The 128,814-nt window shown below is 38.7% G+C and overlaps 1 protein-coding gene across 6 annotated transcripts; it reads right to left on the reverse strand.

Annotated features, from left to right (window-relative positions):
* Window positions 1-12,830: 12,830 nt before the first annotated feature.
* On the reverse strand, window positions 12,831-113,144 carry LOC106094615 (trichohyalin). 6 transcript variants are annotated; one of them, XM_059364863.1, is made up of 18 exons: window positions 112,015-113,144; window positions 69,190-69,405; window positions 69,062-69,129; window positions 58,547-58,743; window positions 58,092-58,279; window positions 56,838-57,891; window positions 56,574-56,786; window positions 39,131-39,671; window positions 37,507-38,355; window positions 37,030-37,166; window positions 15,100-15,866; window positions 14,932-15,034; window positions 14,704-14,874; window positions 13,698-14,651; window positions 13,403-13,630; window positions 13,101-13,340; window positions 12,972-13,037; window positions 12,831-12,886 (listed from the first exon to the last, which is right to left on the reverse strand). In XM_059364863.1, the coding sequence occupies exons 2-17, from the start codon at window positions 69,369-69,371 to the stop codon at window positions 12,981-12,983; spliced, it is 5,949 nt and encodes a 1,982-aa protein (XP_059220846.1). In that variant the 5' UTR covers window positions 69,372-69,405; window positions 112,015-113,144; the 3' UTR covers window positions 12,831-12,886; window positions 12,972-12,980. The 6 variants fall into 6 exon arrangements, with proteins under 6 accessions (XP_059220846.1, XP_059220847.1, XP_059220848.1 ...); XM_059364864.1 differs by having other exon boundaries at window positions 12,831-13,037; window positions 58,547-58,725; XM_059364865.1 differs by having other exon boundaries at window positions 12,831-13,037; window positions 58,116-58,279.
* Window positions 113,145-128,814: the final 15,670 nt, after the last annotated feature.

The raw sequence follows: 128,814 nt of genomic DNA on the forward strand, positions 1-128,814 counted from the left end.
AATAAACTATTAAAAGAATATAATATTAATAATATTTGTATGTTATATATACCACGTTTGCATTCTACAAATTCCTCCAATACGATTCGTTAAGAATTTGTCCATTCTGATTGATCACATCCCAATTTCACTGTTTATGCGTAACATTTTGCACAATAAATTTTTATTTTTACTTTGAAATTTTAATTCAATGAATTATATTTTATGTAGAGATATAAAAGCCAAACTTTTTTGCCTTTTATATCTCTTTTCTTGATTTTTGTATCTATCCACGCCACTTTGTGTCTGTATATGACAAAGCGAGGCATATGTTTGCCTCATTCTCTTCTTTTCGCAAAGGGTATGAGTGAAAGGGAATTCAATATATCAAGATGACCAATTCACAATATGTGCTTTTAAATAAAAAATTAATTCGTAAAATTAAAAATGTGTTCAACGTGTGCCTTGTTTAAAAATCTAATTTCTATGTCAAAAATTATTAAAGCAATTAACACCTTGTTTAAAAAGTTTTTACATAGGTTAGGTTAGGTTGAATAGAGGGTGCGGATATTAATCCGCCCCATGCCACTATGGACATACACTCGTAACCTCGGAAAAGAAAATTTTAAGTTAAGAATTCCGTGCATCTTACAAAAACCTTAATTGTTTTGCATACCACTCTCCTTAGTTGGTTCAATTCTGGTATTGTGTCCCCATCTAAGTGCCGGCGTCTTTTAGCCACGAAAGCAGGGCAATGGCATAGAAAATACTCCAACGTTTCATCATCTTCCCCACATGCCCTACATATGCTATCACTTGCCGCCCCGATTTTACATAAGTAAGTTCGGAGTCCTATGAGTCCCGTTATGATACCGAGAGCTATACTGACCTCCTTCTTACTTCCTTTCAATAATAGCCTCGTCTTCTCACGTCCCAGATCACCCCATATAATTTTAGCAGTCCTACCGACTGTTTCGTTGTTCCACAGTGTTACATGCGCATTCGTCGCCCACGCCCTTAATTCGGACTGCGTCGACCCGAAAGGCTTCGGATTAACCAAGTTTATTGACGAGAGTCCACACACTCGACGTCCTCGCGTTAGCAACACCCCTCCTCACTCATTCCCCGAGCGCTTGGATCTCCGCCTGCAGGACCGTTTTATGTCAAGCAGTCTAAAACAGATCTCAGTCCTTGGGTTCTCAATGTAGACCCACAGGCCCACTCTGACCTCAGATGCCGCTGGCAGCAGTGTCTCGCACTCGACCTCAAGTGTCGTCTCAGGTATCCGATCGGAAACCTCTTCGATTCCTTCCAGATTTCTTATCGCCACGTCGATTATTCCGCGATTATATGAGCTGTTCCCATCGCCTTAAGTCTCAGAGCCGCAGTGGCTCCCCCTCACTTATAGCATGTTTGTCTATCTCGAAACGAATTTTCCGCATCACTCAAAAGTTTGTTTAAACTGGAATTCGAGCAAAAAGGAAAGAATTTCGATATATAAACTGATTCATCAAAGTCAAAAGAGCTAAAAACTCATAAAAAATACTAAAAACCGTCTATATAGACGAATATAGATAGGAAGAAGATCAGACGAACGAAAAGCAATCGTTCGACATCGACAAACAGACTATTAATCTGTATGTCAATGGGTCGGATATCTAGAAGAGTGTCCAGTGCCCTACTGGGCTTGCTTCTCATCGCTCCACATATGCCGTGACAACATGTTCTCTAACTTGTTGTATGGTCCTAACGTTGCAATTTTTCATCATAGCAGTCCACCAAACTATTGAGGCGCAAGTAAGTACTGGTCTAATCACGCTTCTGTAGAGCCATTGGACTATCCTCGGATGCAGGCCCCATTTCAAGCCTACGGCCGGTCTACATTGTGCCCAAAATCTGTGATCCTTCTCAGTACGCTGCTGAATGTGACACTTCCATAAAGTTTCCTTTCCAAGATCACTCCTAAGTATTTGACTTTGTCAGATATCGAAATTGTCTTATTGAGGAAACGCAGTGCGTCAAATTGGCCCACCTTCGTCTTCCTCGTGCAGACATATTTCTGTCTTCTCTTGGTTAACATTGAGAGCCCTGGGTCAGTGCACAACACACTGCTACAACAACGCCTGGGTCTAGCTCAATCATATACCATATGCAAGACCCTTTCGGCCCTTTTGCATAGCTGGTTCGGATCCTTACCCCTTAGAATACTTATAACATAGCAGACGGATTCAAATCCCATCTCAGTCAGCATCCGTAATAGGTTATTTATGGTGGTCAAAAGAAGTGGCTATAAAATGCCCCCTGTTGTGTGCCCTGTTCCATTTTCTCCCTTATATTTATGTCATTGGACCCGCAATTTATCAACCTGTTCCTAAGCATATGATTTTTCCAGTCTCTAAGGACCCGGTCCACCCAGTACTGTTAAACGCACCCCCGATGTCAATGAAAACCGCCAGTGTGTACGTCTTGTCATCGAAGGATTCTTCTATTTCATGCCCAACTGCGTGCAGGGCAGTCTCCGACCTTCTCTTGACATAGGCATGCTGTTTGTATATCGTATCCACAATAGAAAGGACGTAAGGCTTGTAGGTCAGTAGGCCTTTAGTGTCGCATAACTTGATTATTAATACCACCATTGCCTCCTGCCAGGCTTTCGGAGTATATGCAAGTCCTAGGCACGCTGTGAAAATATTGGCCAGATGAGGCGCCAGATAGTCGGTCTCCTTTTGTAGTAACGCCGGAAATATTCCATCAGGTTCGGGTGGCTTAAATGGTTTGAAGCTCCTCAAGGTTGCTTGAACATAAATTCCGTTATGATAAACCTTCGATTAACCTCATTATTCCAAGGTTCCGGTGTCTCCGTGAATCCTGTCGTATCCTGTGGAAAATGCCTTTTCAACACTGCTGACGCCTTTTGGACATGGGTTTTTAAGAGAGACTGTTTTCATCTTGGTCAATGACGCTATCGACTCTTCGCAGAAAAGCTTCCAGGGGGCACTTTTGCCGCTCTGGTAATCTTATTGTATTCCTTTATCCGTGTGTAGTACACACCCCAGTAAACATCCGCCTTTTTACGACGAGCTCTGTTTTAAAGTCTGCGAACCTCTTTCCCAATGTTGTGAATCTCCCCGCTCATTCAGGGTTTTTTCTCGGGCTGATTTCCTTTCTCGAACAGGACAACTATCTTCGAAAGACTCCACCAGTGCAGTCGTAATCCTGTTGACATTGTCGTCAATGGCTTCTATGCTAACACAATCTAAATTATCTTGCCCAAGTCTTTTTCTGAGTAGTCTTCCGAATTTTGGCTAGTTATTTTTCAACTTATTCCCGAAGCTTATCGGATTCGGAACTGGTCGTGCCATTCTAAACCTAATTTAGCGATGGTCTGAGATGTTCCATGAAGACCTTCCAATCCTGAACCTCATCGATTAGATTTTTTAAACATATTGTCACATGTAAATCCACCTCCTTAATCCTATTAACAAAGGTAGCGGTGCTACCAATATTATGTGTTATTAAGCCGTTAGTATTCAAGAACTATGCGAGGGCTTCGCATCACAATCTATTAATGCTTCATTTCCTGTCAGTTTTGCTTTCCTCACCAACCGTTGCAGCTCCGACGTAGGTGGCGGTGTGGTAGACTCGATAGGCAGATAAAGTGATGCCAAGTATGCTCCACCGTCTCCCTATCCCATCTCTATTGCATCCGACGTTGACAACTCTGGGGAAAATACGTAATTACAATTTTTATGACAATTAAGGCAGGGCCTCCGCCGAGTGGCAGTGTTAGCATAGAATAATTGGTAGTTGATATGGTTCAATCCAGAAACTTTATTCCTGGACGTTCATGGCTCCTAAATTAAGGAAATATTTATCTTGCCCTTGCTGATTTACTACATCAAAACGTGAGTAGCTGTCTCTCTCCGGTAGAGGGTTATGTGGATGACCTTAATCTTTGGTCCCTCATTAGATGGGCTTCTTGGGAATGGGTGATGGTCTCATCGTCTGGTCCCTTTGAGTTTTCCGTCACTACACTGCCCGATGTTTAAATATTACGATCTTTGCTTATCCTAGTCTTCCGAATCTTGAAACAGTCGGTAATGGTTCGATCATCGATATCCAGTTCGTTAAGCTGTATTGAGTCTACTGTCCCTATACTGCCTGATGTTCCAATATTAGGATCTTTGCCTGTACTTTACTTTTCTTTAACTGGCTATGACAGAATATGTGTTCCACTAGCCGAACGTAGAAAAGCATTCCGAGGGCCTCGATCTTCTGCGCTCATTCTAAAATCTCTGACACCAAGTTTCGAGGTGTCTCCCACTACTTAATCTTTCTATCGTGCTTTTGGTCTTCCCAGTTTGCGTGTACCACCGTGTTTCCCTTCAAAAGACCTCTTTTCTGGAGCTTCTTCATCATTCCTCTGACAACATGACCTAACCAACGCAGCCGTTGTATCTTGATGCGTGTAACTATGCTATCGTAGTCATACAGCTCGTGGTCTATACGACGCCTATATTCTCCATTAACGCAAACTAATCCATATATTTTACGAAGAATCTTTCTCTCAAATACTCCAAGCACTGCCTCATCTGCTTTCACAACTACCCATGCTTCAGAACCATATAACAGCACGGGTAGTATCAGTGTCTTGTATAGTGTAATCTTCGTCTGTCGAGAGGTGGCCTTGTTTCTAAACTGCTTACTTAGTCCAAAGTAGCATCTGTTTGCCAGTATTATTCTTCGCTTAATCTCAAAACTGGTGTCATTCGTTTCGATTACGGCGGTGCCGAGGTAGATAAAGTTACTTCAAAGTTGTGGTTCCCAACTTTCGCCATTTTCTTTATCTGCTCGGTTGTGCAAGGCTTTTTGGGAGTAGAAACCATCCATTTCGTCTTATCTCCATTTACTGCCAGACCCATTTTCACTGACCCATCGATGCCAGACCCATCGATGTCGTCGGCATAGGCGAGTAGCATGTGTTCTCTAGTGATTAGTGTGCCATATCTATTCACATCTGCATCTCGTATAATCTTCTCCAGCAGAATGTGAAAGAGATCACACGATAGGGTGTCTCCTTGTCTGAAACCTCGTTTGGTATTAAATGGTTTGAAGAGATTCTTTCCTATTCTTACTGAGGAACGCGTATAAGCAACTGTCCAGATATCAGTTACCAGATTTCTTTGTCCCTGCAGGAGGATGTGCCTGCACAAAAGCCATCAGTTTCATGTTTAATTCTTTGGTAGAATTTCCAGACTTCATTCTGACTCCTGTACATCTCAATTCGCTCACACTCACGTCTCTCTCCTTTTCTCCCGATACCTCTCCTTCATCTGATTGCAGGGTTGCTCTATATGCCGCATTCTTGGCTTCAGTAGCGTCTCGTCACAGTTGGTCGTACCATGGGTTTCTTGGAGGAGGCTTCCGGTACCCAAGTACGGATTTCGCGGCATTTTCCATGGATTGGGCAATAATTTGCCACTGCGCCATTATATCATCGGAACAAGGAGTGCTTTCATCAAGCAGTTGGTTCAGTCGAGTGGAGTATGCCGCTGCCATTTGTTGTGTTTGCAGCTTTTCAATGTCCTGCTTCCGTGCAGTGTCAGATCGTACTTTCCTCGCCATGTTCAAACGGGTGCGAGCCTTTGCTGCAACAAGGTAATGTTCCGAATCTATATTCGCTCCACGGATTGATCGTACATCTAACACGCTGGATGAATGTGATCAATTTGGTTTCTCGTGTTTTGATCGGGTGACAGCCATGTGGCATTGTGAATATTTTTATATTGAAATCTGGTGCTACTAACTACCATGTTTTTTGCCGCGGCGAAATCAATCAGCCTCAACCCATTACTAAACGTTATCTCGTGGAGGTTAAACTTTCCGACCGTTGGACCAAAGATGTCTTCCTTCCCTATTTTCGCATTAAAATCTCCCAGAACGATTTTAATATCATGGGCGGGACAGCGGTCATATTCTCTCTCTTGGCGCTCGTAGAAAATATCCTTGGTCTGCTCGTCTTTGTCTTCCGTCGAGGCATGGACACAAATAAGGCAAGGTGTTTCAGTCTCCGACTAACCACAAATCCACAACCAAATTCATGCCTCGTGTTATGGCAGCTATAGTATAGTTCGTCACCGTTTGGTGTTGTAGTGACGCCATTCCCAGTCCATCGCACTTCCGTTAAGGCGGTAATATCTGCCTTGTACTTCTCTAATACATCCGCCAGCGCGTATACTACACCTTCTCTATAAAGAGTGCGGACATTCCAAGTGCAGATCCACAAATCATGATCCTTTTTTCGTTTGCGTGGGTCGTCAACGTTGGGGGGGGCCCGTTTTTACTATTCTTTTGTTTCTCATAGTTTTCCAGGCGCGGGTTACTGGCCCAGAGCCCCAACCGAGGGATTGCACATGTATCCCTCGTTGTGGCAAGCCGCTTGCTCCATGATCCGACGCTCGCCTCCAACCGCCCTAACCTGAGAGCAGACGCTGATGTTGGCCATTGGTTGTTTGAAGGCGCCAATAACTCGCCTTGTCATCTCGAGTATCATTACTACTTAGTATTTAATTAAGAGCCGCGAAAACGAGTTAGGTATGTAGGGCTGAATCTTATGTACCATCCACCATTTATCGCATTTGTCAAGATCTTTTACAGGCAAAACTAAAAAGGATCAAGTAAGAAACTCCATGAATTTTTATATCCTCCACCATAGGATAGGAGGCATATTCATTTAGTCATTCTGTTTGCAACACATCAAAATACCCATTTCTGATCATACAAAGTATACATATTCTGGATCGTCGACAAATTCTAAGATGATTTAACTATGTCTGAGAACGACACCATCTGATAAACTGATTTAATGCTACATCTAATGCCTCTGGATATTGTGACTAGACAAATTGCTACGGCCGCTGCCGTGAGGCTAAGGGAGCTTTCTCTTTGCTCATGTGGCGGCAACCGACATTGTGCTATCCTTGATACAATGTCCGATGTTCCAGGCAGTGTGGATTACACCCTACCTGTGCACTACTATACCTGATAGAAACGATTGGAACTATTGGGTTGCCTAAAAAGTAATTGCGGATTTTTTTAAAAGAAAGTAAATGCATTTTTAATAAAACTTAGAATGAACTTTAATCAAATATATAATTGTTCGATAACCTTTTGCCAAATTTAGTATTTCACGCTCATAGAACTTCTGGCCTTTATCTGCAAAAAACTAAACCAAGTGCTGAACTGAACTGAACTGAACCAACCTCATCATTGCCGAAAGTTTTACCATTTAAGAAGTTCTGCAATGATCGAAATAAATGGTAGTCTGATGGTGCAAGGTCAGGGCTATATGGTGGATGCATCAAAAGTTCCCAGCCAAGCTCACTCAGTTTTTGGCGAGTGACCAAAGATGTGTGCGGTCTAGCGTTGTCCTGGTGGAATATGACACCTTTACGATTGACCAATTCTGGTCGCTTCTCCTTGATGGGCGCATTCAATTTGTCCAATTGTTGACAGTAAACATCCGAATTAATCGTTTGGTTCCTTGGAAGCAGCTTTAAATATACCACATCCTTCCAATCCCACCAAACAGACAGCATAACCTTCTTTTGGTGGAAATCAGCCTTTGAAGTGGTTTGAGCTGGTTCACCATGCTTGGATCTCCAGTTATGATTCGTTTTAAAAACGGATCGAATTCATTGCGTTTAAGGTGCATATCACAAGCGTTGATTCGGTTTGTTAAATGAATTTCTCTCAATACATGTGGTACCCAAATATCAAGCTTTTTCACCAGTCCAAGACTTTTTATGTGATAATGAACGGTTGATTTTGGTATATTTAACTTCTCTCCTATCTCACGCTCAGTTACATGACGATCCAATTCGATTAATGCTTTGATTTGGTCATCATCAACTTCATTTGGCCGACCTGAACGTGGCTCATCTTTAATTGAAAAATCTCCAGAATGGAATTTGCGAAACCAATTTTGACACTGTCTTCCTTTTAAGGCTTTATCACCATACACATCTCGTAACTTTTTAGCAACCTGCTCCGCGTTTTTTCCTTTACGGAAATAATAAAGTAAAATATGACGAAAATGCCACTTTGTGGCCTCCATATTAAAATTTACGCCAAACAAACAAATGTAAACAAAATTTCGCGCACCTTTTTTCTAAAGCAAGCTAAAAGTAACAGCTGATAACTGACAGAAGAAAGAATGCAATTACAGAGTCACAAGCCGTTGAAAAAATTTGTCAACGCCGACTATATGAAAAATCCGCAATTAATTTTTAGGCAACCCAATACGATATTCCTGATAACAGAAGTTACATAGACATCTATACGGATGGTTCAAAACTAGACAACCAAGTGAGCTTTAGAAATTATTAGCTTTAGCAGAAGCTGTGAGGACTTCGAAGAAGAAACGACGATAGAACACCTTTTGTGTGTGGATCCTGCACTAGCAGTAAGAAGGAGTCCCACTTTAGGTTCTCATTTCTTTGAGAATCTGTCAATAACTTGCGGATGTGAACATTCGCAAGTTATTGGGCTTTTTAAAGCGATCTGGATGGTTCAACCGTAGGAATTAAAAGGCATCTTCCTTCTTCAGTTCTTGTGATATCACAATGGCCGAAAACGTCTAAGTGAGTCTGATGGCAGACTGCCACTTTAACCTGTCCCGCGGCAACTGCGGTTAGGGGAAAGCGCTCTTAGAGATAATTTCCTAAAGCTCTACGTACGACGTTGAAGTGGCCTACTGAAAGTGGCCTTGGCGTAAATCCATCTAAGACAAAAGGGGTCTTTTCAACAGAAGATACAAGCTACTCACAGTGGCACCTGTCTACTGGGATTGAGAGAATGTTCCATTTACTGAAAGCGCAAAATACCTGGGGGTTAAGCTGGAGAGGAAATTTAAATTTAAAAATTCACATTTTGGAAAGGGCAAAAGAGACAGCCATTGCCCGATGCAGCTGCAAGAGAGCAATTGGCGAAAGTTGGTGATTTAAACCGCGTGTCATGCACTGGGTACATACTGCAATTGTCAGATCTATAATACTATATGGTGTTGTGGTCTGGTGGACGGCACTTCAAAAGTCCACCCACTGTTCAATACTCAATCGGATCCAAAGGATGGCTATTTTTTGCATCACAGCCGCACAAAGCATGACACCATCTGAAACACTGAATTTGGTGCTACACCTACTGCCTCTGGACATTGTGGCTTCACAAACTGCTGCGACCACTGCTGTGAGGCTAAGGGAGCTTCCTCTCTTTTCATGCGGCGGCTACTGAGCCGCTTTTTGATAAAAAGTATTGTACCACTATTCCTGATTAAACCCATTGGAACTACAATATATCTCATAATAGAAGATACGTAGACTTCTATATAGGTAGTTCCATATCAACTCAGTTCAAAAAGGAGCTAATGGTTTAAGTATCTAACTTGAAATATATTGTTTTTGTTTCTAAGTTGTAGAGCATAAGTCTTAATATCATTGATAAGGAACCTCGAAATTAACTTTGATAATTAGCAAACTTCTTTATAAGAATTTAAATTTCTAATAGTGCTAATTTATATCTTTTTTAAATAAAAATCATAAATCTTATCTAAACTAGACGATCAGGTGGGCTTTCGGGTGTACTCTAAAGAACCAGAAGAAGGTTATCCGACCAAAGTAGTGTGTATCAAGCGGAGATCCTTGCGAATGGCGAGGGAATGGCTTAGATATAATGCCAAAGCGACAACTGGCATAAATACCTTATCAGACCACCAGGCAGCCATTAGATGCCTGGATGATGCAGTTCTGAATTCAAATTCAAGAAGAGACTATAGAGCATCTGCTGTATATGTGTCCCGCACTGGCATTCAGAAGGAATTCCACTTTAGGTTCTCATTTCTTTGAGAAATTGTCTGATTTAGCGGATGCAAACATTCGCAAGTTGTTGGGCTTTTTTAAGCAATCTGGATGGTTCAACGGTAGAAAGGCATCTTCCTTCTCCTATTCCTGGGGTATCATAATGGACGATAACGTCTAAGTGAGTCCGATGACAGACTGCCACTTAAATCTAACTAAACCTATCAATCTATGTTCTTATTTGGTTTTGGAATCGTATGATGATAAAATGCAAATCGAAAACCAAATTTTGCCACAACATCATTTTTTATTCTGACCTACACAACTTTTATTACACAGCCACAGAACAAAATTTTGTATATATTTATAGAAAATGTCTTGTAAAGGCAAAAAAGCATTTGTATGAATTGAAAAAAAAAAACAAAAATAAATTCTTAACAAAGGTTGGTTTTTTTAAGAGCTACACGAAATTTTTAAGTAAATAAAACGGATAAAATTCAGAAAAATTCATGAAATAGTTATTTGAATCGATAGTAAGGTCCATATAATTTAATGTTTGAAGATTATTTCATGCAAATGTTGCCCGTCACTGCGCCTCAAATGGTGCATCCCCTTAGTCCAATTTTGCCATACTCTTTCCAACATTTCTCGAATAAATGCTTCAATGTTGTGTTCCAATGAGTCAATTGAATCGGGCTTGGCTGTATAGACATGAGCTTTAACATAGCACCACAAAAAGTACCCTAAAAACGTTAAATCGCACGATCTATACGGCCAATTGGCCGGTTCCGAACGTGAAATAAAATGTTCACCGGATTCGTCTCTCAAAAAGTCCATTGGTACGAGTGCTGTGTGTCATGTGGCACCGTCTTGTTGAAACCACATGTCATGCAAATCAAGCTCTTGCATTTTGGAAAAAAAAAGTTGGATATCATTTCACAGTAGCGCTTGCCATTCACAGTTACGTTACGATTCTCATCATCTTTGAAGAAGTACGGTCCAATGATGCCACCAGTCCATAAACCGCACCAAACTGTGACTTTTTCTGGACGCATTGGTAGCTCCAATGCTTCTGGCTGATCTTCAATCCAAAATCTGCAATTCTACTTATTTACGTAGCCATTGAGCCAAAAATGAGCTTCGTCCATAAAATGGAAGAAGCGCGCGATGAGCTTTCTCAAAAGAGTACGCATTTTGATAATAAAATTCAATAATTTGCAAGAATTGTTCGTTGATAAGACGATTCATGGTCAAATTATAGGTATTTAATAGTGAATGTAAAAAATCGTGTATATTTATACCCTACACCACCACTGTGGTACAGGGTATTATAGATTTGTGCATTTGTTTGCAACGCTAAGAAGGAGAAGAGCTAGACCCATTGATAAGTATACCGATCGACTCAGAATCCCTTTCTGATTTGATTTAGCCATGTCCGTCTGTGAGTGCATGTATTCTTGTAAGGTCTTATTTGTTGTCCAATCATCACGAAATTTTGCACATATCACATTTTTGGCCCAATGACGAACGCTATTGATTTTGATAAAAATCGGTTCAGATTTAGATATAGCTCCTATATATATGCATCGCCCGATTTGCACTTCACTGGCCGAAGTAGTTAAAATTTCAACCGATCTGCACAAATTTTGGCATGGATTGTTTAGCAACTAATTTTAACATATCTGCTAAATTTCATCAAAATCGCTTTAGATTTGGATATAGCTCCAATATATATGTATGGCCCGATTTACAATTTGTAACTGATCTGCACAAAATTTGGCACGGATTGTTTTGTTACTGATCTTAACATATGTGCGAGATTTCATTAAAATCGGTTCAGATTTGGATGTAGCTCCCATACAAATTTTTACATTTTATTTGACTGTGTTTTGCATTGAATTCGCAAAATACACCAACAGCAACAGCGCTGAATTTGGAATGTTGTTCTCTATGAATCAAATCAAAATTCTTTTTAAAAAAGTGGTTTGGGGCGGATTAATGTTCGCACCCTCTTTTCAGCCTAACCTAACCAATGTTAAAAATTCTAAAAATGGATATGTTGATTTAGTTGTATAGGTATGCAGCAATACATTGTGAGGAACAATTTTGAAAAATATTTCCAGATTATAATGAAATCAGGAGTTATTTCGGAATTCGCAGAGACAAGTCTGACGATTTGAAAGCGGAAAATTTTTGTGATTTCTGATTTCCGGAATATAAATAGAAGTTGAATTCGAAAAGTTTTTGCGATTCCAGCTATGCGAACAGGCCTAATAGAATAGCATTTTTGAGGTTTACTATGCAAAATCGCTAGCAATGATCAAAATATACACTAAAGCCTAGTGACTGGCTTCGACTTTTACCCCGAACAACTTCCAAAACGCATTATAAAAAAATGCGAACACAGAAGTGGTACTGAGTTCTTTGAGCATAATACCAGCGACATGGCGCTTCGCCAATACAATTTCGCTTCAATTAATTGCAAATGCAATTAAATACTCACGAGCTTGGTCCAAGCAACTCTGTTTCATAGTTGTTGCTTTTGATGTATGGCTTAGTTTGTGTAATGTCGTCAAATAGAATGCGACATATTTCGCCACCAACTTATAGACAATTTTCGTGTGAATGAAGTTAGTACTAGGCTTAACCTTGAAAGGCATTTCCATCTTTTGTAGTGTGCGTCACACAACTTTATGACAATTTTTTTAACAATATATGGGAGAAACAATTTTTTTCATTCGAAAATATTTTCAAACCCCTTAATTCACCATAGGTATATTAAACACATTTTTTTCATACAAAAATATATCATATACTTCAGTCGAAAATTTGCGTTAAATTAGCATTCGTCACGCAGTATTCACACATATATCAATTTTCATATATAAGTTGAAGAAATGCCTCCAAAAGGAGCTACAGAGCACAGCACAGACAGTTTTTATTTAAAACTTAGACTGAACCTATATGGTATTATGCGGAGAAAAAACACAGACGATCTTCGTAACCCTTCAACAGAATTTGTATATGTATAGTTTTTTATTCATAAAAAGATGCTATGGTATGTGAAAAATCAGAATAAGAAAAAAAAATAATAATATTAAAAAATAACAATACAAATTACAAAAATATTGTAATTACAATTAATTATCATTTGGCCATTTTCCGTTTTGTTATCGGAGTGGTGGGAGTCGGTGGCTTCGCAATCTGAAAATAAAAACAGATATCAGACAAAAGCCATGATGGCATGAGGTGTTATACAAAGCATACTGATCGAATTGGTTTTGGGTTGACAGAATTGGCAGGCGGCGGATCTCTGGGCTGTGGTCCATTTTCGTCACCGACTACTGTAACGGCCACTGGCCTGTGTTCGCTTGACATTCGTTCCGTACTGCCACTGCGTGATGTAGAACCAGATCGTTTAAACATGCCTGATAAACGACCTCGTAAGTCCTTTTTACTCGCTCTCATGTCACTTGCTACACTGATATCAGAGTCTGATCCTTGAATCTGTGAAAGGAAAAGGCAAAACATTTTCATTTTCGCCAGCGCAACGGCCTATTCATACCCACAGATATTTCACTCTCGGAGTTGCGACCACTTTTGGCAAAACTTCTAAGTTTACCCATAAGACCCTTCTTCTTCTTACGTGGCCCTCTTGGTATATCGCTCTGTGTGGATCCTCCAGATAGGCGAGAATCTAACCGGGAATCGAAGCTGGAGTCGCGCACCATACCTCCTAACTCGGAATCAATGGACTGCATTGAAGATACACTGCCATCATCTTGACGCCATATATTCTAAGAAATCCATAGCAACTATAAAATTCACAAAAAACAACCGTCTGATTGCGGAAAAATATTTTACCTGATCTTTTTGAATTGAATGATCCAAAGATAAACTTTTTCGTATCAGACTTCCATTGTGACCAGAACGAGATATTTTTGTGCTGATTCTCTGGGTGCTAGCCGAACTGGCTACAGAACTTTGACTGCCATGGGGGTCGTTCTCTTGAGACGCTGCTCGCCTTAGGTTGCTTCGCCTCATGCGATAGCGTTCATGTTCCTCTTCGTTGACCCGTTGGAACTTACGCATATCCTCGGAAGCTTCAGCCAGCCTAGCCAAGACACTGGAAACGTGTGAGGTATTCATTGAGGGAGATGGACTCCGATTTCTTCTGGCCGCTGAGGGCTCCGGCCGTAGATCATTTGCTGTTGTTGCACCTATTCTGCTGGCGGTTAAGTCGGGCGCTATTTTCACTAATTCGTCTACTGTGTGGAGTAGAGCCCCAAGTTTGCGTTCGCCGCCTTCTTGTTCCATTCGCCGCTTAATAAGCTCCTTTTCGTAACGCTCTCGCTCTCTCCGAAGTTTCTCATTGGAGGTTCTTAACTTAGCATGCACATCACGCAATTCCAGAAGATCACATTGCAGTTCAGCAATTTTGCGACGACCCTCTTCCATTTCTTCTTCTGTGGTTCGTTTCAACTGCTCCAGACGTCGCTTTGACTCCAAACGCTCTTTGTCGCGTTCCCGCTCCACTTCGAAAAGTGTTTGCCTCAAGTCACGTGCTAGGGTAGAGGTCTCCTGCAATAAGCGTTGTTGGTCTTCGCGCTCTTTCTGCCAAGATAACTCGAGTTTTGTCTTCATGCCAGGGATCTTGGTACGGCCCGAGCCAATAACACGCTCCTCTTCGAATTCGTTTAGTTTTGATTGCATTTCAGATATTTTTATTTCATTAGCACTGCGCTCCGACACTAATTCAGTCTTTACTTTACTAACTTCCAAACGCGCTTCGACCAGCTGATCTTCCAAGCTGCCAATCTAAAAAGGAATACACTTAATACAAAGTTGCTGTATGCAGCCTTCTCCATACCTGTTGCTCCAGATAGGCAATTTTGCTCTTGTCATCTTCGTCACTGCTGTGCATGGATCCTCGGCTTTGCCGGCCAGCATTATTTGCTTTCAGATCACCGATTTTCTTCTGGGCTGACTCCAGCATTTGTTTGAATGCATCTCTATCCTTTTTGAATCTTTCGCATTGTCGCTAAAAACAGTAGTTACCAAAGATTAGTAGTTCGGTCTAGTCAATGTTAATGCGTACCTGCATTGACGTTAATTCGCCACTTAAAGTTTTCACTTGCTGCTCATACCTCAGGCGTGTTGTTGCCACCTCAGACTTCAATTGAAGCTCAGCGCTTTCCAATCTGTAGATAGATTCAACATTCTAATACTAAATACGCCACAAAGAGCTCCATGCTAGCTAACTTACTTTCGTGTCAATGACTTTATTTCATTCTCTAAGTCGGCACTGTGTCCGTTGAGTGATGTTTGTGCCTGTTCAATGCGGCTGAAATCGTTTAGTTTCCGATTCAAATCATCGTTGTCCTTTCTCAGCTGGAACACCAAGTCGATGTTCATTTCATTCTCCCTTTTCAGACGCTCATACTCATGCGTTTTTTCATCCAGCTTGTTCTGTAACATGGTCTTCTCGTATTCTTTGGAGTTGTTTTTCAAAGTTTTCGTTTCCAACTCTTGTATCTTCTTTTGGGCCTCGTTTAGCTTCTTCGCCAATTCTGTGCGATTAACACGAATCGTTTCGAGTTCAGATATTTTTTGATTGGCACTATTCAATTCAGCTTGGAGATTATTTTTCTCTGTAGACAACTGAGCCCGCATCAGTATTGTCTCTTCAGACAGCTTCTCCCATCGAACGTTGAGATCATTGTAACGCTTGGACTCATTGTCCAAAGATTCCTGAAATTCCTCGAGCTGTTTTTTGAGGTCCTGCACTTGCTTTGAGTCTGACTTGGATGCTCTAGACTTCAGCTCCTTTATTTCCTTTTCCATTGTAAGTTTGCTCTTGTCGGCAGCCTTTCGTGCCTGTAAGAGCTCACTATCCTTTTGGCTCAACTTACCCTCAAGCTTTTCTCTGTCTTTGCGCTCTTTCTCCAAGTCTTTCTCCAGTTTGGACAATTTCTCCTTCTCAGATTTCACTTGCTGCTCTAGTGTGATCTTGCTTGACTCCGTTTGTTTAACCTGCGTGGCAAATATATTAAAACAAAAAAGTTGTCACCAGTAGTCCAGAATGCAACCTCATTTGTATGTCCAGTAGAAACCCAATTTCCTAAGTAGAATATATAGATACGTCGGAAACGTCGTCAATCTAGACAAGTTTTATACAGAATTATTTAAAATTTTCTTGAACTCATGATTCTGGATAACCTGGTGCGTAGTTTAGAAGGTGCACCTTTAATACAAAACGTCATCACACAAGGCGGAGAGATGACTATAAAAGGTATTCAAGTAAGAATTTTCTGTATCTCGTAATAGGTAGATATTTTTATTATTTTCGGAGATATTTTTTAAGTCACTCAAAGATAGCTACGATGGTGTTATCCAGTTGGCGGTTGATGATCTGGGTCTGTTTCCAGTGGAGCGGCAGATCTAGAGGCCCGGAGTAGGCTTAGAATAGACTCCAAAGGCCCAATAGATGCGTTAGTGGTATCAGTCCGTAACATGTTGTCTGCTACTGAGACCTCGACTGGTGGAGCGGTTGCCCCAGGCTCCACTAGCCGACAGATTACTGGTCAGCAGGGACTTTTGACGAAGACACCCGGTACGATTGTTAAGTACAAGGCCGAACCTTTTCTATCTTCGCATGCCTCTTATTTGCCTATGCCATCGGCCTACTCTGTCAAACCAATACACTCCATAAATGGGGCTCGGCGATTCGCTGCACAGGCTACACCTCTACATTCGTCAACGGCACCGCAGTCAGCCAAAAGGCTGTGATCACCTGGGCGACATCCCATCCCCAAAGGAACTAAGGCACTTTGCTAATGTCGCTAAGGACAGCTTGATGATGGTAGTTGCCGACTAAGGAGAAGAACAGGAACAATTGGAGTGGGATAGTCAATAAACTGCCATCCAATGTCCTTTTGGAATTACCTCGGCCTCCTCGAGCCTGAGATGACCCAAGCTGGTTTGCGCCCTAAAGAAGATTGGCGAGATCTGGGCATGCGCACAGCACAGCATTAAGTCAAGAAGGAAGATATTCCTTCTCGACCAATCGCACATGCTTGGAAATCAAGGATTCCCCCAGATCCTGAATCCATACTTGGGAGACAAAGCGACTTTAATTCCAATCTTTAAACTACGGACTGGAAGATAGGGATGAGGCTGATGGCGACCGAAGACATGCAGTATTCGTCATAAGCTCCGGCTGTCTCGCAGACCTATACAAGCTGATGGAGTTGTGTCCTACGGATTCAACAAGTTGAAGTTGAAGATCTATAGAAGCGGTACGGTTGAGGAATCAGGAGAAGATTCAGCATTTGTTGGTCGATAGTTCGACCACAGCTCTAAAGTCTGGAGAATTGCAGGAGTCTGGAAGTCCTCCTGCCACGATCGGAATTGAAATTGATTTGAAATTGAAAATTTGCCGCAAAAAATCTTTACAATGAAACCAGCGTTCCCAAAATTTGTAAATTGGTATTTCTTTTAAAAAATATGTTACTAATGATTTGGGAAAAATCGGTTCAGATTTAAATATAGCTCCAATATATATTTTTTATCCGATATGTACAATTATCGGTATATTAGCCATAATTTGGTCAGATCTTTTAAAATTTGGTATTGTTAAAAAATCTATATCTTTTCCAAATAAAATCGGTAGTGTCGAAATTTTCACAAAAAAACACCACTGTTTAAATCCCAAAAACAACTAATAAAATAGCAAAATATTTATTAAAAATTATTATTATTTTCCGAACCCTTACTCCAAATGTACTACCCAAAAATAAAAGTTGCCCGACAGGGACAATATGGAACCCAAATAAAAGATATTAAGAGTTAAGTACGAATTCAATATTAAAAATTGGGTCCAAGTAACTGGACCCAAAATACCCTAACATAGGCTTTTTGGATGATCATGACAATATGGGACTCAAATGAAGAGTATATTATGAATATGGTCAGGAAGCAGGGATAGGCTTTATAATTTGTTGATATTGGAAGGGGCGGACCCTCCCCCGTTGCCCCAAAAACATTACTTAAAATCAAAGGCGGACCCATGGGGACAATATGAGAATTCGAATATGGTATTACAAATTGGGATCAAGTATCCAAGGCGTCCCTCAAAAACTCTTCCAAAGAGACATATTGGACGTACAAATCAAAAGGGAACTAAAATAAAAGGTATTCCGGAGTAGGCTAGAATATTACATAAAAAATGAGGTCCACGTAATTGTCCCACCCACATAGAAGCCCCCCCAAATGAGAATATTAATTATACCCACCACCGACGGATGGGGGTATATTCATTTTGTCATTCCGTTTGCAACATATCGAAATATCCATTTCCGACCCTATAAAATATATATATTCTTGATCAGCGTAAAAATCTAAGACGATCTAGACATGTCCGTCCGTCTGTTCGTCTGTCTGTTGAAATCACGCTACAGTCTTCACAAATAGAGATATTGAGCTGAGGTTCTTTTTTTATCCATAAGCAGGTTAAGTTCGAAGATGGGCTATATCGGACTATATCTTGATATAGCCCCCATATAGACCGATCCGCCGATTTAGGGTCTTAGGCCAATAAAGGCCACATTTATTATCCGATTTTGCGGAAATTTGGGACAGTGAGTTGTGTTAGGCCCTTCGTCATCCTCCGTCAATTTGGCCCAGATCGGTCCAGATTTGGATATAGCTACCATATAGACCGATCCTCCAATTTAGGGTCTTAGGCCCATAAAAGCCACATTTATTATCCGATTTTGCTGAAATTCGGGACAGTGAGTTGTCTTAGGCCCTTCGACATCTTCCCTCAATATGGCTCAGATCGGTTTAGATTTTGATATAGCTGCCATATAGACCGATCCTCCGATTCAGGGGCTTAGGCCCATAAAAGCATTTTATGGGCCTAACACACATTTTTCTGCAAGTTGGTCTAGATCGATCAAGATTTGCATATAGCTGCCATATAAACCGATCTCTCGATTTAAAGTCTTGGCCCCATAAAAGGCGCATTTTTAATCCGATTGCACTGAAATCTGACACACTGACTTATGTTATGCTTTTCGACATCCGTGTGGTATATAGTTCAGATCGGTTTATTTTTAGATATAACTACTAAAAATACCAATATTTTGTTATATACAATTGAACAATAACTTTTACTTATTAGTATCTGGTCCATATTGGAACATAGCTGCTATGGGGCATAAGGTATGAATTTTGCACCGGATTTTGAGGAAAGGTGGTTCACATATATATCCGAGGTGGTGGGTATCCAAAGTTCGGCCCGGCCGAACTTAACGCCTTTTTACTTGTTTTTAATTCAATTTAATTTATCGATTCAATAAGAAAGCCAAACAAGGCTTTATATAATAGTTCTAAAATTATCACCATTAATGCAAACTACTCCATAGTACTCGATCATAGCTTGATGAAACTTAATTGAAACGCATTTGAGAGCAGACTACGAATATGACATTAACTTTGTGTCCAAGAATCTAGGTGGTGCTTTACCTCTTAAAATCGCCTCCAATAGGTTATTTGAACCATTAAAACAATGGGGGATTTTTGAGTAGAGTCTGTGCTCAAGTGGCAGATAAGGTGTGGCGCACAACCCTCATATAGACGTCCCCCACCAAACGGCTGTAAACACCAATCATGACGATATGGGATTAAATGAAAGGTACAAGATTGTTGACTGCTCATATATCTAGCGGACCACCTAAACCCAAAACAGTTGATCAATCATAATGACCTAGCAGGTGTAGGCCGCCATGCCCCCACAATTATGACGTTCAGCGTGATAGCAGGAGTTGCAAACCTTAGCGTTAAGGTTACCATTTTTAGCTCACCGATAGACAAAACCACACGACGTGCAGCTGGGCAACACTTTTTTGTTCAAATGTTTTAAATTTATTTATAACTTACTTACAAAAAGACACATTACGGCAGGCCTGTGGATCTAAAAAGATGGGTCAGCAGAGGTACACCTCAAGGAGGTGTACTGTCTCATCTACTTTGGAATATAGCCATTAACAACATATTTTTGTCTCTGGAAGAAAAAGGCGTAAAAGTGGATGATGACGCGGCGAATGCGGTTAGGAAAAGTTTCCCAGCACTCTAAGAGATATACTTCAGGAAGCTCTACGTGCAACAGCAAAGTGGGCTACCGAAAGTGGTCAAGACATAAATCTGTGCAAGACAGAAGTAGTTCTTTTCAGCAGGAAATATAAGTGGAACCAGTATCCTTGGGAGGAGAGAATGTTCCATTTACAAAATACCTGGGTGTTAGGCTGGCCAGAAAATTGAACTTCAAATCCAACATTTTGGAAAGGGCAAGAAAGGCAATTCTTGCCCTATACACCTGCAAGAGTGCCATTGGTAAAATTTTGGGGATTTAGACCGCGTTTCATTCATTAGGTATATAATGCAGTTGTCAGATCTATTATGCTATATGGTGTTGTGGTCTGATGGACGGCGCTTTAAAAGTCCACCTACTGTACAATACTTAACCGGATCCAAAGTCTGACACCATCTGAAGCACTGAATTTAATACTACATCTAATGGCTCTGGGCATTGTGGCTAGACAAATTGTGTGAGCTTTCTCTTTGGTCATGCGGCGGCTTCGGAAACTGTGTTATCCTTGATACAATGCCCGGATGGTTCCAAATTGGATGATCAGGTGGGCTTTGCAGTGCATTCTGAAGAACTAGGACTGGTCATAGCGAGAAGGTTACCCGACCACTGTAGTGTGTATCACGCGAAGATCATCGCGATGAAAGAAGGGGGGGGGTTGGCCTAGGTATGATATCATATCGATGATTGGTATAAATATCTTCTCAAACAGCCAAGCAGCCATTGAATCCCTGGAGAACGTCTTTCTGATTTCAAAAATCGTCATCCACTGTCGCAGATCTCTCAACGAGATGGCAGAATAGTTAAAAATTAACCTGTTCTGGGTGCGGGGCCACAGAGATATCCCAGGGAATTGGAGAGCGCACGAGCTTGCGAAACTAGAACTACCTTACACATTCCAGGGGACCTGGAATCTGTGGGTATACATCTAGCGACATGTAACTTGTGCTTTCAGGATCAGGCCCGAAGGGCAATGAATGATAGATGGCCACAAAGGGTGGGTTATGAACATTCGAAAATTATGTGGCCAAATTTACACTTGTAGAGGTCTACCGCTTTGCTGGCTTTGGCTAGAACAGACGTCTCGGTCATTGTCTGATCAGAGAACTTGCTGACAGGCTAAAGGTTGCAAGAAACTACTTTTGCAGGAGATGTGAGGACGTCGAGGAATAAGAGACTGTAGAACATCTGCAGTACGTGTCCCGCACTGGCAGTAAGAAGGACTTCCACTTTAGGTTAATTTATTTGAGAACTTGTCTGATTAAGCGGATGTGAACATTCGCCAGTTGTTGGATGGTTCAACGGTAAGAACAAGAAGGCATCTTCCTTCTCCTGTTCCTGTGGTATCACATTGAAAGATAACGTCTAAGTGTGGTCTGATGGCTGCCACTTAAACCTAACCTAACTTTATATAGAACAAAAAATTCAATTCAGCTATATCAGGTTATGGACTAAGTGGAATCATACTTGGCACAGTTGTTGAAAGTCATAACAAAACACGTCATGCAAAAATCGGTAGGAATTGCGCCCTCTAGAGGCTCAAGAAGTCGAGACCCCAGATTGGTTTATATGATAGCTATATCAGGTTATGGACCCATTTTAACCATACTTAGCACAGTTGTTGGAAATATAGCAAAACACGTCATGTAAAATTTCAGCCAAATCGGATAAAAAATGTATCATCTAGTGGCTCAAGAAGTCAAGATCCAAGATCGGTTTATATGACAGCTATAACAAAACATGTATCGATATGGCCCATTTGTGCAAAATGTCAAGCGGCTAGCTTCACTCCTTTGAAAGTTAGCGTGCTTTCGACAGACAGACGGAGGGACATAGCTAGATCGACTAAAATGTCATGATGATCAAGAATAATAAACTTTATGTGGTCTTAGGCGAATATTTCGAGGAGTTACAAACAGAATGACGAAATTAGTATAGCACCATCCTATGGTGGAGGGATTAAAAATTAAAGTGTTGCGTTTTGTTTGTTCCGTATAGACTCAAAACCTGATTTTGAATGAACTGATTTTCATGAAATTCTCACAGATGGTAGAGTCTAGCCCCCCCCCCCGTGAAAGTATGGTACTTTATTTTGTATTGTCCGCGAGGGGATGGACCCTCCCCTAACCAAAATTTTTAAAAACGCCAGATCTCGGAGATTTCGATTTAAGTGAAAATTTGTATGCCACGTTATGGTAGGTGAAGTCGCAGTGGGGCGGCCCCACCCAAAAACGGACATGTACGCCGATCGCGACCATATGGGATTCGAACGAAAGGTACTTGAGAGAAGAATACGAAACTTATAAAAAAGTTCGGGATCTATGTCCAAATGGACATGTATACCCAATGGGACAAGATGGATGGACAAAGGTATTTCAAAGTAAAATACGAAAATTATATAAAAATTTTGGTAAAAAAGTGGGCCTATTTGCTCTGATTTTGTAGCTGCTCAAAATTTATTTTTAAATACAATTTATTTATTTATTAGGCTTAAGGGAAATATAAACCTAATAAATTGGGAAAAAAGCATTGGTAATATAAAATTAATTTTTATGCTACATTTAAAATAGACTTTTCAAAATTTTCTTCATTAACAAAATTAACTCCCGTCAAAGTAATGTGCCTGAACATTTTTTATTCCTAAATATTACAAATAACAAATCTAAATGATAATAATCTATATGCAATGATAAGACTCATAACGAAACTTTTTCGAGCATTCAAGGTGGTCCATTCTAAAGCAATTAAATCTGTTTACAAGGATGCTATTTGCGTTACTGAGCCATGGCTGAGAAGACATAACAGAGAGATTTCTGAATTTGGAGGGGCATGTTTTGCATAGAGCTTAGCCAAGTTCTCAAAGGAAGAAACCAAAAATATCAACTCTATTGTTTAACAACAAATAGTATGATTGCGTGATTACATTGGAAACATTTTAATCTTTATTAAAATAATTTGCTCACCACTAGCAAACAAAAAACTTGGTGTTTTCGCGCAAAGTGAGAGTTCTCAAATTCTAACGAATGATATAATAAGCCTCGCTTTGTGACAACTGGCTATTCGTTACATTGTTCTCTTGGATTTTCGTCCACCAACATGCACCCATTCCAATTGTTCGAAGGTAATATATTGTTTTTTTTTTTTCAAATAATATTTAAATAAAGAAGATCTTTTTAATATTTTGAATTATAATTATTTATTCGTATATTTTATTTTTTGCCTCCGCAAACAACTATAAATCGCGATTAGTCGGGTTCTCCAAAAACAAAATATTCTAAGTCAAAATACAATTGATGAAAAAAATAAAATAAAGAGCGTATTACGTTCGGCCTTGGCGAATTTTTGTATCGGACTTGCAAAGTCCTTTGAAAAAAATTATAAATAAATATAATGAATATAGGTAGACCAGCTGGCCCGGTGTGCTTCATTAAACCTTCAAGTGGCTATATGAAATGTAATGCTTCCGTAAACGTTATGAAACTGTTGCCCAGAGCTTTGGGTCTTTCTGAAATCTACATTATTTTGTTTGTTTGTCGTATGTAATGTTCAAATATATACCATATGCGATACAAAGGTTTAAAAGTCCCACGGGACCTCCTGGATCAACGCTCTTCTAAAGTAGCATGATTCGCACTCTTTTATTAAAGTCCCTTATTGTGATTTGGATTCTAGAAAAAAATGTTACACTTATGAATAAGATTTTGCAAAAAGCACCCCAATGCTTTCAATCCTTTTTACATTTTTAATCTCGGACATCCTAATAACCAGGGAGGCCTGGGATACAAACGCTGCTTCTCGGGATGGAAGAAAGTGATCATGGGCACAATCCATTACATTGCTAAACGCAATAAATAAAGTGATGGCAAGTCTTCTTCTGCAGTGTGCAGGCGAACACTTGACATAATCATTAAACAGCCTACAGAACTTAATTCACACCTATACCCTTCATACTACATCGACTTTGAGCGTGCTTTTGACACAATTTCGCGAAGTTTCATGTGGAGCACGCTGTTGTCCCTGAAGACATCGTGACACCAATTAAGGAGCTGTATAGGAATGCTGAAGTTTCAGTTCGCTTCAATGGGAAAGAGTGCCGACCTTTCGGGATCGACAAAGGAGTGAAGCAGGGTTGCATCCTGTCACCAACGCTATTTTTAATTTTATTAGACTTCGTAGTAGCAGCAGCTAATGTTCAGGCACTCCATGGCATATGCTGAGGTATAAACGATTTCCTCGGAGACATCGGCTACGCCGATAATATATGCCTCTTTGCGCATCGCTTCGAGCGCATAAAAGTGAAACTGGAACGATTGAATGTAAATGCTGTCAAAGTAGTTTTAAGGATAAACATAGCAAAGACCAAATTGATGTGGATAGGAACATCAAATCTGGCACTGATCACTATAAACGACCATATCATTGAAGACGTTGCCAACTTCTCCTATCTTGACAGCAATATAACAAAGGACGGAGGATCAGAGGCAGACATACGCGTACGTTTCAACAAGGATAGAAGCGCCTTTCTTAAACTCAACATGGTTTGGAGATGCAGTGACATCTCACACAGTACTGCAGTACTTTCCCAACAGCTTGAAAAGTTGTAAAAGTCATTCCGATTCCTAAAAATTATGAAGATTTCCGGCTTATAGCAATCTTACCATATCTGTCCAAAGTCTTTAAAAAAACCTATCCACAACCAAATCCAATGTTATCTAAACGACAAAATCCTCTTGATAACTCGCCAATCCGGAGTTAGGCCAAATCATAGTAGCCTCACTGCCCTCACAGATGTGGTTGAAACTCTACGTGTAGGGCTTGACAACATTGAGATTGCCGCTCTTGTCTTTCTTGTCACTCGAAGGCATTTGATTGCGTCAACTATTCTGTACTCTCTGAGAAATTAATTAATAACTTTAAACTTTTCAAATACCGCCACCAGGCTTATGTCAACATATTTATCGCAAAGAACGCAATACACCAACAACGGATGTAATAATTCCAATTTACTGCCACTGACAAGAGGAGTTCCACAAGGTTTCATCCGTCTACTTTATTCCATTTATGCAAATGATTTTCCAAATGAAGTCCGATTTGCTAATACACATATGTATGCAGACGATGTGCAATTGTATTTGTCTGGCAACGCCAATTGTTTTGATGATTTTGTGTAAATAATCTCAATACTGATCTATCCAGGGTATATAACTGCCACTATTAGCTTCAACATCACACTGCAGGCAGTTAGGAACATAATTCATGGAATTGGCTATCGACGCCAAGAATCTGGGCATAATTTTCAATGGATATTTGACTAAGTTTGACCAAATCAATGCAGCATGTGGTAATACCTTTAAATATCAGAATACTTCTGGTAAAGATCTACATTTTGCCAACACTGCTCTACGGTGCCGAAATTTTTGCGGGTTGTGATGTAGTCGTCAAAGAAAAGCTTCAAGCAACCTGCAGCAATGCAGTTCGTTACGTGTTTGGTCTAAGAAAGTTCCATAGAGTGTCATCTTTTTCACTTCAAATACTCAAGATGTCGATTGAGAAATATTTAAAGTACAAGTCTTTGATATTCCTTCATTAAATAATATGCAAGTGTAAGCCACTGTACTTGTATAACAGACCACGATTTACAATGTCTTCAAGGGGAAGAAATCTCATACAAATGACACACTGGCGAAAATCATCTCAATATCAGTTCCTCGTACCAACAATCCGTCTCTGGAACCAACTCCCAAATGTCATTTAAACCATTAGCAACGCGCAAAGTCTTAAGAACAACATCTTTTCACATTACACACAACTGCATTAAATATAACATTGAACTAATTCAATTTGATTTCAATTTAATTTGTGTTTGCTTTGAGAACATTAAAAAGTATCTAATGCTAAACTATTTAGTTATATTTCAAAAGATAAGGAAAATGTCCCATTTACTTTTCATTAGATCCCATTTGTATCTCAGAACTTTACATTGTAAAACAAACACTATTATCCAAGTACTGTAATTTACAAGATAAAAATCATGTTGTATTACAAATAAATAAATAAAATGAAATGAAAAAGTCAGGATCTTCGACAGTAGTGTGAAATCTATTTTATTATATGGTTGTGCAACTTGAAGCTTGTCACAAGCGACTACCCATGAAATCCAAGTTTTCATAAATCGCTGCCTACGACAAATACTTCGAATTTTCTGACCAAACTGTATTTCAAATGAATAATTGCAAATAATAAAAACCCTTCTCCTGTAGATGTAGAAATCCGGAAGAGAAATTAGACCTGGTTGGGTCATACCCTTCGCGAGAAATGTCCCAGACTGGAACCCGCAAGGAGGTGGTGGGTATCCAAAGTTCGGCCCGGCCGAACTTAACGCCTTTTTACTTGTTTTTAATTCAATTTAATTTATCGATTCAATAAGAAAGCCAAACAAGGCTTTATATAATAGTTCTAAAATTATCACCATTAATGCAAACTACTCCATAGTACTCGATCATAGCTTGATGAAACTTAATTGAAACGCATTTGAGAGCAGACTACGAATATGACATTAACTTTGTGTCCAAGAATCTAGGTGGTGCTTTACCTCTTAAAATCGCCTCCAATAGGTTATTTGAACCATTAAAACAATGGGGGATTTTTGAGTAGAGTCTGTGCTCAAGTGGCAGATAAGGTGTGGCGCACAACCCTCATATAGACGTCCCCCACCAAACGGCTGTAAACACCAATCATGACGATATGGGATTAAATGAAAGGTACAAGATTGTTGACTGCTCATATATCTAGCGGACCACCTAAACCCAAAACAGTTGATCAATCATAATGACCTAGCAGGTGTAGGCCGCCATGCCCCCACAATTATGACGTTCAGCGTGATAGCAGGAGTTGCAAACCTTAGCGTTAAGGTTACCATTTTTAGCTCACCGATAGACAAAACCACACGACGTGCAGCTGGGCAACACTTTTTTGTTCAAATGTTTTAAATTTATTTATAACTTACTTACAAAAAGACACATTACGGCAGGCCTGTGGATCTAAAAAGATGGGTCAGCAGAGGTACACCTCAAGGAGGTGTACTGTCTCATCTACTTTGGAATATAGCCATTAACAACATATTTTTGTCTCTGGAAGAAAAAGGCGTAAAAGTGGATGATGACGCGGCGAATGCGGTTAGGAAAAGTTTCCCAGCACTCTAAGAGATATACTTCAGGAAGCTCTACGTGCAACAGCAAAGTGGGCTACCGAAAGTGGTCAAGACATAAATCTGTGCAAGACAGAAGTAGTTCTTTTCAGCAGGAAATATAAGTGGAACCAGTATCCTTGGGAGGAGAGAATGTTCCATTTAAAAAATACCTGGGTGTTAGGCTGGCCAGAAAATTGAACTTCAAATCCAACATTTTGGAAAGGGCAAGAAAGGCAATTCTTGCCCTATACACCTGCAAGAGTGCCATTGGTAAAATTTTGGGGATTTAGACCGCGTTTCATTCATTAGGTATATAATGCAGTTGTCAGATCTATTATGCTATATGGTGTTGTGGTCTGATGGACGGCGCTTTAAAAGTCCACCTACTGTACAATACTTAACCGGATCCAAAGTCTGACACCATCTGAAGCACTGAATTTAATACTACATCTAATGGCTCTGGGCATTGTGGCTAGACAAATTGTGTGAGCTTTCTCTTTGGTCATGCGGCGGCTTCGGAAACTGTGTTATCCTTGATACAATGCCCGGATGGTTCCAAATTGGATGATCAGGTGGGCTTTGCAGTGCATTCTGAAGAACTAGGACTGGTCATAGCGAGAAGGTTACCCGACCACTGTAGTGTGTATCACGCGAAGATCATCGCGATGAAAGAAGGGGGGGGGTTGGCCTAGGTATGATATCATATCGATGATTGGTATAAATATCTTCTCAAACAGCCAAGCAGCCATTGAATCCCTGGAGAACGTCTTTCTGATTTCAAAAATCGTCATCCACTGTCGCAGATCTCTCAACGAGATGGCAGAATAGTTAAAAATTAACCTGTTCTGGGTGCGGGGCCACAGAGATATCCCAGGGAATTGGAGAGCGCACGAGCTTGCGAAACTAGAACTACCTTACACATTCCAGGGGACCTGGAATCTGTGGGTATACATCTAGCGACATGTTACTTGTGCTTTCAGGATCAGGCCCGAAGGGCAATGAATGATAGATGGCCACAAAGGGTGGGTTATGAACATTCGAAAATTATGTGGCCAAATTTACACTTGTAGAGGTCTACCGCTTTGCTGGCTTTGGCTAGAACAGACGTCTCGGTCATTGTCTGATCAGAGAACTTGCTGACAGGCTAAAGGTTGCAAGAAACTACTTTTGCAGGAGATGTGAGGACGTCGAGGAATAAGAGACTGTAGAACATCTGCAGTACGTGTCCCGCACTGGCAGTAAGAAGGACTTCCACTTTAGGTTAATTTATTTGAGAACTTGTCTGATTAAGCGGATGTGAACATTCGCCAGTTGTTGGATGGTTCAACGGTAAGAACAAGAAGGCATCTTCCTTCTCCTGTTCCTGTGGTATCACATTGAAAGATAACGTCTAAGTGTGGTCTGATGGCTGCCACTTAAACCTAACCTAACTTTATATAGAACAAAAAATTCAATTCAGCTATATCAGGTTATGGACTAAGTGGAATCATACTTGGCACAGTTGTTGAAAGTCATAACAAAACACGTCATGCAAAAATCGGTAGGAATTGCGCCCTCTAGAGGCTCAAGAAGTCGAGACCCCAGATTGGTTTATATGATAGCTATATCAGGTTATGGACCCATTTTAACCATACTTAGCACAGTTGTTGGAAATATAGCAAAACACGTCATGTAAAATTTCAGCCAAATCGGATAAAAAATGTATCATCTAGTGGCTCAAGAAGTCAAGATCCAAGATCGGTTTATATGACAGCTATAACAAAACATGTATCGATATGGCCCATTTGTGCAAAATGTCAAGCGGCTAGCTTCACTCCTTTGAAAGTTAGCGTGCTTTCGACAGACAGACGGAGGGACATAGCTAGATCGACTAAAATGTCATGATGATCAAGAATAATAAACTTTATGTGGTCTTAGGCGAATATTTCGAGGAGTTACAAACAGAATGACGAAATTAGTATAGCACCATCCTATGGTGGAGGGATTAAAAATTAAAGTGTTGCGTTTTGTTTGTTCCGTATAGACTCAAAAACTGATTTTGAATGAACTGATTTTCATGAAATTCTCACAGATGGTAGAGTCTAGCCCCCCCGTGAAAGTATGGTACTTTATTTTGTATTGTCCGCGAGGGGATGGACCCTCCCCTAACCAAAATTTTTAAAAACGCCAGATCTCGGAGATTTCGATTTAAGTGAAAATTTGTATGCCACGTTATGGTAGGTGAAGTCGCAGTGGGGCGGCCCCACCCAAAAACGGACATGTACGCCGATCGCGACCATATGGGATTCGAACGAAAGGTACTTGAGAGAAGAATACGAAACTTATAAAAAAGTTCGGGATCTATGTCCAAATGGACATGTATACTCAATGGGACAAGATGGATGGACAAAGGTATTTCAAAGTAAAATACGAAAATTATATAAAAATTTTGGTAAAAAAGTGGGCCTATTTGCTCTGATTTTGTAGCTGCTCAAAATTTATTTTTAAATACAATTTATTTATTTATTAGGCTTAAGGGAAATATAAACCTAATAAATTGGGAAAAAAGCATTGGTAATATAAAATTAATTTTTATGCTACATTTAAAATAGACTTTTCAAAATTTTCTTCATTAACAAAATTAACTCCCGTCAAAGTAATGTGCCTGAACATTTTTTATTCCTAAATATTACAAATAACAAATCTAAATGATAATAATCTATATGCAATGATAAGACTCATAACGAAACTTTTTCGAGCATTCAAGGTGGTCCATTCTAAAGCAATTAAATCTGTTTACAAGGATGCTATTTGCGTTACTGAGCCATGGCTGAGAAGACATAACAGAGAGATTTCTGAATTTGGAGGGGCATGTTTTGCATAGAGCTTAGCCAAGTTCTCAAAGGAAGAAACCAAAAATATCAACTCTATTGTTTAACAACAAATAGTATGATTGCGTGATTACATTGGAAACATTTTAATCTTTATTAAAATAATTTGCTCACCACTAGCAAACAAAAAACTTGGTGTTTTCGCGCAAAGTGAGAGTTCTCAAATTCTAACGAATGATATAATAAGCCTCGCTTTGTGACAACTGGCTATTCGTTACATTGTTCTCTTGGATTTTCGTCCACCAACATGCACCCATTCCAATTGTTCGAAGGTAATATATTGTTTTTTTTTTCAAATAATATTTAAATAAAGAAGATCTTTTTAATATTTTGAATTATAATTATTTATTCGTATATTTTATTTTTTGCCTCCGCAAACAACTATAAATCGCGATTAGTCGGGTTCTCCAAAAACAAAATATTCTAAGTCAAAATACAATTGATGAAAAAAAAAAAAAAATAAAGAGCGTATTACGTTCGGCCTTGGCGAATTTTTGTATCGGACTTGCAAAGTCCTTTGAAAAAAATTATAAATAAATATAATGAATATAGGTAGACCAGCTGGCCCGGTGTGCTTCATTAAACCTTCAAGTGGCTATATGAAATGTAATGCTTCCGTAAACGTTATGAAACTGTTGCCCAGAGCTTTGGGTCTTTCTGAAATCTACATTATTTTGTTTGTTTGTCGTATGTAATGTTCAAATACATACCATATGCGATACAAAGGTTTAAAAGTCCCACGGGACCTCCTGGATCAACGCTCTTCTAAAGTAGCATGATTCGCACTCTTTTATTAAAGTCCCTTATTGTGATTTGGATTCTAGAAAAAAATGTTACACTTATGAATAAGATTTTGCAAAAAGCACCCCAATGCTTTCAATCCTTTTTACATTTTTAATCTCGGACATCCTAATAACCAGGGAGGCCTGGGATACAAACGCTGCTTCTCGGGATGGAAGAAAGTGATCATGGGCACAATCCCAAAGAGGGGAATTACATTGCTAAACGCAATAAATAAAGTGATGGCAAGTCTTCTTCTGCAGTGTGCAGGCGAACACTTGACATAATCATTAAACAGCCTACAGAACTTAATTCACACCTATACCCTTCATACTACATCGACTTTGAGCGTGCTTTTGACACAATTTCGCGAAGTTTCATGTGGAGCACGCTGTTGTCCCTGAAGACATCGTGACACCAATTAAGGAGCTGTATAGGAATGCTGAAGTTTCAGTTCGCTTCAATGGGAAAGAGTGCCGACCTTTCGGGATCGACAAAGGAGTGAAGCAGGGTTGCATCCTGTCACCAACGCTATTTTTAATTTTATTAGACTTCGTAGTAGCAGCGGCTGATGTTCAGGCACTCCATGGCATATGCTGAGGTATAAACGATTTCCTCGGAGACATCGGCTACGCCGATAATATATGCCTCTTTGCGCATCGCTTCGAGCGCATAAAAGTGAAACTGGAACGATTGAATGTAAATGCTGTCAAAGTAGTTTTAAGGATAAACATAGCAAAGACCAAATTGATGTGGATAGGAACATCAAATCTGGCACTGATCACTATAAACGACCATATCATTGAAGACGTTGCCAACTTCTCCTATCTTGAGAGCAATATAACAAAGGACGGAGGATCAGAGGCAGACATACGCGTACATCTCACACAGTACTGCAGTACTTTCCCAACAGCTTGAAAAGTTGTAAAAGTCATTCCGATTCCTAAAAATTATGAAGATTTCCGGCTTATAGCAATCTTACCATATCTGTCCAAAGTCTTTAAAAAAACCTATCCACAACCAAATCCAATGTTATCTAAACGACAAAATCCTCTTGATAACTCGCCAATGCGGAGTTAGGCCAAATCATAGTAGCCTCACTGCCCTCACAGATGTGGTTGAAACTCTACGTGTAGGGCTTGACAACATTGAGATTGCCGCTCTTGTCTTTCTTGTCACTCGAAGGCATTTGATTGCGTCAACTATTCTGTACTCTCTGAGAAATTAATTAATAACTTTAAACTTTTCAAATACCGCCACCAGGCTTATGTCAACATATTTATCGCAAAGAACGCAATACACCAACAACGGATGTAATAATTCCAATTTACTGCCACTGACAAGAGGAGTTCCACAAGGTTTCATCCGTCTACTTTATTCCATTTATGCAAATGATTTTCCAAATGAAGTCCGATTTGCTAATACACATATGTATGCAGACGATGTGCAATTGTATTTGTCTGGCAACGCCAATTGTTTTGATGATTTTGTGTAAATAATCTCAATACTGATCTATCCAGGGTATATAACTGCCACTATTAGCTTCAACATCACACTGCAGGCAGTTAGGAACATAATTCATGGAATTGGCTATCGACGCCAAGAATCTGGGCATAATTTTCAATGGATATTTGACTAAGTTTGACCAAATCAATGCAGCATGTGGTAATACCTTTAAATATCAGAATACTTCTGGTAAAGATCTACATTTTGCCAACACTGCTCTACGGTGCCGAAATTTTTGCGGGTTGTGATGTAGTCGTCAAAGAAAAGCTTCAAGCAACCTGCAGCAATGCAGTTCGTTACGTGTTTGGTCTAAGAAAGATCCATAGAGTGTCATCTTTTTCACTTCAAATACTCAAGATGTCGATTGAGAAATATTTAAAGTACAAGTCTTTGATATTCCTTCATTAAATAATATGCAAGTGTAAGCCACTGTACTTGTATAACAGACCACGATTTACAATGTCTTCAAGGGGAAGAAATCTCATACAAATGACACACTGGCGAAAATCATCTCAATATCAGTTCCTCGTACCAACAATCCGTCTCTGGAACCAACTCCCAAATGTCATTTAAACCATTAGCAACGCGCAAAGTCTTAAGAACAACATCTTTTCACATTACACACAACTGCATTAAATATAACATTGAACTAATTCAATTTGATTTCAATTTAATTTGTGTTTGCTTTGAGAACATTAAAAAGTATCTAATGCTAAACTATTTAGTTATATTTCAAAAGATAAGGAAAATGTCCCATTTACTTTTCATTAGATCCCATTTGTATCTCAGAACTTTACATTGTAAAACAAACACTATTATCCAAGTACTGTAATTTACAAGATAAAAATCATGTTGTATTACAAATAAATAAATAAAATGAAATGAAAAAGTCAGGATCTTCGACAGTAGTGTGAAATCTATTTTATTATATGGTTGTGCAACTTGAAGCTTGTCACAAGCGACTACCCATGAAATCCAAGTTTTCATAAATCGCTGCCTACGACAAATACTTCGAATTTTCTGACCAAACTGTATTTCAAATGAATAATTGCAAATAATAAAAACCCTTCTCCTGTAGATGTAGAAATCCGGAAGAGAAATTAGACCTGGTTGGGTCATACCCTTCGCGAGAAATGTCCCAGACTGGAACCCGCAAGGACAGCGAGGGAGGTGACGCCCGAAAAACACATGGCTCCGCTGTACGAAAAGAGAGTTGAAAACAAGCCAAGGCTTTGGCCAACGATAGAGAGAGAGCTTGTTGATGCCCTATGTTCACACTGAACAGTTTACTATTGGCCATATTTCATTGTAATTATTAATATACTCCAATTGCAAAGAACAAAATTTTCATATGCGGAAATTACAAACAAAAAAAAAACAAAATTTAATTGCATATTGTACCCACCACCGAAGGATGGTCATTTTGTCATTCCGTTTGCAACATAACGAAATATCAATTTTCGACCTTACAAAGTATATATATTCTTAATCGTCGTCAAAATCTAAGACGATCTAGCCATGTCCGTCCGTCTGTCCGTCTGCCTATTGAAATCGCGCCACAGTCTTTAAAAATAGAGATATTGAGCTGAAACTTTGTACAAATTCATTTTTGTCCATAAGCAGGTTAAGTTCGAAAATCGAACTTAATAGTCAAATATCGGACTATATCTTGATATAGCCCCCATATAGACCGATCCGCTGATATAGGTTCTTAGGCCCATAAAGCCACATTTATTATCCGATTTTGCTGAAATTTGGGACAGTGAGTTGTGTTTGGTCCTTCAAAATTCTTCTTTATTTTGTCGCAGATCGGTCCAGATTTGGATATAGCTGCCATATAGACCGATCTCTCGATTTAAGGTCTTGGGCCCATAAAAGGCACATTTATTGTCCGATATCGCCGAAATTGCTGACAGGGAGTTTTGTTGGGGCCTTCGACATCCCTCTTCAATTTATCTCAGATCGGTTCAGATTTGGATATAGCTGCCATACAGACCGATTTCTTGATCTGAAGTTTTGGGTCCATAAAAGTGTATCTATTGTCCGATGTCGCCGAAATTTGGAACTGTGACTTATATTAGGCTTATTGAGATCCATGTGGTATATGGTTCAGATCGGTCTATATTTGGATATAGCTACCAAAAAGACCAATATTTTATTTTACGAAATTGAACAATGACTTATTCTTATTATACCACTAAATATCCTTGCCGAATTTGGTCCAAATCGGACCATATTTCGATATAGCTGATATGGGGGCATAAATTATGCATTTTTACCGGATCATGACGCAATGTGGCTCACATATGTATCCAAGGCGGTGGATATCCAAAGTTCGGCCCGGCCGAACTTAACGTTAATATTTATTTTTTTACCAAGAAAAATTATATACACCTGTTCAATAAAATAAGACAACATAATTCATTCATGGAAGCAGAAAAAGGCATTTTAAGTGTTGAAGTTAACTACAATAATTTTAACTACAAATCGCAGCAGCCTTATTTTCAAACCGAGGGGTTTTCTTTAAAGGATATGCATATCACTTCCTTACAAATACAATCTTCTTTCATTATGTTGCGGAAAACTTTAATACATTTCTATTTTTATACCCTCCACCATAGGATGGGGGGTATACAAATTTCGTCATTCTGTTTGTAACTACTCGAAATATTCGTCTGAGACCACATAAAGTATATATATTCTTGATCGTCGCGACATTTTCTGTCGATCCAGCCATGTCCGTCCATCTGTATATCGAAAGCACGCTAACTTCCGAAGGAGTAAAGCTAGCCGCTTGAAATTTTGCACAAATACTTTTTATTAGTGTAGGTCGGTATTGTAAGTGGGCCATATCGGTCCATGTTTTGATATAGCAGCCATATAAACCGATCTTGGGTCTTGACTTCTTGAGCCTCTAGAGTGCGCAATTCTTATCCGATTGGAATGAAATTATGCACGACGTGTTTCGTTATGATATCCAACAACTGTACCAAGTATGGTTCAAATCGGTCCATAACCTGATATAGCTGCCATATAAACCGATCATGGGTCTTGACTTCTTGAGCCTCTAGAGTGCGCAGTTCTTATCCGATTTGAATTAAATTTTGCCCGACGCGTTTTGGTATGATATCCAACAACTGTGCCAAGTATGGTCCAAATCGGTCCACAACCTGATCTAACTGCCATATAAACCGATCTTGGGTCCTGACTTCTTGAGCTTCTAGAGTGCGCAATTTATATCCGATTGGAATGAAATTTTGCACGACGTGTTTTGTTATGATATCCAACAACTGTGCCAAGTATGGTTCAGATCGGTTCATAACCTGATATAGCTGCCATATTAACCGATCTTTGGGCTTGACTTCTTGAGTCTCTAGAGAATTTGAAATTTTGCATAATGTATTTTATTCTAACTCTCAACAACTGTGTCAAATAAGGTTCAAGTCGGTTCATAACCTGATATAGCTGTCATATAAACTGATCTGGGATCTGGACTTATTGAGCCCTTAGAGGGCGCAATTAATATCCGATTTGAGTGACATTTTGTACAACAGTTTCTCCCATATGGTCTGAATCGGTCTATGGCCTGAAACAGCACCCATATAAACCGATCTCCCTACTTTACATCTAGAGCCCCTAAAGGTCGCAATTCTTATTCGAATGAGCTGAAATTTTACACAATGACTTCTACTGTGGTCTCCAGCATTCAATTCAATTATGATCTGAATCGGACCACAACTTGTTATAGCTTCAATATCATTTTATTTCCTATCTTTTATCCTTCTTTAGCCTAAAAAGAGATACCGGGAAAAGAGCTCGACAAATGCAATCCATGGTGGAGGGTATATAAGATTCGGCCCGGCCGAACATAGCACGCTTTTACTTGTTTATTTTAAAACGCCGTGTGGTTTATCTACCTCACGTCTCTTATGCTAGGACTCAATCCTTGTTTATAAGTTGCATATCTTTGACGCGAAATTATTACCAAAATCCTCAAATTAAGGACAAAATCTTTGCGTTAACATTTGTTTTCAGTGTGGGAGCTATATCAATTTAAGGACCGATTCGCACCATAATTGGCACTGATATTGGTCGCCATATGAGGTTCTCAATAATTACAATGAGGAATTTGGTTTATGTAGAAGCTATATAATGTTATGGACCGATTCAGACCATACTTGGCACGGTCGTATGAGATGTAGTTGTGCAAAATTATAGATAAATATAGATAAAAGAAGACCAATCGATGGATCGCTTTTGTATGGGGGCTACATCCAAATCTGAACCGATATGGTCCACTTGCAAGATCCCATGACCTACATCAATAAGAAGTAACATTGCCAAATTCCAAATATCTAGCTTTATTCGTTCGTGCTCTGTCGTGATTTCGGACTTAGGATATCAAGACGAACAAGAATATAAACAATTTATAGGGTCACAGATCAATATTTGGAATAGATTAGTTTACCCCCATCCTACGGTGGTACGTATAAAAACAACTTTCAAAATATGAAAATTTACAACAAAAAAATAAAAAAAAAAATATGAAAACTAGTGTTACCAATTGCTCTGACAACTAGAGTGGAGAAAGATTGGAGTATAGGGCAACCAAACTAAAAAAGGTAGAAACTCAGCTGATCGATTTCGGCAGTCTTTTACAAGTGCCTCCTTGCCATAGTCAGTACAATCATAAAAACTTACCATGGACTCTTGTTTCTTAAGTTTTTCCTCAAGATCCCTGATTTTAGAATTAGACTGTTTAATTTCATCTTCTGACTTTTTGATCTGTTTCTCCAAATCTGAAGTCTTTGTTGTTGCCATAGATGACTTGGATTTTTCTGCAAGTATAAAAGCAAAAAATTAAATATCCATGAATAACATTAAAACGTAACGTGGATTAAATTAAAAATTGAATGTGCAATATGTTGTAGTTGAAAACGTCTTCAAATTCAAAATAATGAATTTGACACACCTTGCAAAACTTATGAAAATCATTTCAAATTCTTGATGAAAGCATATAATTCTTGGGTGCGAATAAAATAAGTACTACTAGGCTTTGCACCCAGAACGGGTACGACAATAAAATAGAAAAAGACGAGGCTACCAATTGCGGAAAATATTTGCTATGCAATCGAAGCTTTTTAGGATTCGTCTAGATGTATAAATACTTTTACTTACGTAGGTCGGACTCAGCTTGCGATAGTTTCGTTTTGTATATTTTAAGCTCATCCTCTAAAAGGAGTTTCTCGGACTGCAAGTTTTTGAGAGCGCTAGCGCCGCTGTTGACCACAAGCGCCCTCATTTCGTTGACTTCCGCATCTAACTCCTCGACCCACTTCTTCAGTTGATTTTTGGGAGTGAAGTCAGTCATATGGATTTCGGATCTGGCCGGCAATTTCATGTTCGCTTCTTGCATTACTAGTTTCAGTTTCGATTGCAGACGGTCCCTTTCTTCCTCAACAGTGGCAAGCGTCTGTTTCAGTTTCGAGAGTTCTCCGAGATTGCCGTTCTCCGTTGAGGAAGATTTTCGTATCGAAAGCAACTGCAACTTCTTATTTTCCTTTTGCACACGTTCATTTTCCGCTTCGAGTGTATTTATTTTTGATCTAAGAACAACTGCCTCCTGTTCAACCGTTTCCAACTGACGCTTGACATTTAAGCCAGCCGATGATGCTGTTGATTGCAAACGTTCAATCTGCTTATCTTTTTCGGTGACGGACTTTCGCAGCTGTTCCAGTTCATCGTTCAATGACTTAAGCTTCTTTTCCGTCGAAGAGAAAGGCGCCTTCTTGTCAGCTACAAGAACGAGTTTGTCCTGAAGTTCTCTCACTTGCTTCTTAGACTCCGAGTTTTGCTTTTCCAAATCTTCGACTTTCTGGCGCAGAATTGAGGCTTCTTGTTCATTAAGGTCTAGAAGAATGCGTAGTTCGGCCGGATCGTCCTCATCGGAAATGCCTTCATCTCGTTCCGCTTGCACTTCTGGAGCCAATCGGCGTGGTGTGGGGCTGAGCTTGCGACTGGCAGTAGCTGTAATGGGTTACACATAATGGATTAGTTTGGTGTCCTGCATTAAGATTTAATACACGGCACATGCATAACACACAGTCGTAAGAATCGAGTCTTATGTAGGGGGTTAGAAACATTTAAGAGGAAAATGAGATTCAATTTTTGATCATCAAATTCATCAATATGAGCAGCTGCAAAAAATGGCAATGTGCGGACTTAGTTTAAGGGCTGTGATTGAAAACGGTGGAATGGAAGAGGCGAAATTAATGAGTATTACTTAGCAAGTTTAACGAGAAATTAGTACACAAATGCAAAAGCGAAGGCGGTGCTAGGCGCGAAAGTGCTTCCCAAAACAAAAGTTTTATCCATTTTCTATGCGTTACGATCTTTCGATAAAGCACTTTCCCGTCTAACATAAGGGATTTGATTTTTTATTTGTTTGCTAATAAGAATATCACGTTATTAATAACATATCATACTTCGTGAACGTGTTGCCATTTTTTTCAACTGCATCATTAGAGAATCATTTTCATCCTCCATGCGGGCAACTTTTTTCCTTAAATTTTCGGCCTGTAAATATTAAACAAAACAATATTTTAGCCAAAGACCAACAACAAATGGCAAATTCAAGAGTAGACAAAAAAATTTAGATATCCCAATGATGATTTGAATGATGGCAAAGCTGAAAAAGGATGTCGGTAATCGTAGCAGGCAACATTTTCAACAGAATTAGTGATGAGGAACGAGTAAGAAAAACAACGAGAATTTTCACTACGAATGGTTCTATTTGCAATACCTGCCCCTGCACCAGATCTTAGGGCATGCGATATCATACTCGGAAATAGTATGGAAGTTGCTGGAGCAATTGCCGAAAACGTCGACGACAAGGTGACCGCAAAAGGGGAGAGCTCCCGGTCGTGAATATTTTTAAAAATACTTGATATCGTGAAAGAATCGCCGCCTTCCATGGCAGATGTAGAGCTATTTTGTTTAGTTTGTGCATCACGATCTCGGCTCTCTGATGTTTGAGTTTCAGTTTGAGTTTCCTCATTCCGGGTATTGTTAACTTTGCTTGCTAGATATATTTGGCTTTCTGCCTCTTGGCCTTCTGATGCTTCCATTTTCGGTGCTTCTTCCTCGATGCTTTTATCTTTATCTGTTTCACTATCACTCTGCACCTGTTCGCATATTTCTGTTTGCGTCACTGTTGAAGTATAATTTAAGCTGCACTTCTCGGTTTGAGTTGATCTAGGGAACTTTAACACTTCAATAATTTCTTCAGTTTGAACACCCATGTTGGACAATGATTTTCCCTGTGACTTTCTGAGACGTTGTAACTTTACATTTTTAAGAGAGAAAGTTAAAATAGGTGTATATTTTATTTGTGGTTAAATACAATGGCATTGGGGCAAAATTGAAATTCAGTATCGGGGCATCAAATTAATCTTTACGATGGTGACATTAATTTACACTTAAGCCCCAATTAATAATAAAAACTATATAATCCAATAGTAGTCATAACCTTTTGCCTTTGCATGGATAAAGGCTATGCTACCCTCTCGTTTTGTTGGATCCCATTAACCAATGGCCAAATGGTGTGGCAAAAATTTTTTTAAGACCAAAATTTTTAATTAGCGTTTAATTGATTGTCGATTTTCTAACTTTATCATCTTGTTTGAATGCCACGATATTTTGAATTTCACCTGACTGAGAATAACGGAAAAAAAAGTTGAAATAAATTCATTCTGATGCATTGATCTAAGCAATACAAAATGTTATAAGTGTGTAGTCGTTGCCCACATCTTTGATACAGAATGCCGAATTTTGCCACTTTCGAACTCTCAGCCTTCCGAACTGAGCGATTTTGATTTACACGATTATTTTTGCGTAAGCAATTTGCTTTGCAAGACCAAAATAAGTAAGAAAACATGCAACGTGTACGAAGCGCAATGGAAATGTACACAATTAAAATCAGTTTTATCTGGCTTATTGCAAATTAATCAAATCGAGCTAAATAGTCAAATAGGTGGGTCGGATTACATGGGGACCACATCTAAAGACATATTTGGGTGGTAGTTAGTGCTTCTAGGATCAATTTTCAACCCAGTCTGATACAGTTTGAGTCGGTTTAATTGGAGGCTAATGTAGCGCAAAGCATTCAAATCTTAGCGGGATTACTAATGCTGTAGAGAAAGTATCGCGAATTTTGTACTTCTTGTTTAATTGTTTATTTATTGACAATTTAAAATTCGAGAAGTGTGACCAAGCCTTAAATCCTTAAATCTGTAACTTTTGAACCGAAACAGATGGTTTCATATTTATATTCGACATAAAACCTCGTTCATAAACTAATGTTTGAAGATTATTTTATGCAAAAGTTGACCGTGACTGCTCCTCAAAGGTCCATCCTCTTCCAATATTGGCATACTCTTTTCAACATTTCGGCCAGTATCTCACGAATAAATGCTTCAATGTTGTCTTCCAATGCGTCAACTGAACCGAGCTTGCCTGTATAGACATGAGCTTAATGGTGGTAAATCGCACAATCCAGGTGACCAATTGACCGGTCTCAAACGTTAAATAAAATGTTCACCGAACGCCTCTCTCAATAAGTACATTGTTGAAGCCACATGTCATGCAAGTCAAGCTCTTGCATTTTGGACAAAAAAAAGTTGGATATCATCTTGCGGAAGCGCTAACCCTTCACAATTGCGTTACGATTCGGATTGTTTCTGAAGAAGTTCGGTCCGATGATGCCACCTGCCCATAAAACGCACCAAACTGCGACTTTTTCTGGACGCATTGGTAGCTCTTACAATGCTTCTGGCCGATCTTTACTCCAAAATCGACAATTCTGCTATTTACGTACCCATTGAGCCAAAAATGAGCTTCGTCGCTGAAGAAGAAGAAGCGCGTGATGAACTTTCTTAACAGAGCACGTATTTTGATAATAAAATTCAATACTTTGCAAGCGTTGTTTTACCTGGTTTTCCTGAAATTTGCCAAACATGGTCCCAATCGGACTATATATATATATAGCTGCCGATCTTCCGGTGTAGGGTATTCAGCCATTAAATGCGACATTATTACCTGAATTCGATGTCTGAGTATAGGGCATTTAGCCCATAATTGGCGTTAAATTATTCTTTTCTACATATGCATCCAATATCGTCCCGACCATCAAACAGTAGGATATACGCTTCAATTTCTATAAATACGTTTAAAATTCTATAAAGCTTGTTAAGTATGCGATACAACTCCCAGTTTACCTGCTAATGAATTTTCATATGAATTGATAAAATAATCAAAAGTTTTGCATTGACTTTTTTCATTAAAATAAAGAATGTGTTCAACATACAGTTCCATACACCATAGCGCAGAGGTTACCATGTCAGCCTATAATACCGAACGCCTGTGGTCAAATGCAGAAATTTTTCAGTGGTGGTTATCCCCTGCTAGTGCTGGCTACTATGCTATTTGGAAACTATGGTATGGCAGCCATGTAAAAACTTCTCCCCCAAGTGGCGTCGCACTTCGGCACGCTTTTCATTGGTCTTACACTTGAATCGAACAGCACTCATTAAGTTTGACCCTGTTCCTCAATGGAATGTTTATGGGCAAATTTGAGTTTGCAGTTTCATACAGGAAGAAAAAAGCACCTGAATAAAAATTTAATAAAACACCATCGGAAACAACACATTCAAAAGTAGAGAGCGGAAAAATATGCACTTTTTGTTTATGGGCCGATTTTAACCAACATTTTTATTAAGGTCTTAATTTGGTGTAAGGTAACGAATTTTGAGTGCATATCTTAAATATACATTTTTATACCCTACACTTACATTTGTTCGCAACGCTAAGGAGAAAAGCTAGACCCATTGCTAAGTATACCGATCGGCTTAAATCCGTCTCTTCATGTATTCTTGTGATTATCGCATTTAATTTGCACAAGTCACTTATTTGGTCCATGGACAAACGCCATTGGTTTAAAAAAAAAACGGTCCAGATTTAGACATAGCTCCCATATATACTATTCATCTGATATGGCTGTAGAAGGCACAATTTTTATCAGATCTATACAAAATTTAGCACGAAGTACTTGTTTCCACATCCCAATACGTGTGAATAAATTGCAATCATTTCATAAAAATCGATTCAGATTTTGATAAAAAAAAAAAACTTTGAGAGCTTTAGCTCAATCGGAAAAGAAATTACCATGTTTACGTTTTAGTATCTAAATGAACATTTTAGTTTCTAAAAGTACGAGTTGCAAAAAAAACTTCTAGCCGCCCGATATATATTGTCAAGGTGTAACTGTACTCTAAATTTCATAGCTTAATCCAACGTACAATTCTGTACGTTATAGTTCCTATATGGACTAATTTCAAACAAATTTTCTAGGTGTACCTGTATTTTGTAAGTTTTAGTACCAACTTTAGGTTAGGTTGAAAAGAGGGTGCAGATATTAATCCGCCCCATGCCACTATGGACATACACCTAAGCCAGTAATCGGCTTGTTGTGCGCTCTAGAAACTATAAAGTAACCTCTAAAAAGAAAATTTTAAGTTAGGAATTCCGTGCTACTTACAAAATCCTTAATTGTATTCAATGCCACTCCCCTAAGTTGGTTCATGTCTGATATTGTGTCTCCACTTAAGTACCGGAATCTGTTGGACTCGAAGCCGGGCAATGACAAAGGAAATACTCCAACGTATCATCATCTTTCCCGCTTGCCCTACACATGCTATCACTTGCCGCACCGATTTTACATAAGTGAGCTCGTAGTCCTATGTGTCCCGTTATGATACCAATAGCTATACTGACCTCCTTCTTGCTTCCTTTTAGTAATTGCCCCGTCTTCTCACTATCTGGATCCCCCCATAGGATTTTCGCCGTCCTACCGACCGTTTCGCTTTTCCCCAATGTTGCATGCGCATTCGTCGCCCACTCCCTTAACTCGGATTGCGTCGACCCGAAAGGCTTCGGGTTAACCAAGTATATTGACGACAGTCCTGTGGCCTTCACCGCCAAATCGTCTGCCCTTTCATTTCCCCTTACTCCGTTATGGCCCGGCACCAAAATAATGCGGATTTTCCCATACTCAGAGAATGCGTTAATCTCCTTCTTACACTGCAAGACTCTTCGTGACCTCACCGTCCTGTTATTGCCCTTATGGCAATTTTAGTGTCGGTAAAGATGTTCAGACCAAGACCAAACTTTAAGTAATCAAAAATTCTTCTTTAGCTCTAGCTAAGTTCGGAACGAAAGTACCATTTTGTACGTTTCAGCACTTATATGTACGAAATTCACAAATTGTCCTAGCTGCCCAATATATACTGCCAAGTTATATGTATCCGAATTTAATCTGCAAAGGAAGTACCATTTTGTACCTAAATGTACGAATTGCAAAAAAACTCTTTTAGTCGCCTAATCAATCTGTTAAGAAAGTTCCATTAAGTACGTTTAAGTACTTAAATGTACGAATTTTGACAAATCACCTTGTCCCACAATATATACTGCCTAAGAGTCACTGCATCCCGATTTTGAGAGCAGTAGGTTAATCGGCCAATCACGGAGATCTTTTATATATATAGACTAGTCCGCTTCCAATCCCCCGTTTTTTAAACCCATTTTCTAGTGTAGGACTTCTGAAGACCTAAATAGTCACTCAGTTCATAAGATGATAAAGTTTTGTAATAATTGAGTATAAAAATTTCAGAGATTTGTTCCCTTCTGTAAAGAAAGTACCAAATAGTACCAAGAACGACAATACATCGGAAAATTCAATAAATATCCCAAGACATATTGACAATTTTGAGCGCTTTAGCTCAATTCGTAAAAAAAGTACCAATATGTATGTTTTAGTACATCAATGTAAGATTTTGAAAAAAATAATACCAATAATATATATTTCCAAAATCTTGCCATAGTGTACCTAAATTCCAAAATTCAATTATATCATGGGGGAGGAGACTTATTCCTCTGTAGTTGGCACATTCCGTCTTGTCTCCTTTCTTGTGTACGGGACATAGTATGCTGAGGTTCCAATCATCGGGTATGCGTTCTTCTAGCCAGATTGAGCAAACAAGCTGATGCATACGCCTTATAAGCACGTCGCCTACGGTCTTAAATAGTTCAGCGGGTAACCCATCGGCTACTGCTGCCTTGTTGTTCTTCAGTCGGGTCACTGCTACTTGAATCTCATTCTGACTAGGAGGTGAACATTCTATACCATCATCGGGGATTGGTTCTGCGGTATCCTCTTCGCCGCCATAGTCGGTTAAATGTTTTTTCCATATCCTCAGCACACTATTTGTATTTGATAGAATTTACGGACTTCATTCTGGCTCCTGTAAATATCAATTCACTCGCACTCACGTCTTTCCATTTCCTTTTTCTTTCTGCGGAATAGACGTTTCTCCTCTCTCCTTTTCTCCCGATACCTCTCCTTCATCTGGCGCGTTGCTACTGATTGCAGGGTTGCTCTATATGCCGCATTCTTGGTTTCAGTAGCATCTCGACACTCTTGGTCGTACCATGGGTTTTTTGGAGGAGGCTTTCGGTACCTAAGTACGGATTTCGCGGCATTTTCCATGGAGTGGGCAAAAGTTTGCCACTGCGCCATTATATCATCGGAACAAGGAGTGCTTTCATCAAGCAGTTGGGTCGGTCGAGTGGAGTATGCCGCTGCCATTTGTTGTGTCTGCAGCTTTTGAATGTCCAGCTTCCGTGCAGTGTCAGATCGTACTTTCCTCGCCATGTTCAAACGGGTGCGAACCTTTGCTGCAACAAGGTAATGATCCGAATCTATATTCGCTCCACGGATCGATCGTACATCTAACACGCTGGATGAATCCCTTCCATCTATCACAACGTGATCAATTTGGTTTCTCGTGTTTTGATCGGGTGACAGCCATGTGGCTTTGTGGATATTTTTATGTTGAAATCTGGTGCTGCTAACTACCATGTTTTTTGCCGCGGCGAAATCTATCAGCCTCAACCCATTACTGGACGTTATCTCGTGGAGGCTAAACTTTCCGACTGTTGGACCAAAAATTTCTTCCTTCGCTATTTTCGCATTAAAATCTCCCAGAACGATTTTAATATCATGGGCGGGGCAGCGGTCATATTCTCTCTCTAGGCGCTCGTAGAAAATATCCTTGGTCTGCTCGTCTTTGTCTTCCGTCGAGGCATGGGCACAAATAAGACTGATGTTGAAGAATTTGGCTTTTATGCGGATTGTGGCTAGCCTCTTATCCACCGGAGTAAAGCTGAAGACTAGGTGTTTCAGTCTTCGACTAACCACAAATCCGCAGCCAATTTCATGCCTCGTGTTATGGCAGCTATAGTATAGTTCGTCACCGTTTGGTGTTGTAGTGAAGCCATTCCCAGTCCATCGCACTTCCTGTAAGGCGGTTATGTCTGCCTTGTACTTCTGTAATACATCCGCCAGCGCGTATACTGCACCTTCTCTATAAAGAGTGCGGACATTCCAGGTGCAGATCCGCAAATCATGGTCCTTTTTTCGTTTGCGTGGGTCGACGTTGGGGGGTCCGTTTTTACTATTCCTATGTTTTTCATAGTAGTTTTATGTTTTCCGGGGGCGGGTTACTGGTCATTGGTTAATATGGCAGCTATATCAAAACATGGACCGCTATGGCCCATTTACAATCCCAACCGACCTACACTAATATGAAGTATTTGTGCAAAATTCCAAGTGGCTAGCTTTACTCCTTCGAAAGTTAGCGTGCTTTCGACAGACGGACGGACTTTATGAGGTCTGAGACGAATATTTCGAGTAGTTACAAACAGAATGACGAAATTAATATACCCCCATCCTATGGTTGAAGGTATAATAAATATTTATTTGTCCTTTTATATTTAGCGTCTAACCAGAAAAACATTAATTTTAAGATGAATATATGAGAACGATGTGCACGCCCATGCGCACCTTCATTCGTTGCTGTCTCAACAAGAGATTAAAAATATGTGTGAATCGACCATCAACGCTAGCGTAAAGAAAATTTTAATACTGTGCATATCAATAACAGACCACGCCAATTGAGTGCCAGTGACTATTTTCCCTAGGGCGGTCGCTGTACTCTTTATGCTGACACCGCAGTTTTTTTTTTGGACGAATGCAATGGAACAAATTTATATGTATACTAGCTGACCCGGGCCCGCTCCGCTGCGCCTTCTTTTACTTTATATGGAACAAAAGTTTCATTGGAATATTTATTTTCGACAATTAAAGAGCTTTTAGTGAAATACCATGCTACGAAAATAGTATATCGCTTGACTAATTGTTTAACAATAGAAGTGCCTTTGTCCGAATCCCATATGATCTTTATTGGTCTACGAATTTAAGTTTGGATGTAAGGTGTACTCCATTCTTAAAATACTTCATTTCAGCCCGCTACTCTCATGATATCTGATTTAGGGGTGTTTTCGGGGGTGAGGTGTCTCCAGCCACTTGGCCCTGAAAAAATCAGCATCGTGCTCTTATTTCAAAAACCATTTATTTAAACCCCATATTGCCATTGGTTTAGGAAAGTTTACACGATGAGGCGTCCCCTAAACACATGGCCAAAAATGGGTTATCAAATTCGTTTTCTAATCTTAAATACCACATATTGGCATGGTCGAAAAATTTTTACCCTTTACGGGGTGTTTTGGGGAAGGGGTGATGCCCTAAATACATGGTCCTAAATTTGGACTCCCCCAGAAAATTGGTCCCGAAAGTGGGTATCAATTCTTCCTCTACCCCCCAATACCTTTCATTTAAGCTCCATATTGACATGGTCGGTAGATATGGCCGAATTAGGGGCGTTTTGGGGATTGGGGTGGTCGCCCAAACACTAAGCCCGGAAAATATATCAGCAACGTGCTCTATTCTCATATATCTATATATCATTTATTTGAACCCCATATTGCCATTGCCCTCAAAATTGAATATCAAATTCGTTTTCTAATCTCGTTTAAACTCATTATTGCAAAAGTCAGCAAATATGTCCGGTTTGGGGTATTGGCCCTAAAAACTTTAAATATTTAGTTCCACTCTCTTTACGACCCAAATTGTCTTGGTGGGACGTCCCCTAGACAGTTGGTCCCTAATGTTGATATCAGATACGTGGTCTACTCCCAAATACCTTTAATTTGAGCCCCATATTTTCATAGTCGGCAAACATGACCGGCTTGGGGGGTGTTTTGGGGGATGATCGGCCACTCAGTGAGTTGGCCTTGAAAATATATATCGGATTCGTGTTATACTCTAAAAACCCTCTTTTTGGAGCCTCATATTGCAAAAGTCATCAAATACTTACTATTTGGGTGTTGTTGTGGGGTGACCCCATAGACACTTTTCCAAAATATTGATATCAGATTTGTGCTTTACTCCATAAGTCCTTTCATTTGAGCCCCATATGGCTATGGTCGTTAATTTGTCCCCTTTGGGGATGTTTTTTAGAGAGAGACGTCCCCCCAAACACTTGGTCCCATATTTGGATATCAGATTTTAATTCTAGACTCAAATAACTTTTATTTAAGCCCCATATTCCCATGGTCAGTAAATAAGTCCTGTTTGGGGGGTGTTTTGGAGAAGGGGTGGACCCCCAGAAACGTGGTCCCAAATTTGGATATCAGATTCGTATTCTACTCGCAAATACCTTTCATTTGAGTACCATATTGCCATGGTCGGTAAATTTATCCGATTTAGGGGTGTTTTGGGGCTTGGGGTGGTCCCCCTAGCACTTAGTTCGATATCAGATACGTTTTCTTATCCGAACTACCTTTCATTTGAGTCCCATATTGTCGTGATTGGTCAAAATATATGTTCGGTAGGTTTTAGTGTGGGGCGGCCCCCCTAGGTACCCCATCCGAAATTTGGATACAAAATTTTTATTTTTGGGGTAATATATGAGAGCACACAAAATTTCGCTTAAATCTCACCACTCATCTCCGAGATCTGGCGTTTCTGAAAATTAAGGTAAGGGGGAGGGTCCGCCCCCCCCTTCTGATATCAAAAAATGTAGTACCCTATTTTCACCACGGGATCATTATACACCATCTGAAAATTTCAAGAAAATCGGTTCAGCCGTTTCTGAGTCTATAAGGAACACACAAACATACAAACAAACAAACACAAATTGATTTTTATATATAAGATTAATAGAGTTATGAATTACTATATATAGTTGTATGTAAGCATGGTATACTTGAAAACAGGAAATGCATTGATTTTGGGGAAACATTGATGAATGCTGATCAAACCAATTTTTACTATAAATTTAATGGTTCTCCCCAACTGAAGGCATTCAATAAAGAATCATTGAACCAGCAACTGTGCTGCAGTGCTCATCAGAATAATAAACACAGAAAAAAATGTATGAAATTGATTTTTTTCTATCTCATCAATACAAAAACACAAAACCTTTAGCTTACAAAAGAGGTGCTATATTTGCACTCTCTGGGACAGAAGGCCCTGATTCAGGATAGTAAGATTGTTTTTGATAATATGTACAAAAAGGAATATAAAAAACTAAATTTTTGCAAAATGCAATAAAACCCGTAAGGAAGGGCAAAAGTCGGGCGGTGCAGACTATATAATACCCTACATCTACCCTCTATGTACAATTTGGGGGCAATATTCAATTCTGAACCTATTTGATGGACCTCGGCGGAAGTTTTCAGATGGGTTATTTATCAAATATCGAGAAAATATGTTCAAACTGTAATAACTACAGTTGACAAATGACAACATTATTGCAAATTACCCAAAATCTGACGAACATATATATGGGAGCTATATCTAAATCTGAACCGGTTTCTATGAAATTCACCAGTAATGTCGAGAGTCAGAATCAAATCGTTGAATTTTTTGATTGATCTCATTAGTTGTAATCTCCTACAATATAAACATATTACAATACGAAAAAAATTGCATATTTTGACATCAAAAAAGGCCAGATATCGAAGATGGGTGAACTTATTTTAGCAAATTTTTGTTTACATCCCTAACGTTACCCAAAAACAAGAATCTGGTAAATAAATTTGTTATCAATCTATTTAGGGTACGTGAACCCAAAACTAACTTTGCCAGATCGGGACAATTAGTGTTTGGAAGTACACTACGAATCTGGCAACAGTTTTTGAACATTTAAGGCATTAAGGCAAGGAGTAGCGTAGTATTGAAATATCGAATAGAACCTTGTACGATTTTCTAGCGATGGTAAGAAAATTGTGGTTCTACAGCCTTTAAAGTCGAAACGCATAAAAGATATATATTGGAGTGTTATTTAAATCTAATTTGACTTTGACGAAATTTTGCACACGTATTGGGATGTCAATGAAAACATCTCATGAAAAATTTTTTAGAGATCGGACCAAAATTGTAGCTACTACAGCTTTAAAGGGCATATCGGATGAATGATATATATGAGAGCTATATATGGATTTGATCGGATTCTGATGAAATTTTGCACACATACATACATATATGCGTCAAAAAAAGCACTTCATGCCAAACTTGGTAAGATTGGACCAAAATTGTGCCTTCTACAGCCATATCGGATGAAAGATATATATTTGAGCTATATATAAATCTTATCCGATTCCGATGAAATTTTGCATACTAGGACGTCAAAACAAGCACTTCGTGCCAAATTTATTTAGTAAAAATTGGACCAAAATTGTGCCTTCTACAGCCCTAAAAGACCATATCGGATGAAAGATATACATGGGGACTATATATAAATCTGATCCGATTCTAAAGAAATTTTGGACACATATTAGAACGTCACAAAAAGCACTTCGTTCCAAATTTGGTAAAGATCGGACCAAAATTTTGGCTTCTACAGCCTTTAAGAGGTCAAATCGGATGAAAGTTATGTATGGGAACCGATATCAATGAAATTTCGCGCACATATTGGGACTTTAAAAAAAACACTTTGTGCCAAATTTTTTAAGGATTACACCAAAATGGTGGCTTCTACAATTTTAAAATGGCACATCGGATGAAAGATATATATGGGAGCTAAAAAAGAGACTTGTGCAAAATTTTGAGAAAATCGGACTACATATGCGACCTGTACTTTGATTACAAGAATAAATGGACAGACAGACAGACGGACATGGCTAAATCGAATCAGTAAGTCATTCTAAGCCGATCCATACACTTATCGATGGCTCTAGCTCTTCTCCTTCTTAGCGTTGCAAACAAATGCACAAATCTATAATACCCTATACCACAGTGGTAGTGTAGGTTATAAAAAAAATTTAAAACACTAAAACACTGAGTTGTATTACAGATCTTGAAATCCCTGCCAATTTTGGTCCAGATCGGATCATCATTGCTGATCAAGCAAGATCATTCATTTCTGCTTTCAAGACACTCTTGCAATCATGGAGCATTTTAAGAACTGAACCTTCGTTTCGTTTAAAAATACAGCAAAAGAATTGATTCGGATTTCAGTGAGTGCACGTTGTACAATGCATGTATTCGGGTACATTTTGCTTCAGATAAAGTATGGGTAAACACACACACACGCCTAGTTTTTGTACCCTCCACCATAGGATGGGGGGTATACTAATTTCGTCATTCTGTTTGTAACTACTCGAAATATTCGTCTGAGACCCTATAAAGTATTTATATTCTTGATCGTCGCGACATTTTATGTCGATCTAGCCATGTCCGTCCGTCCGTCTGTCTGTCGAAAGCACGCTAACTTCCGAAGGAGTAAAGCAAGCCGCTTGAAATTTTGCACAAATACTTCTTATTAGTGTAGGTCGGTTGGTATTGCAAATGAGCCTTATCGGTCCATGTTTTGATAAAGCTGCCATATAAACCGATTTTGGGTCTTGGCTTCTTGAGGACGCAATTCTGAAATGAATTTTTGCACGAAGTATTTTGTTATGATATCCAACAACTGTGCCTAGTATGGTTCAAATCGGTTCATAACCTGATATAGCTGTCAAATAATCCGATGTGGGGACTTGACATCTTAAGCTTCTAGAGGGCGCAATTCCTATACGATTTGGTTGAAATTTTGCATGACGTATTTTATTATTACTTTCAACAACTGTGTCAACAAAGGTCCAAATCGGTTCATAACCTTATATAGCTGCCATATAAACCGATCTGGGATCTTGACTTCTAAAGCCCGGCCGAACTTAGAACGTTTTTACTTGTTTTATATGAGACTGTGTGTCGAATGGTAGCAAAGTTGTAGGGATAGTAAAACTATGACGTTAAGTTTGGTGCATGATTTTTGATTAGCCCGGGGTCAAGTAAGATTTTTGACAGCATAACTAATTTTGACGTTTAATTGAGCAAAGTCCCATGTCAGTAATTGTAAATTCATTTGCATTTTTGTAATCAACTTGAGTGCGGCATTACATATTTGGCATAAAATAAGTAAAATTATTGTTTAATGTCATTGGCAACGGGATTCTAAAAGGTTGTTATTTCTATTATAATCGACAAAAGTACAGTTTTGTGTTTGTAGTTTATTGAAATGATGGCGCCACCGTTTAGTTATTTTTCTATAACGGCGTCAATAGTTTGTTTACCTGGCATGAGTTTCGTTCATCATTTTCATGTAAACAATAGGGACGAACTTTGGATACCCACCACCTCGGGTAAACCACCTTTTGTCAAAATCCGGTGAAAAATGCATACCATATGCCCCATAGCAGCTATATCGAAATATGTTCCGATTTGGACCAAATTTGTACAAGTCATTGTTCAGTTACGTATAATAAAATATTGATCTTTTTAGTAGCTATATCTAAAAATAAACCGATCTAAACTATATACGACATGGAAGTCGAGAAGCCTTACATAAGTCACTGTGTCAAATTTCAGTGAAATCGGATTATAAATGCGCCTTTAATGAGACCAAGACTTTAAATCGTGATATCGAGATACATGGCAGCTATATCCAAATCTTGATCAAATTGCAGAAATATGTGGAGGGGCTTAACTTAACTCTCTGTCCGAAATTTCGGCAACATCCGACAATAAATGCGCTTTTTATGGGTCCAAAAAAATAAATCGAGTGATCGGTCTATATGGCAGCTATATCCTAATCTGGACCGATCAGAGCCAAATTGAGGAAGAATGTCGAAGGGTCTAACACAACTCACTGTCATGGGCCTAAGATCCTAAATCGGCGGATCTGTCTATATGTGGGCTATATCAAGATTCAGTCCGATGTAGCCCATCCTCGAACTTAACCTGCTTATGGACAAAAAAGAATCTGTGCAAAATTTCAGCTCAATATATCTATTTTTAAAGACTGTAGTGTAATTTTAGCTGACAGATGGACGGACATGGCTAGATCGTCTTAGATTTTTACGCTGATCTAGAATATATATACTTTATAGGGTCGGAAATGGATATTTCGATGTGTTCCAAACGAAATGACAAACTGAATATACCCCCATCCTCCGGTGGTGGGTATAAAAAAGAAGCAAATTGGCGTTTGCATTAATTTTTCGTGAAGTAATGGCTTCTCCCGCAAAAAAATTAATACACATGTCTTTAAAATAACATAACTTGTCTTACTCGCCGTGTTTTCCTCTTTTCCAAAGCTAGACCTAAAATATCTCCATATTGCAACGTTCACATTTGCAATACAACTACTAGCAGTAATAGAAAATATTTTTGAAAAATATTCGTGGCGCGCACATCTTGTTTACTTTTGATTTTTGACAAACGTCAAAATTTGTCAGTGTCAGAAAAAATTGTCAATTGGCACAGCAAAATGAATTTTTTTTCTCATCAGTGTAAGAAACAACTACCTATGTCATTTTTACATCTCACCGTAGGCGATTCACACACACGCTCCGAGAAAACAAACAGTTTGAAAACGATTTGTGTGATCAGTTCATATTTTGAAAATGAGAGCGTGTCGCTTTCATACACAGCGATAATTTCTCATATCCCCCTGTAGCGGCGATGAATTCGAGATAAAAACACTTCCAAGCACTGAATGGTGGTTGTTTTTCAAAATTATCTACTCAACAGCAACTAGTTCGTTTTACTCTATCATCAGTGTTTCGCTCTTCAGTAGTCTTGAATCCAGCAAAAACAGTCACCAATGAATGGTTTTGTGCAGGCCTTTGATATAGAGCTCCTGATGTAAGTGGTGCTACTCTGTAACTTATAAATAAAATCGTTTAGTTAAATTTGTCGCCAAAAAAATCATTTGCGCTAACGATAATGCTATTCTTTGATATTTCGTTAACAGTAATCGTTATTGCTTTTTGGACAATGGCAACTCTAAACAAAAAAGACAAAGAGGAATCAATAAAAATAGTTTAGGTTAGGTTTAAATGGCAACCTGCCATCAGACTCTCTTAGACGTTTCGCCCATTGTGATACCACAGGAACAGAAGTTCCTACCTTTGAACCATCCAGATCGCTTTAGAAAGCCCAATAGCATGCGAATGTTCACATCCGCTAACTGCTAGTGCGGGACACACACACAGAGGTTGTTCTATAGTCTCTTCTTCCTCGATGTCCTCACAGCTTCTGCAAAAGTCGTTGCTGGCAACCTTCAGTCTGTCAGCATGTTTTCCGATTAGACAGTGACCTGTCATGACGGATACAACGACTAAGACGTCTGTTCCAGCCAATGACAGCAAAGCAGTAGACCCTTTTCAAGTCTAGATGAGGCCACATAGTTTTGGAATGTTCACAGCCCCCTCTTTGTGACCATCTATCATTCGTTGGCCTTTGGGCTTGGTCCTAAAAACTTAGCTTACATGTCGCTAGAGCCATGCTTATAGATTCCAGTGTCCCTGGAGTGTGTAGGGTCGTACCTAATCTCGCAAGCTCGTCGGCTTTACAATTTCCTGGGATATCTCTGTGGCCCGGTACCCAGAAGGGAAGAAATTTGAACTGTTCAGACATCTCGTTGAGAGATCTGCGACAGTCGTGGGCGGTTTTTGTGTTCAGAAATATGTTACGAGAACATATTTATGCCAATAGTCGTTATATCTTAGCCATTCCACGACTTCCTTAATTGCAAGGATCTCTGCTTGATACACACTGCAGTGGTTGGGTAACCTCTTCGTTATGATCACTTCTAGATCTTTAGAGTACACCCCAAAACCCACCTGGTCGTTTAGTTTGGAACCATCCGTATAGAAGTCTACGTAACTTCTGTAACCTGCTATATCAGGAATAGTGGTACAGTAATTTTTATCAAAAAGCGGCTCAGGTAGGGTGTTATACACACTGCCTGGAACATCGGATATTGTATCGAGTATAACACAGTGTCCGTGGCCGTCACATGGCCATTGAGAAAGCTCACTTAACCTCACAGCAGTGGTCGCTGCAAATTGGGTAGCCACAATGTACAGAGGCATAAGATGTAGCATTAAATTCAGTGCATCAGATAGTGTCGTCCTCAGTGCGGCTGTGATGCACAAACAAGCCATCCTTTGGATCTGGGTTAGTATTGAGCAGTACGTGGACTTTTGAAGCGCCGTCCACCAGACCTCAACACCATATAGTATAGTTGGTCTGACAACTGCAGTATATACCCATATATGCATGACACGCGGTCTAAATCCCCAATTTTTGCCAATGGCTCTCTTGTAGGTGTATGGGGAAAGAGTGGCCTTTCCTGCCCTTTCCAAAATGTTTGATTTGAAGTTGAGTTTCATGTCCAGCAAAACACCCAGGTATTTTGTGCTTTCTGTAAATGGAACATTCTCTCCACCCAAGGAGACAGGTTCCACTGTAGGCAACTTGTATCTCCTGCTGAAAAGAACTACTTCTGTCTTGCACGGATTTATACTCAGACCACTTTCGGTAGCTCACTTTGCTGTTGCACGTAGAGCTTCATGAAGTATATCTCTTAGAGTGCTGGGAAACTTTCCCCTAACCGCAATTGCCAAGTCATCAGCATACGCGTCTACTTTTGCACCTTTTTCTTGCAGAGACAATAATATATTGTTAATGGCTATATTCCAAAGTAGAGGAGACTACATTCCAAAGTGGAGGAAACAGAACACCTCCTTGAGGAGTTCCTCTGCTGACCCATCTTTTAGACCCACAGAGTAATTTGTAAATAAACTTTCTTTCGGTAGAGTTGATGCCTAGAAACTCCAACTCCTTTATGATTAATGTCGGTTTTACATTATTGAAAGCACCTTCAATGTCAAAAAATGCTACCATTGTATCTTCCTTGACAGCGAAAGAACCCTCTATGTAGTCGACTGGGTCGTGAAGGGCTGTTTCAGTGGATTTTCCTTTACTATATGCATGCTGCTGCCGCGACAGGCGATCTCCAGGGATCTTTGCCCTAAAATATGTATAAATTAACCTCTCAAGAGTCTTCACCATAAAGGATGCCAGACTAATAGGACGAGAATCTTTCGCCTTCGTGTGGTAGGGTTTTTCTGCTTTCGGAATGAAAATTACCTTCGTGTTTCTCCATCCCACAGGTATATATCACAATCTGATATAAGCAGAGTATATCTCCTTTAGCCAGGGAACCAGTCTATCAGACACAGCTTGTAATTCAACCGGTGATACATCATCAGGGACTAGCGACTTAAAGGAGTCGAAACTTCTTATCGCCCAAAGGATTTTCGGCTCAGACACAATTTTTCTAATGGCCTCCGACGAATGTATGTCAGTGACAACCTCTTTTGGCGCCACATTGTCCATTGGAGAATTTCCCGTGAAATATGTATCAACGAGTAGTTCTAGTCAATAATAATAAGTAAATCATTTTTCTTTTCGCCTGACATTCTTCTTATTTAAATTAAAACACCAGAAATATAAACATAATGTGTGGAAAAGTGTTATCAATATCGATTTGGTTATATAAAACGATTTTTTACATTTTTGTACATTACGAAAAGATTATCTTTATTTCTTTCGTTCAAGTAAACACCAAATAAGATTCCGTCGATAAGTAAACGAGCGTTACATAGACTTATCCATCATGCGCATTAAAATTGTTGGAGTATCTGACTCGGTTCAAAAGACATGATTTTTGAAACAAAAACACTCAAACCGCGCCAGTGTGTGACAGTTAGATAAGCAGTGCTCATCCAAGGCCCGACGTACACAGTTGAGGTGAATTTCCAACGATGGAAATTCTACCAAAGCTTGGTACTAAATTCAATTTCCTTGAGTTTGAAAATAAATTATTGTCAGATTGTGGCTTTAATTTGCTGTGCCTTTGAATTTGTTTGCAACCATTAAGTTTAAAAGAACTTACTTCTTCTTCAGCATATTTCAACTGTTCCTTAAGATCAGATTCCCTCTCAACAGAATCCTGTAAATCTCGCATCAGCTGTTGTGGATCCTCTTGTGATCCACCTCTTGTTAAGGACTCACGGGTAAATCTGGCATCGGCTGAGGTTGATTTGCCTAAAACTCCCAACATGGGGGGCTTCCTTTTGCCTGGATTACGCAGTTCTTCGGCCTCAAGCTGCAAAAGGATATTATTTTATCTATTTGCTGTAAATATTGAGAAACATACCTGTAACTTTTTAGATACTTCCTGGGAGAATCGCAATTCGTCCTCCAACTGTTTAATTTTAGCATGTAGTTCGTTGTTGCCATTATTTTGACGCTCCAACTCCATAGTTTCGATCTTGCGCTCGCACTTCTTTAGTTTGAAACTAAGAATTCTACAATTCTTTGTGGTCTTCTCCAGATCTTTTTGAAGACTGGTTTTTGCCTTCATATCGTCATCGCGGAACGTATCTTGAAGTTCGTCCATTTCGGCTTGCAAATTCATAATCTCCTTTTTGGCTTCTTGGTTCTCTTCCATTAACTCCTCACAAATCTGTTCTGCAGCTTGAAGCTTTCTTCGAAGTTCATTCTCAGCACTCTTCGGATTGTTCTCCAAATCCTTCATGCGAGCATTAAGTTTTCGCTTTTCTTCTGAAATCTTGTCAAGTTGCTCTTTCATTTCGTTAACTCGCTGCTGTAGCATTAGCGCCTCAGAGGCCGCAGTTCGATTGGGAGCCATATCAATGGAAGCCAGACGCCTGAGAAGAATGTCACTCTTTTCACGTTCGGCTTTCTCGGCTCGTTGTTTCATAGCCTCTAGCTCTTTGCGCAAATTCGTCAACTCCTCCTGTCCATCATTAGTTTCGGGGCGTTCGGTCATCATGGACATGGTTTCATTATTGGGCTTTCTATTTTGGTAACTGTTTTCTCTTATATTAAGCATAAATGCAACATCTTGAGCAGTTTTCTGGCGTTCAGCTTCTTTTCGTCGTGCGCTTGAAGACGACGACGAAACTGTTGCAGAAGTTGTAGAGGATGTGGTTGTTGAGGAAGACGATGTCTTCAATTTTGTGGGAGTGGGTTTAGCTGGAGTTGGCGGCAAAGAATTCTTGGTTTCATTGGCAGGTGCTGACGACGGCCTTCCAGGTGATGCCGAATTCAAGCTGGACACTTTTTTCGGTGGTAAAGATGCATTCTTGTTAGAGCTGGTTCCGCTGGAGGACGATGAAGGCTTTGAACGCTCAGGTCGATCTGGTGGTGCTTTAGCTTCGCCATTTTCATTCGCATTGATACTATCCCTAAAAAATTACAATCCACACATTATTTAACGTTACAATATTTAATGCAAAACCGTCTTCGCTGGCTTCTTTAAACATGTGTGGACAAATTAGCCCCCTTCACCGAATCGGAGGTCAAACGCTGTCGAAAAAAGCCAACGAAGTTTACAAATATTGAGCTACGGATATGACATTGACATGATGACATTGTTAACAATTACCCCTCATTTTTTCTGGGCACAGACCTTTCGCGGCTGGATTCTCTGGAATTCTGACTTCGTTGCTTCTTCAAAAGATTCATTTTCCTTACCCTTTCGGCAAGGCTATCGGTGGAATGAATAACCAGTTCATCTGGAATATTTTTTGCTGACGATGAGGAAGCCGCACTTTGCAACAACGAATTTTCCACCTTCAATCAACAAGAGATTTAAGCAAATGGAAACTCCAGGGGTGGAAATACCGCACACGCTTCGATTGATTACGCTTTCGCTTCCAATGAAATTTTATCTCGTATTACAAAATGTCAAAATGTTTGCAAGTAATGGTCGATTTTGACATTCGCTTCTTAAATTTCAAAAATTATCATTTAATAATGAATGAAATCGAAAGATTTAAATCGAACACGAATGACGTAGTTCCACCCCGGAATATTACAAGTAATAATTAAAAAAAATACCTCCTTCAAATCCAGCGTTGTCGTGTGACGTCTAGGCGGTGTTGGTAACTTTATGGTCACATTGACATCGTTGTCATCCGTTGAGGGTCTTCCGCTAGAACGCGGAACTGCTCGGTTCTGTTCTTCAGCCTCGTCGATGTCGGGTGTCGAGGCCCATGATTGTGGACGCTTCTTAAGCTCTACATTGAAGTGTACAACTTTTGGTGAGTAAACGTTCCAACAGTCATCGAAGCATGCATTTGTAGGGCAACATTACGGTCGTATTCGAACAACGAGTTATTATAAAATTGCGCTTGGACGTAATGGGCAATAACGTAGAAAGTTTTCATATTTTATGTTATTAGTCACCAATCATATCAAAATACAAATTATTAGAATTACGTGTGGTACAAACGTCCAATAACCCACAAATGGACGAAAACAAGAGCATTCGCCGACCATCGAAAACATCATCCATTGTGGTTTTTCGGTGGAATTCGTTGTTAACCAATCAGAAGCCAATCGGCGATAATGATATTATTGCGAGTAGTAGTGATGATAGAAGTAGTAGCAGTCAGTAGATGTTGTATTATTGTTAAGAGTGGTAGAAGTAGATGCAACAACAAGATCGATGATTTTTATGGATGCATACCCGAAAAATTTTGAAGTATGTAGAAAAAAAATTATACGAAAATAAAATATGGTGATCATTTAATTTATACGAAAACACAAAAAAATCAAAAACATTTTGGAGAAGAATATTAATAGAATGCCTGCAGACCTGAACTGGAGCTCAATATACCCAAAGTCATGCTCTAAGTGGTATATTTTCCCACAGGCAAAAAGTGTAATTTTTCCATCGCGTTAAATATTGCTAGAAATCATTTAAAAATTGAATAAAACAATTCACATTGCCCCAAACTCGAAGTTTTGGATTGGTCCAAAAACCGACCCCTGTGCTCAACAGCCCAACGAAGCAACCATAGTATGTATATATATTCACCAAGGAAAAAGTTGAAAGACAAGGAGACAGCCTATCGTGTGATCTCTTTAATATCCTGCTGGAGAAGATTATACGAGATGCAGAAGTGAATAGATATGACACACTAATCACAAGAGAGCACATGCTACTCGTCTATGCCGACGATATCGATATCATAGGTCGGTCACCGGAAGTAGTAACTGCAGCCTTTGAAAGAATCGAAAGAGAGTCAGTGAAAATGGGTCTGGCAGTAAATGGAGATAAGACGAAATGGATGGTTTCAACTCCTAAAAAGCCTTGCACAACCGAGCAGATAAAGAAAATGGAGATAGTTGGGAACCACAACTTTGAAGTAACATCTTCTACCTCGGCACCGCCGTAACCGAAACGAATGACATTAGTTTTGAGATAAAGCAAAGAATAATACTGGCAAACAGGTGCTACTTTGGACTAAGTAAGCAGTTTAGAAACAAGGCCACCTCTCGACAGACGAAGACTATACTTTACGAGACACTGATACTACCCGTGCTGTTATATGGTTCTGAAGCATGGGTACTTGTGAAAGCAGATGAGGCAGTGCTTGGAGTATTTGGGTGAAAAATTCTTCGTAAAATATATGGACCAGTTTGCGTTAACGGAGAATATAGGCGACGTATGAACCACGAGCTGTATGAGCTGTATGACGACGATAGCATAGTTACACGCATCAAAATACAACGGCTGTGTTGGCTAGGTCATGTTGTCAGAATGAATGAAGAAGCTCCAGCAAAGAAGTCTTTTGAAGGCAAACACGGTGGTACACGTAAACCGGGAAGACCAAAAGCCCGATAGAAAGATCAAGTTGTGGGAGACACCTCGAAACTTGGTGTCAGAGATTTTAGAATGAGCGCAGAAGATCGAGGCGCTTGGAACGCTATTCTACGTTCGGCTAGTGGAACAAATATTCTGTCATAGCCAATAAAAAAAAATAAATAAACAGATTTTGACGTTTGCAAAGTGTCTTTACAAACATGGTCTTGGAAAACGGTTAATATTTGAATTCTGAAATTTGGTACGTGTGTCCCGATATGATACCAAAAGCTATACTGACCTCCTTTTTACTTCCATCCAGTAATAGCCACTTCCTCTCACGATCTGGATCACCCCATAGGATTTTTGCCGTCCTACCGACTGTTTCGCTGTTCCACAGTATTACATGCGTGTTCGTTGTCCACGCCCTCACTCGGACGGCGTTGACCCGAAAGAATAGAGGTTAACCAATTTTATTGACGGCAATCCTCTGGCCTTCACTGCCAAATCGTCTGCCCTTTCATTCCCCCTTACTCCGTTATGGCCTGGCATCCAAACGAAGCGGATTGTGCCATCCTCAGAGAAGGCGTTAATCTCCTTCATACTCTGAAAGAATGTTCCTGGTGTTTATTGTCCTTATGGCCAGTTAACTGTCCGTAAAGATGTTCACACTCTCCTCGCGTTAGCACCACACCACCTCACGCATTCCGTGATCGCCTGAATCTCCGCCTGCAAGACCGTATTATGGTCAGGCAGTCCTTGGATTATCAATGTAGACTCCTAGGTCCACTCTGTCCTTTAGCTTGTATCCATCCGTGTAACATGATCTTCCGGATGGTAATACTAGGGTTCTGTCAGTCCAAGAATGTGCCGCTGGAGCCTCGCGTTCGACCTCAAGTGTCGTCTCAGGTAACCGATCGGAAACCTCTTCCCTTCCTACCAGGCTTCCTATCGTCGCCTCGATTATACCGCGATGGTATAATCCTCAATCCATTCTCCCATCGCCTTAAGTCTCATAGCCGCAGTGGCTGTCTCACATTTAATCTATATGTCAATGGGTCGGATATCTAGAATAGTATCCATTGCCCTAGTGGGCGTGGTCCTCACCTCTCCACCTATTCGCTGGACCTGCTATATTATCCTTACGTTGAACTTTTTCTCCATCCCAGTAGGCGTAAGAAAGCATTGGTCTAATCACGCTCTTGTAGAGCCAGTAGACTATCCTCGGATTCAGGCCCCATTTCGGCCCATCTACATAGCTCCAAACACCTGTGAACCTTCTCAGTACGCTCCTAAATGTGACTCTTCCAATTAGGTTTGGTATCCAAGATAACTCTTAAGTATTCGACCTTGTCAGATATCGAAATCGTTTTGTTGAGGTAACGTACTCCGTCTGATTGGCCCACCTTCGTCTTCCTGGTGAACAGGCATATTTCAGTCTTCTCTGGGTTAACATTGAGACCCTGGGTCTAGCCCAGTCACATGCATAGACCCTTTTCGGCACTTCTGCGTAGCTGGTTCGGATCCTTAGCCCTAAGAAGTATTATTACATTGTCTGCATAGCAGACGGGTTCAAGTTCCTCCTCATTAAGCATCCATAATAAGTTATTTATGGTGGTCACCCAAAGGAGTGGTGATAAAATGCCTCCTAGTGGCGTGCCCTGTGTCACTTTCTCCCTTATATTATACTAGCTGGGCAGCGCCCGCTCCGCGGCGCCTTCTTTCACTTTCTAATTATACCCACCACCATAGGATGGGGGAATACTAATCTAGTCATTCCATATTGAACACCTCGAAATATTGATCCACATATTGACCACATAAAGTATACATATTCTGGATCGTCTCGTCATTCTGAGTCAATCTGTCCGACCATGTACGTCCGTCTGTCGAAATCACGATTTGACTTCTTGAGCCCCTAGAAACCTTAATTATCATCCGAGTTGGCTAAAATATGGAACAAAAACTTGAGATATGACTTCCAGGATCCATTCCAAGTGCGATCTGAATCGGTCTCTAAAAAAGATATGGTCCCCATATAAACCGATACCCGGATTTGTCTTCTTGAGCCCATAAAAGCTTAAATTTTCATCCCATTTGGCTGAAATTTGGATCAAAGACTTGAGTTATGATTTCCAACATCCATGCCAGGTAAGATCCGAATCGGTCTATCAACAGATATAGCCCCGAAACCGATCCTTGAATTTGAATTCTTGAGTCTCTAGAAGCCTCAATTTTCATCCGATTTGGCTAAAATTTGGAACAAATACTTGAGTTACGACTTCCAACATCCATGTCAAGTGTGATGCGAATCGGTCTTTAAACAGGTATAGCCCCCATATAAACCGATTCCCGGATTTAACTTCTTAAGCCCTTAAAAGCCTCAATTTTCATCCGATTTGGCAAGAAATTTGGGACAAGGACTTGAGTTATGACTTCCAACATCCATACCAAGAATGATTCGAAACGGTCTATAAACAGATATAAACCCTATAAAAACCTATTCCCGGATTTGACTTATTAAGCCCTTCGAAGCCTGAATTTTCATCCGATTTGACTAAAATTTGGAACAAAGACTTAAATTATGACTTCCAACATCCATGTCACGTATGATCTGATTTGGTCTATAAACAGATATAGCCCCATATAAAGCGATCCACGGATTTGACTTTCTCAGCGCTTAGAAGCCTACATTTTTCTTGAATTGCCTGAAATTTGGTCCCAAACCCTATCTTATGACTAACAACATCCATGCCATGTTTTTTCCGAATCGATCAATATGGTAATATAGGCTACCTAAGTATCGATATCCCGCTATGACTTCTTGAGATCAACATAACTCAAATACAAACTCAGTAAATAAATGTAAATTTTCAGCGGGATCCATGGTGGTGGGTACCCATGATTCGTCCCGGCCGGACTTTGCACGCTTTTACTTGTTTTACCTGTTTGGACGTGCTGGTACGGCCTTTCAGATCTTTCGCTCCAACGTGGATATCACATTGGTGCTCTACTCCCAAATACCTTTCATTTGCGCCTTATATTGCTATGGTCGGTAAATACGTCCATTATGGGAGTAATTTTGGGGGTCAGGCGGACCCTCATATATCATATTCGTGCTCAAGTCTCAAAAACTTTTCATTTGAGACCCACATTGTCATTATTGGTCTATATTTCCATTTGGAGGGCTTTGGAGGTGGGACGACCCCCTAGATATCCTACCCTAAATAAGGATACAAAACTTCTGTTTTTGAGTTATTATAAACAAACCAAATTTCGCTTAATTAGCCCTACTACGAGATCTGTCGTTTTTAAAAATAGGGTAAGGGGAGGGTCCGTCCATTACAGTTTGGATGTTATACCTACTTCATTCTCTTGGTTTTGGTGGCGGATTGCCCTTTGCCCCGAAAGCGGATATCAGATTCATGCTCTACTCCCAAAAAAAATTTGAGGTAGACATTGCTATAGTCGATATACATGTGTGGTTTAGGGAGAGTTTAGAGATTAAGCGTCCCTAAAGCACTTGACCATCAAACAGATATCAGATTTGAGCCCCTGTTTGCCATAGTCCACATATATTGGCAGTTTGAGGGGTATGTAGGGTGGGGCAGCCTCCCAATCGCTTAACCCTGAAAAAATGTCGGCATCGTACTCTATTCTCGAATTTCTTTTGTTTGAGCCCCAATTGCCATTGGTTTAGCTGGAGTTTATGGGGTGAGACGACCCCCAAACAATTTGCCTCAAAATTGAATATCAAATTTGTTTACTACTATCAAATATCCATTATTTCAGCCCCTTATTGCCATAGAAGGCAAACATGGCCGGTTTGAAGGAAATTTAGGGGACGGATCCTGAAATATTATCAGCTTTGTGCCAGAACACGATTTTGTTTGAGTCCATAATTTGTTTTGTATTGGTTATTTATATACAAAATCATATTTTTTAAAACTCCCACTTGGGATACCACATTTCTAAAGATCCGCAGATCCCCCTTTGTCTATCCCAATTTGAGGGCAAAAAGTGTACTCTACTACCAAAGACCTTTTATTACTGTTCTATTCTATCCTGATCGGCCTTCATATTTTTATACCCTCCATCATAGGATGGCGGTATACTAATTTCGTCATTCTGTTTGTAACACCTCGAAAAATACATCTAAGACCCCATAAAGTATATATATTCTTGATCGTCAAGTCATTTTAAGTCGATCTAGCCATGCCCGTCCGTCTGTCTGTCGAAAGCACGCTAACTTTTGAAGGAGTAAAGCTAGCCGCTTGAAATTTTGCACAAATACTTTTTTTTAGTGTAGGTCGGTTGGGATTGTAAATGGGCCAAATCGGTCTATGTTTTGATATAGCTGCCATATAAACCGATCTTGGGTCTTGACTTCTTGAGCCACTAGAGGGCACAATTCTTTTCCGATTTTACTGAAATTTTGCACGTAGTGTTTTGGTAGCACTTCCAACAACTACGCTAAGTATGGTTTACATCGGTTCATGTTTTGATATGGCTGCCATATAAACCGATCTGGGGTCTTGACTTCATGAGCCAATAGAGCGCGCAATTCTCATCCGAATTGGCTGAAATTTTGCAGGAGGTGTTTTGTGATGATTTCTAATAACTGTGCTAAGTAAATCGGTTAGAACCTGATATACTTTTTGAGCCTCTAGAGGGCGGAATTCTCACCCGATTTTGCAGAAATTTTGTACAACGGCTTCTCTCATGACTTTCAACATACGTGTCTCATATGGTCGGAATCGATCAATAGCTTGATACAGCTCCCATATAAACCGATCTCTCGATTTTGCTTCTTGAGCCCCTACAAGGCGCATTTCTTATCCGAATGAACTGAAATATTCCACAATGACTTCTACAATGTTCAGCATTCATTTATGGTCCTAATCGGACTACAATTTGATATAGCTCCAATAGCATAACAGTTCTTATTCAATATTCTACGCAAATTTTGCCCATGAACATTCCACTAAGGAACAGGGGCAAACTTCTTACATATCAATGAGTGCAGTCCGATTCAAGTTTAAGCTCAGTGATAAGGAACCTCTTTTTTATAGCCGAGTCCGAACAGCGTGCCACAGTGCGACATCTCTATGAAGAAGAAGAGAAGTTTTACAAGGCATAGTACCTCACAAGTGTTGCCAGCATTAGGAGGGGAAAACCACCGCTGAAATTTTTTTCTGATGGTCTCGCCCGGATTCGAACCCAGGCGTTCAGCGTCATAGGCGGACATGCTAACCTCTGTGCTACGATGGCCTCCAATGTATTTTCTATGTTTGCCTAAAAAGAGATTTGTTTGCCATTTTGTACGGTTTAGAACCTAGATGTACTAATTTCAAAAAAAAAATATTGCAGTCGCCGGATATATAATCTCAAGTTGTAGCTGTGTCCAAAATAACAGAGCTCTAGCTAAATCCGTAAATAAAGTAAAAACAGGACTATAAGAACGTTTTCTTCCACTTCTGGTACGATTGGTTTCATTATATTGTTTTTTTGTGAAGGCTACAACGATTTTTGCCAAACTCCTCAATTTTAGTTGTCACCGTTTGCTGCAGATGAAGATAAACTATTTCGTATTTTTTTGCACTTTTTGGTACCAAAATGAACAAATTTTGAAAAAAATCTTTTCGCAACCAACATATATTTCCTAGTTAAACGTACTGTACTCAGTCCGTTAAAAATGTACCAACTGGTACCAATTTTGGCATCAAATGTACGTTTTCTCCCGTTTCCAGTTTAATTTTTCATAATTTTTTCTATACAAATAACTTTGCAACAGAATCATTTATCCTCCCATTTCTCACATTTTTTGTACTATTCTAGTACCTCAACGTACGAATGTCCCAAAATTAATTACGTCTTCCAACCTAGGATGCCAACTTAGGTTACCACAAATCGGAGCTCTAGTTCAATTGACAAAGATAGTTTCACATAGTACCACTTCCGGTACTGTTTTTGGGATTTTATTTCACCAAATATTATTACGAGACACTCTTAAACTTGAACCCCAACTCATTCTTCTAGCCCATTCTGCCCTCTACAAACTTTCACTCTTTCGTACTATTTGGTACTTCTAAATATCTTATCTCGCGTCCACAATCCAAATGGATTGTGGGCAAATTTTAATGGTTCTAGCTTTAGCCGTTACTGCTGGGCGTTGATCAGTCAGTTAATTAGTCAGTCAATAACTCGTCTGTTTTATACATAGAAGTATATGGGAGCTATATCTAAATCTGAACTGATTTCTATGAAATCCACCAGTAATATCGAATCATAAAAATAGGTGTTGCACAAAAATGCGTTGAGTTATAATACCCGCTACCATAGTAGCGACGTAGGGTTGTTGTTGTTGTTGTTGTTTGGGTTATAAAATTTTTAGTTGTCGCAAATTCTTGCATGAATTTATAACAAAGAGTCATGTCATTTCATTGTAACAAAAACTCAACATTTTTCACAAAAAATTCATTTGCCGAAAAATTATCCTTCTTATCCAATTTGGTTAAAATTTTGCATATGTCGTTTTGGTATGACTTCCAAAAACTGTGCCAAGTACGGTCTAAATCGGTTGATAACCTGATATAGCGTCCATATAAGCCGATCTCCCAATTTGACACTCTGAGCCACTGGAGGGCGCAATACTTACTCGATTTTTCTGAAATTTTGGAGGTGTAATTTCTATCACTTCTAACAGCCATGACATGTACGGTCCACATCGGTGAATAACTTGATGTATTTTATATATATATATATATATATATATATATATATTGAAAAAGTCACTCAAAGAACTTGACAATATATAAGATTCGGCCCGGCCGAACTTAGCACGCTTTTACTTGTTTTTGCTACATCAGGCCGGAACTCCTTTCCCGAGAATTCCAAGATTTACCGCCCATTCTACAATCCCACAATCTTGTAAATCTTTTAACATCCACTTTTCTTAGAAAAGAAAGGCTGTTATGTTTGCTGCTAACAGCTGATCCATAAAAGATTCCTAGCCACATTTTCTGTTTGGAATTTAACGAAAGGTAGCAAGAAAGAACGCTTAATTATAAGTTCATCCGACTAACCTCCGACTAATACTAACCTCCACGGGCTCCACCAAAGAATTTACATAGATTAGCTGAATTTTTATGTGGATAAGCCTGCAGAAAGCAATACGCCAATTAAGTAAAGGTTGCAAGGGCCCAAGAAGCCTTAGCGGAGATTTAAGGTCTATACACATCTACTTGTGGGCCTTTCTGGCCGGTATTTAGTGTGGGTGTTTAAGAAGTCAATTCGTGGAATTAGTATATTTGAGAAATGCATCTATTTGATGACCTATCTGGGATGTTTTCGTTTGGGTTTTAGACAAAATAAGTTTACTTCACGTACCAAATTTAATCCAAATTGAATAATAATTTAGACTTCTAGGGGATCAAAGAGCAAAATTGAATGATGGAAACTATTATTTAATATGAACCCTTATATCTCATTTGCAATCCCTAATGACTTGCCACATCCAAATATGATGCAAGCGAATGGCTTTGTTGTTTCGAAGGCAATCGTGAATTTGGCTGACGAACGAAAGAAAGAACTAGACGACGATTTACAAATTGTATGCAAATTTTGCCCATAAAGAACAGGGGCAAACTTCTCACATATCAATGAGTGCTATCGGATTCAGGTTTAAGCTCAATGATATCCCGGCGAGAACATGAGAAAAACAAAATTTTCAGCGGTGGTTGTCACCTCTTAACACTGGCAACATTTGTGAGGTACTTTGCCATGTAAAAACTTCTCCCCAAAAGGTGTCGCACTGCGGCACGCCGTTCGGACACGGCTATAAAAAGGAGGTCCCTTATCAACAATATTTTGTGGGTAGAAAAAAACTTTTGTCAAAATGATAAAATTACTACTTTCAAGGTGTGTTCCCTCTGGAATTCTGGACAGTGAAAAATATTTCCCAATTTTCCGGTAAATTAAATAGACAGCGAAAAGAAAATGCTTTAATATAATGCTCAAATAAGGAGCTCAAAATCATACTTGGCTTGCTGTTGGTCGGAGGTAGTAGGTCATTCAATCCTGCTTCCTGTGAACATCGACGGAATGTGGGTGCTTCAATCGCCCATGAAAAGTTCCACACCGACCCACTGTTTTGCCCATCCCCTATTTTGTTTCATTATAGCTCACACATAAATATTCATAGTTTCGGCACTTTTTGTCTTTGCGAAAGCTCGGTACTGCAGAAATAAATCAGTAGGATCTTCACACGGAATAAAATACTTTTTTGAAACTCGCACTCGTCTAAGAATGATTAGCCAGTTGAACGGTTGTCCATTCAACTCGCCAATTACTCGCCATTGCCACGTGAATTCATTTTTCGACCGAATAGTTCTGTGTGGAATCGAACTCCGACCAATATCTTTCCCACCTACTTAGACGACCAGAACTTTAAAACAAATATAAATAACACTGCACTTCTTACCCCATTCCGGCCCAAATTTTTTAAACACTTAAATAATACACTACATGTACATACAGGGAACAAAACCACGTATCAATATTCTTCTCCACCAATGTTCTTCTATTCGTTTAACATTCGCGTAACTAAGTACGCAAACACAACGTTCTAAGAAAGAGTCTAAGAAACATGCTTTATCAAAACTAAAGTGAGAGTAAATAAATTTTGAAAATAAGTTATGAAAACACAAAAATTTTTGTTAACTTTTAGAGGAGAGCATTTGCACATTCCGTTCGAAATATCATACCAATGTCATTGCTACCGCCATTCAATGAGGACAAATTTTGTGTAGATGTCCATGTTCGCGATGAAGGCCTGCGAAAACAAATGTATGTGCAGTACAAAAGTCAACTATTTTTGCCTTTATAAACTTACCTTGAATTAAAGCCATCTGAGAGATTTGGTGATGATGCAGCTACATCGTCAATTCCTCGCCGTCCACCGTGCTCCTTGTAGTCGCGAAAGCAACGTTTGCATCTGGTTGGGTACCTCGTCTGTGGATGGAATCCCAATGGACATAGCTGATCTCCTTTCAACGATGGATATAAATGATGCATTTAACACAATGATAAGCTTAAGATCATGTATGTCCTAAAAGAATAAACGAATAGATAGCTGTTTTTATTAAAAGAGATCTAAAAAAGACTATTGTTAGTGTAAGAGTTACGTCTGAAATACTGGATTATCGAAGAAATACAACACGTTGTAAAAATTTGTCCCTTTACGCACACATCAACCACAAATCTCCGAAACTTGTTTTTTGTATAATTAAACAAGTAAGAATGGGCTAAGGTCGACCTTTTGATACCCTACAACACATTGGATATGCAGGCTAAGTCGTCGAATTTAAAATTTGATATGTCAGTTTCGATCAAAATTCGTACACATTGTACGAATTTTGATAGTTGTGTAAATGTTTGAGTTGGTCGATGGATAAAAGTGAAAATCGGGAGATACGAATATATGGGAGCTAAATCTAAAACTGAACAAATTTCTATGAAATTCATCAGTCATCAGAAGAGTTATAAGACAAACTTTCGTGCCAAATTATGTGAAGATCGGCTAACAAGTTACTTAACTATTGAGTTTTATTCAAAACCGGACGAAAATATATATGGGAGCTATATCTAAATCTAAACTGATTTCTATTAAATTCAATAGCAATACCAGGAGTCATAAGGGAATCCTTTGTGCCAATTCTCGTATGAATCGGTTAACAAATGACCAAATACTATTCCAAATCGGACGAACATATATATGGGAGCTATATCTAAATCTGAGCCGATCTCTATGATATTCACCAATAATGTCGAGGCTTATGAGAGAACCACTCGTGCAAAATTTCGTGACGCTATAAATGTAATTTTAGTCCAAATCGGACGAACATGAGAGTTATATCCAAATCTCAACCAATTTTTTACAATTTCAATAGGCTTCGTCTCTAGGCCCAAGAAAATGCTTGTGCCAAATTTGAAGACGATCGGATGAAAATTGCGACCTGTATTTTGCACACAAATTAACTTGGACAGACAGACGGACATAGCTATATCGAATCAGAAATGATTCTGAGTTTATCGGTATACTTATCAATGGGTGTTACAAATGAATGCCATAAGTTATAATTCCCAGTGCCACAGAAGTGGTGTAGGGATTTCACTCCCGAGTCTACCAAAAATAATCTTAGTATATATTTCCAGCCCATGTTCTGCTTCTAGTATTGTTTTATAACATTTTTAATATTGTAATAATTTTTTTTAACAGTCTTGAGGCAAAAAGTTTATAAAACAAACTATTTCCTGCGATTAAGTCAAATTAATTTAAAGATATAATCTAATTTAAAGATATTATCAAGTGCGGATATCATCCACTTGCAGATATTATCTAGTCGAGCTTGGATTTCATTCAATATGTTGTGTTGTTGTTAACCAATCTGATATTGAGTTAAATACTTTAAAAGAGAGGAGCCTCTGTAGTTTTTTGTGTAAAGGTAACAATATGAATTCGGTGCACGAGGAGGTGGTTTCCCCCTTTAGAAATATTTTTTTTAACTACACAATAGCTATCGCCTCCATCTTGTTAACTACATTGTATAGTGTAATGTATTCAAGGGAAGATTCCAGCAGAGAGTCTTCAAAATATGGCTTACTCCATTTTAAGCAATGAGATACCTCGTGATAATGTAATACTGAAATAAAGTGTAGGTTGAAATAATTTGAATCTAAGTTTCCTTTTACTTTACCCGGCTGGTTTCTCAATGACATAAATATCTCCCACCATTCTTAGCTGTTACTGACTTTGTCTAATTGCTTGAAGTTATTGGTAACGTGTTCCAAATTTCTTCATTTCGCATAATTATGGTTTTTACGATCGCAGTTGGGTGGTATTGATCTAGGCAGCGTTTACTATCAACAACGGGGCGCCACGTGCCACACAAACAACGAAACCTTTACTCATTTACGGGAAAAGTTTCCGGGTTATCTCTGGAAGATGTGATTACAATTAACCACCGAGATCTTATGATTTAACACTTTACGACTTCTTCCAATGGGGCCACGTGAAAAATAAGGTGTTCTCCAACAGCCCAGCGCAGATTCAAGAACTCAAAGGTAGAGTTCGTGAGGCTATCGATGACAAAGGGTAGCCCCTTTTCGTTTGGTTTATGGAAAACTTTGTGACAAAGATATGGTTATATCGTGGTGGCCATTTGACTGATGTTCTTTTTCATTATTAACGGCAGACCTACCTCTTTACTAATACCATTTACCGACCATTTACCTTAAAAATTGAATATTTCTTTGAATATCAAAATAACGCCACTAATTGCAAAACCCTACACGAGGTCAGACTGTCTCACAGTGGAATAGAAACGAAAAAACTAGTAAAAAATATGCCATTTGAGAAAGGATGGAGATAACTTTTTGTAATGGTTAAAGCTGATGTGTTATCAAGATCACGTGCAAAATCAAGTCCCTAGGTAGACCGGGCGCCTCTTGGCAGGGCCCTAAAGTTAGTCCCCTCTGCTCTTCGAAAAATTGTTCGGGATGCCAAACTGGCATTTGTTGTCCGATTTTTAAAAATCTATTTTTTGCTGGATAGTGCTTAAAAATCCCTACAAGTACTCAATATCTCCACTGGTTTCGGGGATATACGAGTATTAATTTTTGTGTTGAAATTTGGCCGAGTTTGGGTCCGTATTTTGCAATTTACAAAGACATTTGTGATTCGATTTTCATTTTGATGCATGATTTGGATTAGTGACAAAATTAACAATGAATTTGATGCAGTATGCGTAAAAATCCGATATTTTACTTAAAAGTTATACAGTTTTAAAGTAAAAAAAATATATGAAAAAGTCAATTTTTTGCACATTTGGATCAAAAAATATTTTAATTAGTTAGTCTTTATTGAAAAAATTTGCTTTAATAACTTAACTTTTTCTTCTTTTGTAAAGGGGACATATTCTGCATGCGTTTTAAGTGAAGTTTGAACAAGATATATTAGATGAAACGGAAGGAATATACAATTCGAAATTAGCAATTTTTTATTAAAAATTGTAAAAACCCCTTCAGTTCCCAAAATGCAAAGCACAGATCCCCCATTAGGGCCTACAAACAATATTTGTAGGCTACACGGCAAATTTAATAGTAATGCGAAATCACCCTACGGAAAATGGGACAGATCCCAAACCTGTCACGGGATAGGTCCTCTGGTGATAGGGACCGGCCCAAGTTTTCGTCCCCTTACATTGAAAAAACCTATAACTTTTATAAGGGTTTTGTCGCTCGAGGTGACGATTTGCCACCATTCCAACACCGTAGGATGAGTAATACTTTGCAAGTATGAGTATACTTTGCAAGTATTTTTAAAGGAGATAACATTAATAAGCAAATATATTTAATGGATAAGCAATTTTTAACAATAATGAAGCGACTTATTAAACAATAATTAAGAATCATAAGTTATGATTTTTGTTTTTTTTCGCTTTGGAGACGAGCTCAATGATCGAAGATTGCAAATGGAAAAATAAAGCCAAAGGTAGCAACACACACCAACCACTATGGGACGCGTTTCGTCTTTGGTTAGAAGGCTTTTCAAACATATTAGGTGTGATGGCTTCAAGGGCCGTGCGTTGGTATGTTGTATTTGAATCGTAATAGTTGCGAAAACGCATCTATGATAAAATTACCACATTAACCACGCTCGACAACCCTGTCCATTAGCTGTACTTTTTTTTTTTGTGTAGTGACAGACTTTTTTTCTGTGGCACATGACTTTGTGCATCTGCTGGAAGTTGTATTTATGGCTTCGAACGCTAGGCAACGACAACGGCTCTTGCTGCTGCTCCCGGCCGGGCTGTGCTAAATTTTTTTCAATTTTCAAGTTTTTTGCCTGTTAGGGCGAAGATCATTAAATTTTATAATTTTTGTTTGTTTCTCTTTCGAGACGAGCTCAATGATCGGAGATTGAAATGGAAAATAAAGGCCAAAGATAGCAACACACTCCAACCACTATGGGACGTGTTTCGTCTATGATTAAAAGACTTTTCAACCATATTAGGATTTGGGGCAATTGACTACACATTTCCCGTAGGTCATCTTTACCCGAAAAGGGGAATAATCCCCTAAAGGATTTATATATGAAAAATTAGGGCAGAAACTATTTTTGGTTTTTAAGACTTTTATCTGCAAAATTCTAAATGAATTATCAAGATATCACTATTTTTATACCCTCCACCATAAGATGGGGGGTATACTAATTTCGTCATTCTGATTGTAACTACTCGAAATATTCGTCTGAGACCCCATAAAGTATATATATTCTTGATCGTCGTGAAATTTTATGTCGATCTAGCCATGTCCGTCCGTCCGTCCGTCTGTCTGTCGAAAGCACGCTAACTTCCGAAGGAGTAAAGCTAGCCGCTTGAAATTTTGCACAAATACTTCTTATTAGTGTAGGTCGGTTGGTATTGTAAATGGGCCATATCGGTCCATGTTTTGATATAGCTGCCATATAAACCGATCTTGGGTCTTGACTTCTTGGGCCTCTAGAGGGCGCAATTCTTATCCGATTGGAATGAAATTTTGCACGACGTGTTTCGTTATGATATCCAACAACTGTACCAGGTATGGTTCAAATCGGTTCATAACCTGATATAGCTGTCATATAAACAGATCTGGGGACTTGACTTCTTGAGCTTTTAGAGGGCGCAATTCCTATCCGATTTGGCTGAAATTTCGCAAGACGTTTTTTATTGTTACTTTCAACAACTATGTCAAATAAAGTACAAGTCGGTTCACAACCTGATTTAGCTGCCATATAAACCGATCTGGGATCTTGACTTCTTGAGCCTCTAGAGATCGCAATTATTATCCGATTTGCCTGAAATTTTGTACGACGTATTCTCTCATGACCATTAACATACGTGTTTATTATGGTCTGAATAGGTCTATAGCCCGATACAGCTCCCATATAAATCGGTCTCTCTATTTTACTTCTTGAGCCCACAAAGAGCGCAATTCTTATTCGAATTGGCTGACATTTTACACAGGTCTCCAACATAAATATAATTTAATTGTGGTCCAAACCGGACAATATCTTAATATCGCTCTAATAGCAGAGCAAATCTTTTCTTATATCCTTTTTTTTTGCCTAAGAAGAGATGCCGGGAAAAGAACTCGACAAATGCGATCCATGGTGGAGGGTATATAAGATTCGGCCCGGCCGAACTTAGCACGCTTTGACTTGTTTCCATTCTCAATCCACTGTGTGTCTGTTTCAAGTTCGCTTTCTTCCGAAAGATCAAAGATAGGCCCTTGGAATTTAGCATAAAAACTTCTTATAAATATTAAGATTGTAAGTAGGCCCAATTGGTTCATGGTTAGATATAGCTCTCATATGATTTGAGTTCTAATCCTCTAGAGGCGCAGTTTTCGTCCGATTTTGCTGAAAATTTTCATATTATGGTTACCAACATCCTTGACAATTATGATCCATACACTCCTTGTTAAGATATCTCCTCTATATAAACCTGTCTCCCAATATGACTTGAGCCACTAATGGAGCAATTAAATACCGATATGGTTGAAATTGTATACATTGTGTTTTGTTATCCATGTAATTAATGCCAATATGATCTACATTGGTGCGGAGCTGCAACGGCTGGTGAGGAAAGCAAAACAGACAAGAAATGAGGTACTCATAGGGTGCTATGCGAACTCTCACCACATTTCGTGTGGTAGAACCAACATTAATAAGCGAGCCAAGCCTCAGAATTCTTGAATACTAACGACCTAATAACACTTAATATTGCTAACCCCGTTACCTTTGTTAATAGGATTAGGGAAAAGGTTTTAGATGTGACAATATGTCCGGAAAATCAAATCGATGTGGTTCAGGAGTGGAGCAATCCTTCGCAGACAATACCAAAATTAGGTTAAGAATACCACAGCCAGGGCCACATCCGATAAGCGCCCCATGCCACTATAGGCATATACAACAAGCCAGTAATCGGCTTGTTGCGCGCTCTAAATACAAACAAAGTAATCTCGAAAAGAAAATCTATGTAAGGAATCCCGTGCTACTTACAAAATCCTTAATTTTATTCAATGCCACTCTCCTAAGTTGGTTCATGTATGGTATAGTGTCCCCACCTAAGTTCCGGTATCTGTTAAACACGAAAGCCGGGCAATGGTAAAAGAGATGCTCTAATGTCTCATCATCTTCCCTGCATGCCATACACATGCTATCACTTGCCGCGCCGATTTTATATAAGTGAGCTCGTAGTCCAATGTGTCCCGTCATGTACCAATATCTTCTTACTTCCTTTCAGTAATAGCCTCGTCTTCTCCGTAATAAGTAGAAAACCAACTGGCCAAAATTCGGAAGACTACTCAGAAAAAGACTTGAGCAAGATAATTTAGATTTTCCAAGCATAGAAGACATTGGATAAAATGTCAACAGGATTACGACTGCACTAGTGGTGCCTTTCGAATATAATTGTCCTCTTCGAGAAAGGAAATCAACTCAAGAAAAACCCTGGACGACCGGGGAGATTCGCAACATTGGGAAAGAGGACCGCAGACATTATAACAGAGCTCGTCGCAAAAAAGCTGATGTTTACTGGGATGTGTACTACACATGGCTCAAGGAATACAATAAGACTTCCAGAGCGGCAAAACGAGCCTGCTGGAAGTTTTTCTGCGAGCAAGTTATGCGACACTAAAAGCCTATTGAAATATAAGCCTTACGGCCTTTCTACTCGAAATTATGGAACGTATTTTGGATACCATGATAAACAGTAGGATATCCAGTGAGCTGCTCAAATACAAACAGCATGCATTTGTCTAGGGAAGGTCGGTGGAGACAGCCCTTCACCAAGTTGTGCATAAAATGCGATGTCAAAACGTACACACTGCCATTGACATCGAGGGGGCTTTTAACAATGTACGGCCCGACACATTGATCCAATGCTTAGACCAGTACCGGGTGGACCGGGTCCTTATAGATTGGATAAACCATACACTAATATAAATATAAGGGAGAAAGTGTCACAGGGCACGCCACAGAGGGCCATTTTATCACCACTACATTGGGTGACCACCATAAATAACCCATTACGAATGCTGACTGAGGAGGGATTTGAACCCGTCTGCTATGCAGACGATGTTATAATACTTCTTAGGGGTACGGATCCGAACCAGCTATGCAGAAGGGCCGAAAGGGTCTTGCATATGGCATACGACTGGCCTAGACCCAGGGGTCTTAATGTTAACCCAGAGAAGACTGAAATATGCCTGTTCACTAGGAAGACGTAAGTGGGCCAATTAGACGAACCACGTTTCCTCAACCAAACTTGATATTGATATATTCTTGGCATAGGGGGAGAGGTGAGGACCACGATCACTAGGGCACCGGACAGCATTTTAGGTATCCGACCCATAGACATACAGATTAAATGTGAGGCAGCCACTGCGGCTATTAGATTTAAAGCGATGGGAGAATGGGTTGAAGATGGGGACAGCTGATACCATCTAGGTATAATCGAGGCAACGATACGAAACCTGGAAGAAATGGAAGAGGTTTTCGATCGGATACCAGAGACGACACTTGAGATCGAATGTGAAGTACTCAACAACGTGGCGCCAGAAGAGGTTGTAACTGGTATGCACTGGGAAATTGTATCTGAGCCGAAAATCCTTTGGGTGATAAGAAGATGCTTCACTGGTTGAACTACAAGCTGTGTCTGATAGACTGGTTTCTTGGCTTAGGGTGTTATACTCTGCTTGTATCAGAATATCATATATATCTGTGGGATGGAGGGACACGAATGTCATTTTCATTCCGTTATCAGGAAAACGTAACCACACGAAAGATTTTCGTCCTATTAGTCTGTCATACTTTTGCTGAAGACTCTTGAGAGTTTGATAGAAACATATCTTAGGGCAAAGATCCCTGGAGATCGCCTGTCGCGCGGCAGCATGCATATAGTAAAGACAAATCCACTGAAACAGCCCTTCACGACCTAGTCGGCTACATAGAGGGTTCTATCACTGTCAAGGAATATACAATGGTAGCATTTCTTGACATTGAAGGTGCTTTTAATAATAAAACCGATGTCAATTATGAAGGAGTTGGAGTTTATAGGCATAAACTCTACCGTAAGAAAGTTTCTTAATAACTTACCTACTAAAAGTTGCATTACGGTAGGTTTGGGATCTGTGAATCTAAAAAGATGGGTCAGCAGAGGAACCCCTCGAGGAGGTTTACTGTCTCCTCTACTTTGGAATATAACCATTAACAATATATTATTATCTCTGGAAGAAAAACGTGTAAAAGTGGTCGCGTATGCTGATGACGTGACAATTGCTGTTAGAGGAAAGTTTACCAGCACTCTTAAAGATATACTTCAGAAATAAGGAAATACTTCATAAGGACCTGTCTCCTTGGGAGAAGAGAATATTCCATTTATAGAAAGCGCAAAATACATGGGTGTCTTGCTAGACAGGAAATTGACCTTCAAATCCAACATTTCACAATAGACAAGAAAGGCAACTCTTGCCCTATACACCTGCAAGAAAGCCATTGGCAAAAGGTGGGGGTTTAGACCGCGTGTCATGCATTGAGTATATACTGCAGTTGTCAGCCCAATAACGCTGTATGGTGTTGTGGTCTAGTGGACGGCGATTCAAAAATCCACCTACTGATCAATACATAAGCGGATCCAAAGGAGCGCTTGTTTGTGCATCACAAACGCACTGAGGACGACACCATCTGATGCATTGAATTTAATGCTACATCTAATGCCTCTGGACATTGTGGCTAGACAAATTGCAGCGACCACTGCTGTGAGGCGAAGGGAGCTTTCTCTTTGGTCATGTGGCGACTATGGACACCTTGTTATCCTCAATACAATATACGGTGGTCCAAGCATCGGATATTGTACCGTTTTTGATAAAAGTTCTGTACCACTATTCCTGATAGAACCGATTGGAACTACGATATCCCTGGTAACTAAAGCAACATAGACTCCTAAACTGATGGTTCCAAACTAAACGACCAGGTGGGCTTTGGGATGTGCTTTAAAGATCTAGAACTGGTTATATCGAAAAGGTTACCCGACCACTGCAGTGTGTATCAAGTGGAGATCTTTGAAATTAAGGAAGTGGTGGTATGGCTAAGATATAATGTCATAATGACAACTGGAATAAATATCTTCTCAGCCAGCCATTAAATCCATGGAGAACGTATTTCTGAACACAAAAACCGCCCTCGACTGTCGCAGATCTCTCAACAAGATGGCTGAACAGTTCAAAATTCACCTGTTCTGTGTACCGGACCACAGAGATATCCCAGGGAATTGTACAGCGGACGAGCTTGCGAGACTAGGAGCTATCCTACACATTCCAGGGATACTGAAATGTGTGGGTATGCACGCAGTGGTATTCAGTGTGTTTGTCCCGCCCAGCAGTCAGAAAATGTTCCACTTTAGGTTCGCATTTCTTTGAGAACCTGTCTGATTAGCAGGTGTGAGCATTCGCAAGCTGGGCTTTTTATAGCGATATAGATGGTTCAACGGTAGAAACTAGAAGGCATCTTCCTTCTTCTGTTCCTGTGGTATCCCAATGGATGAAAACGTCAAAGTGAGTGTGATAACAGACTGCCATACAACATTAATTTGGATTTGGTACTATAAAGAAACATCAAAAAAGATAATTTTATGTTAGGAATTCCGTGCTACTTACAAAATACTTAATTGTTTTCCATACCATTCCTCTAAGTTGGTTCATGTCTGGTATTGTATTCTCACCTAAGTACCGGTCGGTCTAAGCGCAGCTATATCCAAATATGGTGCGATCTGAATCGCACTTCACAGAAATGAATAGGGGTCTACCAGAAATCACTGTGCCACGTTTCATCGAAATCGGATGAAAAATTACCAAATTATTGCCTCAAGACTTAAAGTCTGGAGATCGGTCTATATAGCGGCTATATATAACTAAAATCCAGAAGGTCAGGTTTATATACAAAGAATACGAAATCATCAAAAATTGGTTGGAAAACTTTTTTATACCCAAGATATCTGCAAAATTATAAATATCCAAAAGAGGTATTTATTGGGTGTTTACCCAAGCGTTGGGTATTTAGCCGGTAGAAACCCATCTCTAGCAATGTAAACTTTGTTTTTATTTTAGCATCGTATATATGGGATGGGTATTTTAAGGTCCCATTAGTACTGCATTTCAACAAGTCTGTATCAACACACCACCGATGAAACAATTTTTTGGAAAAACCCCGGGAGTATTTTGTGCCTAAGTAGTGGGCATAGATCCAAACATAAACCTCAAATTTGTTCCAGGAACTTAACATGTGTGGACTAGTTGCATCGAAATCGAGGACGAAATCGAAATTTTAAATCTTACATTAAATATTTTCAATGCTTTCAATTAATTTTTCAATTGATCAAATTTAAAAATTAGTAAGGTTAGGTTTAAGTGGAAGGCTGCCATCAGACTCATTTAGACGTTATACAGGAACAGGAGAAGGAAGATGCCTTCTAGTTTCTACTGTTTCTCACAACTCCGGCAAAAGTCGTTACTGGCAACCTTCAGTCTGTCAGCATGTTTACCGATCAGACAGTGACCTGTCATGTCATGAAATAACTTTTTCACTTTTGCGATTTCAGTTTCATATAATACAAGTAAAAGCGTGCTAAGTTCGGCCGGACCGAATCTTATATACCCTCCACCAGGGATCGCATTTGTCAAGTTCTTTTCCCGGCATCTCTTCTTAGGCAAAAAAGGATATAAGAAAAGATTTGCTCTGCTATTAGAGCGATATCAAGATATGGTCCGGTTTGGGCCACAATTAAATTATATGTTGGAGACCTGTGTAAAATGTCAGCCAATTCGAATAAGAATTGCGCCCTTTGGGGGCTCAAGAAGTAAAACAGAGAGATCGATTTATGTAGGAGCTGTATGGGGCTATAGACCGATTCAGGTCATAATAAACACGTATGTTGATGGTCAAAATTTCAGGCAAATCGGATAATAATTGCGACCTCTAGAGGCTCAAGAAGTCAAGATCCCAGATCGGTTTATATGGCAGCTATGTCAAAACATGGACCTTATTTGACACAGTTGTTGAAAGTAAGAATAAAATAGGTCATGCAAACTTTCAACCAAATCGGATAGGAATTGCGCCCTCTAGAGGCTCAAGAAGTCGAGACCCAAGATCGGTTTATATGCCAGCTATATCAGGTTATGGACCGATTTGAACCATACTTGGCACAGTTGTTGGATATCATAACAAAGCACGTCGTGCAAAATTTCATTCCAATCGGATAAGAATTGCGCACTTAGAGGCTCAAGAAGTCAAGACCCAAGATCGGTTCATATGGCACAAAACATGGACCGATATGGCCCATTTACAATTTCAACCGACCTACACTAATAAGAAGTATTTGTGCAAAATTTCAAGCGACTAGCTCTTCTCCTTCGGAAGTTTGCGTGCTTTCGACAGACAGACGGACGGACGGACAGACGGACATGGCTAGATCGACATAAAATGTCACGACGATCAAGAATATATATACTTTATGGGGTCCCAGACGAATATTTCGTGTAGTTACAAACAGAATGACGAAATTAGTACACCCCCCATCCTATGGTGGAAGGTATAAAAAGAAATTGGGGTTTAAAAACTTTTTCCGGTTTTGCGGTATTTTAAGTTGAGCGACTTTTCACGAATTTAATTGCATTGAATAATAGCTGCATTGAATAATAGCAAAAATTAATGGATTTTTCTACCAAGTTTCACTTAAGCAGGATTTTTCACTAAAGCGATTTACAGTTAAGTGGCTTTGACTGTACCTTGACAGCGAGAGAACCCTCTATATAGGCGACTAGGTCGTAAAAGGCTGTTTCAGTGGACTTGCCCTTACAACATATGTACATGCTAGCAAGATAGCTTGTAATTCAACCATAGTAAACTTCAGAATTTGCTCCACCGTTGTGTTAGCCTAGTTTTCTGAGTCTGCCAGGTGTTATCCCCATAAGATTTGTTCGATCTTGTCATGATGAGTTTCCTTACTCATCAAGAGGTAGTTGAGATGTGTGACAGAAAACTTTTTTTCCCATTTTCTTTCCAAAAGTCTTCTCTTTCACTTTATTTCTTCTAACAAACCCCTCATAAATTAGGCAGCAGACATTTTCGGCAAATAATTCTCCCTCAGGACACTGGACATCTGCAGTGCGGACGATTCCTCCCTAGATTCTTCACTAGCTGTTGCTGTTGAAGTACCTTTTGAGTTTCGTCCTTCCCCGCCTGTCCACTCCTTGAGCACAATCCAACCGGATGACCCACCCACACAGGGCTTGTCGAGTCCGTTTCGTAGCCTTCGCCTCCCTTTTTTGAATGTGACAGGGGGGTTTTGTGTCGCCTGTAATCCGCCAAACTTTAGAGATTTGATGGATAGTTCCTCAGACAAGTGTTAAGCAACAACTGCTGAGTCGTCCTCTCACTCCTCAACCCCAATGCTTCTATATACCATCAGTTAGATTAAGATGTTCTTTTTTCAGGTAACTTTTTTAGTATTTAGAGCGCACAACAAGCCGATTACTGGCTTAGGTGTATGTCCATAGTGGCTTGAGGCGGATTAGTATCCAATATCCGCACCAAACCTTTGTGAAAGCCTGTGCAGCGAATTTCCGAGCCCAATTAAAGAAATCTCTCTCCTTATCGATGAGAGTTTTAGGATCTTTCGCACCAAGCCTCCCTATAGACCTGAAAGCTATGCGCCCTATATTATTCCAACCTCGTAAAGAGCGTATTGATTTACCGAAGAAGGCCGATGGCCTAGGCAAATCACAGGCATGGAATATAAAGAAGGTTCGGTCTTGTCCTTAAGCCTTGAACCGGGTGTCTTCGTCAAAAAGCCCCTAATGACCAGACATCTGTCGGCTAGTGGAGCCTGGCGCAGCCGCTCCACCAGTTGTGGTCTCAGTAGCAGACAACATGATACGACCTGATACCACCACCGCAGCTTTTGGATCTTTGGAGTCGATTCTAAGCCATGTAAAAACTGACCCTCCCCCTCCAAAAAAAGTGTTATCCCCAAACAAATAATAGTGCGATTGTTTAAAAGCATATATAAAAATTATGAGCCAAATTTCATTCAAGTCAGCCAATGTTCTTAATTATAAATATAGCAAACTTTTTGGAGAAGTATCTTAATATGAATATATTACGATGAAGGATTAATGACAATTATGTATAACCCGGCCGACACGTGACAACTATGAGCACCACACAGGCTGGACCTTTGAGTAGCTGCACATGCAGCCGCGAGCAGTCAGCGATTTCGAGGCAAAAATCTCAGTGAGGGGTCAGGTGGCACTGGCACTTAATTAAATGCTGAGTGCCAATGATGGCAATGATCGAGGTGACAATGCGAGTTATTGGCGCCTTCAAATAACCGTCAGCGTCTGTTTCCATGTTAGGGGCAGCTGGAAGCGAGCGCCCACAAAATCCATGCGGTTTGGGGCGCTGGGCCAGTAACCCGCCCTCAGAAAACTATAAGAATCACTCTGAGAAACAATGGAATACCAAAAACGAACCCCCTAACGTTGACAACCCACGCAAACGAAAAAAGCACCATGATTTGCGGATCTGCACCTGGAATATCCGCACTCTCTATAGAGAAGGTGGACTATATCCGCTGGCGGATGTGTTGGAGAAGTACAAGGCAGATATAACCGCCTTATAGGAAGTGCAATGGACCAGGAATGGCGTCACAACAACACCAAACGATGACGAACTATACTATAGCAGTCATAGCACGAGGCATGAATTTGGCTGTGGATTTGTGGATAGTCGGAGACTGAAACATCTTGTCTCAAGCTTTACTCCGGTGGATAAGAGGCTAGCCACAATCCGCATAAAAAACAAATTCTTAAACACCAGCCTTATTTGTGCCCATGCCCCGACGGCAGACAAGGACGGGCAGACCAAAGATATTTTCTACGAGCGCTTAGTGAGAGAATATAATGCGAAGATAAGGAAAGAAGACATGTTTGGTTCAACCGTCGGAAAGTTAAGCCTCCACGAAATAACGTCCGATAATGGATTAAGGTAAGTAGGCTTCGCCACGGCAAAGAAATTGTAGTCAGCTGCACCAGATTGCAACATAAAAATATTCATATATGGCTGTCACCCGATTATAACACGAGGAACCAAATTGATCACGTTGTGACACATGGAAGGCATTCATCCAGCGTGTTAGATGTATGATCGATTCGTGGAGTAAATACAGATTCGGATCATTACCTTGTTGCAGCAAAGGCTCGCACCGTTTGAACATGGTGAGGAAAGTACGATCTGACACTGCACTGCAACAGATGGCATCGACATACTCCTGTCGACTGGTCCCACTGTTTGATGAAAGCACTCCTTGTTCCTAATGGCGCACTAGCATGGAAATTGCCTACTCCATGGAAAATACCGCGAAATTCGTACTTGGATACCGAAAATCTCGCCCAAGAAAGCCATGATACGTCTAAGAGTATCGAGATAATGCTGAAGCCAAGAATGCGGCATATAGAGCTAGCAACCCTGCGATCAGTAGCAACGCGTCAAATGAAAGAGAGGTATCGGAAGAAAAGGAGAGAGGAAAAACGTCTATTCCGCAGAAACAAAAAGAAAATGTAAAGACGTGAGTGTGAGCGAATTGATATTTACAGGAGCCAGAATGAAGTCCGTAAATTCTATCAAATACAAATAGTGTGCTGAGGATATGGAAAAAACATTTAACCGACTATGGCGGCGAAGAGGATACCGCAGAACCAATCCCCGATGATGGTATAGAATGTTCACCTCCTAGTCAGAATGAGATTCAAGTAGCAGTGACCCGACTGAAGAACAACAAGGCAGCAGTAGCCGATGGGTTACCCGCTGAACTATTTAAGACCGTAGGCGACGTGCTTATAAGGCGTATGCATCAGCTTGTTTGCTCAATCTGGCTAAAAGAAAGCATACCCGATGATTGGAACCTCAGCATACTATGTCCCGTACACAAGAAAGGAGACAAGATGGAATGTGCCAACTATAGAGTAATAAGTCTCTTCCCCATCGCATACAAAATACTCTCGGGGGTACTGTGAGAAAAATTAAAACCTAAAGTCAATGAGATAATTGGACTATCAATGCGGCTTTAGACCTGGTAAATCCACCCTAGACCAGATATTCACACTGCGCTAAATCATGAAAAGGACGAGAAGGACAAATCAACACCTACCATCCCTTTGTTGACTAGAAAGTCGATTTCGATAGCCCTATACGTTCAAAGGTATTTCAAGTCATGTCTGAGTTTGGTATCCCTGCAAAATTAATAAGACTCTGCAGGATGACACTTGCCGATACACCTTCCTCAGTAAGAACAGGAATGAATCTCTCCGAAGAATAATACTGGCAAACAGATGCTACTTTCGATTAAGTAAGCAGTTTAGAAACAAGGCCACCTCTCGACAGACCGAGATAACGCTATACAAGACACTGATACTACTCGTGTTGTTATATGGTTCTGAGGCATGGTTTCTTGTGAAAGCAGACGAGGCAGTGCTTGGAGTGTTTGAGAGAAAGATTCTTCGTAAAATATATGAACCAGTTTAGGTTAATGGAGAATATAGGCGTCGTATGAACCACGAGCTGTACACTTAGAGAAAAGTTGGTACCAAACATGCTCATTTCAGTACCATGCGGTATTGACAGTAGAGCAACACCGTATAGTACAGAAACAATACCGGATGGTATGGATAAAACATAAAACGATTGGTACCGTTTGGTACTAGCCTTATTATCGAAATGGTATTGGTTTTAATACCAATCTGTCATTGGTTTTAGCACCAAACCGTTATTGGTTTTAGTTCCAAACCATTAGTTATTATTTCTCCACCTAATGAACCAAAAAAAAAAAAACATTAATATAATTTTAATCTTATTTTTTTTCTCTATTATTTATGTTAATAATTACAAAAAGTAATATAACATGGTGACCAACATGAATTCGTTGTATTCAGCAATTGATTTATAAGAATACACCAACATAGCATCGTTTTTCCACACAAGAGGCTATCATGTTTCTGATGTAGAATATCCTTAGGTTAGGTTAGGATAGGCGAACAAAATAGTACCAGGCGGTATTGGCAAAGTACCGTCATTTTCTTATCATTGTATGACGACGATAGAATAGTTAAACGTATCAAAATACAACGGCTGCTAGGCCATGTTGTCAGAATGGATGAAGAAGCTTTAGATTATAAAAGAAGTAGCAGAGATTATAAAATGAGCTCAGGAGATCGAGGCGCTTGGAACGCTATAACTGGAACAAATGTTCTGCCATAGCCAATTAAAGTAATGTATTAAATAAAATATGGGGCAAATGCTTGGTATATCATAAAAAAATTTGCACTGTGATGATGCTTAATATAGAAATCATATCTAAATTCTACCCTACCTCAGGTCCCCATATTTAAAATAATTAACAATTTTAATTTGCTGCTTTTGGAGACCATAAACTACTAATCAAAATGTAAAATTCATATATAATTGAATATTAAAATAAATACACCTCTTTTAATTTATAATTTAGTGGCACAAATGCAGCAATCGGCACGTAGCGTGCGTCATGTAGGGTTCACGGCTTTAGACAGTTTTGGGTTGTTTTTACACAAATTTAAAATTGTCGTTTGTTCATCTTTTAATCATAGAATTTCATTTTTGACGTTAACAACGCAAAATTCCCTCAAAATTACACAAATATACACTAACCTTGAAAACACACAACGCTTGCATATTATTGAGTTTTATTATCAAAGTTTATTATCCTCTGTTCAGAAAGTTCATCGCACGCTTCTTCTATTGAGCGGCGAAGCTCATTTTTGGCTCATTTTGGCTCGATTTTGGAGTGATTGTCACAGCCAGAAACAATGCAGGAGCTACCAATGCATCCAGAAAAAGTCGCAGTTTAGTGCGGTTTATGGGCTGGTGACATCTTTGGACCGTACTCCTTTAAATATAATGCGAAGTGTAATGTAACTTTAGATGGTGAGCGCCACTGTGAGATGATATCCAACTTTTTTTGCCCAAAATGCAAGAGCTTGAGTTGCTTAACTTGTGGTTTCAAAAAGACGGTGGCACATGCCACACAGCACGCCTAGGTTAGGTTAGGTTGAAAATGAGGTGCGGATATTAATACGCCCATGCCACTATGGACATACACCTAAGTCAGTAATCGGCTTTTTGTGCGCTTTAAATACTAAAAAAGTAGCCTTGCAAAAGAAAATTTAAGTTAGGATTCGCGTGCTACTTACGAAATCTTTAATTGTTTTCCATACAACTTCCCTAAGTTGGTTCATGTCTGGTATTGTGTCCCCACCTAAGTACCGGTGTCCTTTAGCCGTGCAAGCCGGGCAATGACACAGGAAATGCTCCAACGTCCCATCAACTTCCCCACATGTCCTATACATGCCATCACTTGCCGCATAGATTTTATATAAGTGAGCTCGTAGTGCTATGTGTCCTGTTATGATACCAAGAGCTATAATGACCTCCTTCTTACTTCCTTTCAGTAATAGACTTGTCATCTAACGATCCGGATCACCTCATACCGACTGTTTCGCTGTTCCACAGTGCTCGTTGCCCACGCCCCTTAATCGGACTGCGTCGACCCGAAAGGCTTTGGGTTAACCAAGTTTATTGACGGCAGTAATCTGCGATCCACTGCCAAATCGTCTGCCCTTTCAATCTACCCTACTGCGTTATGGCCCGGCACCCAAACGATGCGGATTATGCCATCGTCAGAGAAGCCGTTAATCTCCTTCTTACATTCCAAGACTGTTCGTGATCTTACCGTCATGGTTGTTATCAACCTTATAGCCAATTTATTGTCTGTAAAGATGTTCACACCTCACGTTAGCACCACACCACCTCACGCATTCCGTGATCGCCCGGATCTCCGCCTGCATGACCGTATTATTGTCAGGTAGTCTAAAACAGATCTCAGTCCACTCTGTTCTCTAGCTTTGATCCATCCGTGTAAAATAATCTTCTAGATGGCAATACTAGGGTCCCGTCAATCCAAGACTGTACCGATGGCAGCAGTTCCTCGCACTCGACTTCAGGGTTCATCTCAGGTATCCGATCGGAAACCTCTTCCCTTCCATCCAGGTTTCCTATCGTCGCCTCGATTATTCCGCAATGGTATGAGCTGCTCCCATCCTCAGTCCATTCTCCCATCGTTTTAAGTGTCATAGCCGAAGTGGCTGCCTCACACTTAAACCGTACGTCAATGAGTCGGACATATAGAATAGTCTCCAGTGTCCTAGTGGACGTGGTCCTCATTGCTCCGCCTATGCCAAGATAAACATGTTCTTTGAACTTGTTGTATGGTCCTTATGTTGCACTTTTTCTCCAGAGCGGTCCACCAAACTACTGAGGCGTAAGTATGTATTGGTCTAATATTATCCTCGGATTCAGGCCCCATTTCGAGCCTACGGCCCGTTTACATAGTGACCAATATCTGTGAGCCTTCGCAGTAGGCTCCTAAATGTGACACTTCCAAATAAGTTTGCTCTACAAGATCACTTCTCAGTATTTGATCTTGTCAGATATCGAAATCATTTTGTTGAGAAAACGAGGTGCGTCAAATTAACCCACCTTCGTCTTCCTCGTGAACAGGCATATTTCAGTCTTCTCTGGGTTAAAATTGAGACCTCTTGGTCTAGCCCAGTCTTATGTTTTATGTAAGATCTTTTCGGACCTTCTGCATAGCTGGTTCGGATCCTTACCCCTTAGAAGTATTGTAACATCGTCTGCATAGCAGACGGGTTCAAATCCCTCCTGAGTCAACATCCGTAATAGGTTATTTATGGTGGTCAGCCAAAGTAGTGGCGATGGGACCCGCATTTATCCATCTGTTCTTTAGTATACGGCTTATCCAGTCTCTAACGACCTGGTCCACCCGGTACTGGTCTAAGCATGGGATTAATGTGTCGGGCCGCACATTGTTAAACGTCCCCCTCGATGCCGATGCAAACCGATCGTACAATGTGTACGTCTTGGCTTCGATTCTTCTAGGGCAGTCTCCAACGACCTTCCTTGGCATAGGCATGCTGTTTGTACGTTCCATGGGTTTGAGTAGAAAGGACGTAAGGCTTATAGGCCTTTGGTGTCCTGTAGGTCCTGCCAAGTCTTAGGCACGCTGTGAAAATACAGGCCAGATAGGGTGCCAGATAGTCCGCCTAACGCCGGAAATACTCCATTAGGTCCGGGTGACTTAAATGGTTGGAAGCTCCTCCGGTGGTAGACTAGTACTAGACTAGTCTAGTACTACTACTAGGATCTTTGCTTATCCTAGTCTTCCCAATATTGAGAGAGTCGCTGATTGTCTCGTCGTTGGCTACATGTCCGTTAGGCGTTATCGAGTGTCCCGCCACTGCACCGACTGATGGCTAAATATGAAGATATTTGCCTATCCTAGTCTTCCCAATCTCGAAAAAGGCGACCATGGCCCCGTAGTACGCCATGCCTTTAGTCTTAGCCAAACTTGTCACGGAGACTTGATCAATCTCTACGAACAAATCTTAGTTTTGCTTGTTAAAGACTTCCATCATGCGTTCCGTCGCGATTTCGCCCCCCCCCCCCCCCCATCCATGATGAAGACCGCCGCCTTTGTGATTTGTGAGGTGTCCATCTTTCTCATAAGTTCGAGCTTTGCCCCCCAGGGAGTGTGGATACTTCCAACGAGCTTTTTGACGGTATCAATACAATCTGTTGAGTGGACCCCCTTCAGAGTACAACACGTGTTCGATAACCCGTTCGTTTTCCAAATGCCTCACCTGGACCGTCGATCTGGTGGAAGTCATCTCATCTCTGTTGTGCTTCTTTGCCTATCCGGCGTAGGAGTGTGGTTCTTTACCTTTCTCAGCGACCATCTTCACCTTCCGTGATGGCTTTGGCATCCTTGGAAATCACAGTCCTCCTTCGTTCCTGTTCCGATTTTGTCTACCTCCGTAGGACGCGTAACAATGGACTTATTGAGTGGCGAGTTCGGTGAACATTTTATTTCACGTTCGGGACCATTCAATTAGACGCCTACATCGTACCATTTAAAGCCTTTAGACTATTTTGTGGGGCTATGTTAAAGTTCATGTCTATTGTCTGTATAGACCGCCCGCTTCAATTGGCGCATTGTAAGACAATATTTAGGCATTTATCCGTGAGATACCGGCCGATATATTGGAAAGAGTATGCCAAAATTTGACTAAGCGGATTGACCATTTGAGGCGAAGTCACGGTCAACATGCAATAATCTTCAAGCATTAAATAATATGGACCGTACTATCGATTCAAATAGGGATTTCATCCATTTCATCCAAATTTCCTATAGCTTTTAAAAAATCAACCTTTATAAGTGGAAAAGAGTCTCTATGAAGTGGTATACCTTATTACCGCCTTGTGAGCAAATATATGAAGTTGTTTTAGCAAACTTTCGCATTTTTTTCTAATTTTTTTCTGCTGAAAATGAAAAAAAAAAAAACAGATCAGACAGCTGCGTAAGCAAATGAATGGCAGTTGTTTTAGCGCACTTTTTGATTGGTTTTAACTAACAAAATCTGCTGTGATTACCTACAAAATCTGCCAAATCAATAATTGAACGCATATTAATGTTGAATCACGTTTAAACCGTAGCACACAAATTGTTCTGCTATTACAGCAAACAAAGAATGTTGTTTAAACAAATCAAATCAACATTAAATATATAGAAACAATTTAAACCATAGATAGATATACAACGCTTGTTGCGAATCGTTTTATACTTTGCACTTAATATTTTTTGCACTAAGTCGATCAAATATACGCAGACCCGGCAGGATAACTATGACCACCACACAAGCTGGAACTTTGAGCTCCGATCTGTGTGGCGAAGAAGCCGCAATTGTTGTCCGATTGAGCTGAAATTTTGCACATAATATTCCCTACAATCATGTCACGTATGGTCTGAATCGTTCTATAACCTGATATAGCTCCCATTTAAACCGATCTACAGATTTGACTTCTTGAACCCATAAAAGCCGCATTTGTTGATCGACTCTTGTTGCTAAAAATTTGCAAGCAGTATTTTATTATGACTTCCAATATCCATGGAAAGTATTATCCAAAACGGTATATATCATGATATAGCTCTTATATTATCTCCAGATTAGTCTTCTACGGCTCCTAGAGGCTTCAATTTATGCCTGATTATGCTGAATTTTGGTTCACAACTTTATGGTGGTGGGTTTCCAAGATTCGGTCCGGCCAAACTTTGCACATCATTGTTTGGTTCAGTCTACACGCGAAATAAAATAGCAATAATACTTTTTGAAACTCAATTTCAAATTTAGCTTAATTGGTTAAAAGGTTAGGGTTAGGTTAGGTTTAGGTGGTTGTCTGCCACCAGACTCACTTAGACGTTTTCGTCCATTGTGATACCACAGGAACAGAAGAAGGAAAATGCCTTCTAGGTTCTACCGTTGAACCATCCAGATCGCTTTAAAAATCCCAATCATTCGTTGCCCATCGGGCCTGGTCCTGAAAGCTTAGCTTACATGTCGCTAGAGGCATACCCACAGATTCCAGTATTCCTGGAATGTGTAAGGTAGTTCCTAGTCTCGCAAGCTCGCCTGCTTTAGAATTCCCTGGGATATCTCTGTGGCCCGGCACCCAGAACAGGTGAATTTTGAACTGTTCAGCCATCTCGTTGAGAGATCTGTGTTTTTGTGTTCAGAAATACTTTCTCCACGGATTTAATGGCTGCCTGGCTGTCCGAGAAGATATTTATGCCAATCGTCGTAATATCTTAGCCATTCCACCACTTCCTTAATCTCTTGTTGATACACACTGCGGTGGTCGGTAAACCTTTTCGATATGACCTGTTCTAGATCTTTAGAGTACACCCCAAAGCCCGCCTGGTCGTTTAGTTTGAAACCATCCGTACAGAAGTTACATAGACTTCTAAGTAACTACTGTTAATTGATTGAAAACTTTTTGATTAATATTGTTGACAACATTCGTTTGTCTACGATTTTGTGAAAAAAACGAGTCGTTTAAAATCATTGTCAATTAAACGTAACTGTGTTCGCTTGCAAATTAAGCATTTAAATTTACAAAAATGGTTTCTCATTCATCCTTCATTATATGTCAAACGAAAACACGGCCTCCGCGAACTATTCCCTCAGCTGCTTTGAATTTCGTAATTCTGTTTGTAACTACTCGAAATATTTGTCTGAGACCCCATAAAGTATATATATTCTTGATCGGCACGACATTTATGTCGATCTAGCCATGTCCATCCGTCTGTCTGTCGAAAGCACGCTAACTTTCGAAGAAGTTAAGCTAGCAGCTTGAAATTTTGCACAAATACTTCTTATTAGTGTAGTTCGGTTGGGATTGTAAATGGGCCATATCGGTCCATGTTTTGATATATCTGTCATATAAACCGATGTTGGGTCTTGATTTCTTGAGCCTCTAGAGGCCGCAATTCTTATCCGATTGGAATGAAATTTTGCACGACGTATTTTGCTATGACTTCCAACAACTGTGCTAAATAAGGTTCAAATCGACCAATAACCTGATATAGCTGCCATATAAACCAATCTTGGATCTTGACTTCTTAAGCCTCTAGAGGGCGCAATTCTTATCCGATTAGAATGAAATTTGCACGACGTGTTTTGTTATGATATCCAACAACTGTGCCTGTAAGGAAGGGCAAAAGTTGGGCGGTGCCGACTGTATAATACCCTACACCTACCATATAAGTACAATGTGGAAGCTATATCCAATTCTGAACCAATTTTAATGGACCTCGGTGCTTGTTTTCAGATGGGTTATTTAACAATCCCTATCAAATTTCGAGCAATTATGTTCAAAGTGTAATAACTGACAAATTCCAACATTATTGCAAATTGCCCAAAAACTGACGAACATTTATAAGGGAGCTAAGTCTTAATCTGAAGCCATTTCGAGCAAACTTCCCAGATATTGTGGTAGTCGCCGAGGAAAGCGTTGTGCAATTTTTTGGCAAGATTGGTCAATAAATGCGCTTGCAGTAGGTCTAGAAGTGAAAATCGAACGATAAACATACATGGCAGCTACATCTAAATATGAACCAATTTCTATAAAATGCACCAGTAATGTCGAGAGACATAAGGAAATCCCTCCTGCCAAATTACGAGAGAATCGGTTAACAAATGAGCACTTTATTGCAATATATCTCATAATCGGACGAACATATACAATATATGGGAGCAATATTTAAATCTGAACCGATTTCGAGCAAACTCTTCAGATATTATGATAGACGTCGAGGAAGGTGTTGTGCAAAATTGTTGCAAGATTTGTCAATAAATGCGCTTGCTATGACTATAGAAGTTAAAATCAGGCGATATCTTCTTATATATCAAAATCAATTTGTGTTTGTTTGTTTGTTTGTTTGTGTGTTCCTTATAGACTCGGAAACGACAAAACCGATTTTCTTCAAATTTTCACAGATGGTGCGTAATGATCCCGTGGTGAAAATAGGGTACTAAATTTTTTGATATCTGAAGGGGGGGCGGACCCCCAGATCTCGGATATGGGTGGTGCTATTTAAGCGAAATTTTGTGTGCTCTCATATAGTAACCTAAAAATAAAAATTTGGTATCCAAATTTCGGATGGAGTACCTAGGTGGGCTGCCCCACCCTAAAACCTACCAAACTATATTTAGACCAATCACCACAATATGGGACTCAAATGAAAGATATTTAGGATAAGAAAACGTATCTGATATCCAATTATCGGACCAAGTGCTAGGGGGACCACCCCAAGCCCCAAAACACCCCTAAATCGGACATATTTACCGACCATGGCAATATGGGTCTCAAATGAAAGGTATTTGCGAGTAGAATACGAATCTGATATCCAAATGTGGGACCACATTTCTGGGGATCCACCCCTTCCCCAAAACATCCCCCAAACTGGTCTTATTTACTGACCATGGGAATATGGGGCTTAAATAAAAGGCATTTGAATGTAGAATACGAATCTGATATCCAAATATTGGACCAAGTGTTTGGGGGCCGCCTCTCCCCAAAAACATCCCCCAAGGGGACAAATTTACGACCATGGGAATATAGGGCTCAAATGAAAGGCCTTTGGGAGTAAAGCACGAATTTGATATCAACATGAATTTGAAATGTGTCTATGGGGCCACCCCACCCCCACAACACGACCCAAATAGTAAGTATTTTCCGATTATTGCATTATGAATCCGACATATTTTTTCAAGGCCAACTCACTGAGTGGCCGCCCATCCCCCAAAACATTCCCCGATCCGTTCATTTTTGCCGACTATGGAATATGGGGCTCAAATTAAGGGTTTGTGGGAGTAGACCACGTATCTGATATCAACAGTAGGGGCCAACTGTCTAGCGGACGTCCCACCACCATAACAACCCCCAAATAGGACGTATTTGCTCACCAAGACAATTTGGGTCCTAAAGAGAGTGGAGCTAAATATTCATAGTTTTTAGGGCCAATACCCCAAACCGGACATATTTGCTGACTTTAGCAATAAGGAGTTTAAATGAGATTAGAAAACGAATTTGATATCCAATTTTGAGGGCAATGGCAATATGGGGTTCAAAAAAATGATATATAGATATATGGAAATAGAGCACGTTGCTGATATATTTTCCGGGCTAAGTGTTTGGGGGACCACCCCAATCCTCAAAAAACATCCCTTAATCGGGCATATTTACCGACCATGTCAATGTGGAGCTTAAATGAAAAGTATTGGCGGGAAGAGAAAGAATTGATACCCATTTTCGGGACCATTTTTCTGGGGGTCTACCCCTTTCCCAAAACACCCCCAAAGAGAGGTGTACACCTTACATCCAAACTTAAATTCGTAGACCAATAAAGATCATATGGGATTCAGATAAAGGCACTTATATAATTAAACTCTTGGTCAAGTTAGCATGGTATTTCACTAAAAGATCTTCGAAAATAAATATTCCACGGAAACTGTTCTTCCATATAAAGTAAAAGAAGACGCAGCGGAGCGGGCCCGGGTCAGCTGATATATATATATATATATATATATATATATATATATATATATATATATATATATATATATATATATATATATATATATATATATATATATATATATGTAAAATGGATGTTTTGGGGACAGAAAAAACCTATGGAAATTATGGCATACATCGCTTTGTTTTTATTTTCCCATACGATGTATGCCCATTTTTCCACGCTAACACTTCGAAATGTCAACATATATCAGATTTATTATAAAACGTATACTATAAGGACACTATTATATAAAATGTTTACTTCCGGGACATGTCCTCGATGTACACACTTTATAAACAAGTGAAAAATTTGCCACCTTTCACTCATACATTCTGATTTTCAAAAAATCAACTCTGCGTTATCAGTTAGTCGAGTCTGCAACCATACATCATTGCATATCCATTTAGTCAAGTTTTCAGCCATTGTATTATCAACATTGCGTTATAATTTATTCTACCTTTCAACCTTTCTCTATCGAAAAAGTCTTTTATGGATAATTTTAAACGCAAGATGGCGTTGGACACTAGGCCAAGCGGAAAAAAAATGGAAATAAATCACCAACTTTTTATTTGTTGATCTGAGCGGTAAAAAATGTTCTAGACATTTGTAGAAGAGTACATAGGCTTTCAGGAAAATGGAAAATGTAGGTCAATATATTTAAAACAGGGTGAGATGCAGGGTGTCAAAATTAACCATTTTCCACTTCTCCAACTTTTCAAGATTTATAACTTTTAATCTACTGTACCAATATGCATGGTTTAGGACTCTGATATGAACAGTTTAGTTGTAAAATGTGAAAATTTTGCACCGGTTTCTTCAGTGTTGTTTCTTTATAACTCCGTCAATTTCTTAGCTATATACTGAAAGTTTCACCCAAATTGTGCCAGTATAGTATAGATAAAATAAAATAAAATAAATAATCATTCCAATATATTTAGCGGTTTAAATATGGCATCGTTTTCAACATGAAAAACATTTTGTTTTTCTAAAACTAGCAAAATTTTCCATAAAAGATACTCCTATTTACTTGAAGTTTTCGTAAATTTTGGTTATCAAATCATTAACATTATTCTTTTCCATTTTCATAAAGCGGAGCCAATTAGAAAAGTTTTAAATGCTAATTTGACTCTTTTCAAAATCAAACCACCCTTTTATCTTAAAGGCAATATGGCCATTTTTTATACCTTACACCACTACTATGGTACAGGGTATTATAACTTAGTGAATTTGTTTTTAACACACAGAAGGAATAGAGATAGACCCATTGATAAGCATACTGATCGACCCAGAATCACATTCTGATTTGATTTAGGTATGTCCGTCTGTCCATCCATGCATTTTAATTTATTAAAATCGGTTCAGATTTCAGATTTTTTTTAGCTCCCATATATGTTCGTCCGATTTCGAATAATGTTGCAATAATGTGGTCATTTGCTATACGATTTTCCCAAAATGTTGGCAAGTAGTTTTTCCTTATAACTCCTGACAATGTTGTTGTGTTTTAAATAAATCGGTTCAGATTTAGATATAGTTAACATATATATGTATCACCCGATTTTTACTTTTAAGGCCATGGTCAGCGTATTTCTTGACAGATTTTTTCACAATTTGGCACAATGCATACTTTTATGACTGTTTTTTTACTATGTGTGCCGATTTTGTTCGAAATTGATTTAGATTTAGGCATAGCTCCCATATAAAGTATTGTCCAATCTTGACTTATACAGCAATAATTCGATTATTTGTGTTAATTCCAACTCTTCGGATCACAAGTAAATATAACAACAATCGGTTCAGATTTAGATATATATATCTCCTTATTTTCAGTTTTTGGGCCGTTGCAATCGCATTAATGATTTTGCATTAATGAATTTCCAAACAAAAGTTTGGTCGAAATTCGTCACTTCAATTGTAAGCAAATTTAAATTTCGAAGACTTCGCCTATATTGCATACCCCATGTGGTGTATGGTACCAAAACGTCGTTTTTGGACGACTTTAGACCGTCCTTACTTGTTTTTACTACATTACAAAAGTTTCCAAAAGTTTCACGGCGATTTTTTTATTTTAACTTGAATGTTAATATGTATCCAACAATTTAAGAAATGTCTCGCCATAACCCAGCCATAAATGAGGCCGTGGTAACCAAAATACGTTATAAATAAATTGTCAATGCTAAAAACCAAGTACTACGTCACATTTTATTGCACATAAAGGGTGATTTTTTAAGAGCATAGTTTCCCAAAAAAAAAACATAAAATTCAGAAAAATTCTTGAAATCTTTATTTGAATCGATAGTACGATCCATATAATTTAATGTAAATGTCGCCCATGACCGCGCTTCAAATAGACCATCCGCTTAGTCCTAATTTTGGCATACGCTTTCCAACATTTCGACTGGTATCTCACTAATAAATGCTTCTATGTTGTCTTCCATTGCGTCAATTGAACAGGGCTTTTCTGTATAGACATGAGCTTTAACATAGCCCCACAAAAAATAGTCTAAAGGCGTAAAATAGCACGAAATAGGCGGCCAATTGACCGGTCCCGAACGTGAAATAAAATCCCGTGCTGTGTGGCATGTGGAACGGTCTTGTTAAAACCACATGTCATGCAAGTCAAGCTCATGCATTTCTGGTCAAAAAAGTTGGTTATCACCTCACAGTAGCGCTCACCTTTCATAGTTACGTTACGATTCGCTTCATCTTTGAAGAAGTACGGTCCAATGATGCCACCAGCCCATAAACTTTTTCTGGATTCATTGGTAGCACTTGCAATGAATTTGGATGACCTTCACTCCAAAATCGACTATTCTGCTTATTTACGTACCTATTGAGCCAAAAATTATCTTCGTCGCTCAATGGAAGAAGCGCACGATGAACCTTCTTAATAGAGCATGGATAATAAATTTCAATAATTTGCTAGCGTTGTTCTTTTTCAAGACGGTTCATGGTTAAATTATAGACCAAACTGAAGATGTTTGACAGTGAAACAAAACACGAAACGTGCGTGAGCTGTTTCGTTGCCAAAGATATGCAGTGTTGCCAAAAAGATAATGCTAAAAATCACCCTTTATACATATGTAAGGAACTTTAATTCTGCATCACTCCTTCTAGAAAACACAACAAGAATCATGAATATATCTCTATCCTATCCGATTTTATGTAACTGGCGACACAAAAGTCAATTTTTGAAAAACGTTAAATTTTCCAATTTTTTTATTGTTGCCGTCATCATTACACATAAAAACCGACCGCATTATTTACGCAATAGACCTTATTTTAATAGATGTATAAATCATTCCCAAGCTTCGAAACTTAACTAAACTCGGTGTTAAAATCTTTTTTTTTTGGAGAGGTTGGACTGATCTGGACCATATTCGACACAGTTGTAGATAGGTCTCGCCGTTCCAAATTTCATCCAAATCGGTTAAAAAACGCGTTTTATAAGCTTACTATTTTATTGATTGGTATTGCTGCCATTTAAAGCATTCTCTAAAAATCTAAGGCTTATAAAATGCGTATTTTGTATGTGAATGAATTTTTTTGCTGCTCAGATCAACAGGAAAAAAGTTGTGGACTTGTTTCTATTTTTTTCGCCGCTTGGCCCACTGTGCGATGTATTAAAAAAATGAAATAAGTTCTCAACGTCTTATCTATTTGTTAAAGTATTACGAAATGTTCTAGACATTTGTAAATGAGGACCTTAGCTTTCAGGAACAGGCTATTGTTGGCCAAAAACTATAATATAGGTAGAGATACAGCGTGTCTAATTTTGTCTCTTTCGCCATCTCCAACATTGTGTAGCCTTTTGAATATAGCTGCCATTAAGACCGGTATATAGATTTTACATTTATATTAGTTTGAATAGTATATTTTTTACCACAGGAGACTTCGATGAAAGACTTCTTATATCTTGAACTGAATTTCAAATGATATATTATGAATTCCGAATTAAGATATATGAAATATCTGAATTTCAGTTGAAATTTCTGAATTTCAAACGGAGTATATGAACTTCAAATGGAGTATCTGAATATCAAATGGAATTTCAGAATTTCAAATAAAATATCTAAATTTCAAATGAGATTTCTAAACTACCAATAGAATTTCTGAATTTCAATTGATTTCTTCTGACTTACACTTGAAATTGGTGTAGTCTGAATTTCAATTAAAATATTCTGAGTTTCAAAATAAATATTCTGAATTTGCTGAATTTTAAATGAAATGTCTGGATATCAATCAACATATTTTGGACTTCAAATAAAATATGTGAGGTCAAATTAAAATATTTTGAATTTCAAATATATATTCTGCATTTCAAATAGATAATCTGAATTTCAAATTAAATATTTGAATTTCAATCGAAATATTCTGAATTTCAAATGGCATGTCCGGATTTCAAATTAAATATTCTGAATTTCAAGTGGAATATCTGAATATAAAACGGAATTTTTGACTTTCAAATGACATTTCTGAATAATAAATGCAGTTTCAGAATTATATTTGGTTTCTTCGGACTTACACTTGAAAATTGTGTCAGACCACACCATTTCGTTGCAATATTCTGAATTTCAACTCAAATATTCTAAATTGAAATATGATGAATTTCAAAATGGAATATTAAATTTTAATTAGCATATTTAAAATTTCAAATGAAATAAGTGAATTTCTATTGAAATATTCCGAATTTCATATGAAGTATATGAATTTCAAAAGAAGTTTTCTGAATTTCAAGAGGAACATCTGAATATGAAATGAATTTCAAAAAAAAAAAATATCTCAATTTCAACGAAATTTCTGAATTACAAAAGGAATTTCTGAATTTCAATTAGTACTTGGAATATCTGAATTATATTTAAAAGTGGTGTAGTCTGATTTTCACTTGAAATATTCTCAATTTTAATTGAAATATTCTGAATTTCAAATGGAATATCTAAATTGCATTTTACATATTCTGAAATTCAAATAAATTTCTGAATTTCAAATAAAATATCTGAATTTCAAATACAATATCTGAATTTCGAATAAAATATATGAATTTCACATGGGGTGTCTGAACACCACATGGAATTTCTAATTTTTAAATTGGTATTTTCTGAAATACTTTTAAAATTTGTGTAGTCGGAATTCCAATTGGAATCTTCTGAATAACTTCGAATGGAATATTTGATTTTCAATTGAAAAATTTTAGTATTTCAAATGGAATTTATGAAATGCAAATAAAATATCTGATCTTCAAATAAGGTATCTGAATTTCAAATAAAATATCTGAATATCATACGGAATTTCCGAAATTCAAATTTACTACCTGAATTTTAAATGAAATTCTTAATTTAAGCGGAATTTATCAATTTCAATTGGTTTAATCTGAATTACATTTGAAAGTTACCCCAGTCTGAATTAAAATATTTTGAATTTGACCTGAAATATTCTGAATTTTAGATAAAATATTCTGAATTTCAAATAAAGTATCTACCTTTGAATTGAAATATTCTGAATTTCAAAAGAAGTATCTGAATTTTAAATGAATTATTCAGAATTTCAAAAGGACTGTATGGATATCATACGGAATTTCTGAACTTCAAATGAACTTTCTGAATTACAGATTGAATTTCTCAATTTCAATTGGTATTTTATGGAGTCTGAATTTCAATTGAAATATTCTGGATTCTAATTGAAATTTCAAATGGAATGTCTGAGTTTTAATAAACACATTCTGAATTTAAAAAAAATATCGCAATCTTAATTGAAATTATAAAATATAATATCTGGAATAGAATATCAAATGGAATATCTGTATTTCAATTAATATATTTTGAAACTCAAAATATCTGAAATTCAATCGTTCATATAATAAATGGTGATTTTTTAGCTATTATCTTTTCGACAACACTGGTTTTCACTGCTCACGCACATTTCGTGTTTTGTTTCACTGTCAAACATCTTCAGATTGGTCTACAATTTAACCATGAATCGTCTTGCAAACAAACAACGCTTGCAAATTATTTAATTTTATTATCAAAAAAAGTTATCTGTTAAAAAAGTTCATAAGCAGAATTGTCGATTTTGGAGTGAAGATCAGCCAGAAGCATTGCAAGAGCTACCGATGCATCCAGAAAAAGTCACAATTTGGTGCGGTTTATGGGCTGGTGGCATCATTGGATCGTACTTCTTCAAAGATGATGCGAATCGCAACGTACATGTGAATAGTGAGCTCTACCGTGAGACGATATCTAAAATTTTTTGCCCAAAAACAAGAGCTTGACTTGCATGACACATGGTTTCAACAAGACGGTGCCATTCAACAAGACGGTGCACACGTAACAATGGACTTATTGAGAGGCAAGTTAGGTGAGGACTTTATTTCACGTTCGGGACCGGTCAATTGGCCGCCTATATCGTGCGATTTAACGCCTCTAGACTTTTTTTGTGTGGCCGTATTGAAGCTCATGTCTATACAGACAGGCCCGCTTCAATTTACGCATTTTAAGACAACATTAAATCATTTATTCGTGAGATACCGGCCGAAATGTTGGAAAGAGTATGCCAAAATTAGATTAAGCGGATGAACCATTTGAGGCGCAGCCACGGTCAAGGTTTGCATGAAATAAATTATATGGACCGTTCTAACGACCCAAGTAAAGATTTAATGCATTTTTTCTGAACTTTTTTTAAAAAAACTTTCCCACAGCTTTTAAAACATAGCCCCTTATAATAATAAATATTCTGAATTTGAAATGGAGTGTCTGAACATCACATAGAATTTCTGAGTTTCAAATAAAATATCTGAATTTGAAATTAATTTTCTGAATAAGAAATAGAGTTTCTGAATTTCAATTGATATTTTGTGAATTACACTTCAAAGTTGTGTAAGCTGAATTTATGTTGAAATATTTTTAATTTTAATTCAAATATTCTGAAATTCAACTGAAATATTCTGAATTTCAAAAAAACATATTCTGAATTAAAAATAAAATCTGAACTTTACATGGAATATCCGAATGTCGGATGGAGTATCTGAATTTTAATTGAAATACTCCGAATTTTATATGGACTTTCTGAATATGAAATGAAATTTTTAATTTTGAAATATAATATGTGAATTTCAAATAAAATTTCTGAATTAACAATGGAATTTCTGAATTGCTATTGGTACTTGGAATATCTGAATTACACTTGAAAGTGGAGTGGTTTGAATTTCAAATGGAATATCTGAATTTCAAATAGAATATATGAATTTTAAATGAAATTTCCGCATTATAAACGCAATTTCTCAATTTCAAATGGTATTTTCTGAATTATACTTGAAAGTGGAGTAGTCTGAATCGCAATTGAAGTACTCTGAATTTCAATTGGAATATTCCAAATTTTAAATGAAATATCTGAATATAAAGAATATTTCTGAACTACAAAATAAAATTTAAAATAAAATTTCTGAATTATAAATTTAATTTCTGAATTTCAATTGTTAGTTTTTGAATTACTCTTGAAAGTGGCATAGCCTGAATTTCGATTGAAATATTCTAAATTTCAATTGAAAGATTCGGAATTTTTTATTGACATTTTGTGAAATTCAAATAAAGTATCTGAATTTCAAATTAAATATTTTATATTTCAAAAGAATTTTCTGAATTTCCGATGAAATTTCTGAATTTCAAATGAAATTTCTGAATTTCAAATGAAATTTCTGAATTTCAAATGAAATTTCTGAATTTCAAACGAAATTTCTGAATTTCAAATGAAATTTCTGATTTTCAAATGAAATTTCTGAATTTCAAATGAAATTTCTGAATTTGAAATGAAATTTCAAAATTTTAAATGAAATTTCTGAATTACAAACGGAATTCTAAATTTCAATTGGTATTTTCTTAATTACACTTCAAAGTGAGGGATACTGAAATTCAAATGGAACATCTGAATTTTAAATGAAAATATCACAGTCCTTTCTGGTAATCAGCTGATACCACATGTTAATTTTTCTGCGCTAAAAATGTTTTCCTTAAAATATTAAATTATGGTATTTCTAAGAAATAATAAACGTAGAGTTGCGTTTATTTCCAACGAACGCCTTTCAAATATCTAAGAAATGCTACAGTTCTCGATTCGGCCAATCGATATCAAGCGCTCGATATAGAAGATATGGAATCAGCAAGTAAAGAGATTGTGAAATTACTATAAAAAGAGATAAGTTTCCACCAATTTTTTTTGGCCAAACTATGATCTTTTCTAAAATAATCCTTAGTTGGGGTCGCAGTACTAGCTCCAAAAAAAAAATCTATCGGAACAAAAGCAATTTCAAGACGACGAGATATATATGATTGAATTCGGCCGTCATCAAATTCCAAAAAAGAAAATTCGCACAATTAGATTTTTCTATGGAATCGTTGTGAAGTGGCCCAATTAAAAATAACAAAGGTCCCACACAATTTGCGAAATGTGCAATGTTTGGTCATGGCTCTAGGAATTGTCACCGAACAGCTGTCTGTCCTGCATGAGCCGGTAACCATGATCTCCCAGTTTGTACTTTAAATCAGACTCAACGCGATGGTCCTGTTGTATACAAATATTTTAACTGTTCCAAGAGAAACCTAAATAATGTGAACCATAATGCTGATGATCCAAAATGTCCATGTAGAAAAGATTACATGCAAATGCGTAATCGAGTTACGAACAAAATTTCCTGTGGTACACGATGTGTGTATGAATATTACATAGAACAAGATGATTTCCCTCAAGCTGGTTACAAAAACAAAGGTTTGTCTTCTCGATCAGCTGTTGATAATCCAACATGTTAATCTAGAACAAAGCGTGGTTCAAATTTAGTGGGTTAAGAACCCCATATGTTCAAACAGCTAGCCGTCAATCAGCTAGAAATTTTAGTACTCAACCATTTGGCAATTGCAACCTATACTCTAACGTTACAAGTCAAGGCAGTCAAGTAGACGATGTAGACGACTTAACGATGATGAATTTGTTATGATGATATTTACTTTGAAGCTATTGATCGCCTACAACAGTGCAGAATAGGTATGATAAATTCAGAGTTTTAGGAATGATGTTGCGTCATGCTTTATACTTTTACTCTTATTTTATTCAACTTTTATTTTATTCAACATAAATCAGATTCATGTTATACACTGGAATTGCCAAGGCATAACGACAAAATTCAGCAATTAAGTAGCTGAATTTTGCTTTTTACAACAAAATCATATGTTTTTCTCTTAAATGAAACATTTCTCAAACCTCATCATAAATTCAAGATGGAAGGCTACAAAATCGGTGAACTCATGGTGGCTTTGTGTTCATTGGAATTAGAAAAGCTGTCGAGCACAATTTTTTGGCTAAAGAAACATTTAATTAATGGGAACAATGTTATAATAACATCTGCTTATACCCCACATTAAAGATGACTTAATAAAGTTAAATAGCAAAAAGACTGATGTTTTAATTTTTGGCGACTTTAACACACAACATACAAGCTGGAATTGTGTAATGAATAACACCGCTGGGAACGTACTTTATAAATATCAAAATCAGTCCTATATACATGTTTATTATCCTCCAAATACTACACGATTCGCCCAGAATTCTATTCCAACAATATCTCATCTAGAGACTCACTCAAACGCCCTTTCTTCAGACCACGTTCCCATCACTTGTTGCATACGAGGGTTGTCTTTTATATTTCAGGTGTAATCTCCCAACTGACAGCTCTATCGTAAAGCTTGACATTTTTGAGGTTATACCTACTCAGAACGTTTCTACATACAAGCCATATTTGTGTTGTTTAGAGTAACTTGAACGATTTTTATACCCTCCACTATAAGATGGGGGTATACTAATTTCGTCATTCTGTTTGTAACTACTCGAAATATTCGTCTGAGACCCCATAAAGCATAAATATTCTTGATCGTCGTGACATTTTATGTCGATCTAGCCATGTCCGTCCTGTCCGTCTGTCTGTCGAAAACACGCAAACTTCCGAAGGAGTAAAGCTAGCCGCTTGAAATTTTGCACAAATACTTCTTATTAGTGTAGGTCGGTTGCTATTGTAAATGGGCCATATCGGTCCATGTTTTGATATAGCTGTCATATAAACCGATCTTGGGTCTTGACTTCTTGAGCCTCTAGAGGGCGCAATTCTTATCCGATTTGAATGAATTTTGGCACGACGTGTTTTGTTATGATATCCAACAACTGTGCCAAGTATGGTTCAAATCGGTTCATAACCTGATATAGCTGCCATATAAACCGATCTTGGGTCTTGACTCCTTGAGCCTCTAGAGTGCGCAATTCTTATCCGATTGGAATGAAATTTCGCACGACGTGTTTTGTCATGATATCCAACAACTGTGCCAAGTATGGTTCAAATCTGGGGATCTTGACTTCTTGAGCCTCTAGAGGTCGCGATTATTATCCGATTTGCCTGAAATTTTGTACGACGGATTCTCTCATGACCATCAACGTACGTGTTTATTATGGTCTGAATCGGTCTATAGCCCGATACAGCTCCCATATAAATCGATCTCTCTATTTTACTTCTTGAGGCCCCAAAGGGTGCAATTCTTATTCGAATTGGCTGACATTTTACACAGGTCTCCAACATATAATTTAATTGTGGTCCAAACCGGACCATGTCTTGATATCGTTCTAATAGCAGAGCAAATCTTTTCTTATATCCTGTTTTGCCTAAGAAGAGATGCCGGGAAAAAAAACTCTACAAATGCAATCCATAATGGAAGGTATATAAGATTCGGCCCGGCCGAACTTAGCACGCTTTTACTTGTTAGCTTTATTTTCATTTTGATGCATGATTTGAACTGGTGGATTTAAAATTAAAATCAAAGAATGTGATTTTTTGCGATTTTTTTGGTCAAAAAAAGGTATTTTCATTAATTAGTCTTTATTAAAAAAGCATATTGTAGATACGTTTTAAGTGAAACTTGAACAAAATATGTCAACCTAAACTGGTGCTATATATGCCTCAAAATAGGCAAGTTTTTATCAAAACAATTAGAAAAACCCCGCGAGTTCTCACAATATAAAGTTAAGTCCCCCACAGGACTAATATATTTTACTTCATATGTCTCCTAAACTCATGCACAAAATTTTTTGATCCAAACCATATTTATAGCCTCCACTGAAAATTTACTAAAAAATACCGATTTGGAAACTATTTTTGCACGAAATGGGTATGGGTATGGTTGTGGATCTCTGTAAAAAGTTTCGTGCAGAATTTATTTTTGGTCTTTTAAATACACTTTTATCCGCAATATCCAAAAAGAACTATTAAGATATCTCTATTTGATTTTTATTTAGAATTTTTGAGCCCTATCAAGCAAAAACAATTTTTGAAATCTGGCCACTAATGACATTTGACGGGTCACAATGATTTGAAACGCTTGGACAACTTAGGGCCTTGAAATTTTGAAGATTATCTAGATATCACTTCAGCTCTAACCATTACAAAATTCAAATAGTTATCTGAATCTGTTCTCATATGGCATATTTTCTACTGTGTTGATGTCTCGATCGGTCTACACGTCCGTCGGGGGTTTTATAGTGGGGCCAGCCCTATGCGAATTAGCTTCAAAATTTCATATAATTTCATATACTCCCAAATACCGTTAATTTGAGTCCAATATTGTTACAATCGATCCACTTTTAATTTAGGGTAATTATTTTTGGGGCAAGGTTCCGACCCGCTTCCGATATTAATAATGTATGTAGCGATATTAAAAATGTATGTATGCGGAAAATTAAGGAAAATCGGTTCAGTCGTTTTCAAATCTCAAAAAAAAACGGACAAATAAACACACTATGACTTTTGTATATAGAGAGATGTTTCTTTCTATGTTATAGTTATAATGGGCCCAAAAAAATTGACCCGCGTTAAAGAGTAGATGTCGTGGTACTAAAATAGCTGAATTCGTTATAGCGCTCTGGTTTATATGCGGCGAGTACATGAACTAATCCGATATTAAATCTGTATGACTTTGGCAACATTGTGGCGATACTCTGAACTAGTGCAAAAATCAACTCTGAGGTAGTAACATTAAAATGACTTGCTGCAGAAAGTGTCCACATGCGATAATTCAGTTAAAAGTTATACAGCTTAAAAATCACAGAATGCGCAAAAAGTGTTTTTTGCATTTTTGGCCAACAAAGTATTTTCATTATTTATTCTTAATTGAAAAAATAGCTTAAATACCAATATATTTTTTTGTAACGAGGAAATAGTATGGATAATTTTCAAGTAAAATTTGAACAAGCTTTGTCAACCTAAACGGGTGCTTAAGTTACTTTAGGATAGGCCATTTATTTATTAAACAATTGGAAACCCCCTCGAGATCTCAAAATGCAAAGCCTAGATTCCCATTAGCTCAAATATTTATATACCCACCACCGACGGATGGGGGTATATTCATTTTGTCATTCCGTTTGCAACACATCGAAATATCCATTTCCGACCCCATAAAGTATATATATTCTTGATCAGCTTAAAAATCTAAGACGATCTAGCCATGTCCGCCCGTCTGTCTGTTGTAATCACGCTACAGTCTTCAAAAACAGAGATATTGAGCTTAAACTTTGCACGGATTCTTTTTTTTGTCCATAAGCAGGTTAATCGGACTATATCGGACTATATCTTGATATAGCCCCCATATAGACCGATCCGCCGATTTAGGGTCTTAGGTCAATAAAAGCCACATATATTATCCGATTTTGCTGAAGTTTGGGACAGTGAGTTGTGTTAGTCCCTTCGATATCCTCCGTCAATTTGGCTCAGATCGGTCCAGATTTGGATATAGCTGCAATATAGACCGATCCTCCGATTTAGGGTCATAGGCCCATAAAAACTTCATTTATTATCCGATTTTGCTGAAATTTGGGGCAGTGAGTTGTCTTAGGCTCTTCGATATCCTCCATCAATATGGCTCAGATCAGTTCAGATTTGGATATAGCTGCCATATAGACCGATCCTCCGATTTAGGGTCATAGGCGCATAAAAGCCACATTTATTATCCGATTTTGCTGAAATTTGGAACAGTACGTTGTCTTACGCCCTTCGATATCCTCCGTTAATATGGCTCAGATCGGTTCAGATTTGGATATGACTGCCATATAGACCGATCCTCCAATTTAGGGTCTTAGGCCTAAAAGCCACATTTATGATTCGATTTTGCTGAAATTTGGGACAGTGAATTGTGTTAGACCCTTCAACGTCCTTCGTCAATTTGGCTTAGATCGGTCCAGATTTGGATATAGCTGCCATATAGACCGATCTCTCGGTTTTAGGTTTTGGGGCCATAAAAAGCGCATTTATTGTCCGATGTTGCCGAAATTTGGGACAAAGAGTTAAGTTAAGCCCCTCCACATATTTCTGCAATTTGGTCTAGATCGATCAAGATTTGCATATAGCTGTCATATAGACCGATCTCTCGATTTAAAGCCTTGGCCCCATAAAAGGCGCATGTTTAATCCGATTGCACTGAAATTTGACACACTGACTTATGTTATGCTTTTCGACATCCGTGTCGTATATAGTTCAGATCGGTTCATTTTTATATATAACTTCTAAAAAGACCAATATTTTGTTATATACAATACAATTGAACAATAACTTTTACTTATTAGTATTTATCAGCTCCAAATCGGAATATATATTGATATAGCTGCTATGGGGCATAAGGTATGCAATTTTCACCGAATTTTGATGAAAGGTGGTTTACATATATAGCCGAGGTGGTGGGTATCGAAAGTTCGGCCCGGCCGAACTTAACGCCTTTTTACTTGTTTTACTTCATATGTCCCCTGAACCCATGCAAACAATTTTTTGCACCAAACCATATATGTAGACTCTACAGAAAATTTTCTAAAAAAATGCCGATTTGGAAACTATCTTAGCTCTGTAAAAACTTACAGGCAAAATTTAATTTTGGTCTTTTAAATACACTTACATCTGCAAATATCAAACAGAATTATTAAGATATCTTTATTTGTTTTTTTTTCTATTCAGCAAAAAATGAATTTTAGAAGTCGGACCACAAATGATGATTTGGCAGCCGGAACAATTTTTCTAATTCCGAGGTGACCAACTTAAGGGCCTTGCGGCGAAACGCTTACACTACGTAGGGCCTTGACCATTTCAAAATTAAAATAGTTATCTCTATCTGTTTTCATAGGGCATGTTTTCTACTAGTTTTTTTCGGTTCTATCCCGCTGTATGTTGCCTCGATCGGTCTATATGTTCGTTCAAGGTTTTTGTGGAGGGGCGAGTCCCATGCGAATTGGCTTGACCATATTTGTAACCTTCACAGAAAATTTACTAAAAAATACCGATTTGGAAACTATCTCTGACCAAAATTGGTATTATGGGTTTCTCCAAAAAAAACTTTCGAGCAGATTTTATTTTTGGTCTTTAAAATTCAAATAGGTATCTCTATCCGTTCTCATATGTCATATTTCCTACTAGTTTTTTTCGGTTCTATCCCACTGTTTGTTGCCTCGATCAGTGTATATGCTTGAAATTTTAATATGTTTTATTTTCTACTCCGAAATACCGTTAATTTGAGTCCAATATTGTTACAATCGATCCACTTTTAATTTTGGTGGTTATTTTCAGGGTAAGGGGAAGGCTCCGACCCGACCTCGATATCAAAAATTTATATAGCCTATTATTCCTTCCAGACCATTTTACACAATCTGTGGAAATTTCACGACCATTGGTTTGGTCGTTTTCGAGTTTCAAACAAACAGACGAGCAAACACACTATGAATTTTATATACAGAGCGATGCTGCTTTCTATGTTATAGTTACAATGAGCCCAAAAAAATGTACCCACGTAAAAAGTAGATGTCGTGGCACTAAAATAGCCGAATTCATTACAGCGCTCTGTTTTAATTGCGGCGAGTACACGAACTAATCCAATATTAAATCTGAGTGATTTTGGCGACATTGCGGCAATACTCTGAATTACCACCCTGAGGTGGTAACATTGAAACAACAGGGTTGATTTTGTAGGTTACTGTTTTACACGAAACCATTCTGGCAACACGATGAGCAAAAATAAACTTAAAAAACGACTTATTTTTTATAGAGAACAAGAGTATATATGAAAAATAAGTGTTATTTTAGTGATAAAAATTATGGAGAATCTAGAAAAAGTCATAAAATCGTAAAGCAAAAAGTGTCCCCAATGTATCGGTGTCCTCAAAACATCCATAATATAGACGGAAATTTTGGGGACAGTCCCCAAAGTATACAAATGTCCTCGAAACATACATTATACAGAAAAATTGTCCCGAAAGTATCCATTTTACATATATATATATATATATATATATATATATATATATATATATATATATATATATATATATATATATATATATATATATATATATATATATATATATATATATATATATCCAAGTCTGAATCGATTTTTTTCGATTTTAAAAGGCTTCGTCTCTAGGCCGAAAAACATCACTGTACCAAATTTTAAGACGATCGGATAAAAACTGCGACCTGTACTTTGTACACTAATTAACATGGACAGACAGACGGACATAGCTAAATCGAATCAGAAAGTGATTCTGAGTCGATCGGTATACTTATCAATGGGTCTTTCTCTTCTTTCTGGGTGTTACAAACAAATGCGCTTAGTTCTAATAACATGTACCACAGTAGTGGTGTAGGCTATAAATAGAACCAGTAAGGAAAAGCAAAAGTCGAGCGGTGCCTACTTTATAATATCCTACACCTACCCTATATGTACAAAGTGGGTGTTATGTCTAATTCTGAAACATTTTTGATGGACATCGCCGGATATTTTCAGATGTAGCAAATATGTTCAAACTGTAATCTACGGTTCACAAATGACAACAATATTTGCAAAGTACCCAAAATTTGACAAACATATATATGGGACCTATATCTAATTCTAAACCGATTTCGAGCAAACTTCTCAGATAATGTGGTACTAATCGAGAAAAGCGTTGTGCAAAATTTTGGCAAGGTTGGTCAAAAAATGCGATTGCAATGGCTCTAGAAGTGAAAATGGGGCGATATACATATATGACAGCTATATCTAAATCTGAACCAATTTCTATGAAATTCATCTATAATGTCGATAGTCAAGATAATCGATTAACAGATGATCATTTGATTGCAATATTACTGCAAATCGAACGAACATATATATGGAAGCTATGTCTAAATCGAAACCGATTTCGAGCAAACTTTATAGATATTGTGGAAGTCGTCGAGGAAAGCATTGTACAAAATTTTGGTAAGATTGGTCAATAAAGTGGCTCTAGGAGTGAAAATCGGGCGATATATATATGAGAGGTATATCTAAATCTGAACCGATTTCCATGAAATTCGCCAGTAATGTCGAGAGTCAAGAGAAAATCCTTTCTAACAGACCATTTAATTGCAGTATTACTGAAAATCGGACGAACATGTATATGGGAGCTATATCCAAATCGTCTCTAGACCGAAAAACATGCCCATACCAAATTTGAAGACGATCGGATAAAAATTGCGACCTGTATTGTACAAAAGTAACATGGACAGACGGACATAGTTAAATCGAATCAGAAAGTGATTCTGAGGCGATTAGTATACTTATCAATCTCTCCTTTTGGGGGTTACAAACTAATTCACTAAGTTATAATACCCTGTACCACAGTAGTGGTATAGGGTATAAATAGAAAAATTTTGCAAGAGTATGGCGAAAACCCATTTAAAGCACCTAACTCAAACAGCCAGAAATGGTGTATGGAACATACAACACTCATGCCGATTGAAACTACCAAAAATGCAATGCATTCATAACTCTCCTCTAAATTTATATTCCATAGAAGCGTTTTAACTTAGCATATTCAATGTTATTCTACATTACTTCTCAAGATGTAGGAATAGAACCAACTTTGTCTGTTTGGAAGCAAGTACGTATTGTACATAAAACGCTGTTCTATTGAATAATTTCCAATTTATGTGTCCGATCGCGCCTGGCATAGATCGCACCTGGCAAAGGAAGCAAGCAATTGATAAAATGCAAAGTTCTTACCAATTTATCTAATTTAGGTCCTAACTGCTTGCCATTGAGATGGGGAAAGTATGCAGATGTGCGAGCATGTTTTTAAGTTTACGAAAGTATTTTTGTCGTCTGTTTCGAAAACGCATCGAAAACATACACAAATGTTTTTAGCTATGTATGTGCACATTATTGTTTGTCAATCTGTATGTTCAAATATTTTTGTCGGAAAATACGCAGCACAGACACACACGTGCTCCTATACAAATATTAATCTGCACGGATGCCCGCACCTACATACATATATACATACATAGATCCATAGGGTGTATGTACTAAACTACATATATTGAACGTGTGTGTGTGTGTGTATGAAAATATTTTACGGTGCCGCAAAAATGCTAGCATCCGAGGTGCTAACATTAAAAGAGACGGAAATAAATAAAAAACGATCTCAACTGAAATAACTAAATTCAAAGAAATACTTACAAGAATATCTAAATATGTACTTAAAAGGGGCAAATGCAAATGCGCCCAATCGACTGGGAGGGGTGGCGGGGTCGCCAGCGAAGGCGGGAGTACTAGCCTTCGGATGATGGGTGTGTGTTTTGGGTGGTTTGCTTTAGCTGCTGACGTAGTGTGCTATGTCTGCTAACTGCAGGGAGTTCTTTGTGTGCCACTAGCGCAGAGCAAAGCGCACAACAAATGGCCCGGGTACCTATAGCACAGCCGCCACAACAACAACAACAGAGAAGAAAACAATCACCGACGAAATATTGGCTAACGTTTGGTGGTTGCGGCTACTTTCTCACGTCTCTTGCAAAGAAAGAACAGAGTTGCGTAACACTTTTTTTCAGTGTACTTTTTTCTAATTGCGCTATGGTCTAGCGAAACACACCCACGCTGACTCGCTGATCACTCTTCGAGTAGACTTAAAATTCGCACACCAATAATTCAATTACAGCTTTTCTATTCACTTTTTGCTTGGATATTTCAGCCTGGAACGGGAATGCAAAAGATTTGTGACATGTTTCAGAGCGGCGGCCCGTTTTTAACCGTTTGGGGATTGTTGGCGTTTGTATATGTATGGGCTTTATGGAATTTTGGTTTTAGTATTTCATTCGTAGATGGGCACGCCGACTTTTTCTTTTTTCCCCGTTTAGTGTTTAGCAATGGTAAATAAGCGGCGGAGCAACTAAATTTATTTTGGAATTACAACCAAAAATACTGCCTTCGTTAAAAAATTAGCTGTGTTATAAAAATAGATCACATTCGAGCGAAATTGCAACACACTCAACAGACGTTTTCCGCAGTATTCCAATTAAGATATATTCGATTATCTTTCGCAAATTGAATGATCTGTTAGATTTGTCAAGTACATTTAAAGCGAAACACAAGGTAGATACTTTCTGCGATTTCCAAATGGAAAAATGATCAATTTTTATTTTTTTTCGTTCACGGTTCAATTCGATTTGTTAATGGCTTGTTAGCAAAACTATGCTTATCCCTTTCGCTCTTGCGGCGGATATGGCACGATTCAATGGCACGGCACAGATTTCACTGATTTTTTTCGTTGCAAACATTTGCACGCTCGGAGAAGAACTGAATTGAGTGGATGCTTCGTTCAGATCACAGAGCCACAAAGAAAACAACATTACGGAAAATTCGGTTTCTTTGGCGCCTTCATTTTCCCATCTCGCCGTAATTTGTGTGCGCTATCGTCTCCGTAGCAGTCTTATTTCATGATGCCACATTTGGAAATGGTAAGAATTTGTTTTACATTCGATCCCCATTGTCTATTATAAAAAATTAAATTGTTGCGCTGTGTTTGTTTGTTTGTTCCGTATAGACTCAAAAACGGCTGAACCGATTTTAATGAAATTTTCACAGATGCTAGAGTTTGGGCCCCCGGAAAAAATAGGGTACTAAATTTTTTATTATCCAAAGGAGGGGCGGACCCTCCCCTATAACACAATTTTCAAAAACGCCAGATTTTGGAGATGCGTGCACCGATCTAAGCGAAATTTTGTATGCCACCTTTTGCTACCCCAAAACATGAAATTGGCAAAACATTTTGGGGTCAAATAATCTGTGGGGACGCCCCATCCCAAAACTCACCCGAACGGACATGTGTACCGATTGGGACGATACAGGTATCAAGTTGTTAAGAGCAGAGTACGAATTTGGTATACAAATTACACTAATAAGTTTCTCTCCAATCAAAGAGAAAGAGCCCCAAGAGGACTCTTTCACAGCTTTGGGCAATATGGGTATCAAATGAAAGGTATTTGAGAGTAGAGTACGAATATTTCATTAAAATGTTACCCTTAGATTCGGGGGGCACCCACCACCGAAAACACCACCTAACAAGACACTTTTACCGCTTCGAGTAATATGGGTTTCAAGTAAAAGGTATTTAACAGTAGAATACAATTCTGAGACTCCCCACCCCCTAACACCCCAGCAGGACAAATTTACCGATTGGGAAAATATTGATATCAAATGAAAGCTACTTAAAGGTAGAGTCCAATGCTGATATAAAAATTTATTCCATGGTGTCTGAGGCGTCTTCCCACCCCCTAAAACCCCTCAACAAGACATGTTTTCCGATTGCGACAATATGGGTATCAAACGAAAGATATTTGGAAGCTGAGTACCCATCTGTTATAAGAATTTGGTCCAAGGTGTCTACGGGGCCTCCCCAACTCAAAAAACCCCCACAAGGGGCATAAATGTCAATCGTCACAAAATGGGTATCGAATGAAAGATCTTTGGGACTTGACTACGAATCTAACATGCACAATTAAGACAGAGTATAGGACCGGCCCACCCACTAAATAACCTTCAATAGGAAGTGTAGTTCGATCGGGTTAATATGTCAATTAAAAGAAAGGTCTATGACAACATAATTCGAATCTAATGTTGGCATAAGGATTCAAGTATCTGGGCCACGTCCTACCGTTCTGCAGGACAGTAGATCGCGACAATAAAAGACTCAAAGAAATTGTCGTTTGGTTCTTAGCGTGGGGGGGACCGACCCTCTTCTCCCAATAAATGCAACGCCAAACTGTCATGTAGGATGACCGAGAATATATTGTACTCAAATGAAAGGAAGTGTCAGAGGACAATCCCTCTCCTCCCCTAGATAACCAATACAAAAAAATTAATTAGTGTGAATCTGAACGAGGCGTCCTTCAAAATGCTTGACATTATCGTGCTCTAGCACGATGTTTATATTACTTCAGGGTCTGTCACTAAACTCCCTTCAAACCGGTATACTATGGCGATAAATAATAGTTATATGATAGTAGAAAACGAATTTGATACCCAATTTTGAGGCCAAATGTTTGGGGGTCGTGCCAACCCATAAACTCCCCCTAAACCTATGGCAATTGGGGCTCAAATTAAAGAAATTTGAGCACTATGCTGATATTTTTCAGGGCTAAGTACGGGCTAATGCTGGCAAATATGCCATGTAAAACTTCTCTCCAAAAAGCTGTCGCACTGCGGCACGCCGTTCGGGATTAGCTATAAAAAGAAGGCCCCTTATCATTGAGCTTAAAGCTTCAATCCGACTGCACTCATTGATATGTGAGAAGTTTGCTCCTTTTCCTTAGTGAAATGTTCATGGGCAAAATTTGTTGTTTGTTTGTAAGTACGTGGGTGGGCGCCACGCCCTGCATACCCCTCTTACTAGACATATTTGTGGATTTTGGCAAAAATTGGCTCCAATCTGTATCTGTTTCATGGCCATAGCCACGCCTCACCTCATAAACTCCCCCTAAACCACACATATATATTGACTATAGCAATATGTAGCTCCAATGTGATTTTTGGCTACTCCAATCCACCACCAAATCCAAGAGAATGAAGTAGATCTAACAACCAAACTTTGATGGGCGGACCTCCCCTTACCCTATTTCCAAAAACGCCAGATCTCGGAGATGGGTGGGATATCTGGAGGGCCGCCCCACCTCCAAAGCCACCAACCAAATGGAATATAAACCAATAATGACAACTCATTTTTATTTATGTACTGATAGGACTTCACTATTGGACTACTTTCTGGTATCTAATAGGAATTTGGTTATATGCAGCAGGCAAGTTCAATTTCCGGCATTAAACTCGCACCATGCGGTTGTCTTTATATCCTTTGCAGTTCGGGGTAATTCGGAACATAAGGTGAAATATATTGAGGATTATAATGCTTTTCATTTTGATAATTGTGCCATTGATGTGAATGCAATGGATTTCACATCGGTTATAAGGAAGCGCAGGAATGTATATTTTCGAAATCTGTTTGAGTCTGTTTCACATTCTGGTAGATGGAAAGAAATTAGGACTTTGGGTATTGTTAAAAGCTCAAGTGAGCTAGATGGACAGATTGCGGATAAATTAAACAATTATTTCCTTCTGATGATGCGCCTGTTTTAATTTTCCCGAGCTCTGAAAGAGATAATTCCAATGAGTTCCATTTTCAGTCGGTGGATGATTTTGATGTTTAGATTGCATTGCATTTCATAAAATCCAATGCTGTTGGAGTAGACGGTACATCTTCTAAGTTTCATGCTTATATATCCATTGATTTCAAGACACTTGGTGTATATATATAATTACATTTTGATGGCAGGTGTGTATCCTGAGTTGAGGAAAATAGCAAGAGTGGTTCCTGTGCCCAAGAAACGTAAGCCTAATGACTGTTCCGACTTCAGACCTATAAGTATTTTGCTGGTTTGTTCTAAGATTCTTTAAATTTTGATTAATAAACAGATTGTTGCCTGTGAAAATGTATTAGGAAAGTTATCAAAGTTTCAGTCGGGGTTCAAAAAACATTTCAATACTACAACTTTAATGACGAATTTAACTGACGAGGTTTGAAGAAATACGGACAACAAGAAAGTATCAATATTAATCATATTATTGTAGATTTTGGTAGAGCCTTCGAGTCGCTTAGCCATGAGTTACTTTCAAATAAACCGTTTACAATCTTTCAGTTCTCTAGGACATCCTGTGCGCTAATAGAGACATTCTTGTTTGGAAGAAATCAGTTTGTCAAGATTGGTGCTTCTGCTTCTGTGACGAAGAGAGTGGAAACGGGGGTCCCTCAGGGCCTCTTATTCTTCAGTCAGTATATAAATGATATATTTGATACAATCCCTGAGATCAGCTGTCACTTATATGCAGACAATCTACATTTTTTTTCCTCTTCAAAGGATAATATTCGTGGCTTAATAGCTAACATCCAATCATGTCTGAGTAGAGTTGAGGATTGGTGTCTTGAAAAATTCATTTCCCTAAATATAACTATATAAGTCTAGAGCAATAGTTTTTAATGTATGTTTATCTGAGGTACCGGATATCCATATTGGTGGCAATGTTATCAATTATGTGGACAATATGAAGACAATAGGGATTGACCAGAAGTTAAACTTTAGTATTCACATAAGTCATATCTTACACAGAATTACTTTTGCACTATGCCGGTTATACGGTATAAGCAGTAATTTGTCCCTAAGTATGCGAAAGATTTTAGCTCGTGCCTTTTTAATGCCTATTATTTTGTATGGGTTGGAGTTTTATACGGGAACTAACATCACTAACATGGCATGTCTGAAACGATGTTTTAACAGAATAGTTCGGTATGTATATGGGTTACATCCTAATGATCATGTAACACAGTATGTTTTCGATTTTCTAGGCTGCTCATTTGAAAGTTTTATTACAATTAATATAACACATTTTTCGAAAATTCTGAACAAATTGTGTAAAAAATATTCCTCTTGTGAGCTGAATACGGTAACTGGGTGATCGGTTATAAAGGGGCTGTATAAAGATGAATTTCGAAAATTGGTCTCTATAATCGAACTGAACCCCACACTGGGTGAAAGAAATAATCTGTACCAAGTTTCAGCTTTTAATTTTGAGAGGCTGCATCGTAGTTATATCTGTTTAGGGATATCTTATTAGGATTTCTCGCTAAGATTCGAACCCGGAGATTGAGATTCAAAGCGGAAAAGTAACTTCTGTGCCACGGATGCCTCTAACATAGTACAGATTAGTATTTCGTCCATAGACAGGGTCATCTTGATGATAGGCTACATCGGACAATATATTAATATATCGTCCTTATAAAGGAAGGGCGCAGAAGAAGCATTTTCCACTCTGCACGCAAATGCCGACTACTGGAAAATCCAGATTTTCATGTGTCTCCCTAAGGGCGGCACCGAAAAAAATATATATATTTAAACAATTTTTAGGACTTACATGTTCTTTTGATTGTCCTCCTTTGATTTCTTATCCGATTGGAATGAAATTTTGCACGACGTGTTTTGTTATGATGTCCAACAACTTTGCCAAGTATGGTTCAAATCGGTCAATAACCTGATATAGCTACCATATAAATCGATCTTGGGTCTTGACTTCTTGAGCCTCTAGAGAACGCAATTCTTATCCAAAAAGGTTCAAATCGGTTCATAACCTGATATATCTGCCATATACTGATTTGGGATCTTGAATACTTGAGCCTCTAAAGGTCGCAATTATTATCCGATTTGCCTGAAATTTTGTACAACGGATCCTCTCATGACCATCAACATACGTGTTTAATATGGTCTGAATCGGTCTATAGCCCGATACAGCACCCATATAAATCGATCTCTCTATTTTACTTCTTGAGCCCCCAAAGGGTGCAATTCTTATTCGAATTGGCTGACATTTTACACAGGTCTCCAACATATAATATAATTGTGGTCCAAACCGGACCATATCATTATATCGCTCTAATAGCAGAGCAAATTTTTTCTTATATCCTTTTTTGCCTAAGAAGAGATGCCGGAAAAAGAACTCGACAAATGCGATCCATGGTGGAGGGTATAAAAGATTCGGCCCGGCCGAACTTAGCACATTTTTACTTGTTAACTTATAAAGTCGATACTTCCATTAATTTTTTTTCTTAAGAACAGGCACTTTCGAACTTGTTGATGGGCAACCTCTCACTAAAAGCGAATTTCTACCGTAATCTGTTATCTCAGCTCAAATATTTTGATAACAAGGGGAGCCGAGGATATTATAGACGTTTATAGGCCATTTTTATACCCTACACCACTACTGTGGTACAGGGTATTATAACTTAGTGAATTAGTTTGTAACACCCAAAAGGATGAGAGATAGACCCATTGATAAGTATACCGATCGACTCAGAATCACTTTCTGATTCGATTTAACTATGCCCGTCTGTCCATATTAATTTGTGTACAAAGTACAGGTCGCAGTTTTCATCCGATCGTCTTAAAATTTGGTACAGGCATGTTTTTCGGCCTATTGAAATTGGAAAAAATCGGTTCAGATCTGGATATAGCTCCCATATATATGTTCGTCCGATTTTCAGTAATAATGCAATAAAAAGATTATTAGTTAACCGATTTTCTCGAAATTTGGCAGGAGGGATTTTCTATTGACTCTTAATACCACTGCTGAATTTTATGGAAATCGGTTCATATTTAGATATAGATCTCATATATATACAATATATCGCTCGATTTTAACTTCTAGAGTCACAACAAGCGCATTTATTGACCCATTTTGCCAAAATTTTGCAAAACGCTTTCCTCGACGACTACCACAGTATCTGAGGAGATTGCTCGAAATCGGTTCGGATTTAGGTATAGCTCTCATATATAAGTTCGTCCGATTTTGAGAAATATTGCAAAAAAGTGCTCATTTGTTAACCGATTCTGTCGAAATTTTGCAGGAAGGATTTTGTTATGACTCTCAATATAACTGGTGAATTTTATAGAAATCGGCCCAGATTTAGATATAGCTGTTATATATGTATATGGCCAGATTTTCACCCCAAGAGCCACTGCAAGCGCATTGTTTGACCAATCTTTCCAAAATTTTGCACAAATTTTTTGTATCGAGTGAGATTTCGTCACGTATCGAATGAACGTATTACCATACTCGAAAGCTGTCGTATCGAAATTTTTCAAATGGCTAACGATTATTTTTTGCATCAGAGTTGATTTGTGGCAAAGAAAGCATGTAATGCGCATTTATTGAAGTTTTTGGAAAAAAACGCGAAGTTATAAACAAAAAAGCATGGCTAAATTCCTTTTATTGTGATTGTCGTTCTGTGAATCTGAAGAGGACAATAACTTTGTTCGTATTCGAAGAGAAATGACAAATAAAAGTGATTCATGTCATTGTCGAATAATAATCCTACGTGTACTATCGGTTGTTTAGCTGTTCCACAGTGTTACATGCGCATTCGTTGCCCACTCCCCTAACTCGGACTGCCTCGACCCGAAAGGCTTCGGTTTAACCATGTTTTTTGACGGCAGTTTTCTGGCCTTCACTGCCAAATCATCTGCTCTTTCATTACCACTTACTTCGTTATGGTCCGGCAGCAAAACGATGCGGATCGTGCCATCTCCAGAGAAGGCGTTAATCTCCTTCTTACACTGCAAGACTATTCGTGTCCTTACCGTCTTGGTTGTTATTGCCCATATGAGCATTTTACTGTTCGTAAAGAAGTGCACACTCGACGTTTTCGTGTTAGTACTACACAACCTCACGCTTTCCGTGATCGCCCGGATCTCTGTTTGCAGAACAGTTTAATGGTCAGGCAGTCTAAAATAGATCTCAGTCCCTGGGTGCTCAATGTAACCCCCAGGCCCACTCTGTCCTCTACCTTTGATCCATCCGTGTAACATGATCTTCCAGATGGCAATACTAGGTTTTCGTCAGCCCAAGTATCATCTCAGGTATCCGACCTCAAGTATCGTCTCAGGTATCCGATCGGAAATCTCTTCCTTTCCTTCCAGGTTTCCTATCGTCACCTCGATTATACCACGATGGTATGAGCTACTCCCATCCTCAATCCATTCTCCCATCGCCTTAAGTCTAAAAGCCGCAGTGGCTGCCGCACACTTAATCGGTATGTTAATTGGTGGGATATCTAGAATAGTCTCCAGTGACCTAGTGGGCATGGTCCTCATCGCTTATCCTGTGCCAAGACAAGATGTTCTCTGAACCTATGTTGCTCTTTTTATCCATAGCAGTCCACCAAACTTCTAAGGCGTAAGTAAGTATTGGTCCAATAACGCTCCTGTAAACCCAGTGGACTATCGTCGGATTCTGGCCCCATTTCGAGCCTACGGCCCGCCTGCATAGTGTCCAACATTTGTGAACCTTCTCAGTACAGTCCTGAATGTGACACTCCTAAGTAGTTGACCTTGTCAGATATCGAAATTATTCTATTGAGGAAACGTGGTGCGTCTAATTGGCTCATCTTCGTCTTTCTCGTAAACAGGCATATTTCAGCCTTCTATGGGTTAACATTGAGATCAGTGGGTATAGCCCAGTCATATGCCATATGCAAGACCCTTTCAGCCCTTCTGCATAGCTGTTTCAGATCTTTAACCCTAAGAAGTATTATAACATCGTCTGCATAGCAGACGGGTTCAATTCCTTCCTCAGTCAGCATCCGCTATAGGTATCGGCTGGTTTATCCAGTCTTTAAGGAACGGTCCATCCGGCACTGGTCTAAGGGTTGGATCAGTGTGTCGGTCCGCACATTGATAAACGCTCCCTCGATGTCAATGCAAACTGCAAATCTGGGCATCCAAGGATTCTTCTATTTATCCACCGACCTTCCCTTGACATAGGCATGCTGTTTGATCAGTTCGCTGGATTTCCTACTTTTTATCATGGTATCCACAATGCGTTCCATGGTTTTGAGTAGAAAGGACGAAACGTTTGTAGGTCTGTAGGCATTTGGTATAGCATAACATGCTTGCCGGGCTTGGGTATAGACACCACCCTTGCCTCCTGCCAGTCTTTCAGAGTATATGCCAGATGAGGCGCCAGATAGTCGGCCTCCTTTTGTAGTAACGCCGGAAATATTCCAACAGGTACAGGTGACTTAAATGGTTTGAAGCTCCTCAAGGAATCCTTCACCACAAATTCCGTTATGATAAACCTTCGATCAACCTCATTATTCCAAGACACCGGTGTCTCCGTGAGTCCCGTCGATTCCTGTGATAAATGAGTTTTCATCAAAAGCCTCAACAGGTCCTCCGTTGTCTTTGCTCTCACTCCCATGTCGTCTACTTACGTTTCAGTTTAGACATAGGTTTTTGAGAGAAACTTTTTCGTCATAGAGGCGTCATTAACGCTATCGACCTGTTCACAGAAAAGCTTGCAGGAGGCACGTTTTGCCTCGCTGATAATCTTATTGTATTCCTTGAGCCGTGGGTAATTAACATCCCAATATAATTCCGACTTTTTACGACGAGCTCTGTTAAAAAGTCTGTGGACATCTTTCCCAATGTTGCTGATTTCCTTTATCGAAGAACACAACTATCTTCGAAAGACTCTACTAGTGACGTCGTAATCCTGTTGACATTGTCGTCAATGTCTTCTAAGCTTGGACAATCTAAATTATCTTGCCCAAGTCTTCTTCTGAGTAGTCTTCCGAATTTTGGCCAGTTGGTTTCCAACTTATTACGGAAGCTTATCGGATTCGGCGATGGCCGTGCTATTCTAAACCTAATGTAGCGATGGTGTTGTGTTTTATGTACTTGTTGCAACTTAAATAATTTCTATTTGTTTAAATTTATCAATGTAGCTTTGAATTCAAAAATATGTATTGTTATTGTAAAATACGTATACCTAGTATTCTATTGAAACTTTTTCTTTGTCTGCTTTCAACCCTTAACAATAAACGTTGTCATAATTTTATAGAAAATATCCTCGGAGTATTTTAAAACTTTTTAACAGGTTATGGGCCTTAATTCGTAACCATTGTGAGAAAATATTGTCAAATCGTGAAAAATTAACGGAAATAAAGAAAATAAATTGAAATGGCCAGTTTTAATGGACGAATTCCATTGTTTAATGGATCCAATTACGCTACTTGGAAAACTCAAATGGAAGCAATTCTTCAAAAGGCAAGATTGTTGAAATATGTAATTGGTAAAGAAAATAGGCCGAAAGTTCCAGATTTAGCAGTCTCAGCAACAGTGGAACAGCGAGCTCTGCTCTACGATGAATTGGCGCTTGATGCACGTTCTGAAATCATCATTTCGCTGGAATCAAATATTGTAAGAATGGTAAGGAATTTCAAAACTGCTCGAGAAATCTGGAAATATTTTCAAGAAACATACGATCGCAAATCAACCAGACGTAAGGCGGAAGTTTTTCGTAAGTTACTCAATTTGAAAATGTCTCATTCCCAAAGTCTGTCCGAATATTTAATTGAATTTGACATATGTGTTTCGAGTTTATCAGAAATGGAGGTCACTACTGATGAAAGCCTTTTGTCAATAATTTTGTTGGATGGTTTATCGGATAAATTTAAAGAAATCCGTGCTGCTTTCGATACTGCCAATGAGTTTCCATCACCCAATGTGTTAAGATCCCGATTATTAGAAGTTGCATGTGAAAAGGGTGATGAAGATGCAGAAAATGCAATGAAGGCAAAGAAGTTAACTCCCAAGCAGAATAAATATCAAGGATCCAACGCAGGTATGTCTGACAAAAGATTTCCGTACAATTGTCATAGATGTGGTAAAAAAGGACATAAGGCAAGGGATTGCAAAGTTAAATTAAATGAAAGCAATGATGCTACAAAGACAGCATTCGAGTTATCAGGCAGAGCAAATGGGTGCAATGAAAATAAGAAAAGTAGTAACAATTCTTCCACATGGTGTCTTGACAGTGGTGCCACATCCCACATGTGTGTCGACGAAACTTTGTTTACTGAATTAAAAAAAAAATATGAAGGTAAAGTAACATTAGCTGATGATACTAATGTCAAAGTGGAAGGAATTGGAACGATACAGATTAACGTTTTGGTAAAGAATCAGATGAAATCCTTAAAATTGCAAAATACTCTTTTTGTTCCACTTCTTGGAGGCAACCTAATTTCGATGTCGAAGTTGACTGATTTAGGTTTTGAGGATTTACTGAAGGGTAACAAAGCATATGTATTCGAAGAACAAAATGTATATCTGGAAGCCACGAAGGAAAATGGATTGTATATGGTAGAATCAAAAACGAATAATTTGAACTGCAAGAAGACTTTAGACTCAGACACTACATCCGAACTCTGGCATAGACGTTTTGGTCATTTGAACAATAATGATTTAGTTCAACTACACACGAAAAAGATGGTTCATGGATTGCCAAAAATAGTCCCTTTAGATTCAAAATGCACAGTATGTATAACGGCAAAACAGACACGGTCCCCTTTTCCTAAGAAAAATAGCAAATCGGAAAATGAAATTTTGGGCGTGGTTCATACTGATCTTTGTAGGCCTATGCGTGTTCCGTCTTTAGGAGGTAAATCATATTTTGCTACCTTTATAGACGATTATTCACGAAAAGTTTTTGTTTATTGCTTGCGCAATAAGAGTGAATATTTGGAGGTGTTCAAAGAGTTCAAGTCTAAAGTCGAGTTGGAAACTGGCAAAAAGATAAAATGTTTGCTCAGTGATAATGCTCCAGAGCTAGTGAGTCGTGAATTTCAATCTTATCTCCGGAAATGCGGAATAAAACGCCAACTAACAGTTGAATATTCTCCTCAACAAAACGGAGTTGCAGAGAGGATGAATAGGACTCTAGTTGAAATGGTTAGGTGTTTTATGATGGAGGCAAATTTACCGGAAAGTTTATGGGGCGAACTTGTTCTCACTGCAGCATATTTAAGGAATCGTTGTCCAACAAAACTGAACATGAACAAAACTCCAGAAGAGCTGTGGACAGGAAAAACTCCAACAGTATCTCATTTTCGTCAAATTGGCTGTATAGCATTTGGTCTAAAGAAAAGACCAACAAAGTCGAAATTTGAACCCCGAAGTGAGCAATTTATAATGGTAGGTTATGACGAAAATTCAAAAGCTCGCCGTTTATGGAAAAAAGGAACTGACTTGGTTTATAAGAACAGAAACGTAAAGTTTTTGGAAGATAAATTCGACGAAGAAAAAGATGAAAATGAAATCCGGTTTTACGAATATGAATTTAAAAATGTTAACAGTTCTAATAAGCCAAATAAAGAAAACGATCAAGTACTCGTGAACGAAGAAGAGAATCAGAACATAGAGAATATTATCGTCAATGGGAGCGAAGAAGAAGATGAAAGTACTGAAGAAGAAACAGAGAATGTACCTGTGGAGAAAGACTCGAATTTTCCTTTAGTAAGCTCAATAAGACAAAGCCTGAGATCATGGACGAAAGGAAATAAAGTAGCATGTGGAGCTGTAAATGATGTTTTTCGGGATCCAAAAACATATAAGCAAGCAATGAACTCGTTACATTCTGATGAATGGAAAGAAGCAATGTTGAATGAATTTGAATCTCTCATTGAAAATGACGTTTGGGAGCTTGTTGACTTGCCTAATGCTAGAAACCCCATAGACTGCAGGGGGGTATATAAAACCAAATGTCGAACGGACGGCAGTGTTGAAAAAAGAAAGGCAAGATTGGTCGCAAAAGGATATTCTCAGGAATATGGTGTCGATTATATGGATACTTTTGCACCAGTTGTTCGTCAAAGTACCATTCGACTTATATATGCACTATCCGTTGAACATGACTTGAAACTAAGGCAGTTGGATGTTTCTTCAGCATTTCTCAATGGAAACCTGGAAGAAGAAATTTACATGCGCCAGCCAGAAGGGTTTGCGAAAGATAAGACCAAGTTATGCAAACTGAAGAAAGCTTTATATGGCTTAAAGCAAGCAGCTCGACAGTGGTTCAAAAAAATAGATCAAGTTTTTAAAATGTTTAATTCAATCAAAATACGATCAATGCGTTTACTACAAAAGAACCAAGGAATGTACAATAATAGTAACGCTATATGTTGATGATATGCTTATAGCATCAAACAATTCCAATGAAGTTGAACGTTTAATTGTCGCACTCCAAAAAGAATTTCGCATACGTGATTTAGGACAGCCGAAGCATTGTATTGGCTTGGAAGTCGAAATAAATGAAACGTCACTATCAATTTCTCAGCCAGGATATACCAAGAATTTAATCAAAAAGTACGGTCAAGAAAATTCAAAATTGTCGGAAATACCAATGCAATCAAAACTGTGTTTGGAGAAAGAACCTAAAATCGTTGGAGAGTCAGAAAAAGTAGATGCTACAAAATACCAGGAACTTATCGGATCGTTGCTACATCTTTCAGTGTACAGTCGGCCAGATATAGCATGCAGTGTCAATATGTTGTCACAATTCAATAATGACCCTCGAAAGCAACATTGGACGGCTGCAATGCAAGTCTTAAAAAACTTAAATGCAACAACGAATTTTAAACTTACTTATCGCAAAAACGGTTTACCAATTGTTGGTTACACGGATGCAAGTTGGGCCACTGACACTAATGATAGAAAATCTCAAACAGGCTTTTGTTTTTTGCTCGGAGGTGCAGCAGTAACTTGGGAATCACGTAAGCAACGCATTGTGGCAACTTCTAGCGCAGAATCTGAATATATTGCATTAACTGAAGCTGCAAAGGAGGCGTACTACTGGCGAAATTTAATATCTGAATTGGGATATAAATCTGAAGGACCTATCACATTGCATAGCAATTCACAAAGCGCTCAAATGATTGCTAAGTTCGGTGGACATCATTCACGTACCAAACATATTGATTATAGATACCATTTTATACGTCAAGCAATTGAAGAAAATTTTGTTAATGTTTTGTATCTGCCAACTAGTGAGATGATTGCTGATGTGTTAACAAAGCCGCTATCAAGAATCAAGCACAAACAATTTATAACATCAATGGATATTCAAGAAACTATTTAAGTTGAGGAGGCGTGTTGTGTTTTATGTACTTATTGCAACTTAAATAATTTCTATTTGTTTAAATTTATCAATGTAGCTTTGAATTCAAAAATATGTATTGTCATTGTAAAATACGTATACCTAGTATTCTATTGAAACTTTTTCTTTGTCTGCTTTCAACCCTTAACAATAAACGTTGTCATAATTTTATAGAAAATATCCTCGGAGTATTTTAAAACTTTTTAACAGATGGTCTGAGAAAGAATGCTCCATGGAGACCCTCCAATCCTGAACCTCATCGATTAGATTTTCCGAAAATATTGGCACATCTAATACCTTCTCCCTAATCCTATTAACAAAGGTAGCGGTGTAACCAATATTAAGTGTTGTTAGGTCGTTAGTATTCAAGAATTCTGCGCGGTCTTGGCCCACTTATTAAACTTTGTTCCGAGTCGTCCATGCCTTCTGAATTAAGCCATAGTGAATCTTGCCCTTACTGATTTTCTCCATCAGAGCGTGAGTAGCTGTCTCGCTCCGCTGGTGGTTTAGATGGATGACATCAATCATTGGTCCTCCATTAGATGGGCTTCTTGGAAGTTGGGGATTGTCTTATCGTCTGCACCCTGTTCTTTTGGCTGCATTGAGTTTCTCGTCACTGCATTGCCTGATGTTTTAATATTAGGATCTTTGCATATCCTTGTCTTCCGAATCTTCAGAAAGTTGGCAATGGTTCCATCATCGGGTTTCTGTTCGTTATTGTGTCTACCCTGCACTTCCTGATGCTTCAATATTAGGATCTCTGCCTGTACTAGTCTTTCAAATCTTGAATAAATGGGCTTCTAGGGAGTAGGTTATGTTCTCATTGTCAGCTCCCAGTGCGTTAGGCGGCATTGAGTTCTCTGTCACTGCACTGCCTGAAGTTTCAGCATTAGGATCTTTATCCATCCTAGTTTCTAAACTGGAGAAAGGCGTTGATGATTTCGTTGTCAGATCACTGTTCTGATGTTTTAGTATTAGTATCTTTGCTTATTCTAGTCTCCCCAATATTGAGAGAGGTGATTGTCTCGTCGTCGTCCCTCTGATCGTTAGGCATTGAGTGTCTCTCCACTGCACTCCCTGATGGCTCAATATGAGGATATTTGCCTATCCTTGTCTTCCCAATTTTGAAAAAGACGTCCATGCCTTTAGTCTTAGCCAAACTTGTCACGGAGACTTCATCAATGCCCACCACAAGAAGAGTTCCTTCCTCCTTCTCTTCCCTGTTAAAAACCTCCGATTTCTCCACGACCAGATCTTGGGTTTGCTTGTTTAAGACTTCCATCATGCGTTCCGTTGCGATTTCCCCGCCTACATCCTTGATAGAGACCGTCGCCTTTGTGACCAGTGGGATGTCCATCTTTCTCACAAGGTCGAGGGAGTGCGGATACTTCCAACGAGCTTTTTGACGGTATCTAGACATTCTGCTGAAGCAAAGTGCAGCGTTTAAATGTCCCCTCTATACTCGCAGCTCATAATTTGTATGGATGGACCCCCTTCAGAGTTCAACACATGTTCGATTCTTTGACAATGGCACTGTCTGAATTTGAAACGGAAACCTCACCTTTACTCAAAGGCTGTGAACGAACTGTGCATCCCTCTGGTTTATCTGCTTCTTCTTCATTTTTTGGTCTAACGACTTGTTGTGCGCTTGAAGCAGGTACAGGGGCCAAGGCACCCACGCCTATAGAAAGAAAAGACAACATGCTACGGTCTGATAACACCACCGCAGCTGTTGGGTCTTTGGAGTCCAAGGGTACCTATTCCGAGATACGGATTTTTTTCTTCAAGAAGCGAAATGAAATCCGGTTACTACACATATATAAGCTAAATAAACACATTTATATTATTAAAAAAAAAAGCGTAGTATTTAGATTTACTGGGTAGCTGAAGAAAGTGTTTCCAATTCAAACGACCACATTTTTTGTATGAAAATATTTCTTATTGATTCAATGTCAAATGTGTGGAAGTAACTTAAATTTTTGAATCCATTCACTTTGCACGATATGACAACATTTTGCCTTAACTTTTGTTCTGAGTCGTTAAAGAAACGAATTACTAGCTACACGAATGTAATCTGCCGGTAGTGTGGTCGATCCCTGTACAATAGATTTCTTCATTGCATCCATATGGGCATTTATTTTACTTTTTACCTTGCTCTCAAAAGTGTTCTAAATAGAAAAGTCCATTGGCATTAACATCTAGCGAATTGGACAGAAATTGTTGGTCCACAATTGAAGTGCGGAACATGATTTTTTAGCCATTCTTGGTTTACACATGATTTATGTGATGAATCTTCTTGTCACGTTCATGGCCCATTTGTTTTGTTTGCCCACGGGCTCTAAAATAGTTTCCAACAAGAGCTTATGTCTACCGCGGTACCACCAGAGTAGCAATTGGCTGTTTCTTACACGCAAAAAAATTATTCGCTTTGCATAAAGGAAATTGTCGACAACT

The sequence above is a fragment of the Stomoxys calcitrans genome, chromosome 3 (assembly GCF_963082655.1).
Source record: "Stomoxys calcitrans chromosome 3, idStoCalc2.1, whole genome shotgun sequence".
In the NCBI taxonomy this organism is placed as follows: domain Eukaryota; kingdom Metazoa; phylum Arthropoda; class Insecta; order Diptera; family Muscidae; genus Stomoxys; species Stomoxys calcitrans.

Bases quoted from the DNA above. Each gene is read 5' to 3' on its own strand.
- LOC106094615 (XM_059364863.1), bottom strand. From the start codon at position 69,371: ATGCATCATTTATATCCATCGTTGAAAGGAGATCAGCTATGTCCATTG. The intron at 69,130-69,189 runs GTAAGTTTATAA...TTGTTTTCGCAG, and splicing joins TCAGATGGCTTTAATTCAAG to GCCTTCATCGCGAACATGGA. The intron at 13,631-13,697 runs GTAAAATATTTT...TGGATTTCTTAG, and splicing joins ATTCAATTCAAAAAGATCAG to AATATATGGCGTCAAGATGA.